We start from the raw sequence: 121,896 nt of genomic DNA on the forward strand, positions 1-121,896 counted from the left end.
CAAGCCCCTAAAGGGTCATTGGCCAAGAAGCATTCCCCCACTCCATCCCCCAAAGAGGCCCCAGATACCCCATTTCCCAAAGAGGTTTCTACTCCCCCAGCTGTGGCTCCTCCCACCCCCAAAGGGGGCCCAGCAACCTCATCCCCTAAAGAGACTTCTGCTCCTCCATCTATGACTCCTTCCTCCCTCAAAGAGTCCCCAGCTATCCACCCTCCCATAGGGGCGCCTACCCCACAAGCTGTGGCTCCTGCATCTCCCAAAGAGTCCCAAGCAACTTCAGCCCCCAAGAGAGCCCCGACTGTGGCTCCTCCCTCCCCCAAAAAGTCCCAAGCAACTCCAGCCCCCAGGAGAGCCCCAGCTACTCCATCTCCCAAAGGGACCTCTGCTGCCCCAGCTGTGGCTCCTCCTTCCCCCAAAGGGGGCCCCGCAATCCCATCCCCTAAAGAAACCTCCACTTCCCCAGCTATGACTCATTCCTCCCCCAGAGAATCCCCAGCTACCCAACTTCCCAAAGGAGCTCCCACTACCCCAGCTGTGGCTCCTGCCTCTCCGAAAGAGTCCCAAGCAACTACAGCCCCCAAAGGGGGCCCAGCAACCCAAACCTCTGAAGAGACCTCCACTCCCCCAGCTAAGACTCCTTCCTCCCCCAAAGGAGGTCCAGCAGCCCCCTCCTCTAAAGAGACCTCCACTCCCTCAGCTAAGACTCCTTCCACCCTCAAAGGGGGCCCAGCAACTCCATCCTCTAAAGAGACCTCCACTCCCCCAGCTAAGACTCCTTCCTCCCCCAGAGGGGGCCCAGCATCCCCATCCTCTAAAGAGACCTCTACTCCCTCAGCAAGGACTCCTCCCTCCCCCAAAGGGGGCCCAGCAGCCCCCTTCCCTAAAGAGACCTCCCCTCCCACAGCTAGGACTGCTTCCTCCCCCAAAGCTGCCCAAGCTCCCAGAGGGGCCCTGATCCCTCAAGCTGTGGCTCCTGCCTCTCCCAAAGAGCCCCAAGCAACTCCAGCCCCCAAAAGAGCCCCAGCTACCCCACCTTCCAAAGGGACCCCCACTCCCCCAGCTGTGGCTCCTCCCTCCCCCAAAAAGTCCCAAGCAACTCCAGCCCCCAAAAGAGCCCCAGCAACTCCATCTCCCAAAGGGTCCCCCAATGAACCAGCTGTGGCTCTTCCCTCCCACAAAGAGTCCTCAGTTACCCAACCTCCCAAAGGAGCCCCCACTCCCCCGACTGTGGCCCCTCCCTCCCCCAAAGGAGGACCAGATACCCCACCCCCCAAAGGAGCCCCCACTCCCCCGACTGTGGCCCCTCCCTCCCCCAAAGGAGGACCAGCAATCCCATCCCCTAAAGAGACCCCCACTCCCCCAACAATAACCCCTTCCTCTGCCAAAGGGGCCTCAGCTGCCCCATCTCTCAAAGGGACCTTTACTCCCTCACCTGTGACTCCTTCCTCCCCCAAAGAGTCTCCAGCTACCCCAGCCTCCAGAGGGACCTCAGCAACTCCATCCCCCAAAAGAGCCCCAGGAACCCCATCCTCCAAAGGAACCTCAGCAACTCCATCCACCAAAAGATCATCAGCTACCCCATCCTCCAAAGGTGTCCCCACTCCCTCACCTGAGATTCCTCCCTCACCCAAAGAGGCCTGTATATCTCCAGTTTCAGTTACATGTCCCTTGGGGTCCGTTGCCCCTCAGGCATCTAAAGGCCTACCAATGAAAGGTCCCGCAGCTCCAGAAAGCGTGCCAGTTGTCACAGCTCCCCCTGAGAAAGATCCATTGGCCAAGAAGAGTTCTGCTACTCCACCTCCTGTGTGCTCAGATCCCTCAGCCAAGAATGATATTAAAGGACCCCTTTCTACAATGGCTCCAGCTTCTCTACTGACAGTCTCTGCTCAGAAAGCCTCTTCTCCAAAGACCCTCCCTGTTTCTCCGTTAAAAGGCAAAGATTCTTTTCATTCCCCAAAGAGCCCTTTGGCTCTTCCTCCTGAATCTGTGACATCTACCCCTCTAGCAGCAGCTTCCTCTGAGATGGTCCTTCCTAATGCTGGATCAGCATCTGTCTCTCCAGCACCCACCCCATCAGTCTCTCTGCCTCTCGCTCCCTCCCCGGTTCCCCCTCTGCTTCCTAAACAGCAATTTCTGCCGTCCTCACCTGGGCTGGTGCTGGAATCACCCTGTAAGCCCTCAGCCCCTGCTGATGAGGATGAGCTGCCGCCTCTGATTCCCCCGGAACCAATCTCGGGGGGAGTGCCTTTCCAGTCGGTCCTCGTCAACATGCCCACCCCTAAACCTGCTGGGATCCCTGCCCCAACCCCCTCTGCCAAGCAGCCTGTTCTGAAGAACAACAAGGGTATTTGCCTTGGTTTGCTGTGTGCATGGTGTGTTGCCCACACCCCTCCTGGGGCCACCCACCAATACTAACCCTAGGATGCGCCGCTCCAGTGTATCTGCTTGTGTTTGGACATAGAACATAGAATGATACCATTTTAAATGCAAAAGCTCTAGGTATATGAAACAATCTTGGTTTTCATCACCTCAGATAGTCTGTTTTGTATCATCTTGTCTAATGTCCAGGCCAACCCTGGATCTGCCGTCTTTTTTACCTGAATGATCTGACATTGAAAACCAAGACCTGTTAGATCCTTTAATGTGCTCTAATCTCTGCCACATGACTAACTTTGTCCCTGGGCCTGGGATTTGCTAAAATGTTGGGAAATACGGAACTATTTGCATTTCTTTTTACTTCTTAGATTTAGTAATGACCAGTGCCCAAGGGACTCCCTGTCCAAGACCTTTTCCTAGCCTGAGAATGGTGCAGGTGTATGCTTTCTTCTCTCAGTAGTCTTTATTGATGCTTGGCCTTTTGATTGAGGTAAACTTAAAATGCGTGAATTCTATTTGGAAAATGGGAGAGGTTACAGGACAGGATCTAAAAGAGGTGAGAGAACTGTAGGTTGGCAGTCATTGAGAATCTTTGAGCTATGATGATTAGACCAAATTGCTTGGGTAAGTGGTTTAAAAATAAGGCTAAATGTGTGTACACAACTGCTTCTGGCCTTCCCCAACCCAGTCAGTATAAAGGATAAGGGGAAAATGTTCTCTCTGGCCTGCCTTCACAATGTGAACTTACTGCTTTTTCACTTAAATGTATCTGGAGATACCTTGTCTGCCAGAACCTCTTTGAGATGGTTGGGTGATTGGGTAGAATTTGTAGTTAGGTAGGTCATTGGTATTTGCCCGTTCCAGTAAGTAAAGACCTTGAGAAAGGAAGCAGTTACGGTTTATAAACTGCTTGGCTGTAACTAGTACTTACCTCTCATTTCTGGGGCTGGGTCTTTAATGGATGTGTACACACTAGTTTGTGACTAGGTTGAAGGCTTTTGAGCTGGCTTCACACAAATCAGTTGGTTTACACTTAACTTTGTGAGGTCTAGCATAAGCCAGTGATATCTAGTCCAGGCAGACTATGGTAAGGTGCCTCCTCCTTATAATGTAGTATAAAATAGTAAAAGTTATTTGTCATCTCAGGATCTGGGACAGAATCCGACAGTGATGAATCAGTACCAGAGCTTGAGGAACAGGATTCCACACAGACAACCACCCAACAAGCCCAGGTCAGTATTCTCTTATTCACTGGTCAAAATACTTGTGCCAAGGAAGCATTGGAGAACAAGAGTTGATCAGAGAAGCTGACTTAAGTATTTGGAGAAGTGTACCTTCATAAAGGGAAAGTCTCCTGGGGATTTTAGTATCTTGGCTTCACTAACATTCCAGTTTACTCATAGTTGTTTTATCTTCTTAGTTGGCAGCAGCAGCTGAAATTGACGAAGAACCAGTCAGTAAAGCAAAACAGAGTCGGAGTGAAAAGAAGGCACGGAAGGTGAGATTTTAAGTTATAAACCAGAATTAAAGGTTCTGATGAAGCAGCTTTAGAGAGGGGAAACTGTAGGGTAGTATATTTAAAGTGACAAATTACTATGGTAGAAAGCTCAGAAGTCTTGGAAGCCAATTCTGTATTATATAAACTTAGCCTAGGAAAAGGTTTTGCTTTGATGTAGTTATTAATGTGTTATTTATTTCCTGAAGCTGCTTCTAAAGAAATGAAAAACCTGATGTTTTCTATTTCTTAGGCTATGTCCAAACTAGGTCTTCGACAGGTTACAGGGGTTACAAGAGTCACTATCCGGAAATCTAAGAATATCCTCTTTGTCATCACAAAACCAGATGTCTACAAGAGCCCAGCTTCAGATACCTACATAGTTTTTGGGGAAGCCAAGGTAAAGAAAGTTTTCATGGATACGCTATAGACCGTGGATGCTCACCTTCAACACTAGTCACTAGTAATAGAGTTAGATAATTCTCTGGTGTGGAATATGGGGCTGTAATTTTGAGTCAGATAATTCTTTGTTATAGAGGAGCTTTCCTGTGTGTTACAGATGTGTAACAACATCACACCCAGGTGTGATAACCAAAAAAAAAATCTCCAGACATTTGACAGATTTCCCTGGGTGACAAAATCACCTCCCAGTTGAGAACCACTGTTCTAGAGCTAAGCTACAACTCTTTCCACAGTGATATATAATCTTAGTGAAGACAAGCAATTCAAAACTATATAGTAAGTTAACCCAAAGTGGTTTTAGAGTGAGAATTTGGAAAAGATATAAATGATTTATTTCATTTACTACAGACCAATCTATTTACATAAATCTGTATTTTCTGCCCTTTAGATTGAAGATTTATCTCAGCAGGCCCAACTAGCAGCTGCTGAGAAATTCAAAGTTCAAGGTGAAGCTGTCTCAAATATTCAAGAAAACACACAGACTCCAACTGTACAAGAAGAGAGTGAAGAAGAAGAGGTATATAGGAAAATCTTTTATACTTTTAATCCTCTGCAGATAATACCATGTTTGTATTGATGGGATTCTATATTGCTTTAAGCTTTCAAACTCCATTGAGTTAAATAATTTTGAGTTATATTAAGAACTAGATTTGGTACAGGGTGCCTGGTTGGCTCAGTCAGTTAAGTGTCTGACTTTGGCTTAGGTCATGATCTTGCAGTTTGTGAGCTTGAGCCCTGCATCAGGCTCTGTGCTGACAGCTCAGAGCCTTGAGCCTGCTTCAGATTCTGTGTCTCCCTCTCTCTGCCCCTCCCCTGTTTGTGTTCTCTCTGTCTCTCTCAAAAAAATAAACAAAACATTAAAAATTTAAAAAAAAAGATTCAGCACACTTTGGTGGCTCAGTAAGTTAAGTGTCTGACTTTTGATCTCAGCTCAGGTCATTACCTCATGGTTCATGGGGTTGATTCAAGAGACTCCTTAACTCCCAAAGAACTGTTAAAGTTGTTCTTGCCTTTATTATTTTTGTTTCTCTCTCTCTTAGGTTGATGAAACAGGTGTAGAAGTTAAGGACATAGAACTGGTCATGTCACAAGCAAATGTGTCAAGAGCAAAGGCAGTCCGAGCCCTGAAGAACAACAGTAATGATATTGTAAATGCTATTATGGTAAGTGTCCAGTCCTTTACTTATTCCTCGACTCTCTCTGCCCTGACCAATTATGGGTGGCATTATTTTCTGTGGCTTAATATCAGCCGGTTAGGAAGCTTCACAACAAAATCTATTCTGAATTATCTCATATTTTAATGGCCTGAATTTTTAATCTGCCTATAACTACTTCTAATGATCTTTTCTATTACAGGAATTAACAATGTAACCGTCTGAAAACGAGGACCCTTTTTTGGTGTTTCAAAAGAATAACTGCAGCTTGGTTTGAAATTTGTACTGTTTCTATCATTAATAAAGTTATGGCCTCTTGTTGGATGAACTCAGTGGGTACTTGGTCTCTTCTCCCACCCCCCAAAATTGAAGGCTCTAGAAATGAGAACACATTAATTACTCTTAAGACTTCAACTTCAGTTGAAAAGATTTAGTGTCACAGATTGCTCACTTAAAATCTCAGATCTCCGTCTTCATCTCCTGTAAGAAGATATTATGCTTGGCTATCTGTTAGGGCTTTCTTGTCTTCAGAAAATAGTTTATAAAGTTTCCCTTTTCCATTTTCTTTCCTTTTGTTAACTGTTGGTAAATTCTGATTCTTCTTTAATAATTGTCAGCCTCTTTTCTGCCCTACAGTCTTGCTGAATATATATTGGTTACCTCTGGACATGTAAGAGCTTGGTACAGGGTTGGAGAGAGTGCATAATGGATGTGGATGAAAAGATTGCACTTTGTAGAAAATGAAAAGGTAACTCATGAAGAGAGTTTTTGACTTCTATACACTGCAAACACTCCTCCTAAACAACACTACAGACATTTTAGTGTACAAAATAAATTATGACTAGGTTGGCCATAATTATGCTAGGATAATAAGTAAAAACCAGATAAATTGATACATAACAATTAGCCAGTGTATGATAAGTATACACAATGCCAGGCGGTGCCTGGGTGACTCAGTTGATTTAAGTATCCAGTTCTTGATTTTTGCTCAGGTCATGATCTCCTAGTTTGGGAGTTTGAGCCCGCATCAGGTTCTGCATTGGCAGTGTGGCGCCTACTTGGGATTCTGTCTCTCTGCCCCTCTCCTGCACTCAATCACTCTCTCTCAAAAATAAACACTTAACAGGGGCGCCTGAGTGGTGTCCTCTGTTGAGCATCAGACTTCAGCTCAGGTCGTGATCTCATGGTTCATGGGTTCAGGCCCCATATCAGGTTCTGTGCTGACAGCTCAGAGCCTGGACCCTGCTTCGGATCTGTGTCTCCCTCTCCCTCACCCACTTGTGCTCGCTGTCTTGCTCTCTCTCACAAATGAATAAACATTTAAAATTAAATAAACATTGGGGCGCCTGGGTGGCTTAGTCGGTTAAGCGCCTGACTTTCGCTTAGGTCATGATCTCACGGTTAATGGGTTCGAGCCCCACGTCGGGCTCTGTGCTGACTCCCAGCTCAGAGCCTGGAGCCTGTTTCCATCTGTGACTCCCTCTCTCTCTGACCCTCCCCTGCTCACACTGTCTCTCTCTCTCTCTCTCTCCTAGAAGTAAATAAAACATTTAAAAAATAATAATACTAAAATTAAATTAAATAAACATTTAAAATATGTATACACACACACACACACACATATACATAACTCCATAGAAGTCCTCTGAAGAGTAAACTCTGAGTTTTGGTTGTTAGGAAATGGTTTGTGGAAAAGCAGAGAACTAAAATTTGGAAATAGGGAGACTACAAGTAAATGAGGCAAGAATCCTAAAACGGGTACCTGGGTGGCTCGGTTAAGCGTCCAACTTTGGCTCAGGTCATGATTTCATGGTTCGTAGGTTCAAGTCCTGCGTTCGGCTCTGTGCTAACAGCTAGCTCAGAGACTGGAGCCTGTCTTTGGATTCTGTATCTCCGTCTCTGATCCTCCCCTGCTGGCGCTGTCTCTGGCTCTCAAAAATAAAAAACATTAAAAATAAAAGAAAATTTTATAAAAAAAGAATCTTAAAGAAGTGATAATACACCCAGAAGGAATGTTAGAATGGCTATAAGTCAGATGAACATGGAGGACTTGGAGACTAAAGTTTAGACATTGCCTTTTTCTTTTGTAATTTTTTTTTTTAATGTTTTATTTATTTCTGAGAGACTATGTGAGCAGGGGAGGGTCAGAGAGAGGGAGATACAGAATCTGAAACAGGCTTCAGGCTCTGAGCTGTCAGCACAGCCCAACATGGGGCTCAAACCCATGAACTGTGAGATCATGACCTGAGCTGAAGTCAGACAACTTAGCCGACTGAGCCACCCAGGCACCCCTGTGATGTTTATTTTTGAGAGAGAGTGTGAGAGTAGGGGAGGGGCAGAGAGAGACCCCAATGCAGGGCTTGCAAGATTCTCAAGCTAGAAAATCATGACCTGAGCCAAACTCAGACACCCAAATGCCCCTAAAGTTTAGACATTTCTTTTTTTCTTTAAGTTTATTTGTATATATTTTGAGAGCGAGAGAGCAAGCAGGGGAGGAGTAGAGAGAGAGACAAAATCCCAGGCAGGATCTGCACTGTCAGTGCAGAGCCCATTGCAGGGCTTAAACTGAACCATTATATCATGACCTGATCCTAAGTCAAGAGTGAATACTTAACCGACTGAGCCACTCAGACACCCTTAGACATTTCTGTTCTTGAATTCAGTTTAAGTAATCTCTATACCCACTGTGGGGCTTGAACTCATAACCCTGAGATCGAGTATAGTATGCTCCTCCAAACAGCTAGCCAGGCATCCCTGGATGTTGGTCTTCTTGATTCCTATGAGAGTAGGTTTTTGTTTTGTTTTTTGAGAGAGAGATACAGACAGCATGAGCAGGGAAGGGTCAGAGAGAGGGAGACACAGAATCCAAAGACAGGCTTCAGGCTCTAGGCTCTGAGCTGGCTGTCAGCACAGTCCAACGCAGGGCTCGAACCGATGAACTGTGAGATCATGACTTGAGCTGAAGTCGGACGCTTAACCGACTGAGCCCCCCAGATGCCCCAGAGAGTAGGTATTTTTTAACACATGTGAATGAAAGCTGAGGAACAGATGAAATTACTTCCCCAAAGACAGCTACTGAAGAGCAGAGCCTTTCATTGCGATAGGCTGTATTTATAGAATGTGGTAGACTATCCTGGAGAAGCACAAATTGACATCTGGCTGAGAATCCTGACCTGTTTCCATTTTACTGCAGTAGAATAAATAGTTCATTGGCCGAACAAGTCTCATGAGACTAATGATAGATGCCTTGACTGCCAAATCTGAGCCCAGTAGTTTTTTTTTTAATGTTTATTTTTGGGGGNATTACCTCATGGTTCATGGGGTTGATTCAAGAGACTCCTTAACTCCCAAAGAACTGTTAAAGTTGTTCTTGCCTTTATTATTTTTGTTTCTCTCTCTCTTAGGTTGATGAAACAGGTGTAGAAGTTAAGGACATAGAACTGGTCATGTCACAAGCAAATGTGTCAAGAGCAAAGGCAGTCCGAGCCCTGAAGAACAACAGTAATGATATTGTAAATGCTATTATGGTAAGTGTCCAGTCCTTTACTTATTCCTCGACTCTCTCTGCCCTGACCAATTATGGGTGGCATTATTTTCTGTGGCTTAATATCAGCCGGTTAGGAAGCTTCACAACAAAATCTATTCTGAATTATCTCATATTTTAATGGCCTGAATTTTTAATCTGCCTATAACTACTTCTAATGATCTTTTCTATTACAGGAATTAACAATGTAACCGTCTGAAAACGAGGACCCTTTTTTGGTGTTTCAAAAGAATAACTGCAGCTTGGTTTGAAATTTGTACTGTTTCTATCATTAATAAAGTTATGGCCTCTTGTTGGATGAACTCAGTGGGTACTTGGTCTCTTCTCCCACCCCCCAAAATTGAAGGCTCTAGAAATGAGAACACATTAATTACTCTTAAGACTTCAACTTCAGTTGAAAAGATTTAGTGTCACAGATTGCTCACTTAAAATCTCAGATCTCCGTCTTCATCTCCTGTAAGAAGATATTATGCTTGGCTATCTGTTAGGGCTTTCTTGTCTTCAGAAAATAGTTTATAAAGTTTCCCTTTTCCATTTTCTTTCCTTTTGTTAACTGTTGGTAAATTCTGATTCTTCTTTAATAATTGTCAGCCTCTTTTCTGCCCTACAGTCTTGCTGAATATATATTGGTTACCTCTGGACATGTAAGAGCTTGGTACAGGGTTGGAGAGAGTGCATAATGGATGTGGATGAAAAGATTGCACTTTGTAGAAAATGAAAAGGTAACTCATGAAGAGAGTTTTTGACTTCTATACACTGCAAACACTCCTCCTAAACAACACTACAGACATTTTAGTGTACAAAATAAATTATGACTAGGTTGGCCATAATTATGCTAGGATAATAAGTAAAAACCAGATAAATTGATACATAACAATTAGCCAGTGTATGATAAGTATACACAATGCCAGGCGGTGCCTGGGTGACTCAGTTGATTTAAGTATCCAGTTCTTGATTTTTGCTCAGGTCATGATCTCCTAGTTTGGGAGTTTGAGCCCGCATCAGGTTCTGCATTGGCAGTGTGGCGCCTACTTGGGATTCTGTCTCTCTGCCCCTCTCCTGCACTCAATCACTCTCTCTCAAAAATAAACACTTAACAGGGGCGCCTGAGTGGTGTCCTCTGTTGAGCATCAGACTTCAGCTCAGGTCGTGATCTCATGGTTCATGGGTTCAGGCCCCATATCAGGTTCTGTGCTGACAGCTCAGAGCCTGGACCCTGCTTCGGATCTGTGTCTCCCTCTCCCTCACCCACTTGTGCTCGCTGTCTTGCTCTCTCTCACAAATGAATAAACATTTAAAATTAAATAAACATTGGGGCGCCTGGGTGGCTTAGTCGGTTAAGCGCCTGACTTTCGCTTAGGTCATGATCTCACGGTTAATGGGTTCGAGCCCCACGTCGGGCTCTGTGCTGACTCCCAGCTCAGAGCCTGGAGCCTGTTTCCATCTGTGACTCCCTCTCTCTCTGACCCTCCCCTGCTCACACTGTCTCTCTCTCTCTCTCTCTCCTAGAAGTAAATAAAACATTTAAAAAATAATAATACTAAAATTAAATTAAATAAACATTTAAAATATGTATACACACACACACACACACATATACATAACTCCATAGAAGTCCTCTGAAGAGTAAACTCTGAGTTTTGGTTGTTAGGAAATGGTTTGTGGAAAAGCAGAGAACTAAAATTTGGAAATAGGGAGACTACAAGTAAATGAGGCAAGAATCCTAAAACGGGTACCTGGGTGGCTCGGTTAAGCGTCCAACTTTGGCTCAGGTCATGATTTCATGGTTCGTAGGTTCAAGTCCTGCGTTCGGCTCTGTGCTAACAGCTAGCTCAGAGACTGGAGCCTGTCTTTGGATTCTGTATCTCCGTCTCTGATCCTCCCCTGCTGGCGCTGTCTCTGGCTCTCAAAAATAAAAAACATTAAAAATAAAAGAAAATTTTATAAAAAAAGAATCTTAAAGAAGTGATAATACACCCAGAAGGAATGTTAGAATGGCTATAAGTCAGATGAACATGGAGGACTTGGAGACTAAAGTTTAGACATTGCCTTTTTCTTTTGTAATTTTTTTTTTTAATGTTTTATTTATTTCTGAGAGACTATGTGAGCAGGGGAGGGTCAGAGAGAGGGAGATACAGAATCTGAAACAGGCTTCAGGCTCTGAGCTGTCAGCACAGCCCAACATGGGGCTCAAACCCATGAACTGTGAGATCATGACCTGAGCTGAAGTCAGACAACTTAGCCGACTGAGCCACCCAGGCACCCCTGTGATGTTTATTTTTGAGAGAGAGTGTGAGAGTAGGGGAGGGGCAGAGAGAGACCCCAATGCAGGGCTTGCAAGATTCTCAAGCTAGAAAATCATGACCTGAGCCAAACTCAGACACCCAAATGCCCCTAAAGTTTAGACATTTCTTTTTTTCTTTAAGTTTATTTGTATATATTTTGAGAGCGAGAGAGCAAGCAGGGGAGGAGTAGAGAGAGAGACAAAATCCCAGGCAGGATCTGCACTGTCAGTGCAGAGCCCATTGCAGGGCTTAAACTGAACCATTATATCATGACCTGATCCTAAGTCAAGAGTGAATACTTAACCGACTGAGCCACTCAGACACCCTTAGACATTTCTGTTCTTGAATTCAGTTTAAGTAATCTCTATACCCACTGTGGGGCTTGAACTCATAACCCTGAGATCGAGTATAGTATGCTCCTCCAAACAGCTAGCCAGGCATCCCTGGATGTTGGTCTTCTTGATTCCTATGAGAGTAGGTTTTTGTTTTGTTTTTTGAGAGAGAGATACAGACAGCATGAGCAGGGAAGGGTCAGAGAGAGGGAGACACAGAATCCAAAGACAGGCTTCAGGCTCTAGGCTCTGAGCTGGCTGTCAGCACAGTCCAACGCAGGGCTCGAACCGATGAACTGTGAGATCATGACTTGAGCTGAAGTCGGACGCTTAACCGACTGAGCCCCCCAGATGCCCCAGAGAGTAGGTATTTTTTAACACATGTGAATGAAAGCTGAGGAACAGATGAAATTACTTCCCCAAAGACAGCTACTGAAGAGCAGAGCCTTTCATTGCGATAGGCTGTATTTACAGAATGTGGTAGACTATCCTGGAGAAGCACAAATTGACATCTGGCTGAGAATCCTGACCTGTTTCCATTTTACTGCAGTAGAATAAATAGTTCATTGGCCGAACAAGTCTCATGAGACTAATGATAGATGCCTTGACTGCCAAATCTGAGCCCAGTAGTTTTTTTTTTAATGTTTATTTTTGGGGGACAGAGAGCACCAGCAGGGGAAGGGCAGATAGAGAGGGAGACCAAAGCAGGTTCCAGGCTCTGAGCTGTCAGCACAGAACCTGATGCAGGGCTTGAACTCATGAACCATGAGATCATGACCTGAGCTGAAGTCTGATGTTTAACCAAGTGAGCCACCCAGGTGTCCCATGAGCCCAGTAATTCTTATTTCAGGAAGAAATTTAGGGATATAAACTCTACTAATCTCACCCTTCACTCCTACAGAGTTAAACTGCCAATTCTTGGTTACTTTTTAATTTTTTTTTTTAATGTTTATCTTTGAGAGCAAGAGAAAGCAAGCAGGGAGTGGCAGAGAGAGGGGGACACAGAATCCCAAACAAGCTGCATGCTGTCTACTGCACTCAGAACTGGGGAACAAACCCATGAGATCATGACCTGAGCCCAAATCTAGTTGATGTTTAACCACTGAGCCACCCAGACACCCTCTTGGTTACTTTTTTAGGAAGTATGTTCAAGGCTATTACTGCCACAAATGCTATACTTCTATTACTTCCCACCTCAAGGACCTTGCTGTTGCTATTCTTTTTTCTTCAACCATTCATTAATCCCTTCCCCTTAAGCATTTTTTTTCCCACCACTTTGATATGTACAACTAACTTTCTCTGTCACAGAATGATCTCAAATCATTTTGGCTCTCAAATTAGGGAATGTAAAATTTGAGCCAAGGGGTGCCTGGGTGGCTTAGTCGGTTAAGCGTCCGACTTTCGCTTAGGTCATGATCTCGCAGTTCGTGGGTTCGAGCCCCGCGTCGGGCTCTGTGCTGACTGCCAGCTCAGAGCCTGGATCCTGTTTCAGATTCTGTATCTCCTTCTCTCTCTGACCCTCTCCTGCTCACGCTGTCTCTCTCTCTCTCTCCTAGAAATAAATAAAACATTAAAAAAAAAAAAAAAAATTTGAGCCAAAAAAAAATTTTTTTAATAACTACTCTCCTGGTTCTTAAAATTATTATTAAGTCTTTATTCAGATACTCAATAGACCATTTAACAATGATATTTTAGGTAACCTCTGACTTCATCTTTTATAAAACAAGGAGCACCTAGATGGCTCAGTCTGTTGAGCATCGAACTCCTGTTTTAGGTCAGGTAATGATCCCAGGGTCTTAGAATCAAGCTCCACGCTCAGCGTGGAGTCTGCTTGAGATTCTCTTTGTCTCCCTCTGCCCCCTCCCCCATGCTTGTTCTCACACTGGGCACAGATGTGTCAGTCAGTTAAGCATCTGATTTCAGTTCAGGTCATGATCTCCTGGCTTGTGAGTTTGGCCCTGCATCAGGCTCTCTGCTGTCAGTGTAGAGCCTACTTTGGATTCTTTCTCCCTTGCTCCCTGTCCCTCCCCCACTAGTGCATGCGTGTTCTTTCTCTCAAAAATAAACATTGAAGGCGAACCATGAGAGACTCTTGAATGTTGAGAACAAACTGAAGACTGATGGGTATGTGGGGGAGGGAAAGGGGGTGATGGACATGGAGGAGGGCATTTGTAGGGATGAGCACTGGGTGTTATATGGAAACCAACTTGACAATAAACTATTTTAAAAAATAAACATTGAAAAAATTAAATTAAAAAAAACCCTGGTGCTTCCAAAGCATATATAAGATTGTTAGCAGCATTTTGCTAAGAATCTGTGAAATTCACAGGTTATTTACTGAATGACCCTTCTCATTTCTAAAGGAAAAATAAAGCAGTCCAGTTTAATTAGCTGTATTCTCACCATGTTTCTCCATTAGCAGATTTTCCTTTTTGGGGGGAAATACTTCAAACATGCAGATAAAGGACTATGTGAATCTGTCACCCAGCTGTTTTGTTTTTTAGAAATTAAACCATACAGATATATATGGAGACCCCTGTATACCCTTCCTCAGTCCTATTTCCCTCCCTCAGAGATACCACTATCATGAGCTACTGTTTTAGGACTAATTTCTATAAATGAGTTGATACTCTCTCAATCCATATTTATGTACCTAAAGAAGTTAGTGATCTGCAAGTTTTATTTTTTTTGCAAGTTTTGAAACTTTACACAAAATTGTACATTACATATCTTGCAAATTTCTTTTCACTTCAACTTTGCTTCCATGATTATATCTATGGTAATTGATGTACTTCTATTCATTCCCTTTCCAGTCCACTATAGTCTGGCTTTTATCTGTACCTCTCCACTGAATGGCTCTCAAGTTCACCTAGTTACTAATTCCAATGGTCACTCTTCATGCATGGCTACATGTGTATTTTCTTCCAGTTAGTATCCTTGACATCCCTTCAGTTACTCTTAAATCTATTTAATCTTCAGTTTCAAGATACCCAAAATTTCTTCCATTATCTATCTACCTTGTCCAAATATTGCTATATGTATTCCTAAAGAAACTTGGTTTTTACAACAAATGGTGTTGGGAAAACTAGATGTCCACATGGAAAAGAATGAAGTTGAATTCTTACCTTATACCATATAAAAAATTAACTACAAATGGATCAAAGGCTGAAATGTTAAGACCCAAAACCTTAAAACTAAGAAGAAAACATAGGAGAAAAGCTTCATGCCACTGATTTGGCAGTGATTTATAAGATACCAAAAGCACAGGTAACAATAAGGAAAAACAAGTATGTAGGGGCACCTGGCTGGCTCAGTCAGTAGAGCACATGACTCGATCTCAGGGTGGTGAGTTCAAGCCCCATGTTGGGCATAGAGATTACTTAAAAAAAAAAAAAAAGAAAAAAGTAAATTGTATTTCACCAAAATTTAAAATTTCTCCACAACAAAGGACATAAATCAATAAAAAAGGCAAACCACAAGATCGCGAGAAAATATAAATGACCTATCTGATAAGGGGTTACTATCCAGAAAATACAAAGAACTACAAGATTAAGGAAATGGTCAAGGACTTGAACAGATAATTTCCCAAAGAAGTTACAAATGGGCAATAAGTGCATGAAAAGATAACATCACTAATCATAGGGAAATGAAATAAAAACTGCAGTGAGACAGCACCTAACGCACAGTGTTGACAAGGTTGTGACAAAATAGGAACCCCTGTGCACTGTTAATGGGAAAGTAAAATGGTATCGCTGCTATGGAAAATGGTATGGTAGTTCTTAAAAGATTAAAAATAGAACTACCATGTGATCTGGCAATTCCGCTTCTGGGTATATACTCCAGTTGAAATCAGGGCCTTACATACATTTGTATAGTCATACAGCATTCACAATAGCCAAAAGTTGGAAGCAACCTAAGTGACCCTCACAGATGAACGAATAAACAAAATGTAGTATATACAGACAATGGAATGTATTCAGCCTTAAAAGGAAGGAAATTCTGGCACATGTTACAACATGGATGAACCTTAAAGACGTTAAGTTTTGTGAAATAAGCCAGTCACAAAAAGACAGATTATTGTATTGGTACATTTATATAAGGTACCTAGATTAGTCAAATTCATAAAGACAGAAAATAGAAAAAGGTGTTCGCAAGGGGAGAGAAAGAATGTTTGTTTGTTTATATTTTATTTTTGAGAGAGAAAAAGAGCATGAGCAGGGGAGGGCAGAGAGAGGGAGACACAGAATGGGAAGCAGGCTCCAGGCTCTGAGCTTCAGCACAGAGCCCCATATGGGGCTCAAACTCGCTAACGGTGAGATTATGACTTGAGCTGAAGTCAGATCCTCAGCCAACTGAGCCACCCAGGCACCCCAAGAATTACTGTTTAAGGAGTACAGAATTTCAGGAAAGATGAAAAAGTTCTGGAGATGGGTGGTGAGGGTTGCACAACAACGCGAATAGTCTTAATCCCACTGAACTATACACTTAAAAAGTGGTTATGATGGTAACCATTTATGTTGTTTTTTAAGATCTTTTTTAAAAAAATTTTTTTTAATGTTTATTTATTTTTGAGAGAGAGAGACACACAGAGAGTGAGCAGGGGAAGGTCAGAGAAAGAGGGAGACCCAGAATCCGAAGCAGGCTCCAAGCTCTGAGCTGTCAGCCCTGAGCCTGACGCGGGGCTCAAACCCATGAACTGTGAGGTCATGACCTGAGCTGAAGTTGGCCGCTTAGCCAACTGAGCCACCCAGGCGCCCCTAAGATCTTTTATTCTTAAGTAATCTCTATACCCAACATGAGGCTAGAACTCACAACCCTGAGATCAAGAGTCACATGCTCTACTGACTAAGCCAACCAGGCAGCCCTATGTTGTATAAGTGTAGTTTTAAAAATTATTTTAAGGAGGAGCACTTTGCGGACTCAGTCAGTTAAGCTTCCAACTCCTGATTTCAACAAAGATTTCAACTGTGCAGTTCATGAGATGGAGCCCCGCATCAGGCTCTGCACTGACAGCACAGAACCTTTCTTGGCATTCTCTCTCTTCCTCCCTCTCTCTCTGCCCCTCCACCACTTGATCTGTCTCTCCACTCTCTCAAAATAAATAAACATGTTTTTTTATTTACATCCAAGTTAGTTAGCATATAGTGCAACAATGATTTCAGGAGTAGGGGCACCTGGGTGGCTCAGTTGGTTAAACGTCCGACTTTGGCTCAGGTCATGATCACACAGTTGGTGGGTTTGAGCCCCGTGTCAGGCTGTGTGCTGACAGCTAGCTCAGAGCCGGGAGCCTACTTCAGATCCCATGTGTCCCTCTCTCTCTGCCCCTCCCCTGCTCACACTGTCTCTCTCTCTCAGAAAGAAATAACACATTAAAAACTTTTTTTTAAATAGTTCTTTATGTTCTATATATATGTAATTTTATGTACTCACAAAATATCAAGTTAGTCTTTTCCAGTACACACAGATTTCTTGAATAACAGCCTTGTAAAAATAGTCTTAAACACTTTTCTTCATGTTTTATTATTCAACCTTATTTCACAGAAATCTGTTCAAAGCAACCAGTATAACTCTTTTATTAGGTGCATAATAATAGTGGGAATGTTGCATAATTGATTCATCTAATACTATTGATGACATTCACATTGTTTCCAGGTTTTTGCCATCATGAACAATGCTACAATAAACATATTTATTTAGTTTCTGTAAACTTTCTTGTTAACTTCTAAGTATTTTATATGTTTGGTCCTATTGGGAATGGAATTTCTTCAGTTTGCCATGTGCCTATTGCTAAAATAGAGAAAAGATGTTGATTTCTGTATGCTTCCTTTTATGAAGGGTTGACTCTGAGAAAGGAGAAATGGGGAGTAAGGAGGCTTGACATCATTATTTTTTCATGACATGTATTATAGAATTAAGTGGCCCTTTAAAACACGTGCATGTGTAATTTTTATAAAAATCGAATATAAAATAATAAATGGTAATGGGGCATCCCTATTAGTTTCTGATTTTATCTGAAATGCTGTACTGTTTTACCATTTAGGATAATACTGGCTATTTGTTTAGATATATAGCTTTGCTTATTTAAGTTATTTCCTGGAATTCTTAAACTTATTGTTATTTATCATTTTATCATTTATATTATAATGCATAAATGCTGACTTTTATCAAAGGTTTTTCAGCACTTCTCAACAATGTCATGATTCTAATCTGATCATAATAAATTATAGCGATTTATTTTCTCAATATTAAGCCACCCCTGCATTCCAAAAATAGTCTTTACTAGGTTGTAGAGTATTATTCTTTTGTACATTGATGAATTCTTTTTGCTAATATGTTATTTAGAAGAACTTCCTTTCTGCATAGGAATTCTTTCTCTCTCTATTGGTTAAATAATGAATACGATTACTTACAGTGTTGATTACAAATAAGAGAGAAGTGCTAGGGCTAATGAATTTTCTAAATGGGGAACCAGAATCTGGGCTCAGGGCAGGGCACCTCTGTAGTAAGTAATGGAGTTGGGGACAAGGGGTCAAGATTCCTCCTTCTCGACAAAATCAGCTTCTCTCTTGCCATCAGCATCTCACAGAAGGGGTCTATGCTGACAGCTGCCTGGATTGACTTGATCCACTTGTCCTTCTCTGCCTGCATGAGAGCCAAAACCAGGTACACCCCTCTGCCACCTGCCCCCGTTTTGCAGACCTCAGTAAGATTTCCCATGTTGTTGGAGATGCAAAGCTCAAAGCAGTTTAGTTTGTGAGGCTTGTCCACTTCTTGAATGTTCAGATTCTCCACAAGGATGATTCTTCCCAGCTCCTTGTCGGTCATATTCTCAAAATAGTAGAGGCAGTTGTGGTGACAAACCAGCACCAATTCCATGTCTTCACCTGACCTCCTCCCAGCTTAAGGAGCTAGCCCTCCTGGTCCAGGTTGAAGAAGGTATGGGTTAGACCATTCCCATCATCCTCAGGAATACTGAAGGTCTCATTGCAGATGCTGTTCCTGAGCAGCTCTTCAGGCAAGTTCCACCCTCATTGATGCCTTGGTTCATGGCCCCAAAGAGCTCCAGACCAGGCTTGTTCCAGACGTTGGGATTGTGAAAGCTGGTGTTCAGCATGATCAGGTGAAGAATAGCACCTCACATGTTTCTGTAGATTAAAAAACCCTGGGATTGCACAGGCAGTATCACTGGGTGAAAGCTTCCATCATCTGGTTAATCTTCTGGGCCTGCCCCAGGAGGCAGAAAGCTCCATAGAAAATTACCTTAGGGCTTGCATCAGATTGAGGTCTGGGAACTCATACAGATCCACAAAGGCATGTGTCAAGTTCAGCCCTTCCATCTGCCAGAGGTAGATCCCATGACTGTCTCGTTCAGGTCCTTGCTCTGGTACTCTTGTACCAGCGTGTTCTGGAGAAGTTCCTTCTCTTCCAAGAACTACATCCCCTTCTGGAGTCCATGTTGAAGTTCTTCCTGACCACTGCTGTCTTTTGGTTCTGTTGCAAGGTTTTAGCTACCCTCTTTGGCCTCCAGACCCTCCACCTTGCCCGTGGGTTCACTGAGCTCCCATAGACACTGGATCTTCACCAACAGCTTCCACTTTTGCCTCCAGAAGTTCTCCAGCTGCATCCACTCCTCCAGAGTCATGTCTTGAGGGCTCACAAGCACCAGGCACCATCCTCCTTAGTGGCTAGGAAGGCCTGTGGGTCTGGCCTGGATCCACTTTGGCCGGCAAGCTTAGGTGAGCCCATTCAAACTCCCCAGGAGCCACTGCCTCCTCCTGTGTGCCAGTCTTCCACACTGAAACCTCTTCCTTAGCCTCTCAACCGTCCTGACTATATGGAGTTTTGCATCTATTAGTGAGATTAGTTGCTAGTTTTCTCTTAAAAAAAAAACAGAAACAAAAAACAGGTGCCTGGGTGGCTCAGTTGGTTAAAGCATCCGACTTCAGCTCAGGTCATGATCTCACATTTCATGAATTAGAGCCCTGCATGGGGCTCTGTGATGACAGCTCAGAGTCTGGAGCCTGCTTTGGATTCTGTGTCTCCCTCTCTCTCTCTGCCCCTCCCCTCCTCATCCCTGTCTCCCTCTCTTTCTCAAAAATAAATAACAGAAAACCTATAGCAGGCTATAGCGGAGAAGATGGAACAGCTGTGATGTAATAAAATGAATCTAACTTTATAAATCAGAAGATGACATTTAGTGTCAAATATTTACTAGCAAGCCAAAACAAGACAATTTTTTAAATGTAAGCACTATGTTCTGCGATTCTACCATGCTTTGGTATGAAATTTCAATCAAGATAAATGCAGTAATACAACAAAATTAGGATTTTATTACCCTTCGGGTGGCATCAGGCAACCACAGATCTTCCACTGCAATGGCAAGACATTGAACTTTTTAGATATCGAGTGTCCGTTTCCACCCCTAAAGATAGAGGCTGTTGGTCTTTTTCTTTATTTTTAATGATTGTCATTGTAAATTTCTACCTTATTTTTTTAAGTGTTTATTTATTTTTGAGAGAGAGAGAGAAACAGAGAGAGTGCAAGCGGGGAAGGTGCAGAGAGGGGGACAGAGGACCCAAAGCAGGCTCCGTGCTGACAGCAGAGTAGGCTGGAGGTCTTGATTGTTTTTAACTGAAATGCTTTTGTTTATCATTTTGCATACTATTACCGATTCATATAAACATGAAAAACATTTTAATTATTTTAGCTAATCCACAGTACTACTATTTTCAGCAATGAGAGCCAATCCCTAGGATCCATTATTCAAATTAATAATCCATTAATGTCTCCAATATAAATTAATTCCTGTCATTCATTGGTTTAATAAGCAACATATCTAATGTTGATTAGAGTTAAGACAATTGAAGTGCTTCTAGGAATCCCTTTGAAGTATGAATTCCTAACTAGAATGCTAGCTGCACCTAGAGTGTAATTTTAACCTAATATACCCATAATATTTTACTCTCTGTACTGAAATATTTTAAACTAAATTATAGGTATTATAGCACCAGATTCAAATACCAATTCTGCCACTTAATAGCTATGTGATATTGCATATGAATATAATTTGATCCCCTTGAGACTCAGTTTCCTAATTAGGGTAATACCCAGCAGAATGGTGACAATTATATAATAGATAGGAGAATGCATTATAAACTCTAAAATAGTCTACAAATTTTAGACATTATTATTGGATAATAATATCTCAATTAGAGGTTAGGTTCTTTTGAAGAAAGAAGTCCTTTTGAAGTCCTTTGAGGATATATTCATGATAAGGAAGGTTAGGTGAGGTCTAATGTTCACCTATTATAAATATTAGTTTTAGTATTCTCTTTGCTTATCCACAAAGACAGGGAGAAAAGCAAAATAAGCAATTATGAGGTCCCTTACCTAGAAGATCAAAATAATTTCCCTAGACTGGCACTGGGGTCATAACCCTCACTAATACTATTCCAGTGGAGGATTATCATATGAGGACAGATTTAATAGATCTAATAAGAATAATTAATATTTGGGGCACCTGGGTGGCTCAGTAGGTTACACATCCAGCTCTTGATTTTGGCCCAGGTCATGATCTCATGATTAATGGAATCAAGCCCCGCATCAGGCTCCACACTCAGATTTTCTCTCTCTCTCTCCCTCTGCCCCTCTCCCCTATTCACGGGCTCTCTCTCTCTAAAATAAAAAAAAGAAGTAACTAATATTTATCCAGTATTTACTATCTTCCAGGCAATGTGCTAAATATATTATCTTATTTAATCCCTATAATAACCAATAAAGTGGTTATTGTTTTAAAATAAGGAGGGGCGTCTGGATGGCTCAGTCAACTAAGCATCCAACTCTTGCTTTCGGCTCAGGTCATCATTTCACGGTTTGTGAGTTCAGGCCCCACACTGGTCTCCGTGCTGATGGTGCAGAGCCTGCTAGTATGCTCTCTCTCCCTCTCTGTCTGCTCCTCTTGCTTTCGCTCTCAAAAATAAATAAACTTCAAAATGAAGAAACTAAGTCTGGCTCAGTCAGAAGAGCATTTGACTCTCTTCTTTTTCTTTTCTTTGTTTTTCTTTTTGGAGAGGGGGGTGGGCAGAGAGAGGAGAGAGAGAGAGAATCCCAAGCAGGCTCCACACTAGTAGCATGGAGCCTGATACAGGGCTCAAACTCACAAACCATGAGATCATGACTTGAGCCAAAGTCAAGAGTCAGACACTTAACAGACTGAGCCACCAGGTGCTCCTCTTATCTTTTTTAAAAAGTTTTTTTGGGGCATCTGGGTGGCTCAGTCAGTTAAGCATCCAACTTCAGCTCAGGTCATGATCTTACCGTTCGTGGGTTTGAGCCCCATGTCAGGCCCTGGGCTGACAGCCAGCTCAGAGCCTGGAGCCTGTTTCAGATTCTTTATCTCCCTCTCTCTCTGAGATTCCCCCCGCCCCCCGCTCTCTCGCTCTCTCTCAGAAATAAATAAAACATTAAAAAAATTTTTTTAAGTTTTTAAAATTCATTTTCAGAGAGAGAGAAACAGTGCAAGCAGGGCAAGAGCAAAGGGAGAGGGAGAGAATCCTAAGCAGTCTCCATACTCATCATGGAGCCAGACTCAGGGCTTGATCTCACCAACCCCAAGATCATGACCTGAGCCAAAATCAAGAGTCAGTTTCACTTAACCAACTGAGCTACCCAGTTGCCCTAGGGCATGCGACTCTTGATTTCAGGGTCCTTGAGTTAGAGCCCCATATTGGGTATAGAGATCAATTTAAAAAATAATAATAAAGAAAATGAGGAAACTAATGGGATACCTGGCTGGCTGATTTGGTAGAGCATGTGATTCTTGGTCATGAGTTCTAGCTCCATGTTGGGGGTGGAGCTTCCTTTAAAAAAAAAAAAAAAGAGGGGGGTTGCCTGGGTGGCTCAGTTAAGCATCCCACTTCCATTCTGGTCATGATCTTGAGGTTGTGGGTTCGAGCCCCACATCACTCATAGCCCTAAACCTGCCTCAGATCCTGTTTCCCTCTCTCTCTGCCCCTCTGTCACTGGCACTCTGTCTCTCTCTCTCTCTCTCTAAAATGAATAAATGTTAAAAAGTAAATAAATAAATTAAAAAAAAATTTTAGGTGAAGAAACTAAGGTTTAGAGAAATTGGGCAACTGACCAAGTAGTGATTCAAGGATTTGAACTCAAGCAGTTGTTCTTTTTTTTTTTTTTTTAATGTTTATTTATTTTTGAGAGACAGACAGAATGCAAGTGGGGAAGGACAGAGAGAGAGGGAGACACAGAATCTGAAGCAGGCTCCAGGCTGAGCTGTCAGCACAGCTAACCTACTGAACCACCCAAGCGCCCCTCAAACAGTTGTTCTTAACCTATATTCCAAATACAACAGTAAATATATAAATACTGTATCTATATTTATTTTTTAATTTTTAATGTATTTATTTATTATTTTATTTTATTTATTTTATTTTTTATTTTTTATTTATTTAATTTATTTAATTTATTTTTTAACGTTTATTTATTTTTGAGATAGAGACAGAGCACGAGCTGGGGAGGGGCTGAGAGAGAGGGAAACACAGAATCTGACACAGAATCTGAATCAGGCTCCAGGGTCTGAGCTGTCAGCACAGAGCCCGATTCGTGGCACAGAGCCCAATTAGGGACGCAAACCCCCGACCGCGAGATCATGACCTGAGCTGAAGTCGGATGCCTACCCGACTGAGCCACCCAGTCGCCCCATGTTTTATTTATTTCTGAGAGAGAGAGAGAGAGAGAGAGAGCGTGGGCAGGGGAGGGTCAGAGAGAGAGACACACAGAATCTGAAACAGGCTCCAGGCTCTGAGCTAGCTGTCAGCACAGAGCCCTAAGCGGGGCTCGAACCCATGAAACGTGAGATCATAACCTGAGCCGAAGTTGGACACTTAACGGACTGAGCCACCCAGGCGCCCCACATATAAATACAATATCAATATTTAGATGTTTTCTGCTACCACATATATAAATTTTCCCTGACATCCTGGACTTAAGAACAAGGGAGTAGAGACGCCTGGGTGGCTCAGTCCGTTAAGCTTCCGACTTCAGCTCAGGTCATGATCTCAGGGTTTGTAGGTTCGAGCCCTCTGTCAGGCTCTGTGGTGACAGCCAGAACCTGGAGCCTGCTTCAGATAATGTCTCCCTTTCTTTCTGCCCCTCCCCCATTCATGCTCTGTTTCCCTCTGTCTCAATAATAAATAAACATTAAATTTTTTTTAAAAAAGAACAAGGGAGCAGACAAAATGCGTGATGTTGCCTTCTTTTACTAAGAATAAATGTATTCATTTATTTATACATTCAGCTGGTTTTCCTGGGGAAATTCAAGAATATTAACTATACACACACAGTTGCTCTCAAAATAAATAAATAAACTTTAAAAAATTACATTGGGGAATTCTGAACATAGATTTTGTATTCAATCATTACTGAATTATTAATTTTGTTAGGTGCAATAGTGGTATTACAGTCTTTTAAAAGAAAAAAAAATTTTTAGAGATGCATGCTGATGAAGGTGGAAATGCTATTGATGAGATTTTGGGGTGATGGTGGGGTTCATGGGGTTCGGAGCTGATGGCCAGGAAAGAATTCTTGAAGATGTCTTTGGTGTAACAAGGTGATTTTTAAAAAAAAATTTTTCCTCTTCAATGTTTATTTTTGAGAGAGACATAGTGCAGGGGAATGGGGGAAGAGACAGAGACACAGAATCCAAAGCAGGCTCCAGGTTCTGAGCTGTCAGCACAGAGCCGGACTTGAGGATTAAACTCACAAACTGTGAGATCATGACATGAGCTGAAGTCGGACACTCAACCAACTGAGCCACTCAGGTGCCTCTCTCCTAGGTTACTTTTACTCATTCCTTTAGGATTTTTGGTTCTGAATATCTCTCCAGGGACACTATCAGAATTCTTGGTGATTTCAATATTCCTTCAATACCTTCACTTTAAGTTCCTTGACCTCTTCTCCTCCAACAATATTGTCCTTCATCATATCTGAGCCACTCATTTCAATAGCCATACCTTTGACCTTGTCATGACCAATAAATGCAACTTATCCATAATTTCATTTTCTTGCAAACTTTTTTGGCCACATACTTGAAAATCTGTAATTTTATTAATTAAGTAGGCTCACATCCAACCTGGGGCTCAAACTCATGTCCTTGAGATCAAGAGTCACATGCTCTAATGACTGAGACAACCAGATGCTCCAAAGATGTTTAATTTTAATACATGTTAAACAATTTGGAGGTAATTATTACTTACATCTTTTTTTAAGATTTTATTCTTTAAAAAAATTTTTTTTAACGTTCATGTATTCTTGAGAGAGAGAGAGCACACGACAGAGCATGAATGGGGGAAGAGCAGAGAAAGAGGGAGACATGGAATTTGAAGCAGGTTCAAACATAGGGCTCAAACTCATGAATGGTGAGATCATGAGCTGAGCAGAACTTGGCCTCCCAACTGACTAAGCCACCCAGGCAGTCTTTTTTTTTTTTTTTTTTTTTTTTAATATTTATTTCTTTGTGAAAGAGAGACAGCACAAGAGGGGGCGGTGCAGAGAGAGAGAGAGAAAGGGAGACACAGAATCCAAAGCAGACTGCAGGCTCTGAGCTGTTAGCGCAGAGCCCAACGTGGGGGTCGAACCCACAAACCATGAGATCATGACTTAAGCTGAAGTCGGATGCTTAACTGACTGAGCCACCCAGTTGTCCCAAAGAGGTTATTTTATTGAATTACTGGGACAGGACCTGTGGGCAGGAAAAGTTGCACTGGGGTTTTGAGGGGCAACTGGTTATATACCATGGACTTGGGGGAGGTAAAGTCAAAAGGGGAGTTTCCAAGGAGGCTTTCATATGCAAAAGAAGCACAGATTACTGGAGGCCTAGCTATTTGTCAAGTTATTTCTCTCTAGCAAAGCATTAACATTAAGACAATAGGGAGTTCCTGGAGAAATATTTTACTCTGCCAGTCTCAAGTATCTGTCAATGGACTGCAGGTTATACGAAAATTTAATTTTACCTGCCATTTCCTTCTTGCTTTTGTTCCCCATATCACTATGGAGGCGTGATGTTGGGGCTCCAGGAAACTGAGTCTACAGGTTTGTGGAGATTAGGCTATTGATAAGGTTGCCTTTTTCTTGTAATTTACTAAGACGTTTGTAAATTGATGGAGACTCACGTCCTGTATGACTGTGATCTCTATTAGCTAATCATTTGTCTTCTTTCCTTTCCTTTGTTTTTGAGCAGCCAGGAGTACCTGAGGAATATCACACACATCCCACTTTGGGTCGGGGGCTGGTATGTGCTAGCTTATACTTTGTCCTCAGCCTGCATTATGCTCCCTCATCAACATGACATCTGTAATTTTCATTCAAGTTGTTTAGCAAATAGACAAATATGGCCAAATCTTTTTTTAATTTTTAAAAATTTTTTTAAATTTATTTTTGAGAGTCAGAGCAAGACAGCGTGAGCAGGGGAGGGTCAGAGAGGGAGGGAGATAAAGATTCTGAAGACAGGCTCCAGGCTCTGAGCTACCTGTCAGCACAGAGCCTGATGCAGGGCTCGAACCCATGAACCATGAGATCATGACCTGAGCCTAAGTCAGATGCTTAACCGAATGAGCCACAGGCATTCCAAATATGGCTAAATATTAATTGTTGATTCTGGAAAGGAATATAGGTATTCATTGTACTAATCTACTTTATGTGTGAAAATGTTCATATTATATATATATATATATATATAAAACAATTCTTACACATGAAAAAATCAAGAAAGTAATCTCACACATTTTTCTATGCCTACTTTAACTTCCTCACAGAAGTGAGAATCCATTTCTCAAAAAGAACCCTTAAATTTACTTACTTCAATCACTGTTTCTCCCCTACACCCTCTGTCTTTGGAAACAAGGTTGATACCTCTCCTGTTTTTTTGTTTGTTTCCTTTTTAGTTTATTTATTTTGAGAGAGAGAGAGAGAGAGAGCACAAGGAGGGGAGAGGCAGAGAGAGAGAGAGAGAGAATCCCAAGCAGGTTCTGCACTGTCAACGTGGAGCCTAATGTGAGGCTCGAACCCATGAATTATGAGATCATAACTTGAGCCCAAACTAAGAGTTGGTTAGACACTTAACCAACTAAGTCACTGAGGCACCCCTTTATTTTAATTTAAAAAAATTTGGGAGGGTGGCACCTGGGTGTTTCATCAGTTAAGCGTCCAACTTTGGCTCAGGTCATGATCTCAGTTGGTGAGTTCATGCCTCATATCAGGCTGTCTGCTGTCAGCATAGAGCATGGTTTGGATCCTCTGTTCCTCCCCTCACCCCTCTCCTGCTCTCTTACTCTCTCTAAAATAAAATAAATAAAAATTATTTAAAATTTAAAAAAAATTTAATGTTTTATTTATTTCTGAGAGACAGAAAGAGACAGTGTGAGCAGGGGAGGGTCAGAGAGAGAGGGAGACACAGAATCTGAAGCAGGCTCTAGGCTCTGAGCTAGCTGTCAGCACAGAACCCAATGCGGGGCTCAAACCCACGAGCTGTGAGATCATGACCTGAGCCGAAGTTGGACACCCAACCAACTGAGCCACCCAAGTGCCCCTAAAAATGTTTTTGTGAGAGGGAGACAGAGAATCAGAAGCAGGCTCTGCGCTGTCAGAGGAGCCCAACCTTGAACCCTGAGATCATTACCTGAGTTGAAGTCCAATGCTCAACTGATTGAGCCACCCAAGGGCCCTGATGTTTCTCCTTTGTATTTAAAGGTCACCTTTGGGCTTTTCTTTCAGCCTCTTTTCCTCTATTTTGTGAGAAGCAACTCTCAGTTTCCCCTTCTCCCTGTAGTAATTGTGGATGGGGTTGGGGAGAGGAATTTTGTGCCTTGATTTTGTCAAGCTGGCACTGTCTACTCAATGCCTAAACTTTTTTTTTTTAACTTTTTTTTTTAAATATTTTTTATTTATTTCTAGGAGAGAGAGAGAGAGAGAGCGTGAGCAGAGGAGGGTCAGAGAGAGAGGGAGTCACAGACTGAAACAGGCTCCATGCGGGGCTCGAACCCACGAACCGCGAGATCATGACCTAAGCGAAAGTCGGACGCTTAACCGACTAAGCCACCCAGGCGCCCCATCAATGCCTAAAGTTTTTTTAAAGTTTATTTATTTTGAGAGAGAAAGTGCAAGAGCAAGGGAAGGGCAGAGAGAAAGGGAGAGAAAAACCCACGCAGGCTCCACGCTCAGTGCAGAGCCAGAGGACGGGCTTGATCCTGTTGATGAGGGAGTATAAAGCAGGCTGAGGGCAAAGAATAAGCTAGCCATACTCCCCCCACAACAGTGGGATAAGTGTGATATTACTTGGACACTTCTGGCTAGCCGAAACCAGGTAAGGACAAAAAAAAAAAAAAAAAATGGCTAAACTGATAAGAATCTCCATCAGTTTACAAGAAAAAAGCAATCTCATCTATGGCCTAAAGTCCAGAACTCCCTACTGTCTTAGTGTTAACCCTTTGCTAGAAGGAAAAATAAGCTTGACAATAGCTAGGCCTCCAGTAATCTGTGAGCCTTTAGCATATGAACATCTCTTTAGGAACTCCCTCTTGAAGATATCTCCCCCTACTCCATAAAATGGTCACCCCCCCAATTTGCACAGCAGCTCTTTCTTTTTTTTTCTTTTTTTTTTAATGTTTATTTATTTTTGAGAGACAGAGAGAGACAGAGCATGAATGGGGGAGAGAGAATAGAGAATAGAGAGAGAGAGGGAGACACAGAATCAGAAGCAGGCTCCAGGCTCTGAGCTGTCAGCACAAAGCCTGATCCAGGGATCTATCCCATGGGCCATGGGATCATGACTTGAGCCGAAGTCGGAAGCTTAACCAACTGAGCCACCCAGGTGCCCCAATGCAGCTCTTTCTGTTCACAGGTCCTGTCCCCATACTTTAATAAAATAACCTTTTTGCACCAAAGGCATCTTCAAGAATTCTTGCTTGGCCATCAGCTCTGAACCCCACAACCCCCCATCACCCCAAAACCTCATCATATAACCCTGGGATCATGATCTGAGCTGAAGTCAAGAGTCTGCTGTTCAACCAACTGAGCCACCCAGGTACCCCTATGCTACTTCTTGATCTAGACTTGAATAACACAAACCCCAATCAGCCACATATATTACTTTATTGTTTCAAACTCTTTTGTAGATGACACAAAAACAGTCATCTCTTTAACAGAAGACATTTCCCAAGGATGTGACTGGCCCTTCTATCTAAATGTTTCTAGCCCATCATATTGCAGTTAAGTAGCCTTTGTTACATAACCACAGAGTAGCTTTGTTTTTTTTTAAATTTTTTACATTTATTTTTGAGAGACAGAGCACAAGTGGGGGAGGGTCAGAGAGTGAATGAGACACAGAATCCAAAGCAGGCTAACAGCACAGAGCCTGATGTGGAGCTCAAATTCACAAACCACTAGATCATGACCTGACCTGAATTTGGACGCCCAACCGACTAAGCCATCCAGGTGCCCCCACAAAGTAGCTTTAAACAAAAATTTATTATTTCTTAATATTTGTGTGTTGGCTGGTCACAGCTGTGTGGCTTTTCAACTTCATGTGATATCAGCTGGGTTCACTCATGTGACAGTCATCTAGAGGCTCAACTAAGTCTTGAGTGGTCTAAGATAGCCTCACACATTGGTCAGTAGATGTCTGCTGTTGGCTGGAATTTTTCTCTCCACATAATCTCTCTACCAGGATAGTTGGACTTCTCTGCAAGGCTCTACAAGGCTCCAAGAAAGTGAAAAGTAAAAGCTACCAAGTCTCTTGAACCTGACTCTCAAACTGTCACAGCTTTATTTGCACCACATTCTCATGGTTAAAGCAAGTAGCAAGGCCAGTAAAATGCCACCTTTTGATACGGAGAGCAGCATGCACATATATATAAATGAAAGGAACTGTATTAGTCGTCATCTTTGCAGACAATCTATCATACACAGGAAAAGAAAAAACTAAAAAGAGCCAAGAAGCTGCAGAAAGAGAAGGAGAGAGAAAATCACAAGCAGACTCTGTGCTGTGTGGAGCCCTATACAGGGCTCAATTTCAGGGATCCTGAGATCGTGACCTGAGCCAAAATCAAGAGTTGGGTGCTTAACCGACTAAACTAACCAGGAACTCCTCCATGTCATTTTTTAAAGTTTATTTATTTATTTTGAGAGAGCGAGAGAAGGAGAGGATGAGTCAGGGGAGAGAAGAGATAGAAGGAGAGAGAGAGAATCCCAAATAGGTTCTGCTGTCAGCACAGAGGCTAACGCACGGCTCGAATTCATGAACCTGAGATCATAACCTGAACCTAGATCAAGCGTTGGACTCTTAACTGACTGAACCACCCAGGAATACACCCCATGTCACTTTTTTGAAGCTTATTTATTTATTTTGAGAGAGAGAGAGAGAAGCAGCAGGAGTTGGGGAGGGGCAGAGAAAGAGGGAGACGGAGGGCCCCAAACAGGTTCTGCTCTGTCAGCGCAAAGCCTAACTCAGGGCTTGAATCAAGAACTGTGAGCTCATGACCTGAGCCAAGATCAAGAGTCCGACGCTGAAGCAACTGAGCTACCCAGGCACCCCAAACATGAAAATTTTGATCCACAGGTTTTTGATTTCTGAATTGAACACAAAGATTCCTGACCTCTGTCTGGAGCGCTGCCTGTGCAGTCCTACCAATTAATTGATCCAGTTCTTAGAAATCAACAAGTCAGATCTTTTCCACCTCTCCATTTTGGTATAATTTTGGTTTAAAGAGGCAGCCACTGGGGCACCTGAGTGGCTCGGTCAGTTAAGCGTCCGACTTCGGCTCAGGTCATGATCTCATGGTTCGTGGGTTCGAGCCCCGCATCGGGCTCTGTGCTGACTGCTAGCTCAGAGCCTGGAGCCTGCTTCAGATTCTGTGTCTCCCTCTCTCTTTGACCGTCCTCTGCTTATGCTGTTTCTCTCTCTCAGAAATAAATAAAACATTAAAAAATTTTTTTAAAAATAAATAAAGAGGCAGCCACTGCCTAGATCCAGTTGGCAACCTTGAGTGGGAAAGTGGAAACTCCCAGGGGACACAAATTAAGGATAAAACTTGCTAACTGCTCTTGGCCAACCGCATGATGGATAGCTGTGTCAGGGAACAAAGAAATTTCATCTTTTGTTATTTTAAATAAAGACAGGGACAATGGTTATCAATTCACAATAACTGTGTTTCCAGCAACAACAGTCACTTGGGACCTAATAATAAAAACTCTTGACTTCCCCACTGAGCATTTCTGGTTATTTTTGTTTGCTCAAGTAGTTCAGGAAAGCCTCCACCAAAATTGCAAGGAGAAACCACAATGCTGGGAAATGATCCATTAAAATGGGGATTACTTTAATTGGGTACAACTGTTTCTCTACCCAGAAGATATCCTAGCCAGACTGAGCAATCATTTTTACCCTTCATTTAAAAATATATATCTCTATATATCTATATATATATAGAGATATATATATTTCTTCGATCCCACTCTCATCCCAAGCAGTGAGAAAAATTAAATACTAAACACCTAGACACACCCATGCTGTCACAGGTATTTGCAGGATAGGGGACCTTGAGAAAGCCATAAAAAGAGGACCTAGAAATGAAGTAGCTTGGGATTCATACAAACCTCTACCCCTAAAGACCCCCAAAGCTCCTCTTTCTGCTATACCTTCTCTTCCCCCCTGAAAACAAAAATTTAATCAAATGTTGAAGTTGTGAAGTAGTTCTCCCATTGAGAAATACTGGGAGGGACCATGATAACCACCCAGGAACTACAGTATAGTCTGTATTACAGATTATACAATATAGTCTGTAAAACTACCACAGAAATGCAGAAAACAACTATTGTTAGAATGTAATTTACAATGGGAAGTAAAACAATACTTCCCATCCTCTGCCCCTCCCATACACACCCATATTCTCTTACCTGGACAGAGAGAGATTAATTTTACCTTCAAGAAACTATGAGGAGGAGTGCCTAGGCAGCTCAGTAGGTGGTTGAGTGTCAGACTCTTGATTTTGGCTCAGGTCATGATCTCATGGTTTGTGAGACTGAGCTCTGCATTGGGCTTGGTGCTGATAGCTCAGACCCTGCTTGAGATTCTCTCTCCTCTTTCTCTCTGCCTACTCACACACATTCTCTCTCTCAAAATTAAAAATTAAAAAAAACAAAACTATGAAGAGATAAGATTGCTAGAGTAGGAACAACAGAGGAGCTTTGGATCTTCACATTTCTTGGAGGCTTCTGGGCTTCGATGAAGAACTCTGGGTAGGGCCCAGCGAAGAGTGACTAGGGAACTGACTCCTTAGGAAGATTTTTCTCTAGAATTTGAGAAATGAGGCAAAGGTGGTTGACGTTTTCTATATAGTCAACCCAGCTCATTGGGGTAGGAAAGGAAATCAGGATTTATTCTTTCAAAAATATTGTGCATTTATTTGACTTGTAGGTCCCTGCTGTTACATCTTTTCAGGAAACTTTGGATTATATACAACAGGCATGGATGAGAGTACCCTTAAAACCTCAATAGTGTACTGCTGGGATAGAGATATAAAGATAAGTTTGTATCCCTGCCTCAAGGAATTCAAGGCTTTGTTGTTGTTGTTGTTATTGTTGTTGTTTTTGGAGAAAGGCAGGTACATAAGACAAGTATGTTAATAACAATAACTGGTAGTATGAAGTTTTAATTTGTAAATATACATATACATATATAGTTGATCTTTGTTATTCATAAATTCCACATCTGTGAATTCGTGATCATCCACAGACACACAGAGAGCAGGAAAAACCTGAGTTGCCTGATGTGCATGTCCCCAGCTGCTGAACACTTATCTTGTTTCAATTCTCATACTATAAACATGTTTTTTATGACGACACAGTTTTTGCATTTTTAAAATTTTACAGTTTTTTAAAAAATGTTTATTTATTATGAGAAGGAAAGAGTGAACAGAGGAGGGGCAGAGAGAGAGGAGAAGAGAGAGAGAATCCCAAGCAGGATTCATACTGTTAGCCCGATGTGGGGCTCGATCTCACAAACCTGATGCTTAACCAGCTGTGACACCCAGGCGTCCCTGTTGTCTTGGTTTTTTATTTATTTTTTAAATTTTTTAATTTTTTTAAATTTATTTCTAAGAGAGAGACAGGATGAGCAGGGGAGGGTCAGAAAGAGAGGGAGACGCAGAATCCAAAACAGGCTCCAGGCTCTGAGCCAGCTGGCAGCACAGAGCCCGACAGGGGGCTCGAAGCCATGAACCATGAGATCATGACCTGAGCCGAAGGCAGACGCTTAACCGACTGAGCCACCCAGGCGCCCCTTTGTTGTCTTGATTTTTTTTTTTTTTTTTGTTGTTGTCTTGATTTTTAATATGGAAAGATCTAGGGGCACCTGGGTGGCTCAGTTGGTTAAGTGTCCAACTTCAGCTCAGGTCATGATCTTGCAGTTCATGAATTCAAGCCCCGCAAGGGGCTCTGTGCTGACAGCTCAGAGCCTGAAGCCTGCTTCAAATTCTATGTCTCCCTCTCTCTCTGCCCTTCCCCTGCTTGTGCTCTGTCTCTCTCTCCCTTTGAAAAATAAATAAAAACATTTTTAAAAATTAAAAAAAAAAAGATGGGAGACGTAACCATGTCTGCAGGCAGAATGAAGATTAAAGGAACAAGCTGAAAATGCATAGTCCTGGAAAAGGCAGAAGACAAAGAGGTTAAGAACACAGACAGGAGGCACCTGGGTGGCTCAGTTAGTTGAGCCTCTGACTCTTGGTTGTAGTTCAGGGAATGATCTCGCGATTTTGTGGGTTTAAGCCCCATGTCTGTCTCTGTGCTGGCAGCTCGGCGTCTGTTTGGGATCCTCTCTTTCTCCCTCTCTTTCTGCTCCTCCCCCATTCATGCTGTGTGTGTCTCTCTATATATAAGTTAAAAAAAAAACAAAACAGAAATAGATGGGAGTTAAATATTACCTCAGGACCATTTCCCAGAAGTGTGGAATTAAACAGATAGAAGCCCGGATGGGAATATAGCTGGTTATGAAATTATAACAAACAATAAATCTAGATATAGAAATAATTTACCAATTACCACATTTATCCCCTGCCCTTTCCTCATATGGATGAAAGTTAATAAACTTTCCTGTTAGTACTTAATCAGTTTTCTATTCATGAACATCAGGCAATAAGCCATACATGCTAAACAGAGGATCTAAAAACATAAGGACTTCTTTGACATTTTCCTGAGGATTTCATAGCCCTTAAAGTCACCTATATAGAAATAGATGTGAGATACTATGTGGAAGTTAGATATTTCCATGTTGCAGTACCTAACAAACCTGGAAACACAGAACTCAAGTGATCTGAGTGAGGCCTTTTGAGGTAAAAAATTATTTCCCTCATGGACCTGACACCTCATGCATTCATTCAACAAGTTATATATTGAGCAACAATCAAGATAAAACTACTAGGAATAAAACCAGTCTTCTGAAGACCATTGTTGGCATCTGCAGGGGTCAAGAGAATAGCCCATAGGGTAGGAATTAACATTTCTTCTCTAGAAACTGGAGGGTCCTGAGAAGTCAAGAGGGACTGAGATTTCTCCACTTTAATACAAATTCTTAAAATAAAATTAAAAAAAAAAAAAAGAGGAAGTCAGTATCTTCAGGGTAAGAACAGACCCTCTGCATGATTTCCTCAGTAGAGGTCAAGTGGGAACCACTGGAACTCTGCATGTCCTGGAAAAACTGCCCACTCTTCTCAATACTCAAAGCTTTTCTACCACCATCCCCTTTGAGATCATCGTGGGATTTACCCCTGTTCAGGCCAGTTATCACTAGAATCCAGATTCCCTAGTCATGGTTTATATACTGGACTCTAATATTCCTACAATTTTTCTTATTTTTTAAATTTTAAGTAGGCTCCATGCCTAAAGTGGGGCTTGAACTCATGACCCTCAGATTAGGAGTCACATACTCTACTGAGTCAGCCAGGCAGCCCTAATATTCTTACAATCTATATATCACTACTTTTAACTCCGTTTTATGTCTCTTTCCATCTCTTGAAATCCTTTCACAATTACGGTCAAATATTAACAAAATCCTTTATATCTTCAATCTCCTCTCTGAACATTTCCTTCACCTTCCTGTTTTAAAGGCAACCTGGCTCTCCTTTTATGGCAATGTTTCTCCTGCAGCCCTCTTGAAGGTAGTTATTTCTCCTATGCCTTTTGATACAATTGGTCCTAGATTGTATCACTTAAATTATGAGCTAAGTGTCCCTTTAAATCATATGTTATCAGATTATACCACACACTAGCCCTTTTTGTAATTTATTCTTCTTTTCCTACATTACTTTCACTCATTCCTTTAGGATTTTTGGTCCTGAATATCTCTCCAGGGACAACTATCAGAATTCTTGGTGATTTCAATATTCCTTCAATACCTTCACTTTAAGTTCCTTGACCTCTTCTCCTCCAATGATATTGTCCTTCATCATATCTGAGCCATTCATTTCAATGGCCATAAATCTGACCTTGTCATAACCAATAAATGCAACTTATCCATTTCATTTTCTTGCAAACTTTTTTGGCCACATACTTGAAGGCATGTAATTTTATTAATTAAGTAGGCTCCACATCCAACTTGGGGCTCAAACTCATGACCCTGAGATCAAGAGTCACATCCTCGGGGTACCTGGGTGGCTCAGTAGATTGAACGTCTGACTTCAGCTCAGGTCATGATCTCACGGTTCATGGGTTCGAGCCCCGCTTTGGGCTCTGTGCTGAAAGCTAGCTCAGAGCCTGAAGCCTGTTTCAGATTCTGTGTCTCCCTCTCTCTCTGACCCTCCCCTGCTCACACTGCTTCTCTCTCTCAGAAATAAAAAAAGTCGCATGCTCTAATGACTGAGCCAGCCAGATGCCCCAAAGATGTGTAATTTTAATATAGATTAAATAATTTGGAGGTAATTACAACTTACATGTTTAAGATGTTATTCTTTTTTAAAAATGCTTTTATTTATTTTTGAGAGAGAGAGTGCAAGCAGAGGAGGGACAGAGAGAGAGAGGGAGACACAGAATCTGAAGCAGGCTCCAGGCTCTGAGCTGTCAGTACAGACCCCCACAAGGGGCTTGAATCCACAAACTGTGAGATCATGACCTGAGCTGAAGTTAGACACTTGACTAAGCCACTCATGCACCCCAAGAATTTATTCTTAAATAATCTCTACACCCAACATGGGGCCAAATTTACAACCTTAAAATCAAGAGTCAAATGCTCAGAGTACCCGGATGACTTAGTCTGTTGAGTGTCCAACTTCAGCTCAGGTCATGATCTCACGGTTTGAGAGTTCAAGCCCCACATCAGACTCATGCTTGTCAGCACAAAGCCTGCTTTGGATCCTCTGTTCCCCTCTCTCTGCTATTACCCTTCTTCCACTGTCTTTTTCTCCCCTCTGCTTGCGCTCTCTTAAAAAACTTTTTAAATATTTATTTTTGAGACAGAGAGAGACAGAGTGTGAGTGGGGAAGGGGCAGAGAGAGAAGGAGACACAAACAGAAGCAGGCTCCAGGCTCCGAGCTGTCAGCACAGAGCACGACATGGGGCTTAAACTCACGGACAGTGAGATCATGACCTGCACCAAAAAATTTGGATGCCAAACTGATTGAACCACCCAGGTGCTCCTCTCTCAAAAAACAAACAAACAAACAAACAAAAAAATTAGGGGCACCTGGGTGGCTCAGTTGGTTATGCGCCCAGCTCTTGGTTTTGGCTCAGGTCATGATCTCACAGTTCAAGGGTTCAAGTGCTGCATCAGGCTCTGTACTACCAGCGAGGAGCCTGTTTAGGATTGTTTCTCTCTCTCTGTCTCTCTCTTTCTGCCCCTCCCCTGCTCATTCTCTCTCTCTCTCTCAAAATAAATAAATTTTTAAAAATATTTAATAAATAAAAGTTAAAAAGTTTTTAAAATATTTTAAAAGAGTCACATGCTCTACCAACTGAGGCAGCCAGGTGCCCCATTTCTTAAATATTTTTGTACAATACGTTGAATAATGTGTCTCAGCATATTTCTTGATTGTTTTCTGTATCCTTCATCAAAATGTAAGCTCTTATGAGAGCAAGAATTTTTGTTTTGTTCAGTTATATCTTCAACATCTATAATGCCTAGGTCATAGCAGGTGCTCAATAAATATCTGTTGAATAAATGAATGAAATAACTATTATAGGTCAGGTCATAGGGATACAACAGACGCAACAAAACCCCTGACTTCATAGAACCTATAATTCTATAGTAAAAATAAAAATACTTAAATGACAAAACTTTACTGTTTAGATTACAAAGTATTCTTTTTTAAATTGAGATATAATTGACATAGAACATTATATAGTTTTAGTAGTAAGTATTAAGTCTGTGTCAGGACTCTTATCAGGAATACACTGTTCCTGTTACTGGTTATCATTAATTTTATACGAAGGTGATTGGATCTGTATCAAATACTCACTCTAACATACACCAGATCATTTTTGGCAAATTGTCTTAGTAAGCTTGACAAAGTACCATAAACTATATGGTTTATTAACAGTAGAAATTTCTCACAGTTCTGGAGGTTGGAAGTCTGAGATCAAGGTACCCATGTGGTTGGGCTCTGCTGAGGACCCTTTTCCAGGTTGCAGACTGCCAACTCTTTGCTATATCTTTGCAGTGGAAAGAGAGAGAAAGAGAATTCTCTGAGGTCTCTTCTCTAAGGGTACTAATACCATTATAGAGAGCTCCATCCATCCTCATGACCAATTTACCTCCCAAAGGCCCCATCTCCTTTTTTTTTTTTAAATGTTTTTTTAATTTATTTCTAGGAGAGAGAGAGAGAGAGAGAGAGCGTCAGCAGGGGAGGGTCAGAGAGAGAGGGAGTGACAGACTCTGAAACAGGCTCCAGGCTCTGAGCTGGCTGTCAGCACAGAGCCCGATGTGGGGCTCGAACCCACGAACCGCGAGATCATGACCTAAGCAAAAGTCGGACGCTTAACCGACTAAGCCACCCAGGCGCCCCCAAAGGCCCCATCTCCTAATCCTACCACATTGGGGTTAGGATTTCAATATATGAATTTGGGGAATATATAAACATTCATTCCATTGCACACATCTAAAACTGTATATTCCATGATTAGAGTAACCAAAATAGTTCCAGCTATATAGTCTATACAAGAGATCCATCCTTCTTATAAGTGAAGCCTTGAGTTTTTCTATGTGTGAAGGAGTTTAGAATGTTTATATACTAGTTTAAAAGACCTTAGGTTTAAAAATTTTTTTTAAATATTTTTATTTTGAGAAAGAAAGCAAGAGAGCGGAGTAGGGGCAGATGGAAAGGGAGAGAGAGAATCTTAAGCCCATCAGAGTCCAACTTGGGGATGGATCTCACAACTGTGAGATCATGACCTAAGCCAAATCAAGTGTGGATCTCTTAACCAACTGTGCTACCCAGGTGCCCCTAGAATACTGTTTTTAGAAAATTTAAATATGGGGTGCCTGGATGGCTCAGTCGGTTAAGCGTTCGACTTCAGCTCAGGTCATGATCTCACGGTTTTTGGGTTCAAGCCCTGCATCGGGCTCTGTGCTGACAGCTAGCTCAGAGCCTGGAGTCTGCTTCGGATTCTATGTCTCCCTCTCTCTCTGACCCTCCCCTGCTCATGCTGTCTCTGTCTCTCTCAGAAATAAATAAAAAACATTAAAAATTTTTTTAAAAGAAAATTTAAATATAATTTTTAAAAAGAATTGTATCTCATTTTATTTTTATTTTTTTAAATTTATTTCATTTAAAAATGTAGATTGGCATTAAAAAATTTTTTTTACATTTATTTATTTTTGAGAGACAGAGTAAGACAGAGCATGAGTGGAGGAGAGGCAGAGGGAAAGGAGACACCGAATCCGAAGCAGGCTCCAGGCTCTGAGCAAACATTCAGCACAAAGCCTGATGCAGGGCTCAGACTCAAGAACTGTGAGATCATGACTTGAGCCAAAGTCAGACACTTAACCGACTGAGCCACCCAGGCACCCCTGTAGATTGGCTTTTAAAAGCCTCTTCCTTCTTTTATTTTTTTATTATTTTTATTATTTTTAATTTTTTAATGTTTTATTTATTTCTGGGAGAGAGAGAGACAGCGTGAGCAGGGAAGGGTCAGAGAGAGAGGGAGACAGAATCTGAAAGAGGCTCCAGGCTCTGAGCTAGCTGTCAGCACAGAGCCTGACGCAGGGCTCGAACCCACAAATCTCAAGATCATGACCTGAGCCGAAGTTGGACTTAACCAACTGAGCCACCCAGACGCGCCCCCCCCTTTTTTTTTTTATGTTTTATTTATTTCTGAGAGAGAGAGAGAGAGAGAGAGAGAGAGAGAAGCAGCGTGAGCAGGGGAGGGTCGGAGAGAGAGGGAGATACAGAATCCGAAGCAGGCTCCAGGCTCTGAGCTGGCTGTCAGCACAGAGCCCGACATGGGGCTCTAACCCACGAACCATAAGATCATGACCTGAGCCGAAGTCCGTATGCTTAACTGACTGAGCCACCCAGGCGCCCCAGGCCTCTTCCTTCTCCTAGAGCTATTCATGCTTTTGTCAGATTACAGTTAAGACCGGTAGCAAAACTCAGAGTAAGATAAAGCTCAACATGAGACACAGTGTTTTCAACCCTTCTCATTATTGCCAAACCAGACTGATAGGGTATGATTCCAAACTGTGGGAAGATGATGGCATCAGATAACATGAAGTAGTTTAAGTTGCTGTATGTGATTTTAGCTAAGCGATGATGTCTCCCTTAAACTTTGACTCAATTTCTTATTCCCCATACCTAGAACAGATTACTACTTTGCCTCCTTCCCTTTGCCTTACAAATACAAAATTAACAACCTAAGTGCTTTTCTTATTTGAAAATCCCCTCACAAAACTGTTCCCATCCGTTACAATATTTTTTTAATTGCTCACATCAATTTATAAAGTTCTTTTTTGGTATTAGTGTCTGTGGACCCACAGTCCTCAGAAAAATATCAGGGAGGGGTGCTTGGCTGTCTCAGAGCAACTGACTCTTGTGAATTTGAGCCCCACGTTGGGTGTGGAGATAACTTAAAATATTTTGAAAATAAAATACCAGGGAGAAGATATGTGCTACAATTACAACTGACACACACATTGTTTCCATATTGCTTTTACTAATTTTTAAATTGTCCTGGGAATTTGTCTCTTAGGAGGTTGTTAGGATTAAACTTAGAGAAATGGGATCTAATACTTGCCAAGTATTTTCTAGTTTCTGTCCTTTTGAGTTGCAGATTTCTCTCCCCAAAGCCCTGACACTGTAACTATACATGTTTGAATTTAGATTTTGTTAGTGAATTTGAAAAAGAAACCTAGGGGCACCTGGGTGGTTCAGTTGGTTAGGCATCTGACTTCAGCTGTGGATTCTGGGTCTCCCTGTCTCTCTGCCCCCCCGCCCCAATAAACATCAAAAAATTCTTTCGTGTGTGTGAAAGGCAGTTTTTCCCATTGCACTTTTGATACGGGACATTGTCAATTATTTGGGGTTGCAGTCTTCTAAATGCTATCTTCAACTTAGTTCTACTATTTTCACTTCACCTTGTAGGTTACCAAAGTAATCTATCCTGGACACAAGAGTGTTATGCCCCTCCAAAAAAAACTTCAACACTTCCCATTGTCAGAGAAATAAGATGAAAACAATATGATATTCAATACAATCATTTTTGTTTATTTTTGAGGGAGAGAGAGAACTCTAGTGGGGTAGGGGCAGAGAGGGAGGGAGAGAGAATCCCAAGCAAGCATCACACTCTTAACGCAGAGCCAGATGTAGGGCTTGATCTCATGAACTATTAGAGACCTATAGAGGTCTATAAGAGAACTATAAAGAGAACTGTAAGAGACCTGAGCCGAAATCAAGAGTTGGCTGCTTAACTAGGTGGACCACCCAGGTGCCCCAGTACCATCATTTTTGGTTGTGACCTACCTCCTAAACCTTATCTTGAATTATTTTCCTGTATTCTAGGATAACCCAGACCAGGGGTTGGCAAACCATAGCCTGCAGACCAAATCCAGCAAACTACCAATTTCTGGACGGCTTTCAAGGTAAAAAAGATTTTTACATTCTCAAAACGTTGGAAAAGAATAACTTGTGCCGTGTGAATATAAGAAATTCAGATTTCAGCATTCTTAGTTTTTCTTTCTTTCTTTCTTTCTTTTTAACACAGCAACTCTCATTTGTTTATACATTTTGTATGGTTGCTTTCATGCTCCAACAGCAGAGCTCAGAAGGCCTTATGACCTTCTAACCTTACTTTACCCTTTACAGAAACTTTGCCAATCCCTGACCTAGAAATTCTTCTCTGTCTCCTAACTATCAAGATTCTTTCCTGCGATGTACTCCTACCACTCATTCCTGCTGTCACCTCTATGAAATTGTTAAAGCAGTTTTCAAAAAATTTAAAAACATAATTCTCTCACAAATATAAAATTAACATGAGCCAAACATTTATTTAACGCATTGATGCAATTAGTAAGATGGTAAAACTGGTTTCAGGAGCATTTAAAGAACAAGGTACTTCTAGGCATACAAATAAAAAGAGAATAAGGTTGCAGGTTAAACAAAACTGAACAGTGTTATAATTGTAATTTGGGGGTTAGCTTTTCTATCAGTCAGAAATCAACAGTTTAACAGATTACAATATTTGAGTTCTAACCAAAGTCAAACACAGGCACCTTCTCCTCCTAGAGAACAATCCTTGGAGATGGAGATTAATCCATGTCCTGGTATGAACTGAAAGGTCATCCCCCAATCCTTGCTTTATTTCCATGTTTGGGATTAATTTTTCTTTTATTTATTAATTCATTCTTGAGAGAGTAAGCATGGGCGGAGGAGGAGCAGAGAGCGAGGGGGACAGAGGATCCTAAGCAGGGTCTGTGCTGACAGCAGCGAGCTCCATGCAGGGCTTGAACTCACAAACCAAAGATGAGCCGAAGTCTGATGCTCATCCAACTGAGCCACCCAGGTGCCTCTGGGATTTTTTCTTAACAAGGCCTGTCCTAATTACTTCCAGTCAATATCGACCTCTCCTCCTTTTATGCTCCCATTACTTTTTGTACTTCCATTATAGTGCTCAATAATCTTTTCACCACAGGCAGTTGACTCCTTAAAAACGTGAGAGCTGGGATTTAACATCCCTTTTAAAGGAGGTCTGAAATTTGAGATTTGAGCATAGTGTCCAATGTTCATAGTTCCCCAAATCTGCCATGTACAGCATAGACCATTGAATCTTTGGTTGTTTTTTAAATGTTTTTTTTTTTTTTTTTTTTTTTTTATTTCTGAGAGAGCGAGCGAGGGAGGGTCAGAGAGGGAGACAGAATCCGAAGCAGGCAGAATCTGTCAGCACAGAGCCCGACGCGGGGCTCGAACCCACGAACCGTGAGATCATGACCTGAGCCGAAGTCAGATGTTTGACTGAGCCACCCAGGTGCCCCATTGAATCCTTAATGCTAGGAAGCCAATACTTTCCAAAATGTCTTAGGACACTGAACTTTCCTTTGTATTCCAACTAGTGGTGCGCTGGTGTAATTGTCCTTTACTCCACTGTTAAGGCCTTCTAGAGTAGGTAGTACTGGGGGCGCCTGGGTGGCTTAGTCGGTTGAGCGTCCGACTTTCGCTTAGGTCATGATCTCGCGGTTCGTGGGTTCGAGCCCCGCGTCGGGCTCTGTGCTCAATGCCAGCTCAGAGCCTGGAGCCTGTTTCAATCTGTGACTCCCTCTCTGTCTGACCCTCCCCTGCTCACGCTGTCTGTCTGTCTCTCTCTCTTAGAAATAAATAAAACATTAAAAAAAAATTAGAGTAGGTAGTACTGTTTTCATTCTCTTGGTTTCTATCCCTTATTAGAGCCCAACCACATACAAGGGACAAAGCAGCAGGTCGAAAGATAATGGCTGAAAACACATGGGTAACATCCTCCCCCAACTGATGTGCCTGCCGACAGGGAGTGTCCTGGTCTCCCCATTCCCACAAACTTCGACCCTCCGCTTACATAACCTCCTTGTCTCACCTATAGCCCTAATTATCTCAAAGCAGGGGCAAATGCCCTCCTCAAAGTGCAAACGTTTCTCTTCAACCAAAGACGTCAAATTTCTGCTGCCCCTGGACAAAAGTCTCCAACCTTCAGAAAAATAGCCAGTTACACGCAGGCCCTCGATTCTTAAGTTAGCCTCTTTGCGTAAGTATCACCAGCACACGCTTTTCATATCTTTCTGCGAGAGAATGTTTCCTCAGTGTACTGGCTTACTCCCTCAACAGTAACCAATCTGTTTACTTTTCAAGCCTCCTGATTCTGCCTCCATACGCTTCAGCCTTCCTCCTGCTGTCACAGCCGTTTCTTGGGGGAGATAGCCCAACGCGCGTGGCCGGGCGGTTAGGCGGCCAACGGTTTTCTAACGCGAGGGGGGAGCGCGGGAGGAGAGGCGGGAACGAGCCGGACCCGAGGGAGCCGACGCAGGGCGGGGCCAGGGCCAGGAAGGATCGCGAAGAAGCTGGGAGGCCCCGCCCTTTCCGTAGATATCTCTAGAAAACCGCGCAGGAGCCCGAAAACAAAGAGTGCGCACGCGCGGCGGCAGGGCCCGGGCATTTTGCTGCGTCACCAGCCGCCGCCCGGCCTCACCACCCCTCGCTCTCACGCACGCACGTTCATTTTCCGTCCTCGCGCCCCTTTTCCTACACTTTCCTCTTCTCCCCGATCGGAGGAGCCGCTCTCTCCGCGCGGTGCATTCTGGGGACCCAGGTCGAGTCCGCCGCCGCCGTCGCTTGAGGGAAGCGAGAAGAGGCCGCGACCGGGAAGAAAACGCCGGAGTCGCCACCGGAGAAGAGTCGACTGCCCAGCAGCTGCCGCCGGAGAGGCCCGCCCACCCGTTCGCCCGTCCCCCCCTGCCCCGTTCACGATGTGAGTGCGACACCCCGCCGAGGGAAGGTCGTCCCGGAGGGAGGCCGAGGCCGCGCAGGGGGTTGCCGGGAAGCGCCCCCCTCCTGCCTCGCTTCTGACCCCCTCGGCTTTCTCCCTTCCGTGGCGGCAGTCGTTCTTTCTTGTGGTGGGAGGTCCAGTATCGTTGTTCCGGTTACCGTTGGCGGGTGGAGGACATTTTTCCTCCAGATGTCCGCTTTCCCCATCTCTGAAAGGTTCCTAGGCTTCCCCGCGCCGGAAATCCCACTTTTCCCCCTTTGCCAGTCCCGGTTACTCTAACTCCGTAACTTAGCCTTAGGCCTTACTCTTCTGTTGAGTTTCCCTGCCGTGCGGGCGTCCTGAAGGCGCGTGGCCTTTTGGATCGCCTCTTCGCTTTTGGGGCAGTCTGGTTCTGCTCCTCTGTGATGTTGGGACCGGGCCCTGGGCCAAGTGCACCTGTGGTGGGTGCTACCAGAAGGCTGGCGATGCTCCCCGCAGAGCACCACGCGGCCTTCCGCCGTGAGCGACAGTACTGCTAGGCAACTGCAGGGAGGTCATACCGTCCCCACAACTTAACTTCCTTCTCCGGGGTCGTGATTTCTTGGGTAGGGACCTTTCCAGGCCTTCTGACTCCAGTCTCTTGAAAGGGGTGAAGCTTAACAAAACTCACCCTTGTCCAGGGCCGCGAGGAGTTAGCCTTGAGCAGGTCGTTCCGCACGTGTCGAGTCAAAAGATACTTGTGGACGTTTTCAGTGTTTTCCAGTAAACTTGAGGCGAGGTTGCATTATCCTATTTTAATTAAGGTTGAAATAGGCATGTAGTTGCCTTTTTGTTGCCATTAAGAGCTTAAATTTGTTTACGTTGAGGTGACAAGGTTTGTTTTTTTTTAAACTCAATTTGATTATGGTAAAGAAAAACCTTTGTGATTTTTTTTTTAATCTAATAAAAATTTTTGGCACTCCCACTCTCCAGGCTTAATATTCTTAGGAAAAGCTCTGTCTTCAGACGTGAGAACTATCGGTTTTATAGGAATTTTTTTTGGTACTAACTGCTCCCTGAAAGATCTCTACAGAGAGTAATTGAAGGGTAACAAGTTTAATTCCTATGAAAAGTAACGCACTTTCAAAGGGTTACTTAATAAAGTAACGATATTGATGGTAAGTATGTTGGGCCAAAGGGTACACTGCTGTAGGTTAATGGGGAGAGCAAGCCTTTGGAACACGGTATTACTGTATAAAGGGAACATCTAGAAGACCCCCCAGCCTAGTGGTATTCAATATAATATTTTAATCTCTGTAAAGTAGTTTTTGTTTTTCCCTGGAAAATCTTTATTCCAAAAAATGTAGCAGGATTGTCAGTCTTAAAATTTCTTTTTTATTTTGAAAGTCTAGGAGGAAATAAATGCTCAGATAAGCTACCAACTGTTAATAGACTAATGTAGCCAAACAAAATATCTTTTCACTAAGAAATATGTTTAAAATGATTTGGAATATACTTTTGGGAAGCCACATGAAATAGTTAGAAATGTTAAGTGAATAGATTAAAAACTCAAATGAAATGTGTAACAATATTCCAAAGAGCAGTCTCAGTTACAAGAATGTTTTCAATTTGAGTATTTTGAAGAGTCCAGAAAAATCTTTTAAAAATAAATGCCATCTTGCAAATTTTATTTAAAGATGCTCCCCATCTTTTTTTTTTTTTTAATATTTTTAATGTATTTTATTTATTCTTGAGACAGAGACAGAGCATGAGAGGGGGAGGGGCAGAGAGAGAGGGAGACACAGAATCCAAAGCAGGCTCCAGGCTCTGAGCTGTCAGCACAGAGCCTGACGCGGGGCTTGAACTCAGGAACCTGAGATCAGGACCTGAGCCGAAGTCAGAGGCTTAACCGACTGAGCCACCCTGGCGCCCCCCACCCCATCTTGCAAATTTTTGAACTAAACTGTTTTTAAGATGAATATTGTGAGTGAGTTATTTGAGTTAGGAAAAAACAGTTAAATAGTTCATTCAGTCCTGGGAATAACCTGGCTTATTGATAAGGACCCATTTTGTTGAACTGGCTTATTGATAAGGACTCATTTTGTTGAAGTGTGCTATAAACGTTAAAAAATTTTTTTCAGGTAATATATTTCTTTAATCTCTACCCCCCAGTGTAGGGTCTGAACTCACCACCCTGAGATCAAAAGTTATTTGCATGCTCTTTGAACATGATATACACATTATTTTAGATGTGGAGAGAGACATTTATGTCTGGGTATTTTAAGAGTTTTAAGGGGGCGCCTGGGTGGCTTAGTCGGTTAAGCGTCCGACTTTTGCTTAGGTCGCGGTTGGTAGGTTTGGCCCTGCGTCGGGCTCCGTGCTGACTGCCAGCTCAGAGCCTGGAGCCTATTTCAGTCTGTATCTCCCTCTCTCTCTGACCCTCCCATGCTCCCACTCTCTCTCTTTCTCTCTCTCCTAGAAATAAATAAAATTTAAAAAAAAAGTTTTAAGATCTGTTTTTTCCTCATTTGAATACTACTTCGTAGTGACTTTTGAGGTACATTTCTTTCGATCAGGTTTTTTTAAAGTTTTGTCTAACAGTTTGCATAAAAACTCAATCTCATTTTGGAGAAGGTTGGGATTTTAGGACCTCTCCTTCACCTCAGGGTCAGGGAGAAGGGAGGTGTGCTAATTAGTTTTTGTATGTTTTTTTAGTTATTGTAGTTGATTCTAATTCTAAATTTTAATGTTTTATTTTTTTGAGAGAGAGAGACAGCGTGAGCAGGGGAGGGTCAGAGAGAGTCACAGAATCCGAAGACTGCCTCTAGGCTCTGAGCTAGCTGTCAGCACAGAACCCGATGAGGGGCTCAAATCCACTAACCGCAAGGTCATGATCTGAGCTGAAGTCCAACGCTTAACTGACTGAGCCACCCAGGAGGCCCTGTAGTTGGTTCTTTTTTTTTTTTTTTTCCTCTGTAGTTGGTTCTAATTCTAACTTGAACTTAGTAAACATAGAAAATAAAATGTGTTTAATTTTTAATTTTTTAATGTTTTATTTATTTTTGAGACAGAGAGAGCACGAGAGGGGGAGGGGCAGAGACAAGGAGACATGCAATCTGAAGCAGGCTCCAGGCTCTGAGCGGTCAGCACAGAGCCAACATAGGGCTCGAACCCATGAATGTGAGATCATGACCTGAGCCAAAGTCTGATGCCTGTTGCCTGAGGTACCCAGGCGCCCCATAAAATGTTCTTTAAAGGAGAGGTTTTTGTTTTTACGCTTTTTTGTTTTTCTTTTTTAGTAATCTCTACACCAAATGTGGGGCTCGAACTCATGATTCAGAGATCAGAGTCCCATACTCCTCCAACTGAGCCTACCAAGTGCCCCTGTTTTATTCAGTTTTGAGCTATTTGAAGTCATTCTTTTAGTGATACTGTACTTGAATTAATAAAAATTGTCCAGAAACATACTGTGACTATCTCTAACGTTGGTTGAAATCTTGAATACTTTGCTATCATTCAGCTTCATAGAATTGAGTCCCCAAAATAAAATCATCAGTCTTTGTCTTTCTTCAGCCTCCAAAACAAATTGTAATAGCATATGGTATATGGTTAATTTCTGGAAGTTAACGAAGAGTAACTGATGATGGTTTTTTGTTCAGTGTTGATTTCTTAACCATTGTAACCTAGCAACTGGATTTTCTTTTTCTTTTTTTTATGCTTAGTTAGACTTTAACTAGAAAGCATTAGGAATTGGAAGGGATAAATCAGTGCAGGCCAGTATGTGCTGTTAATTAAGATTCCAGTGTTTAATTGTATTTTCTGTTTTAAAATCTTGAAGCTGTATCATTTTGGGGTCTTAGGTGGTAGTGATTGTCACTTTTCACGAAAAAATTTGTGATATGAACTGTTAAGAATTAGTCTCTAGCTCTTAAATTTTTACGATGTTTTATCAGTTCTTAAATTGAAAATTGTTGCGTCTAGTGTATTTTATTATAGAAATGCAATGTGTTTTGTAGTAAATTTTGTATTTACTGTGTAGATTGGCACTGATAGATTTTAAATTAAGGCTGACTTCTCTGCTTCCCCAGGACACCTTTGAAGTTTCGGTTTTTCAGGAAAATGTCAATTACTTTAAATATTACCTTGAGCAGTAGTATGTCCTCCTTCATATTATATTCCAAAGCCAAAATAATGCTGTTGGGGATTTTTCTGTGCAGTAGTTGATCCTCACATGTTGTCATACTTTATTGCTTTGTTTTCTTTGGGCCCTTTCCAACTCAGCATTTTAATTATCTTTGTGTACTGAAAGGATCTAAGTCACAGACAGGTGTTCTTAAAAATTTTTTTTATGTATTATTAAGTTCCAGGATCTAGTTTTTCAAATACCAATTCACACAGTGCTAATTGTCCCAAATAGGATTTGGAACTCATGATTTCTGACACGTTTATTTTTTCCACTTTACAAAAAGGGAGATTACTTTTCCAGGTGAAACTTTTATTTCCAAAGAAATAACTATGGCTCTGTAGTTAATAATACTATCTAAATTGTTTCTGTTAAACTTGTGCCACTTCTTGACATATGGTAAAGGAGCTCCAAGGCTCTGAAATTTGTCTGTAATGGAGGCAGTGAGACATTGACCTTGTTTGAATCTTATATGTATAAAGAAAAATTGTCGTGTTTGCTTTGGGGATGTTTAAAGCGATGTGTGCACAGAAGTGGGAATGTAGGAAGGGTGGAGTTGGATGGAAGAAAGGCACTGAGTTTATGGAAGAGGGGGAACTGTCTTTAAGAACAGCTTTCCATTTTGTTTTAATTTTAAATTTTTAATTTATTTTTACTTAATTTTTTAATACTTATTTTTTGATAAAGAGGGAGACAAGAGAGTGATCTGGGGAGGAGGAGAGAGAGAGGGAGACACAGAATTTGAAGCAGGCTCCAGGCTCTGAGCTGTCAGCACAGAGCCCATGCAGGGCTTGAACTCAGAACTGTGAGATCATGACCTGATCCGAAGTCGGACACTTAACTGACTGAGCCACCCAGGCACCCCAAGTTTATTTTTTGAGAGAGAGAATGCCCAGTGGGCTCCACACTCAGCGCAGAGCACAACATGCTCAAACTCAAGAACTGTGAGATCATGACCTGAGTCGATATCAAACGAGTCGGACTCTTAACCCACTTGAGCCACCCCTCACTTTTTTTGTTTTAGAGTAGGAATTACCAAATAAAAGAACTAGTACAGAGGTTTGCAAGTGTTCTTGTTTTGCCCCCTTTTTGTCTTAGATTGTTTTTATGTTTTTTTAATGTTTTTGTTTGTGTTTTTTTATGTTGTGTGCTTTTTTTTTTTATGGTGTTGCTGGCCAAAAGGAGTAACCTAGCAGTTCTGTTTATTAGGTAGCTGACTCCAAACAACTTAATTTGTATAAACAGCCAAGTTAGTAGTCTCTGAAAAACTAATACACAAAAGTTGAAAGAAAAATGTAGTTTCTTTTTTAACTACCATTTAGTAATGGAATATGTGTGTGTTTTGGGCACTATGTAACTCCCCCCCCTCCCATGTCTGTTTTTGAGACCGCATGAGCCAAGGAGGGTCAGAAAGAGGGGGACAGAGGATTGGAAGCAGGCTTTGTGCATTGACAGCAGCAAGCCTGATGTGGGGCTCTAACTCACAAACCTTGAGATTATGCCTTGAGTTGAAGTCGATGCTCAATCGATTGAGCCGCCCAGATGCCCTGGCACTGTATATATAACTCCTTATACCTTAAAGTCAGATTGGATACTTCCATCTCAGTTTCTCTTCCACACTGATTTTTTTTGTAGGCTCCCCCTTTTTTAATTTTAACAAGCCACAAAAAATACAGCTTTGCAAAGATATAGGTTAATAGAGAGGGGTATAGTACAGTCTTTAGAACTAAACCATTTGGGGGGCACCTGGGTGTCTCAGTTGTTTAAGCAGCCGACTTCGGCTCAGGTCATGATCTCATGGTTTGTGAGTTCCAGCCCCGCGTTGGGGTCTGTATTGACAGCTCAGAGCTTGGGACCTGCATCAGATTCTGTGTTTCCTTCTCTCTCTGTCCTTCCCCTGCTCACGCCCTGTCTCTGTTTCTCAAAAATAAATAAACTTAAAAAAAAAACAAACAAAACTGAACTACTTGGTGTCTTGAATGAGGTTGAGTATGACTAAATTTTTCTCAAATTTAAAATACCTTGCAGCAGCCCTGTAAGTTTCTCACGGTGCCCTGATGCACCTTGGCGCATAATTTGGAACCCACAGGGCTAGCGTGTGTACTCAGATCACCTTTCCAGAAAGTTTTACATGGTAGTACAACTGATGTACAGATGATCTGGAAGGATTATGAGAAGCAGATCTTGGGGTTTTTTCGAGGAAAGAATATGTGTGTAAGAAAGCGTTTGGTTTTAGACATTTGTAGACAGAGCTTTTGCTGAAGGAAAAAATGTTCAGTCTGTGAACCTGGAACAACTATTTCCCTTTCTAAAGCAGAATTTCATGTTTCCATATCATTCCTCACTTAGTACAAAGTGAAAAAGATTTACCCTGTCTTGATTCCCTTTTGCAAATGATAGACCAGTTTAAACTGTTTAAAACTTAGTTTTAAAAAAACAGTAATTCTGAATTTTATAACATCTTTTTACTGCTGACTTTTTTCTTGACTTTAATGTTTTAGTCTGTAATCGTACTTGATATTTAAAGATACTCTGAGATGTGTAAAAAGTTAGTGAATCTAGTCTTTTAGAACTTCCTTCTTAATAGAAATGTTTATTCCTAAATCTAGAATAAGGAGCTTCATTATTAAGCTCTAGTACAAAGCTAGTCATCCAATTACTATTGTTTATCTTAGAGTTCAAAGTGATCTGTTAATTTAAACAAATAATCGTGCTCCATTAACAATAAATTTAAAAGGGAAAAAAGAATAAACTTGTAAGGAAACTCAATTAAGTACAGTTGATCCTTGAATAACAATGGTTTGAACTCTGTGGGTCCACTTAAGTAGATTTTTTTTATAAGTACAGTGCTGTAAATGTATTTTTTTAAAGTTTATTTATTTTGAGAGAAAATACAGGCAAGAGAGGGGTGAGAGAATCCCAAGCAGGCTCTATGCTGACAGTGCTGTGCTCAATCTCATGAACTGTGAGATGACCTGCGCTGAAATCAAGAGTCAGACACTTAACCCATTGAGCCACACAGGTACCCCATAAATATGTGTATTATATTGTATGTGTATGTATATATACATATATATTTTTTAAATGTTTATTTTTGAGAGAGACAGAGTATGATCGGGGGGGAGAGAGAGAGAGATCTGAAGCAGGCTCCAGGCTCTGAGCTGTCAGCACACAGCCTGACGCAGGGCTGGAAGTCACTAATGGTGAGATCATGACCTGAGCCGAAGTCGGACACTTAACCGACTGAGCCACCCCAGGTGCCCCTAAATATATTTTTCTTGTGATTTTTCTTAACATTGTCTTTTCTCTAGCTTCATTGTAAGAATACAGTGTATAACATATATAACATGTAAAGTATGTGTTATTGGTGAGGGTCTGATCAACAGTGGGCTATTTATTAGTAGCTAAGTTTTAGGGGAATCATAAGTTCTGCTTGGATTTTTAACTGTGTAGAGGGTCCCTACTCCTTTGTTCAAGGTTCAGCTGTACTGATAACCAGAGAACGTTATCTTTTTTGTTTGTTTTTTTTTAGAACGTGTCTTATGATCTGTTGTCTATTTACACATTAAGAAAGATAAGCTGCTAGTACTGGATCTAATCCCTTTACTCCCATATTTCCTAGGAGATTTTTGGACTAAATTTCATCTAACTTGAATGTAAGCTTTGTCTATTTTGTCCATTGCACCATCTCCAGAACAGTTCCTGGCCCCGTGCTTAGTAAATATTTGTTGAATAACATTCCAATTCTAAATGTATTTTAGCTGTTAAGCTGGTCTACATGAGACGATGTTTTTTTTTTTTAATGTCAAGGGAGAAGCTCCCCTCCTGCACAAGTGGGGAGGGGCAGAGGAGAGAGAATCCCAGGCAGTCTCTCTCAGGCCCAGCCTTCACCATCAAGCACCTCATGTAGCATGTAGGGGTGCTACATGAGGTGATTGATGGTGAGAGTTGAGCATAAGAGGTGTCTTTTACTATTAGTCCTGTGTTCTCTATCACATTTCAGTCAAATTCAACTAGATCTTCTATAGATTATTATTATTTTTTTTTTACTTTCCTATAGATTAGAAAGTAGATCAGTGGTTAGTATGTTGAAGGATAAAGTTGATGAGAGCCATTTATAAAAAAAAAACTGATTTTATATTCTGTTAATTGAGGATTTGCTGTATTTTGGGAAATCTGGAAAAGAAGTACTACTAAATCAGTATATACTCTCCAAGCACATTTGACTTATGAGTCCTTTATTTGGGGAATATTTATTTTGGGAATTTTTTTTTAACATTTATTTATTATTGAGAAACAGAAAGAGAGCATGGGCAGGGGAAGGGCAGAGAGATAGGGAGACACAGTATCCAAAGCAGGCTCCAGGCTCTGAGCTGTCAGCACAGAGCCTGTTGCGGGGCTTGAACCCACAAACTGCAAGAGCATGACCTGAGCTGAAGTCGGACGCTTAACTGACTGAGCCACCTAGGCGCCCCTATTTTGGGAATAGTTTATTGGTTATGTTTTGGATACACTGTCTGTCTTAACTGGGTAATTGTCATAGGTACTCCTTTAACTGATTTGTCCTCCCCCTCCCCAATAATTTTTAAAAATAAGTTAGTTTATTTTGAGGGGCAGGAAGAGAATCCTATGCTGGCTCTGAGCTGATAGGCACCACTGTATGATTAATTTCTTTTTTTTTTTTTTTTTTTTATTTATTTCTAGGAGAGAGAGAGAGACAGCGTGAGCAGGGGAGGGTCAGAGAGAGAGGGAGTCACAGACTCTGAAATAGGCTCCAGGCTCTGAGCTGGCAGTCAGCACAGAGCCCGACGCGGGGCTCGAACCCACGAACCGCGAGATCATGACCTAAGCGAAAGTCGGACGCTTAACCGACTAAGCCACCCAGGCGCCCCGTGTGTGATTAATTTCTTAATGAGGCCATCAATTAAAGAAAATAAAACAGTTTTAAAAATACTTTTGCCTGTGGGGGCATCTGGGTGGCTCAGTTAGTTAAATGTATGATTTTGGCTCGGGTCATGATCTTCTGGTTCATGAGTTTGAGCCCTGCACTGGGCACTCTGCTCTCAGCACAGAGCCAGCTTCAGATCCTCTGTCCCCTTCTCTTTGAGCTCCTCCCTCGTGCACATGCCTACTGGCTTACACGCCCACTTGCTCACGTGCTCTCTAAAAATATGCTCACGTGCGCTCTCTGTCTAAAAATATATTTGCCTGTTTTATCATAAAGGTTATTGTTAATTAACATCTTTATCACATTTTTCAGTCCCTTAAATACTTTTACAGAAGTAGAACATTTTTTTTTAATGGTCATTATTGCTATTTTCTCAGGTACGTTTGTATGTTTGGGGATTTTTTTTTCTTCTTTAAATGTTTTTATTTCTGAAACAGACAGTATGAGCAGGGGAGGGTCAGAGAGAGAGACACACACAGAATCCAAAGCAGGCTCCAGGCTCTGAGCTAGCTGTCAGTACAGAACCTGACGCGGGGTCCGAACCCACGAACCGCGAGATCATGACCTGAGCCGAAGTCGGAGGCTCAACCAACTGAGCCACCCAGGTGCCCCCATTTGTCTGTATGTTTTAATCAAAAAAAAATTTTTTTATGTTTATTTTTGAAAGCATGCAAGTGGGGTAGGGGCAGAGAGAGAGGAAGACAGGACAGCAGATAGCCCGATAGGGGGCCTCAAATGCAGGAACCTTGAGGAATGTCCCACATGCTGGGGGTGTGTTGGGGGAGTTGGGTTTGTTTTGCTTCAAGTAGCGGATTATTTACATAGCATATGCAGAGGTGAAAACAAATTTTTACATCTATAGGTATTTACTATTTAAGGTGAACTGATTTCTACAGTGGTTACAAATTTTGTCACTGTAAGTATAAGGCTAGAGAGAAATCCAACATAGTTAGTTTATGAGCTAGTGTTCAAGCTAAACCTGCCCCTTTTTTGGTTAATAGAAAAAAAGGAATGTGAGTCTCACAAAAGACAAGCAGGATTTCACAATCAAGTTCTCTTCCAGATGAGTGAATATATGTGTTTACTACTGATTTAGGTTAAGTATAGGGTCCCCTCTGTATTTTTGATGGTTGAAATCAGGATTACCTAGTAGTAGTGCTAAGCTTTGCAGGCCATAAATATCTGTCCTACATGCTTGTTTTTATAACTTTTTAAAAATAAAAATACTTTTGGCTCCTGTGTCAACCCCTGGTGTAAATCATCATTTAATTTTGTTATTTGGAAAATGATTGTATTAGCTTGCTAGGGCTGCCATAACAAAGTACCAGAAATGGGGTGACTGGACCTCTTTTGTGTCTTCACAGGGTCTTTCTTGTGTGTCCTAATCTTTTGTAAGGACGCCAGTCATGTTAAATTTATAGCCCACCTCAAGATTTCATTTTAAAGATTCTCTCTCCAAATACATTATTTACATTTTGAAGTCTGGAGGGTTTAGGATTTCAACATAAGAATTTGTGGAGGGGTACAGTTCAGCCCACAACAATGATACAGCTGTAGATTACTTAATGTGAATATGAGGAAAAGAAAAGATCTCTGGCTCCAGTGTCCTTAATATGAACAAATTGAAGGGTAATATATTTTTTTATACAGCCTTTGTAATAACTATGTCACCATTAGTGTGCTTGTCTATTCCTATAGGTCTTAATATGTCCTATATGTCTAATATGTCCTATAGGTCTTAATACTTTTATGAGGTAAGTATAATCTTCAGATGTTTTAAAATTTGTTTTTAAAGCATATACTAGAGTTTATTGAAATATTTGTGAAAATGTATTGGGAAAAGAATACCCCCATTAAACAAGTGTAACAGTTTCAAAGTTAGACTGGGCTACACTAAGGGAAGAAAGTATTCCCCACTAGAATTGTTTAATAACATTTTTTTTTAATGTTTTATTTATTTCTAGGAGAGAGAGAGAGAGACAGCGTGAGCAGGGGAGGGTCAGAGAGAGAGGGAGTCACAGACTGAAACAGGCTCCAGGCTCTGAGCTGGCAGTCGGCACAGAGCCCGATGCGGGGCTCGAACCCATGAACCGCGAGATCATGACCTAAGTGAAAGTCGGACGATTAACCAACTAAGCCACCCGGGTGCCCCAATATTTAATAACATTTTTTAAAAAAGTATAATGAGGGGTGCCTGGGTGGCTTAGTTGGTTAAGCATCTAGCTCAGAGCCTGGAGCCTGTTTCAGATTCTGTATCTCCCTCTCACTCTGCCCCTCCACAGCTCATGCTCTGTCTCTTTCTGCCTCAAGAATAAATAAAAACATTCAAAAAAAATTTTTTTTAAAGTATAATGAATATAATCCCCATTTACTGGTCATCCAGATTCAGTGATTAGCAGGCCTTTGCCACATTGCTTTATTCTTTTTTTCTTTTCCTGGAGTCTTTTCTTGCTTTCAAGTTTATTTTTGAGAGAGAGAGAGACCGCATGAGTGGGGGAGAGGCAAAAAGAGAGGAAGACGGAGAATCCCAAGCAGGCTCCACACTGACCTTATGGAGCCACACACAGATCTCCTAGAAATGGTGAGGTGATGCTCAATCAACTGATCCACACAGCTGACCCTCCTGAAGTCTTTTAAAGCAAAGCACATATTCTTAAGTTTTCATCTTGAATAGATTTTTCTTTTTTTCTTCTTCATAAAAAGTGTCTTTCATGCCTAAGAAAACGAACGATGTATTTCATATTATCTAATATCCTGCCCATAGTCACATGGTTACAGTTTCAGTGATCTGTTTTTATGTTTAGATCCAGATGGGAGATGCAGACCAGGTTCACAAACTGGATATGTTTTGTTTAATGTTTATTTCTTTTTGAGAGAGAGAGAACAAGTCAGGGAGGGGGAGAGCGAGAATCCCAAGCTTCTCACTGTTAGCACAGAGCCCAATTTGGGGTTCCATCTCATGAACTGTGAGATCATGCATGACTTGAACCGAGATCGAGTCACGCTTAACAACCGGCTGAACCACTCAGGTGTTCTTTTACAGGTTTCATAACCCTTAGGTTTCTTTTCATCTAAAGCAGTTCCTTCTCTTCTTTATAGCATTGATTTAACTGTATTCTGTATTTATTCTGGATTGGTCACTTCCTCATGGTATCATTAAAATTTTTTTCTCAATTTTTTTTTTAATTTTTTTAATGTTTTATTTATTTCTAGGAGAGAGAGAGAGACAGCGTGAGCAGGGGAGGGTCAGAGAGAGAGGGAATCACAGACTGAAACAGGCTCCAGGCTCTGAGCTGGCAGTCAGCACAGAGCCTGATGCGGGGCTCGAACGCACGAACCGCGAGATCATGACCTAAGCGAAAGTCGGACGCTTAACTGACTAAGCCACCCAGGCGCCGCTATTTCTTTAAAAAAAATTTAAAAATTTTAAATAATTTTAAAAAATTAAAAAAAAAATTTTTTTAATGTTTTATTTATTTCTGAGAGAGATAGCATGAGCAGGGGAAGGTCAGAGAAAGAGGGAGACACAGAACCCAAAGCAGGCTCCAGGCCCTGAGCTAGCTGTCAGCACAGAGCCTGATGCAGGGCTCGAACCCATGAACCGTGAGATCATCACCTGAGCTGAAGTTGGATGCTCAACCAACTGAGCCACCCAGGCGCCCCTTCTATTTCTTGTAGACTGGAATTAAGTTTTCTGTGGGGTATATATCATGTTGTATCAGATTAAGAAAGAGGTTATAGGTCTGGTTGTCCCACTTTTAGTGATGTTAAATTCTTTACTATTAATTACGAAGTATTAACTATTGATCATAAATTCTTTATTATCACTCTAATCTTTAAAAAAATTTTTTTCAATGTTTTTCTTTTTGAGACAGAGTGTGAGTGGGGGAGGGGCAGAGTGAGGGAGGCACAGAATCCAAAGCATGTTCCAGGCTCTGAGCTGTCAGCACAGAGCCTGCAAGGAGCTCCCACTCACCTTGAGACCATGACCTGGACTGAAGACACTCAACCAACTGAACCACTCAGGCATCCCTAATCTAATCATTTTAATGGTTTCATCCATTGATGATCACCACCAGATCAGTTTAAAGGTTGCAAAATGGTGACATGCGTGTCCCTCCTTGCAGTTTTATTTCACCCCAAAGATGAATTTCTGTAAAGTAGTTTTCTTCCGTGAACTGATCTTTCTGTCCAGTTACCGTGAATAACTGAAAAGTTTCATAAAGAGAAAGAACAAAAAATGCCTAATTCTTTTTAACTTTAACAGCCAATTTGTAGAGAGTTGTATCCATAGCATCTTCTGGTGGTCTAGAATTGTTGGCCAATGCAGGGAGACCCTTCTTGCCACTGGTTCTGACTGTCCTCATAGTTTTGTTTTGCCCTTTTTTTTTTTTTTTTTTTTTTTAAAGTTTGAGAGAGCACGAAACTGAGTGGTGTGGAGGGGCATAGAGAGAAACGCAAACAGGCTCCATGCTGTCAGCTTGATTCAGGGCTTGATCCCAGGAAGTACAAGGTCATGACCTGAGCCAAAATCAAGAGTTGATGCTCAACTGATGGAACCACCCAGGTGCCCCATAACTGACCTCATAGTTTTTAATAGTTTCATTTGCACAAAATGTCCCAGCCTCATCCCACCTTACACCTGAGGTCAGTCATTTCTGTATAGGAAATTTGTTTACTTTTGTTTGAAATCGTGTTTTGGCACTGTGGTGTTCATTGCTCCGGATGATGGTTTTCATTAGCACTTTTTAAACGTACTGACCAGATGGGTCGCTTCAGTTTGAAAATCTGTGAATTTAGGGGTTCCTGGCTGGCTCAGTTGGTAGAGTGTGCAACTCTTGATCTCGGGTTATAAATTTCAGCCCCATGTTGGGTGTAGAGATTATTTAATAAAATCTGTGATCCTAATCATTTTATGTATAAGTTAGCAAATATTTTCAGTTAAAGACAGCATGTTGGGGCACCTGGATGGCTCAGTTAGTTGATTGTCTGACTTTAGCTCTTGTGTCATGATCTCATGGTTCATGAGTTGGAGCCCCACATCAACTCTCTGCTGTCCTCCCAGAGCCTGCTTCAGATCCTCTGTCTGCCCCCCCCACCTCCCCTGCTCACAGTCGATATAAATACATATGTGTGTATATATATATATTTTTTTTAAATTTTAATGTTTATTTTACTTTTGTGAGAGAAAGAGCATGAGCAGGGGAGGGGCAGAGAGAGGAGACACAATCAGAAGCAGGCTCCAGACTCTGAGCTGTCAACATAGAGCCCTACGCGGGGCTTGAACTCACTAACCATGAGATCATGACCTGAGCCGAAGTCGGATGCTCAACCAACCACCCACGTGCCCCAATATAAACATATTTTTTTTTAAATGTTACCACATGTTGAGAACACTGTTTTGGCAAGAAAATGAGCTAAAGCTAATGTGTGGTCTATTGTCACTATTAATAAAACTTTTAATTTGTTAGCCATATTAACATAATATTAAAAGTTGTGATTCCTTAGTCCAACAGAAGGTTATAGTTAGACATTTCTCCCAAGGCCTGTAAAAATCTGGTTTTTGTTTTTAATCTTTTTTTTTAAACAGTTTTTAGTGTTTTATTTATTTCTGAGAGAGAGAGACAGCATGAGCAGGGGAGGGTCATAGAGAGAGGGAGACACAGAATCAGAAGCAGGCTCCAGGCTCTGAGCTAGCTGTCAGCACAGAGCCATGAACCACGAGATCATGACCTGAGCCAAAGCTAGATGCTTAACCAACTGAGCCACCCAGGCAACCCTGGTTTTTTGTTTTTTTTTTTTAATTTTTATTTCTAGGAGAGAGAGAGAGACAGCGTGAGCAGGGGAGGGTCAGAGAGTGAGGGAGACACAGACTGTGAAATAGGCTCCAGGCTCTGAGCTGGCAGTCAGCACAGAGCCCGACGCGGGGCTCGAACCCACGAACCGCGAGATCATGACCTAAGCGAAAGTCGGACGCTTAACCGACTAAGCCACCCAGGCGCCCCAAGGCAACCCTGTTTTTAATCTATTAGTAGATGCCTAAAGAAATAGCTTTACCCTTGCTGATTTGCTGGTATTTAGACTTTGAAAACTGCCATTCATAATAACCATAACCTACTTCTGATGTGGTATCAATATCCCAGAATGGAACATGACTAGTCAGGTTTAACAGTTGTGTAAAATGTTGATGAGCAGTTGGTTGCAACTTTTTATTTATAGGAGGGACTTTAAACTGCTACTCCTTAGGGTTGGGAAATTCAGGGCTTGGAAGAAAACAATACGTTTCATTTGAGTTGATTTATGAGTAGTGTTTGAACATAATGTTAATTAATAGTTTTTAACTTGTATCTTAGGTTTATAGAACAGTTCAAAAAAATAGAATTCTGGTATAGCCAAATACTTCAATTTTTAGATGAGCAGAGCATGCTTATTTTTAGAAAATAAGTGAAACCATTGAGAATGATGTTCTGCTTCCTTTCCCTCATTGTCTTTCTGGTTCTTTCTGGAGAGGCAAATATTGTTGGGTGGGGTCCATGTGTGTGAATTCTTCTAGGAATTTTTATGCTTATAAGGATATTTGTCTAAAGATTACAAAGAACAACTCTTTCCCCCCAAGAATATTTTTTCTTAAAGATTTTTAATCTCTACCCTACAACCCTAAGATCAAGAGTTGCATCCTATTTAAAATTCTATTTATTTAATATTTTATTATTTATTTTTATTTTTTTAGTCGGTTAAGCAACCGACTTTCGCTTAGGTCATGATCTCGCAGTTTGTGGGTTTGAGCCCCGCGTCGGGCTCTGTGCTGACTGCCAGCTCAGAGCCTGGAGCCTGTTTCAGAGTCTGTGTCTCCCTCTCTCTCTGACCCTCCCCTGCTCACGCTCTCTCTCTCTCTCTCTCTCCTAGAAATAAAAATATTTAAAAAAATATTTATTTAACATTTTAAAGTTTGATTTACTTTGAGACCGTGAACACGAGTAGGGGAAGGGCAGAGGGGGAAAGAGAGAATCCCAAGCAAGCTCCTCACTGTCCACGCAGACTCTAACATGGGGTTCAGATGGATGAATGGTGAGATCATGACCTGAGCCAAAACTAAAGAGTTGGGATACCTAACCAACCAAACCACCCATCCAAGTACCCCATCAAAGAACAATATTAAAGAAAAGTATTTACTACATAAAATCTTTATCTCCTATTAATCAACTATATTTGACTGCATTTGCTGCTAGCAGTTTTTTAACTGTATTCTAAAACATAATTTTATTTTATTTTTTTTAATTTTTTTTTTTTGATGTTTTATTTATTTCTAGGAGAGAGAGAGAGACAGCATGAGCAGGGGAGGGTCAGAGAGAGAGGGAGTCACAGACTGAAACAGGCTCCAGACTCTGAGCTGGCAGTCAGCACAGAGCCCGACGCGGGGCTCGAACCCACGAACCGCGAGATCATGACCTAAGTGAAAGTCGGACGCTTAACCGACTAAGCCACCCAGGCGCCCCTAAAACATAATTTTAATGGATGGATAGAGCTCTAGGCAGCTGACACAATGAAGAGGACAGTTATAGTACAGGATACAGGAACAGAAGAATAATAAGGAGATGGCAAGTACTCCAGGTTTCTTCTAGTATAGTATATATCAAATACATGTGTAGGTAGAGTAGACGATGAGGCTGTAAAGAAGCTTAATTCTTAAGTATCATTATTTAGAATCATAAAAGTTGGTTAGGAAAATCTGTCGGGCAGAAAAATGGTTGCTTAATATAGTCAGAAATAAGCTACAGATGAGAACTTTTCTGGAGACAAACACTATCAATTTTACCCCATCCCCTATCCCCCCACTCAAATTCCTGGCATTGTAACATTATAAGTAGAAATGTTGAATACAGTATTTCAATTAAAGGTGGATCCTTTCTGGGGCGCCTGGGTGGCTTAGTCGGTTAAGCGTCCGACTTAAGTCATGACTTAAGTCATGATCTCGCGGTTTGTGGGTTCGAGCCCCGCGTCGGGCTCTGTGCTGACTGCCAGCTCGGAGGCTGGAGCCTGTTTCAGTCTGTGACTCCCTCTCTCTCTGACCCTCCCCTGCTCACGCTGTCTCTCTCTCTCTCTCCTAGAAATAAATAAAAACATAAAAAAAAAAAAAAAGGTGGATCCTTTCTGTTTGATTTTTTAATTCTATGACCTTGACATTTAGTAGCAGGGCTCTAAAGGAGTGGCACATAAATTTTGACAGGGCTACCTAATGGTTAACCCTATTGAGCACTGATTCATTTTTTAATTCCTTCATATTGTGAAATCCGTTAATTGTGTTTTGATTTGGAATGCAGTTGTTAAGAATAAAGATACAAGTTTTTAAATTAATTAATTTTTTTTTAAGATACAAGTTTTTTTAAAGTTTGTTTTGAGAGAGAGCATGAGCCCTTGTACAAGTGGGAGAGGGCCAGAGAGGGAAAAGGAATCCCAGGCAGCTCCATGCTGTCAGTGCAGTCTTATGATTCTGGGCTCGAGCTTAGGAACCATGAGATCAGATCATTACCTGAGCCAAAGTCAGATGCTTAACTAACTGAGCTACCCAAGCACCCCTAAAGATGTAGTTTCTTTTTGAAATTATAATAAACTGTTTCAAAATAATCTGTTTTAATGGAAAAGTGGAATGTTACTCAAAATTTGGAGGTTATGTAAATACTCAGTTAATGAATTCCAACTTAACTTTGTCTAATTTTATCTCTTTGTAGGCAGCCTGCTTCTGCAAAATGGTACGATCGAAGGGACTACGTCTTCATTGAATTTTGTGTTGAAGACAGTAAAGATGTTAATGTAAATTTTGAAAAATCCAAACTTACATTCAGGTAAATTACCATTTTACATCATTGGGTAAGAAGCTTATCTCGGACAACTGAATAACTTTGGCTTGCTTGTTTTCACTGAAGTTATTACTAATCTTCACCTCTTTGAAGAGGTTCATTTTTTCCTTTTTTTTTTTTTACACAGTTGTCTTGGAGGAAGTGATAATTTTAAACATTTAAATGAAATTGATCTTTTTCACTGTATTGATCCAAATGTAAGTAATCTTAATGCTTTAATTCCAGTTTAAATTGTGAGGGAATGGACATACATCAAGTACTCTTTTTAGAAATAACCAGTAATTGTTTCTTAACAGTTCAGAGGCTAACTAGGCATATTTATATTTTCACAATATTTTCCCCTTTGAACTACTTTTCTGCAGGCTCCTTTTGTTCTTGCTACACTGTCCTTTATACTTGTCTTAATCTAATCTTAATTTTTAAACTATTCTATAATTGTACCATATTTAGTCAATTTTTAGTTGAAATTTTTTATGGCTTTATTCACCTTGTGCAGGGAGGGAAAAGTTGTTTGCAATTTGGATAGCTAATGAAATGTTTAGTAAGCTAGGGGATGTTTCTTTGAGTTTAAAAAAAATGTAGGGAAAGAAATTAAAAAGAGTTGAGGAATGACCAGCTACTTTTATTCTTCAGCGATACTGGAGAGAGAAATGGTGTGATAATACCTTTTTGTTTTTGTTTTTAGGATTCCAAGCATAAAAGAACGGACCGATCAATTTTATGTTGTTTACGAAAAGGTGAATCTGGCCAGTCATGGCCAAGGTTAACAAAAGAAAGGGCAAAGGTATGTTTCTTGGGGGGGCCGGGGGGGGTAACATTTTTAAGTAATAAAAGACACATTTGTTTTCCATGAGGAATATAATGTTTTTGTTTCATAGTTAAGTGGTACTAAAGTATTGTGTTCTTACAAGTTTTTTTCCTTAGGTTTTATCAGTTTTAACTTAAAACCGAGTATGGTTAGGAGGTCACTAGTTGGGCAGAACTTTTGCTGAATTCAAGAGGCAGGTTTTGCTTAGACTCTAAGCCTTTATAAGTTACATATCACACAGGAGCATATTTGATGCTACAAAAAAAAGTCCATTGTACCTGAGAATAGTTTCTACCAATGAGTTTTGTTTTTGTTTCTAAAAAAGAGAATTGTTGAACAGCTGTGAATGCAGCTTTGTGAAACTATCTTTGCTATTGACTACATTGGACTTGATAAGTATAAATTAACCTAATCATAGGGTGACGTTTGTATTGCTCTGTAGCTTAACTGGCTTAGTGTGGACTTCAATAATTGGAAAGACTGGGAGGATGATTCAGATGAAGACATGTCTAATTTTGATCGTTTCTCTGAGGTAAGTTCTTATAAATGGATTTTTCCATCTCCCTCTCTGTACATTTGTATGTGAATTTAATTTGGTTTTAAAGCACCTAGTGGTATTTAAGAGCTGCATTATTTTACTTTGAAGGTCATTCTGTAGCAAAACCAACTAAGATCTTAATAGTGGGCATTTATTCCTGAAGTTTAATATTCTTTTATAGTTTTTTTAAAAATTAGTGGTAATTTCTAAAGTTGATGTATAAAGACAGAAAATAAACTGTACAATCCACACAATATAGCTAGTTTCTATTCCAGCATTGAAACTGATTTTTTTGGAGGATGGATTGGTTTTAGAGCTATATAAGAATATAAACCTTTTGAGATGTGCATGATGAGTGGTACGTAAAGATGTTTCAGTTAGCAAAATCAAGGAAATAATTTAAATACATACTGCCAATGGCCAAAGGGGTAAAATCATTGATTTCCCTTTGGACAGAACAAACCTTATGAAATAAATGGTATTGCACTAAAGCTGATTAGAAAAATAACGTTAGGTTGTAAGTTGAAGATGAAATTCTTTCTCATGGCAATTTGAGGTTTTAAGTGACTAGATTTTGTTTCTATTTCTTTGAAAACTAAGAGCTTAAAATGGAAGTATAATATCTAGTGTTATGTTTGCAGCTACTTACTCAACATCTCACATGGTTCTGGCACCTTGATTTCAAGTTAAATAATGGAAAAAGAAGATAGGGCAATTCTTTTCAGCTGTGCTATTCCTATTCCTTACCTGTAGTAATTGGTGCTGCCATTTTACCCACGTGTTCATGTCACAGCTTAACACTGTGTTCTTTTACTGTCTCTATCCAGTATAACGTTAACAGCCATCTTTTTTTTTTTTTTTAAACTTCCCAAATAGCTCATGAATCTATTCAGTTCATTCTATTTCTATTGCCAGTGTATCATCAACACCTAGTGTTGTGCTTGGCACATTTTGAGCACTTTTCCTGCTCAAAGAAACTTAACCAAAGTGTTCAACAGTGCTGTCAGAGGTAGGGAAACTCTTTACTAGTTATTCATATTATTCAAAACTAGATTGCCCAAAACTTTATACTGAGCAATTTGGTGATTGGGGATCTTTTAAAGGCCCCTTTTAACTGTAAAGTGCAGGTAAGCGTAGATTTTAGAAGTTTCAAATTTTTGTGTATAAAGTTGTATATGGTTATTTGAATTTTTTAATTTTAGGAAATTTATAGAAAAGTTGTAGAGTGGGAAGATAAGTCCCTCCCTATCTATTAATAGTTTAGTTTTGGGTTATAGGTATCTCTTTAAATAATATGCTGCTTACTTTATGATCCGAAACAACTAAAAATAGGAAATTAGTACTTCATGTAAGTATGCTCTGTTATTAGTCCCAATGTTTTGTAAATATACAAGAGTATTTACCATATATACAAGTGTATTTTTTTCATAGTATATACCTTTTATTTCAAGAATCATGTTTTATTTTCTGTTTTTAATATTTATTGCTGTTTGGTCTTTGATTCAGTGTTAGGTCTTTTTAAATTTTTTTTTTTAATGTTTTATTTCTAAGAGAGAGAGAGACAGCGTGAGCAGGGGAGGGTCAGAGAGAGAGGGAGTCACAGACTGAAACAGGCTCCAGGCTCTGAGCAGGCAGTCAGCACAGAGCCCGAAGCGGGGCTCGAACCCACGAACTGCGAGATCATGACCTAAGTGAAAGTCGGACGCTTAACCGACTAAGCCACCCAGGCGCCCCTGGTGTTAGGTCTTTTATACAACCATATCATCCTGAAGGACTTTATTTTAAATCATTTATTGGTTCTTCACAATATTTAAAACTGTAGTGAGAATACTATATTACACATGTCACTTTGCTTAAGATACAAAGCTTTACAACTACAAATGAATCCCATTCTTTTCCTTAGGCACCAGAGGTAAGCACTATTTAGGATTTCGGTGTTTAAATTCTATATCATATATAAGTATCTTGCTGGATACGTTTCAATAACTTCACTTTTCTTCAGTGAGAACTTAGTCTTAACTTCCCTACAGGTTGTCAGGATTTTATAATCTAATCTACCTTATCCAGACAGGAAGGTACTTAACATTTATTTTGCTTTTTTTTATTGGTGGAAATCTATGACAGACTTAAGGTTTATTCTGGAGTTTGCAACCTAATAATTAGGGCTTAATTTAACATCATTTTTAAAACTAATTTTTACACTTCAAATAGATGATGAACAACATGGGTGGTGATGAGGATGTAGATTTACCAGAAGTAGATGGAGCAGATGATGTAAGTCTATAAATTCTTTTCTCTGTTTACTTAAATAGTAAGAAACAATGTATTTATAGGTTGTTTTATATAGATTTAGGATTGCTTTTTTGCCACTTCTTGTTGTTTTTTTTTTCCCTAAGAAATCTAGGGGAAAGCAGATTTTAAAATGTGCTCATTTTTGAAGGATAGTTACTTATTAGGAAACTGGTGTCCCATGGGCCATTCTTAAGGGACCACACTTCAAGAGAATCATTGCATCGTATGCTTTATTCAGTTAGGAATCAGTTTAGGGATTATTTTGACAGAGTTAAACAGGTTTTGCAGCAGGATTGGTCAAAAACTAGAGGAAATAGACACTGTGAATCTATAAGAAGGATAAACTGGATCACTCTTCTCAACATTCCCCGCTCTGGCATCCTGCTAACATCTTCAAGAAGGTTGTTGGGTGTAGTCTGAAAAATATTTAGACCATTCAAAAGGTAGGGTTGGAGTTCATTGTCTTCTATCAGTCCACTGGTCTTTGCAGTGACCCATTTTCCTGTTACACTGAATGCCAAGAGAGAAGTGAAACCCATTTTATACTAAGATTTAGTCTAGACAATAGGAAGGAATTTAAAGGTTGAGCACCAATTCCCACCAAAAGGCACACATCTTACAGGAAGATAGATCCTCAGCTGTACGTCTGTTCATCTTAAGTAAACCTGTTAAGTCCAGTGACTAAATTCACAAGCTTGATATAACCACTTAATCTTTGCTACTTTAGTAAAAGTACAGTGCTTCAGCTTTTTAAGGCAAACTGTTCAGTTAGCAGAGAAATGTTTGATCAAGCCGGTAACTTTTAAAATTCTTCTTCTGCAGGATTCGCAAGACAGTGATGATGAAAGTAAGTATCTTTGTAAAAAGTATGTTTTATAGTGATATTTCACATCAAAGACCAAACTCTGAAAATAGACATTAACTTCTTTATAATTCCTGAGAGAAGAAATTATTTCTTTATGGCCTATAATAAAATAGCCAAAGCAGAAATTTTGAATGATTTGAGATTTACATTTAAAAAAGACAAAAAATAATAAAGACAGTTCCCTAGGAAACTATTAACTCTATTGTTGACTGCCTTTATTTATTTTTTTAAAAATAAGACTTTGAAGTTGATTGTTCCCTTGTACTTCATACTAATCTTTTTAAAATCTTTCAGAAATGCCAGATCTGGAGTAAGGAATGTTGTCATCACCGGATTTTGAGAAAGAAAAATAACTTCTCTGCAAGATTTCATAATTGAGAGAATTCCTGAGTTGATAGCTCTAAAGGCAGATGCTGTATTTGCCTCCTTTAACCCATTTTTCAACCTGTTTGTTTTTTTAAAGGCTTCACTAAGGGTTGATATGTACCATTGTATGGGGCAATTTTTTAAGTCAGCTAAGGCAATAACCTTATGCATGAACTTTTCCCAGACTTCCATGATGCTGTTGAGGTCCTAGGCAATTGATACAGCAGTTGTGATAAAAACATTTCACCTCAGTCTCCTTTACTTCATAACATAGATACTGACATGATAAGAAGCTCTTGGCTTAGAAGAAAGAACTAAATTTTAGATTTTAGAACATGGACTCAAAAGTGGCTGATGAAACAAATTGGTTGATACCCTTAAACTGGTAACTTGTTCTTCTGGTATATCCTCCAGGATTATTCCACTAAAGTTTTATTTTTCAAAAAATTTACTTCACATTATTGTAAGTGATCACTCATCAGTGTTCCAGATGTATCTTAGCTAAAACTAGTGAATGCCCTAACTTAGATGGTTTTGAAGCCTGTACATTTGGTATTGTTTGACCCTTAAACTTTTACATCTCTTAGCATGGAGGACGAAGAAAGGCTGTACATTGTTGCTTGAGAGTCTGTACATTTAGACCAAATTGTATTTGCACTGTCAGTATGGCAAATGAGTGGAAAAAAAATGTCAATACACTATTGGATTTTTTATTTCTTTTTTTGATTCAGCTTGTCCCAGGCTGAAAACCTCAATTTATGTTCATGACAGTGGGGATTTTTTTTTAATGTCTACATTCTTTCTAATAAACTGTTGGAAGACTTTTTGGCTGTCCTTTTAAGTGTCTGGTTTACTGTAATTTCATGTATTACCATTTACTGGAATGGAGTTTTTATTTTTACTTGAGGAAGAATTTGAGAATATTCCTCTGTTTGGAAATAAAGAGGCTTGCTGTAATGTTGCAGGAAACCTTTTTAAAAAGTGGATCTGTAATAGCAAATTGTAGATGCACTTTGCAGCAGTTGGAAAAGAAAGTGTTGTGATTTGATTGAAATAAAACTAAATGTGTTGTCCTCCTGTAAGTCTTTGAGCTTCTGCATTTTTGCAGTTTTTATTCCCTCTAATTTCTGTGTATTTGTCATAGCATAGAAATGCTTCCTATTTCAATACTCTATGTCTTACGTTAAGGACCTCTGTTAAAGGCAGTATTAAGTGTTGGGGATACAAAGATAATCCTTCAAGAACTTGCTGTGCTCAAGGAGTCAGGCTAGCCAGGAGCACAAACACTAAACAAAAACTTGATAAAGGGGAAGAAATGTGCCATAATAGGTTTGCATGGGACATTATAGTGATTAAGAAGGGAAAACAACATTTTTTTCCTTCCCCTCATATGACTTCAGAGTGATAGTCAAAACCATTTTCTTGAAATGTTACAGCTAGAAAATCTTCCTACTTCCCAGGAGCCCTGGGCAGAACACTTGAAATTCAACTGTTTTATGTTACAGAGGTATATAACATGGGTTCTGGTCCTGTTAAGGGAATGCAGTTTTTATTATTTTTAAGTAGACTCTATGCCCAGTGTGGAGCCCAACATGAGACTTGAACTCACAGCCCTGAGACTGAGTCAAATGCTTAATGGACTGAGCCAACTAGCCTCTGGTCCTTTTAAATTGTTTTAAACTTGGTCTCCTTTGTCTGGAGTATGCCAAAGGTATTAGTATGATTGGTAAGTAGAGTGTATTTATTTAAAAAAAATTTTTTTTTAAATGTTTTTATTTCTAGGAGAGAGAGACCGCGTCAGCAGGGGAGGGTCAGAGAGAGAGGGAGTCACAGACTGAAACAGGCTCCAGGTTCTCAGCTGGCAGTCAGCACAGAGCCCGACGCGGGGCCTGAACCCACGAACCGCGAGATCATGACCTAAGCGAAAGTCAGACGCTTAACCGACTAAGCCACCCAAGTGCCCCAGGAGTGTATTTCTTAGCTTCAGGGGGAAAAAAATTTTTTTTTTTTTTTTTTTTTTGGTTAAACCCTTCTAGTTTTAGTGTAGTTCTCTTGCAACACTAATTTTGTCTGTCAGTTTTTAGATTCATTAAGGGTTCTGGTGGTTTTATTATCTGAGCTTTAGAAATAAGAAAGTATAGGGGCACCTGAGTGGCTCAGTCGGCTGGGCGTCCGACTTCAGCTCAGGTCATGATCCCACGGCTCGTGGGTTCAGGCCCCACGTCGGGCTCTGTGCTGACAGCTAGCTCAGAGCCTGGAGTCGGCTTCAGATTCTGTTATCTCCCTCTCTCTCTGACCTTCTTCCTCTGCTCACGCTGTCTCTGTCTCTCAGAAATAAAACATTAAAAAAAAAAAGAAAAGATGGTAGCTTGATGGGTTTCCTGTCTCCTAAGAATTTCTAAATTTAATTAAATTTATTTAGTGTTCAAACACCTGAACCTGTTCCAGTGTTTCGTTAATCCTTATTGCTCAATCAGGTACCAAGCCTTATGGATGGCATCTGGTCCTTCTAACTCCAGTGGTTTCTTGCTGAAAGGTCAATCAGTAGATCAAAAATTGAGAAATAATTTGTTATCTGAAACCTGAATTGTAGTTAGTATTGCTTTAAAGAGAATTACTGGGGAGAGGATCACTTGAGTAAGTTTTTGAATGGCATCTGTTCCCAAAGTTCGTCCATTTTGACATGTGATAAACGTGCTTATATTCAGCTTTCTAAAAAACAAAATTGTTTTTTATCCACTGATTTTTGAGAGAGAGGCAGCACGAGCAGGGGAGGGGCAGAGAGAGGGAGACACAGAATCCAGAACCTGAGGCAAGCTCCAGGCTCTCAGCTCTCAGCACAGAGCCTGATGTGGGGCTCGAACTCCTGAACCTTGAGGCCATGACCTGAGCCAAAGTCGGACACTTAACCGACTTAGCCACCCAGGCACCCCTCAACTTTCTAAACCTCCCAGGAAGGGAAGAAAAGTAATTGCTTAATTGCATGAAGTTTTTATCTACCAATTTAGTTTGGGCTAGTTTTAATTTCTAATGTTTGGTGAGAAGTTTTCCTTTTTCCTTTTTTTTTTAATCTTTTATTCATTTTTGAGATAAAAGAGTGTGAGTTGGGGAGGAACAGAGAGGGAGACACCGTATGAAACAAGCTCCAAGCTGTCAGCTCAGAGTCCGACATGGGGCTCAAATCCAAGAACCATGAGATCATGACCAGAGCTGGGTCAGACACTTAACCAACTTGAGCCACCCAGGTGTCCCTCCTTTTTTTTTTTTTTTCTTCCATTATTTTCAGAGAGTGCAAGTCAGGGAGCGGGGTAGAGGAGGGAGGGAGAGAATCCTAAGTAGGCTCCATGCTCAACGTGAAGCCGAATGCAGGGTTTGCGCCTGCAGGTCAAGCATGAGCAAGGGAGGGGCAGAGAGAGAGGGAGACACAATCTGAACCAGACTCTGGGCTCTGAGCTCTCAGTACAGAGTCTCAGGGGCTTCCACCCATGAACTGAGATCATAACCTGAGCCAAAGTCAGATGCTCAGGCCAAGTGAGCCAGACTGGCTCCCCTCAGCAGTCTTTTCTAAAGTGAAAACCAAATCCTGTCACTCAGAGTTTTATTGTTTTGTCTAAATTGTTTATGTGAAGAACCTGTTCATAAATGTAGCCTAAATATTTTAGCCTATATCCACTGACCTTCACTTCCATACTCCTATCTAGCAACCTGTTTTCCTGGCTGTATGGAGTAATGATCACAAGTTCAGGAGTGAGAGAATTCCAAAGCTGCTTCCACTACAAGTGTAACTGCCTTGTCCCTTAAGCATTGGTCTTTGTTCTCACTATTAATAAGCCTCACCACTCAATTGAGTTCAATCCTTCTATTTCTCTGTGGTTCATCTTGAACCCAGTGGTTCTCAACATACCAAAATCATGGGGCTTTGTGATAATATGGATTCCTAGGTCCTAATGCTAGATAGGCTTTAGTAGGTCCACGTCGGGGCCAGGAATTTGCACTTTAGCTGACACTTGAGATCTGTGATTTTTGAACTGGGATCCCTGGACTTAGCATGAGTGTTCCCTAAGAACTTTTTAGAAAAGTTAATTCTGGGCCTCTGAGTCAGAAACAGGATAGAGGCCAGTCATCTTAAGTTATCTAGGTGACCTGTGCCAAAATTTGACAACCACTGTTTTCAATTCTTAAAATACTGTTTTTTTGAGAGAGGTAGGTGTGTGTGTGTGTGAGAGAGAGAGAGTGGGGGAGGGCAGAGAGAGAGAGAATCTGAAGCAGGCTTCAAGCTGTCAGCATAGAGCCCAGTACAGGACTCAAAACTCATGAACTGAGATCATGACCTGAGCCAAAGTCAGGCACTTAACCAACTGAGCGACCCAGGTGCCCCCAGAATCTGCATTTGTAGATCTAACACTGGCTGTTGAGATGGAGTGGCTCACCCGGTTGAGCATCCGACTGTGGCTCAGGTCATGATCTCATGGTTAATGAGTTCGGGTCCCACATCGGGCTCACTGCTGTCAGCACAGAGCCCACTTTGGATCCTTTATCCCCCTCTGCACCTCCTCTCCTTATGCTCTCTCAATAAAAAATAAACATTTAAAAAATAAAATGCAGATTCTGAATCAGTTTATGCTGCAGGTATATCAGCCCTGTTATGTGAGACTTCTTTTTTTTTTTTTTTTTATGTTTTATTTATTTCTAGGAGAGAGAGAGAGACAGCGTGAGCAGGGGAGGGTCAGAGAGAGAGGGAGTCACAGACTCTGAAACAGGCTCCAGGCTCTGAGCTGGCAGTCAGCACAGAGCCCGATGCGGGGCTCGAACCCACGAACTGCGAGATCATGACCCAAGCGAAAGTCGGACGCTTAACCAACTACGCCACCCGGGCGCCCCTGTTATGTGAGACTTCTATATTTAGTGTGATGGAGTAGCTACTAGCCACATAGTTACTGATAATCTGAAATGTGGCTAGTGTGACTGACAAACTGATTTTTTTTTATTTAGTTTTAGTGAATTTAACCCCATATGGTTATAGTGGGTAGTGTAGTTTTGGTGATTCTGATGCTGGTGGTTCCTGGCCCACTCATTAAAACAATTCATTAATCAAATTCTTACCAAATGTTATGGGGAAATCCTTCTAAGCATGATGTAAAATCTAAAAGGTAACAAAGGAAAAGTTAACAAATCTGACAATAAAGATTTACAGGTTGGAGCATCTGGCTGGCTCAATTGGTAGAGCATGCAACTCTTGATCTCAGGGTTGTAAGTTTGATCCCCAAATTGGGTATAGAGATTACTTAAAATCTTTAAAAAAAAGCATAGGTCAAAAGCTATTAGGTTAAATGATGAGTGATGTACTAGAAAATATTTAACCTTTACATTTGAAGAGCACTTAACCATGATAAGCCAGAAGGAAAAATTATGGGCAAAACATAGGAACAGGTAATCTGAAGAAATACAACTGGCCAATAAACATGAAAGTATTCCAACTTAGCAAGAATTAGGGAAATAATTCATTCATGTAATATGTTCATTCAGTAATTTCATTCATGTAATATTAGCTACACTTTAAAGTTTTGGCAGGCATTCTTGAAACCTGGTAAATTAGCAAGATGGTTTTAGAAGGCCACTTAGCAGAATCTCATTTAAAAGTACATAATTTAAGGGGCACCTGGGTGGGTCAGTCAGTTGACCATCCAACTTTGGCTCAAGTCATGATCTCGTGGTTTGTGGGTTTGAGCCCCGCAACCGGCTCTATGCTGACAGCTCAGCCTGGAACCTGCTTTGGATCCTGTGTCTCCCATTCTCTCTGCTTGTTCTCTGTCTTTGTCTCTCAAAAATGAATAAATGTTAAAAATTATTTTAAAAAAAATTTTGGGGGCGCCTGGGTGGCTTAGTCAGTTAAGCGTCTGACTTTCGCTTAGGTCATGATCTCATGGTTCATGGGTTCGAGCCCCGCGTCGGGCTCTGTGCTGACTGCCAGCTCAGAGCCTGGAGCCTGTTTCAGTCTGTGACTCCCTCTCTCTCTGACCCTCCCCTGCTCACTCTCTCTCTCTAGAAATAAATAAAAAAAAAATAGAAAAAAAAAGTATGAACAGTAACAGGACAAAGACTCAATTTTTTGCAAAATGGAGATCTTTTTTGGAACAGCCAACATTTATAAACAGATCATTAANAAATCTTAAAAAAAAAATTTTTTTGTGTATTTTGAGAGACAGAGTCAGAGAGCAAGCAGGGGAGGGGGAGAGAGCAAGGGAGATACAGGATCTGAAGCAGGCTTTAGGCTCTGAGCTAGCTGTCAGCACAGAGCCTGACACGGGGCTCAAACCCAGGAACCGTGAGATCATGACCTGAGCCGAAGTCAGACGCTTAACCGACTGAGTCACCCAGGTGCCCCAAGAAAAAAAATTTTTTAAGAACATAATTTAAGCCAATGAAAGAAATATTAGTGCACACTATGTGTACAAGATTTCCATTATTGCATGTAATAGGACTCTGAAACAGTCCAAATGACCATTAGTGGGATAAAATAAATCATTACACATTCTAAGGGCATAATGTACAGACAATAAATGTATTGGAGCCTCTGGCTGGCTCAGTTGGTATAGCCAGTGACTCTTGATCTTGGGGTTGTGAGTTTGAGCCCCAAGTTGGTCACAGAGATTGACTTAAAATATTTAAAAAAGAAAAAAGTAAACGTACTGACACAAGGTTCTCCAAAACAAAAATCATAAAACTTAATTTTTCTGGGGGCACCTGGCTGGCTAAGTCAGTAGAATATACAGCTCTTGATCTCAGGGTTGTAAGTTTGAGCCCCACATTGGGTGTAGAGATTACTGAAAAAGGGGCTCCTAGCTGGCTCAGTCAGAAGAGCTTGTGACTCTTGATTTTAGGGTTGTGAGTTCAAGCCCCACATTTTGTGTGTGAAGATTACTTAAAATCTTTTTTTTAAAAATTACTAAATAAAAGTTTTCTGCAGTGTGCTTCCACTGCAGAGGTTTAAAAAGAGTGAGGTTTAAAAAGAGGCAAGGGTTGGGGGGGTATGTATGTTCTATGTATAAGCAATGGACAGAAAGTAAATGGGGTACACGCAAAACTTTTAGTAGGAAAGGGGGAGTGAGATTTTGGGGGTAATTGTACTCTTGAAAGGATTTATTTCCTGTGTATCAAGAATATGGTCATGTATTACTTGTGTAAAGAAAAAAACCAGAAACCAAAACTGTGGTTTTGAATTGAAGAGAATGTTCAATTTCTGAGGTAGAACTATTTTTTTTTTTTAAGACAGAGACAGTGCAAGTGGGGGAGGGTCAGAGAGAGAACCTGCTTGGGAGCAGGCTCCATACTCAGTGCAGAGCTCCCTGCGGGGCTTGAAATCTCAATCCTTGAGATCATGACCTAAGCCGAAATCAAGAGTTGGTCGCTTAATCAAGGAGCCCCCCAGGCGCCCCTCTGAGGTAGAACTTTTAAGGATAAAATTTGGGAATGACTGAGGAGTTAAAATGCTTACGTGAAGTGTGAAATTAATTAGAATTCAGAGGTTAAAGAACTCTGAAGCCAGAATATTTGAATGGATTGTTTTCATGAATTTGAAATCACCCCAAGTGATAGTAAAAAATGTAGAGACAAAAACATTCTAGAAGAATTCTTCTAGGGTACTAGAAGAATGTGTGGTATGACCAAATAAAATTGGTAAGTTTTTCGGTCATATATTATGCAGTCATTTGGAATTAACTTCAGGTAAGAAGCCAGATTAGGACTATGTGGTTCCTATTGTCTCATAAGTAGCTTCTATTTCACATAAAATATTACCTTGGGCTCTCTGGGAATCAAGAAACACAAAGTAGGACCAAAACATACCAGATTTCTAAATGACACAATTTGGGGACGCCTGGGTGGCCCAGTTGGTTAAGCGTCTGACCTACGCTCAGGTCATGATCTCACGGTTGTGGGTTCAAGCCCTGTGTTGGGCTCTGTGCTGGCAGCTAGCTCAGAGCCTGGAGCTGCTTCATATTCTTTGTCTCCCTCTCTCTCTGACCCTCCCCTGCTCACACTGCCTCTCTCTCTCAGAAATAAAACATTTAAGAAAATTTTTTTTTAAATGACACAACTTGTTCAGAAAAGCCTATCTCAATATGTCTTATTTTAGACAGTATTTACAAATTTAGCAGCTTTTCTAATTTCAGAACAGGACCTAAAGTTGCTGAGGGCAAACATTGGTAGCAAAAATAAGTTCACAAACTTAAGGGGTGCCTGGGTGGCTCAGTTGGTTAAGAGTCCAGTTTGGTTTCAGTTCAGGTCGTGATCTCATTGTTCGTGAGGTTAAGTCCTGAATCAGGCTCTGCACTGACATCTCAGAGCCTGCTTGGGGTTCTCTCTCTCTCTCTCTCTCTCTCTCTCTGCCCCTCCCCTGCTTGTGCACAAGAGCTCTTTCTCTCAAAGTAAGTAAACTTAAAAAAGTTCACAAACTTGGGGCCCTGGTGTCTCTGTTAAGTGTCCAACTTCAGCTCAGATCATGATCTCACGGTTCATGAGTTTGAGCCCCACCCTGGGTTCTGTGCTGATAGGTCAGAGACTTGAGCCTGCTTCAGATCCTTTGTCTCCCTCTCTCTGCCCTTCCCCCATTGCATTCTCTCTCTCTCTCTCTTTCTCTCTCTCTCTCTCTCCTCCCCCCGTCCCTCTCTCTCCCTCTCTCTCTCTCAAACATAAACATTAAAAAATATTTTTAAGTTCACAAACTTAAGGAAAATGGAGAAACATCTCTTAGATCTTGACCTTAGTAACATTGAAAGTTTTTAGCATTGCAATATGAGTCAAAGACGTTAGTTATAACCCAAATATCCAAGAAAAAGTTAAATTACTTGATTATCTGCTGAGGACAAAGAAATATGTGACACATTTGAAAAAGTAATGAGTTTCAGTTATCTGGAGATTTATGAAAATCTGATACCTGGGTTTAGTGAAGCGTCAGGATAAATGTGTTTGATGATTAATAAAATTTTGGCCAAGGCCAAAATTGGTGATACAAGACCAACGGATCTTAACACAAGTCAATAGTAAGCTATTGTATACTAGTATACAATATTGTATACTAGTATACTAGCTGACATAAATACAGTGTTAATTATGTGCCATGCATTGTCCTAAATGTGCTTTCATTTTTAATCGTTAAGTCTCAGAACAGCCCTATGAGATTATTCCCATTTCATTATTGCTTTTTAGATGAGGAAACTAATGCTCAGAGAATTTAATTTGCCTAATGACATCTATTAAGTAGCAAAAGCAAGATTTTAACCTAGACAGTCTGGCTTCAGTGACAATAAGGAATATCCTAGCTTAGCTATAGAAACTTAAGCTCTAATAGTAAAATACATAGGACCCTATTAACTGGGATGCTGTGCTCAGACTAATGGAAAGCACATGGATCACAAATCAAAAATGAGGATTATGTCTTATGGTGCAACCCATTGAAATTATCTTTGACCCCACTTCACCAGGAAATGAATCCCTAGTTTTCAAGCCTAATTGGTTCTATTTCATCCCTATATAGGTGTTTATGTGATTGATGCTATTGACCACTTTTTCCTTAACATTCTCTTTCCTGATTCTTAACACGGAACATGGTTTTGGTCCTTTGCCGCTTCCTTTGCTGTTTTTCTCTACCTGTTCCATACATGTTGCTGTTTTAGAGGGTTCTTTCTTTTTTACCAGACAAGATTACCCAAATTTAACATTCTCTTCCTGTTTTCTCTCTTTTTTTTTTTTAATTTTTTAATGTTTTATTTATTTCTAAGAGAGAGAGAGAGACAGCGTGAGCAGGGGAGGGTCAGAGAGAGAGGGAGTCACAGACTCTGAAACAGGCTCCAGGCTCCGAGCTGGCAGTCAGCACAGGGCCCGACGCGGGCTCGAACCCACGAACCGCGAGATCATGACCTAAGCGAAAGTCGGACGCTTAACCGACTAAGCCACCCAGGCGCCCCCTGTTTTCTCTTTTAAATTCTTTAGTAGCTCTACCTGCCAAACAGGAAACTTTTTCACTATCATTCAGAAAGACAAGAACCAATGGGAGCTGGTGGGAAGAAGTTCGATAGTGCCGTGATGAACTCTATATAGCCAGGTTTGTTCCAACAGATTAAGGGTCTCCAACCTTGCCCCCAAATACAGAAAAGGATGCCCTGTTTCTGATTTTCCATACTCCAGAAATACTTCCACACACCTACCTCTGCCAGTCTCCACTTCCATCCAAAGCCCTGAGAGCTGGCTCCTGCTAATCTCTTTACTACCCCTTCCCTTTTTTTCTTCACCTCTAACCTTCCTGACCTGCAGTTAAACAAAAGGAGCATAAGATTTCATGCAAACGTGTGCTTGGAATAGTCTTTCTACTTCACCCTAGGAATTTCTACCCGGTTTCACAACAGGTATATCCATCTCCTCCACTTTGAGGCAATTCCCCTACATCTCTAGGTGACCCAAGTTTATCCCCTCCTTCGTGCACCCACTTTACCCAGTACTAATCAGGAACTATCACATTTTAGTGCGTTGTTTTCTGTTTTTGAAAGGTCTTAATTATTTTTGTTTCCTCAATGCCTGGCACACATCTGTTAAGTGCCCTGGTTCATTAGCTTCTTTCATTGTACGGTTTAAAGTGAACTAGATTGTCCGGATCCTTGACACGCTGAACGGCCTGGAAGCTTCCAATCGCACGACTGCAAAAGAAAAACCAAGTTCTGAGTCTAAAGAAGGCTCCTGACTTTCCCAAGGTCACCGTCAGTGGTGCTTCCCCAGGCTACTACTTCCCCAGCCCCCGCCCCTGAGACTGTCAACCTAGTTCGAAGTTCTATCTAAGGTGAGAGCACAAGGACAGGCAAAGACAGCCCACGTGCTTCACAACAGGAACTCTGCCCCTTTCTTAAACGTAGTTCCGGCAAGAACTCTCTCCAATTGACATCCCTATTGTCCAATTACATTTCGAGTCTCCGAGGGTTGCCCTTAACCTGACAATGTCCAATAAAAAAGAAGGACTTCAGATTGGCACCAATATTGACCAATGGCTGAAAAGATCAGAGATTATTAACCTATAGGAGCAGCACTGAGAATGATATTCAGCAAATTTATCCAATGGACTTGCTTACTGCAGAGTTGGCCTCTCCCCAACGGCGGGGCAGTTGGCGGCTCCGACCACTGCAGCGCTCAGTCTCCACCCGAGCTCCGCCATGTTGGGTCTTGTGGGCCGTGTGGCCGCCACCTCGGCCTCCGGGGCCTTGCGGGGACTCGGCCCTTCAGCACCGCTACCCCAAGTCCAGGTCTTATTGCGGGCCACCCCGGCAGTGTTCCAGCCTGGTAAGTGCCTTCCTCTAGGAGGTGGGTTTGTTTCTGCCGCCCCATGACCTTGAGCCAGGGGCAGATTTTCACTCGGGCCTAAGGTATTTCTGATGTTAGAAGGACGTCAGGGTGAGCGACCAGCCCTCTAATGGCGGGAGAACCAGAATAGGATGCCCATGGGACCTTTCTTCGACCTAATTCGTGTCATTTTGTAAAAGGAGTTATCCGTGACGGAAAAGTGCGGGCAGGTGTCCTGACCTTCCTGTGAATGAGGGCACGGAGCTCTCGAATCGTGGGGTTTTGTGCATGGGAAAATTGTGCAGGCGCATTCTCGGTTCTTGCGTGGCCTTCCCTCCGGACTCCTTTTGCAAGCGAGAGGAGGCCGGTCGTGGGCCGAATTTACCAGTTCTTGTGGGTTAATACGGGTCTTCCAATGACCATTAACTGCCTTGACCCCGTTTTCTTTACATTTTTTTTGTTTGTTAGCTAGAGACTATGCCGCCCAAACATCGCCTTCGCCGAAGGCAGGAGCTGCCACTGGGCGCATCGTGGCAGTCATCGGTGCCGTGGTGGATGTCCAGTTTGATGAAGGACTACCACCCATCCTAAATGCCCTGGAAGTGCAAGGCAGGGAGACCAGGCTGGTTTTGGAGGTGGCCCAGCATTTGGGTAAGTAGAATTTGTTAGAAGTAGGAAAGAGCTTTAGTTCAAATATTCCCCCCAAACCAGTCTTCCTTCTATGATGATTTTATCAAAATGACTTTCGTTCTTCTGAGTATGCTGAAGCCACATTTTAGGTACTGAGAAGGAGCCTTGGTTGACTTAGGCCAGATGGACTTTATTAAATATGAAGCTAACTTGTCCTTGGGTATAACCCTGCAATGCCTTTAACAGGTGAGAGCACGGTGAGGACTATTGCAATGGATGGTACAGAAGGCTTGGTTAGAGGTCAGAAAGTCCTGGATTCTGGCGCACCAATCAAAATTCCTGTTGGTCCTGAGACCTTGGGCAGAATCATGAATGTCATTGGAGAACCTATTGATGAGAGAGGTCCCATCAAAACCAAACAGTAAGTATACTTCCTCCTGTGTCTACAGTGCAAAGGAATTGCTTTCTCTGTAGGTGTTTCTGTTTTTGTTTGTTTTGTTTTAAGTAAGTTCTACACCAAACCTGGGGCTTGAACTCTAGAGTCACATGCTCCACTGACTGAGCCAGGCACCCCTTTTGCAGTTTTGTACATAAAGGCAACACCTAGTGAGCCATTTTTCCTGCAGAGAATATTTAAAATGGTGATACTGTTGTTAAAACCACAAATGTAGTTTTCTTTCTGAAGAAAATTGAGGATGCAGAAGTTCTGATTTTAGAAAACTTGCTCCTCCTTTAGGACTCAAATTGATGATTTATGTGAGTTTTAATACCAATGGCTTAGGCTGTGGGGTTTCCAGAAGTGACAAGTCTTCCTATTCCCTGATGATATATGAACAAGTGCTGTTAGGTTAGGGCTTATTAAAAGGAAAATCTTTATGACAATTAAAGTTGTTAGGAAATGGGGGCAGAGACCTGGGTAGGTCAGTGTCTGATCGCGGCGCAGGTCATGATCTCACAGTTCATGGGATCAAGCCCTGTGTCAGGCTTTGCAGTGACAGTGTAGAGCCTGCTTGGGATTCTCTCCCTCACTCTGCTCCTACCGTGCTCATGCTTATGCTCTCTTGCTTGCTTTCTCAAATATATATTTTTTTAATATTTTTATTTATTTCTAGGAGAGAGAGAGAAAGCGTGAGCAGGTGAGGGTCAGAGAGAGAGACAGACACAGACTCCGAAATAGGCTCCAGGCTCTGAGCTGGCAGTCAGCACAGAGCCCGATGCAGGGCTCGAACCCACGAACTGCGAGATCATGACCTAAGCGAAAGTCGGACGCTTAACCAACTAAGCCACCCAGGCGCCCCTCAAATATTTTTTGAAAAATGTTAGGAAATGGTTGGGGTGCTGGTTGCCTCAGCCTGTTAAGCGTCTAACTTCAGCTCAGTTCATGATAATTGCAGTTTGTGAGTTCAAGCCCCTCTTCAGGCTCTGTGCTGACAGGTCGGAGCCTGGATCCTTCAGATTCTAAGTCTCCCTCTCTCTCCGCCCCTCCCCTGCTTGCACGGGCTCACGTGCCCTCTCAAAAATAAACATTAAAATTTTTTTAAAATGTTAAGAAATGGGATTATTGCTTTGTGAGGTATTGGAAACCCCTTTATTTCAGACTGTTAGGCTAGGTGCCACATGACAACTTGTCTGAATTGTTATATAAGAGGTGAGACTATGAGTAAAGGGTTAGAATTGAGAGGAACCCTTCAACCTGATGAATAGAGCCTGTTCCTCTTTTCCAACTGTTACAGATTTGCAGCTATTCATGCTGAGGCTCCTGAGTTCATGGAGATGAGTGTTGAGCAGGAAATTCTGGTTACTGGTATCAAGGTTGTGGACCTGCTGGCTCCCTATGCCAAGGGTGGCAAAATTGGTATGTTATTGGTGGTACATAGTTTCCAAACCTAATGTGGGAAGAAAAAAAATCTTACCATGTAAATGAGTGGGTACTAAGATCTATCCCTCACTGATGAGTAGCTTCTGACTTTCGTTCTTCTGAGTTTGCTGAAGCCAGATGCCATTCCTGAGAAGGGAAAAGAATATAGGTATTTTTTGTTTTTAGAAGTTTGCTTATTTGGGAGCACAGGACTCAAATGTTGCTTCTTTTCAACCTCTTCCAGGGCTCTTTGGTGGTGCTGGCGTCGGCAAGACTGTGTTGATCATGGAGTTAATCAACAATGTGGCCAAAGCCCATGGTGGTTACTCTGTATTTGCTGGTGTTGGTGAGAGGACCCGTGAAGGCAATGACTTATATCATGAAATGATTGAGTCCGGTGTTATCAACTTAAAAGATGCTACCTCCAAGGTGAGGTGTAGGCGGATTTATGTTCGCATAATAGTTGTGCCAGGAAACCATTTTAGTTGACTGCATTGCTAGCTGAAACCATGTGTTATGATTTCATTTTAGTGTCTTAGGACATACAAAGGAAATTCTTGACAGTGTTTTCCCCCCACATCTAATACACTAACTAATACACAACTAATACACTAACACATTTTTTTCGTCTTTGACATTACATTACATTTCTAGACTTTGTTTTTAGTAGGGTAGTCCCATCATTTGAGGTTAATTTTGGGAGCTGGAGCTAATTCAGGTATCTCAAATAGCCCTATTTTGTGCCTTTCATTTAGTTTTATTTCCTATTTCAGGAATTTTGCTTCAATAACCTAAGAATAACATAAAATAAGAATTTTGCTTCAATAATCATAATATTGAAACTTTCTGATGAAGGTTATTTTGGTTCTTTCTCTGATTTGGGGACCTTAGATGTATGGCTTCCATATTCCTTTGCCATATTTTCTGATTGTGTGTGATTACTTCAGGTAGCGCTAGTGTACGGTCAAATGAATGAACCACCTGGTGCTCGCGCCCGGGTAGCTCTGACTGGACTGACTGTTGCTGAATACTTCAGAGACCAAGAGGGTCAAGATGTACTGCTCTTTATTGATAACATCTTTCGTTTCACCCAGGCTGGCTCTGAGGTAAGAGAAAGCTTGGGAGGACTTGTTTCATTTGACCTTTCTATGGAATGATGAGGCTAAAGATGTAGACACCTAAAACCTGTGTTCTCATTCCCTTTATTTTCTTTTTTCTCCTCTCCTCCCCCCCCCCCGCCCCGCCCCATAGGTGTCTGCTTTATTGGGCAGAATCCCTTCTGCTGTGGGCTATCAGCCTACCCTGGCCACCGACATGGGTACCATGCAGGAAAGAATCACCACCACCAAGAAGGGATCTATTACCTCTGTGCAGGTAAAAAACAGTGAAATGGATGAAGGTCTAATTTATATAAAAGTATATACATGGGGGGCCTGGGTGGCTCAGTCGGTTAAGCGTCTGACTTTGCCTTAGGTCATGATCTCACGGTTCGTGGATTTGAGTCCCGCATCAGGCTCTTCTGTGCTGAATGTTTGCTCAGAGCCTGGAGCCTGCTTCGGATTCTGTGTCTCTTTCTCTGTCTGGCCCTCCTCCACTCACACTCTCTCTCACTCTGTTTCTCAAAACTAAATAAATGTTAAAAAAATATATATATGTGGTGCCTGGGTGGCTTAGTCGGTTAAGCGTCCGACTTTCGCTTAGGTCATGATCTCGCGGTTCGTGGGTTCGAGCCCCGTGTCGAGCTCTGTGCTGACTGCCACCTCAGAGCTTGGAGCCTATTTTGGAGTCTGTCTCCCTCTCTCTCTCTGACCCTCCTCTGCTCACGCGCTCTCTCTCCTAGGGGAAAAAAAAAAAAAAAAAAAAAAATATATATATATATATATGTATATATACACACACACAAAGTATAAAACCTAGTTATGGATCTCTCAAGGTTTTTAACAAGGTTAATGAGCTCCCTGAAATATGTCTGATACTCTATGTGTAGAGACCCCAAAAAGTTAAGAAATGCTCATTTAAGGTAGTTGACGGCATGTATATGAATGTAGATTACAAAGTAGTGGTTTCTAGCCTGGGGAGTCTGAGATGCATGGAAACTGGGCATTAATTATGCAGTGTACTAATGTGCTACACTGTGTGTTTTCAGACATCTATAGTTTAAGTAATAAAATATCTGAAGTGTCTAAATTGTAGTAACTTTCAGTGAACCATTGCAATCATGCAAATTTTTTTGTTTTTAACTAAAAGTGTGGGTATCACTATAGTAGGGTTAAAATGTAGGATGAAGAACAAAAGGAATGACAGTGAAAATTTTTTCATCGCAGCTTGGAGGGACCAGATCATCTATAAGCTCACTCACTAGGTATTAGGGATGGTAAGACTTCTTTGAGGTGAACTCTTAAATGTTAAGTTGGAATGAAATGATGAGAGGTCAGAAAAGGAGGGTGCCTTAAATGGAATCATTTGTCTTCCTGCTGCTCTTCATGGGTTCTTGACTCACTCTAGGCTATCTATGTGCCTGCCGATGACTTGACGGACCCTGCCCCTGCCACTACCTTTGCCCATTTGGATGCTACCACTGTGTTGTCCCGTGCTATTGCTGAGTTGGGCATCTACCCAGCTGTGGATCCTCTGGATTCCACCTCTCGAATTATGGATCCCAACATTGTTGGAAATGAGCATTATGATGTTGCCCGTGGGGTACAAAAGATCCTACAGGTGAGTACTGCAGGTGAGACCAGTGTCCATAAAGTCATACAGTGGGTATTTGGGTGTAATATTAAGACCAAATCCTTCCTGGTGACTTGTGTGATTTGCTTTGGAGCAAAGAAAGAGGAGACCTGCGGTTTCTATTAAAGAATATTAATGAGGGGCGCCTGGGTGGCTCAGTTGGTTGAACATCCAACTTCAGCTCAGGTCATGATCTCACTGTGAGTTCGAGCCCTGCATTGGGCTCTGTGCTGACAGCTCAGCTTGGAGCCTGCTTCAGATTCTGTGTCTCCCTCTCTCTGCCCCTCTGCTTCTCGTGCTGTCTCTCACTCAAAAATGAATCAACATGAAAAAAATTAAGGGGCACCTGGGTTGCTCAGTTGGCTAAGCGGCCAACTTCAGCTCAGGTCGTGATCTCACAGTTGTGGGTTTGAGCCCTGCATCAGGCTCTGTGCTGACAGCTCAGAGCCTGGAGCCTGCTTCGGATTCTGTGTGTCTCTGATCCTGCCCTGTTCACACTGTGTCTTTCTCTCTCAAAAATAAATAAACATTAAGAAAAAAAATTTTTTCTAAATGATTAAGTTTTAAAAAAAGTATTAATGAATTCTTTTGGGTTTCCAGGTACTTAGATTTAGAATCTATTTTTTCTAATGGCACTAGACAAAAGTAGGGAGAATAAGACATGATCTTAGACACTGAGGGCCCTCAGCCTCCCAAGTATATAATTTCACTACTTAACTGTTTCACTTACAAAGTGAGGTAATGTGCTAAAATGCTTTGTACAGAGCTTGTTGTGGAAACAAGTTGGTATTAATTCTTAGGTTTTTGTCCAAATTTAAAAGAATGTGAATATTTATTCAGGCCTCCTGTTTTCTCATAGGACTACAAATCTCTTCAGGACATCATTGCTATCCTGGGTATGGATGAACTTTCTGAGGAAGACAAGTTGACTGTGTCCCGTGCACGGAAAATACAGCGTTTCCTGTCTCAGCCATTCCAGGTTGCTGAGGTTTTCACAGGTCATATGGGGAAGCTGGTACCTCTGAAGGAGACCATCAAAGGTTTCCAGCAGATTTTGGCAGGTGAGACTGCCTGTGTAAAGCTGAACATAAAATAGCAGAGAAGCTGAAATCTCTTGAATACTCTTTGCACTATGTTCCCATTCCAGCAGTCATCAAGGATTATATAAGTATATTGTGCCTAGTTGTAGAATTTTTTTCGTTAAAACCACACACAACAAAACTATTGTCTGTCAGTGTTCTTTGGAAATACTGTCTTTACTTCTGAGAGTAAAACTTATATTGATTGTTGTCATCCAACACTTACTGAGTGCTTTCTGTCTTGGCTGCTACTCTTCGGCGTGAATTATAGATCCTTATAAGGAAGGCATTATATCTTGTTTTTACAAATCAGGAAGTTTGAAGCCCAAAAAAGTTTAAAATAACCGGTCCTGATACCATCCAGCCAAGGTAGAGCACAAAAATTGAATCCAGGTTATGTGGCCAGGACTATTTATTCATAATCCATACTGTATCCTGTGTTGTAAATTCGGTTTAAGACAGAAGTCTGTTAAAAGATTTCTTGGATGACACAAACTCATGATATTCTGACAGGTGACCCCAAGTGAAGTATGTATATACCACAAAAAGTTTATCTTTCCACTTATGACCAGTGAATTTTTTTCCCCATATAGGTGATTATGACCATCTCCCAGAACAGGCCTTCTATATGGTGGGACCCATTGAGGAAGCTGTGGCAAAAGCTGATAAGCTGGCCGAAGAGCATTCGTGAGGAAATCCTTTTGACAAACTAAGCGCTTGTCCTCTGTGCTGTACTTCTTGCCCCTAATCCAAAAATCTCAGTTTGCTCCATAGGCCACATCAGAGCCTTGATTGAAGACATTGTATTCTGTCTGAAGAGTATTTAAGGTTTCCAATAAAACGTACACCCGTCAAAATTGGTCTGTTTTTCTTGGTCCTGACAACATAACCAACACTGAATATTAGAGTGGCTGTAAGAAACAGCACAAAGTAGACCACATATGTTTGAAATGGGGTCATCAAAAATGAAAAGCCATTGTCTTCATGGACAACTGTGGGGTCTTATGAGGGGTTCCCTATAGATGATGTGATCTCAGTAGCAGGTCTCAGCTTTGGCCTTTTTGTTATTTGTCAAAGCAAATTGATTGTTTGCTCCTTGATTATTCTATGTAGTTTATTCCTGCATGGTTAAAAAGCACAGGGATATTTTTAGAAGAGCATATATTGTGGAAAAACGAGTCTGGACCCGTTGTAGACCGAACAGGGGTTAATCAATGAATGAATTTTTAGGAAATGTGTGTTCTGAAGGATTAATAACTACTGTGTAAAAATCGAGTTAAAAGGGCCCCCTCTGTCTTACTTAGGCTTTTTTTTTCCTTTTGCTTTGCTCCTTCCCCTCCCCCACCTTCCTTTTTTCAGAAAGTGATCCTGACTATTGCTTGCTGATTTATTTTTTGGGCAAGCCTAGAGTATGATTCCTTGAGGCAGTGCATGGTGTAAAATAACCATGAGGCCTAATCCTGAGCTCTGCTAAGATCCTTTAGGAAAGTTGGGAGAGATTGAATCTTAAAAGGAATACCAATTTCCTGGGTTTGTGGGGGTGGGGTTGGGCTTCTGAACTAAATAATGGAATTAGATAAGTTGCCTTTAATTTTAGCCACTAAAAACTCAGGGTTGGGAGTACTCAAAAGTAAGTTTCAGTGTGAAACAAGTGCAAGGTCAGATTGGTGCCCCATAAGTGTTCTTTTCTGAGCCAGGGCCCATCTCCTACTGCCCTCTGGTGGTAGGACTGGAGGCTGCAAGAACTCTGATCTCACCATTTTGAAATCCATAAAGGCCATTTGCGGGGATGTGGTTCTTAGCTAATGACTGTTTACAAACCAGCTGGGGCTTTTGTCCTGAGGAGGAGCCTGTGTCTAGAGGCTCCACCCCTGAGGCATTCAAGTTGGGCAGAAGCAGGGCGGGGACAAACAGATCCCAATTCAGAGGCCCCGGGGGGCTGAAGGTTGGGGAGGGGCCTTGGGAAAGGTGCCAGGGGTGGAGTAGGGGCCTGCAAGTTTCCTCCCATCTGCCTATGACGTCCTTGGCACTAGTCTCTCTTGTGTCATGATTTGAACAGAAGGTGGAGCCCCTGAGCCGACTGTGCCTGGTCGTTTGCTCCCAGAAAAGCCTGGATTTGGGGAAATGCTGAGTTATGGGGGTGGGGGCACTTCCTCTAGGTCCTGACTCAAGTGGGTAAGAAACTGGTGCAGAAATGCCCCAGGATATGGGTCAGCCCTTTCTGCTTTGTTTTTCCTTGTTACCCAAATGCAGACCTGGTAACTGATCCTTAAGGTCGTTTGTATCCCTTCATCCCCTCCTCCACACGTTAACGTGTCTCAGCATTCATCGAGAACCTTCTCCTCACTAGCTGCAACTACTTATTTCCTTCCCCCTTTACCACTCTCTTCTACCACGCCTCTGGAGTGTCAACACAGATCTAACCTTCCTCCATATTTCTCCTGGTTCTGCCCTGTCCTCGCCTCCTCCTCCCTCTCCACCCAGAGAAAGCCCCGCCCTTCCCTCCTCCCTCCCCACCCCAGTCTGTCACACAGGGACATCACCCTACAGCAGTTCAGGCTGTGGTTCGCAGGAAGCATACATTGGCTTTTTGATTCGTGCTAGTTCCCAGCTCACAGTTTAGGAGGATCTAACACCAGCCTTCACGTGAAGGGGGAACCAAGGACAGTGAGGAGCTGGGTGGTCCCAGCCTTGGAGCCCTGCCAGCTGGACATGGGTAAGTATGAGGACCAGCCCCGGGGGAAGGCCTGAAGGATGCCTACCTCCCTCCCTGGCTGACTCAGCAGGGGTGGGGCCTAACCTTTGCTCTTTTGGGGGGTGAAGGAGGGGAAATGGGACTATAGGGGCACAGGGCTTAGATAGTGAGGCTGCCGACCAAGGGATCATGAACATTTGCAAGCTCCAGTTCCCAGGAAGAGCCTGAGACTGTGCCACTCAGGTCGGGGCTCTCCTCACTGTGTCCCCCTTCGCCCCCAGACTGCCCCTTGCCCCTCCCCCATTTAAACTGCTGAGATTCAAGTAATATTTTACAATATTCACTGCTGCGCTTCCCCCCCCCCAAGTAAAGCCCACTTTTGGTTGCGTTGGAGAATTTTTAAGGTGCCTCTCCTCCCCTTATTTTCTCCTAGGCCTTTTAAGTCCCAGACTTCTCTCCTCCCCCACCGCGACCCACCACCAGGTGGGGGCTGCACTGAGCAGCTGCTTCCTGTTGCCCCAGAGGTTGCTGCAAGGGTGGTGGTGGTTCGGGGAAAACTGAAATAAAGCCGATTCTCACGGTCCCACAGCAGTCCCACTAGGGCTGCTACTGGCGGCCCCCCAAGCGCCAGTCACTAACATCGAGAGAGTCGAGAGGCAGGATTGAGGCTGAAAGGCCTAGGAGGTCTTTGCCCTCGTGGCTTCCTGATTCCATAGGCTTTTAAACGTGGGCAGTGCTGGGGGAAGGAGACTGTGCCTTTCCACAGCTGTAGGGAACGGGGCCCTGTGGAGCTGAAACACAGGGAACCTGTTCACCTAGCATTGCCGCTGTGCGTTACCCCCAGCAGCCTCGGCCTTCCTTCTCCGGCACCTCCACTCCTCCTTGGCGTCCTTGGGACTCTCACTGCCTTCCCGGCCCTCTTTTGTGAAGAGATCTTTACCAGAGTCGGGAGAGCGCGGGCGGAGCTCTCCCAAGTCCTCCAGTTCAGACCCACCACCATCCCCCACTTCACCACAGAAGTTTGTCTCTTCTTCCTGGGATCTCTTCTCTTCCTCCATCTGGAATCCTTCCTGGTTCTGGCCCCTAGGAGACGCCACCCGCTTCCCCCTCCCCCAGCGGATTCTTCGCTACTGCCTTACCCTAGCGCTTGTCCTTACCCCAGTAGTTCCTGCCCCTTTAAGTGCTACCCCCCCACCCCCCACACACCGCCGGCGGCCCAGGGCTGGGGGAGGAGGCGCCGCCGCCGCCACCCGGCTCGGGCCACCTGCGCCGCCGCCGCCCGCGGCCCGGCCCTGCTCCAGGTGAGGCCCGGCAACCCCATCCGGTACCAGAGTCCCCGGGCAGGCCGCTCCTGCGGTCTCCTGCCCCGGGGATCCCCGCTGCCCGGGACTCAGGATCTGACCCTCCCCCTACGGGAGCTGCCCTTCCTCTCTCCTCCGCACTATCTGCTCGCCCATTTCTCGCCTGTCCTCTGCGACCGGAATCCGAAGCCTTCTCACGCTTCTCGGCCAACCTCTCCCGGGTACCCTTCCTATTCTACACCCAGGATCTCCCCCTCCCCCGCGCCTTCCTCGCCAGAAAAATCTCCCGCGGTCTGGGTTTCGCCTCCTCCCCTCTGGATCCAGAGCTTTCCCACGCCATCCTAACCTCCAATGGGAGGGGGAATAACCGCCACCCCAACTCCTCTCCCCTCCTCGTAGTAAGTGAGGGTTGGAGGGTTAGCCTAGGCTATAGGCACTTTCGGGCCCTGCTCCACTTAGACCTTCAAGTTCAACTAAGCCCCATCTAAAGCTTCTCTGTAGTTCTCATCCCACCCCACTCCTCCTGGAGTTTGAAGGTCCGACCTCAGCACCCGCCAACCAGTCCAGGTGGGAAAGGTCTTCTTGGGCCTGGGATGGGCTGGTCCAGTTTAGGAACTCTTCCAGAGTCAGGGAAGCGGGTGGGGGGTTGGGGGGGGGGGACGGGCATAGAGGGCACACCCAGAATCTTCTGATTATGGGCTTAAGGGGCTGTTGGAAGATAGTGGGTGAGGGGCAGGAACTAAGCCTCTAAAGGTGCTGGGAGAGGTGTGGGAATGTTAGTTAGCCTTCTCAGCTCAGATGCAAAGGTCCCCACCGTAAGGAAGTTCAGGCTTTCTAAATCCTCTTCCAAGACCACCATTGAGAAGCTCATTGGGGAGTTCCAAACAGGTATGTGGGTGAATCTGAGGGGGCACATACAAACTTGGAGAAAAGAGGAGAAGGGCTTATGGTCTTTTTGATGGGCTATAAGAGAATCCAGCTTCCCCAAAATATAGAGGGGGAAGAGACTGTTTTGCATTAACCTGGAGAGGGAGGGGAGCAAGTTGGAATGGTTATTGGGTTGGGGGCTTTCTCCCCTGCTAGACCATATTAACACTATAAACCAGCCAGCCAGGGAGGGCAAGGGAAATCTTTAATAATTTCCTCATCTCTACTGGGGAATTCCCCCCTGCCTCCAAGTCCAGTGGTGCCCCTAGCTCTGCCCCTTCTCGTGCTTTCATCCTTCCCACACTGTCCCCCAATCCAGAGTGAGGGGTCAAGGTGTCTGGCTGGATTTGCTTTAGACTCTGAATTACATTCCATGGGCTGGGAGGTGGCTGGGAGGTAGCTGGGGGCAGAGGGTGGTCAGCAATGGTGTTGGGGTTGAATTCCAGGGGTATCGAGGGGGAGACAAAAAGAGGTGGGTAGAGGGATGTAAACGAGTTCTCTTCTTTCTCCCTTTCTTTTTCTTCCTCCTCCCAGCCCCAGCCATCTGGCTCCACAGTGGAGCCAGGCACTGTGGCAGCTGACCCCAGAGTCATGGTGGTTCAGCAGGAACACAGGGAGGGTGAGAAAGGGGGAGCAGGTGCTAATTTCTCTCTTCTCATTTTCTTCATTACCCGCCCATTGGTGTGGCTTGAGAGAGGTTCATAGTATTCCCTAGATACCCTTCTCACAGGTTGCTGAAAAGATGACCATTTGCCCCTTCCCCTTTCTAGTAGCTTCCTAAAGGGAGATGGGGTGGGTGATTGGCCACATCTAATGGGACTGAGGAATGTTTGGGGACATATGGGGTCAGTCTGCCCTCTGTCGTCTGAATGGTGGGGAGAAGCACAGCTGCTGCCTGGGGTGGCTTCTGACTAGAAGTAAATACCCAGCTGTTGGGCATATTGACACCCCACCCTATCCTTCCTCAAAGAGTAAGGAAGGTCTCTGTAAGTAAGGATGGCATGAGGAGGGGTCTCATTTAGGGAGGAAGGTAATTGAAGTCCTTCTGCACCAGATGGGAAGAGTGGATCCTGCCCCACTTTCTTTTCTAATCCCAGGTGGCCCTCCTATCCAAACACCCCTCTTCCCTACCGCTCCTGGCTGGGATAGTCCTAGGGGTTGCCCTGGAGACTAGGCCTGGGGCTCGGAAGGGGTGGGGGCAGTCTGTGGGGCACAGGAGTAACCGGCTCTTCCGGAGCGTAGTGGAGCCAGCGGGTGGGTGTGTGTGGGTGTGTGGTGGTGGGGGAAGAGGCGTGGCTACACCCGTCAGACTGGCACAGGCTCCTCCCCTGCCTCCCGACTCTGACTGGCCTGCTCTATGATTGGGGGCGGGAGGTAGGGAGATTCTCCCTCATCTATCCTGGAAAAGGGGAGAGAGAGAGAGAGACAAAAAAAAAAAAAAGATAATTAGCTCTCTTCCCCGGCCCTTTAGGAAACCACTTACAAACCCTAGCTCTCTTTTTCATCTGCCTTTATTTTTTTTTCTGTTTAATTTTGGGAAGGTGGGCCATTCCTCAGCAGAAGTTTACTGGATCCCTGCTTTCTCCAGAAGGAAGCACCTCTATCCCCTAGTGTGGCTCCTATTTAATTCAGATACTTAAGGTCGGCAGGCTATTGGGGTCTTTTTTTTTTTTTTTAGGTGACCTATTAAAATCTGTTATTTAGTCAGGGAGGAGAGAAGGGTTTTGATTTCTACCTATCTACTCCTGGTAATCTGCTTTTCTCTGGAGAGGGAGAGAAACCCTTTTAACCCTCTTAAGCCTCCTCACTGTGGCCCACACACTTTAAGACTTTGAAGTTCGCTCTTTTTTTATTAGCCTCTGAGCCATTTTAGTGGGGAGTAGTGTCTGTTCCCAAAACTGAGGAAGAGCCCACTCCTCTGGAGTAAGGAAATCAAGTCTAGACTGATGTATTTGGCCCTGCTTTGCCTTGCCCCCATCCAGTTTTCAGATTTTCTTCCTCCCCAGACCCACAGAGGGAAAGGTTATTTGTTGATCCCTTAAACCTGCCAGAGTTTCATTATCCACACTCTGTTCCTCTTCCAGAATATTCAGCCCGAGTTTTTGCAATTGTTTATAGAACTGCATTGCATTGCACTGAATAGGAATTATTTTGAAGCCTGCAAAATCTGTTGAGTTACAAGGAAAGGAAACCTGGTTTCTAGTCACAGTTTATCTACTGTTTGACCTTGAACAAGTCAGTTAACCTCTCCAGGCCTTAATTCATCTGCCAAAGAAGAGCATATTGAGCTAGAAAATCTGTAAATTCTACCATTATATGACACTGTTCTCCATCCTGGAGCCCTGCATTAGACGTTGTAGATGAGAGCCAAGCCCTAGTCCTCTGCTATTTTTTCTTTCCTGCTATATTTTCTTTCTGTTCTCGAGTTTCATACAGTCCTCTAGCCCTATCAGGAAAAAAAAGAAATACTGGGATTATAGAATGAGTGGACATTTGGGGCATCTTAATTGCTGTGTCAGTTTTCCGGGTAATCCCCTACCCCTCTGACCAGGTTTAGGCTAGACTCAGGTCTTCTTGTCTGGCTCCAGAGCCAATGCTTCCTTTTCCTACGCACAGGCATCTTCCTGACCCCCAGAGCCCTGCAGATGTCGTGGGGAAAGTGGTGATCCAGGCAGGACCAGACTGCCCCCAAGGGACAGAGGTGAGTGGTCAGCAGATGCTGCAGGCTCTTTCCTTTCCCCACCCCTTTATCAGGATTGAACTTCCTTGACTAACCATTCTACACTTCCATCTTTTTCACAACACAGCCTGGGAAATAACTGCCATTGAAATAATCCCCTCCACCTTCATCCCCACCTCTGTTTGGGGACTGGACATGCCTTGGTCCTAAAATTTTGATCTAGTCTTTTAGGTTAATCTTTGGGACCTTGGCATGCCTTTCAGTTTGCTCAGCGTGAAACAGGACCACCAGGAGACTTGGTGCAGAGGGGAGACTTGGTGCAGAGGGAGCTGCTCGTAGGCTAGGGAGACACCGCGGCGCTAGGACCCAGATCCAGGTCTGGGAGCAAGGGTGCTCGGCGCTAGGACCCGGTGTTGGAGGCTGAGGAGGGCGGCTCTCTCCCGGTCGCCGCTTCCCCGCCCCCTCCGGCTTCGGCTCACTCCTCCCCCGCCGGCCATGTTGGCTCCGTTTGGGCCCCGCGGTTGAGCCGCGTCCCCCTCCCCCCTCCCGGACCCCAGACCCCCTCCCCCGCGGTCCCCTCCCCTCCTGGCGCCCGGAGCGCGGCCATGTGAACCGCCCGTACCCCGGGGAGAGACAAGCCCCGAGCCAGGCTGGACGCCGCCGCCTCAGGTCTGTTGGGTCTCTGTCTGGGGGGCTGAGGGGAGGGAGCCCCGCTTTTATCTGAGGCTTCCCTCAGGGAAGAGAGGCTCTAGTGCTGCCTAGAGCCTCGCCTTGGGCGAGAAGCTGACTCAAGCTTATTTCCAGTTAGGACCTAGCCCCGGGCGGGGGGGGGGTCTCTCTGCCCAAGGGGCCGGGAGGAGAAGGGGGCTTGCTGGGGCTGCTGAACACCCGGGTGGGGGCGGGAGGAGCTATGGAGGCTCCCGGCGGTGGCGGCGGCGGCAACGACGACGAGGAGGCGGAGAAGCCGCCTGGCTGGTGGAGATGACTCCTGTGGGGGACTCGGATGGAATCCCCGGGAGGGGCTCCACCTCCTTGGGTGGGGGTGGGGACTGCCCGAGTGCGAAGGGTGGGTGAGGGGGTTCCCTGGGCGGGTTAAACACTCTGTGGGGATTGGGGAGTTTTGGCAGCAGCGAGTGGAGGGTGGAAAAGGGGGTTCTAGTGGCTCAGGGTATCTTCCTCCCTGAGCGGTGCGGATTGTCTTGAGCGTGGCGAGCAGGAGAGGGCCTTGCTGGAGTGGTGCTGTGTTTGGCTTGGGGCCCTCGAGTCCCAGGAGTCTCCCACTCCAGGGATGGGGCTTCATAGGGCTGATGCTGAGACGTCGGTATTTGAGCTCGGCTTTTAGGGGCTGAAGGGAAGAATAAAGAGGGATCCCTCTTGGAAGGGGATCCCCTCACTAAGGGGATCCCCATTTCCGTTGCAGAAAAGATGACCCCGTTACCTCGCTTTCTTTCCTCATGTTCCCAGTTTTCAGAGAAAAGGCAATGCCTTTAGCAGACATCCTTTGTAGGATTTATTGGAGTGCGAGATTTGCATCCTTTGGGGGGAGATGGGGGGGTAGCTTCCACCTCCATCTGTACACAAACAGCCCCTCCCCCAAGCCTCCCGCAGGAAGTGGCCGGGAAATGGCAGCTGTGCGTTTGCTGCTTGCTGCTGCGTCTCGTTGTTTTGAAATGTCCATTTTAATCAGATTTGGTTTCATTTTCTTAGGCCTTCTGGGCAAGCTTGGATCCTGCCAACCATGTGGTCTTAGAGTCCTTTCGTTCGACTTTTTTTTTTTCCAAACTTAATTTGTCAACTGGAAGTATAGTCACTGCAGTTGACTCATTGAATCCCCATCCACACCCCTGTCCCCGCTCCGAAGCATCTCTGCCTCCCTGTCTGGATTCTTTTTTTCCTTGAGCTAGAGGTCATAGAGAAGCAAACTTAGTCATCCACCAGCCCTGCTGCACTTTCAATACAAGTGATGCAAATTCTCTCAGCATGGAGAGCTGCCAGGAAGATTTGGAATCTTTTGTGGCATGAGAGTGGCTTTTTAGGGTCCTGCTTAATATATTCATAAGTATAACTTTCTGTATTTCAGAGCACCTTGTCAAGAGAGCTTGTGAGGTGAAGAAGGGTAGACTCTGAGCAGTAGAAGAGGGAATGGAATTTGTGTTGGGGTAGGGACTGATTTGCACAGTGAAGGTGGTGGGTTTGTTCCTCACTGGTGATTCTAGCCTAAGCCCCTATGGGAAGTCTGTCAGTTGATGTCCGGTACTGGAGGGTTTACCTTGTAACAAGAACCAACTAATAACGAGAGTTAGCTATCCTATGACTTAATCTTCAGTACATAAAAAAACATTTTTTATCGTCTCACTTCTTGGATAGTGGTAAGCTTTTCCTTTGTTCTGCACAAAATCATGTGTCCAGATTTTTCTCTTTGTCCCACCTGGTAACTGCAGAAGATTTCAACTGTAGTATATAGTGATGGATTGTGTATACTGTGTCCTCAGGTACTTTGTTAGACACTAGGTTTGGTTAGAGAGGAGTTGATGACACGATTTTAGATTTTGAGAGAGAGTCATTTGGACTATCCTAAAAACTGCTTAAAGCCGGAATTTAAATAATTTTTTTTAATGTTTTATTTATTTCTGAGAGAGAGAGACAGCATGAGCAGGGGAGGGTCAGAGAAGAGAGGGAGACACAGAATCTGAAACAGGCTCCAGGCTCTGAGCTGGCTATCAGCACAGAGCCCGATGCAGGGCTGGAACCCACAAACCGTGAGATCATGACCTGAGCCGAAGTCGGATGCTTAACCAACTGAGCCATCCAGGCGCCGCTTAAAACCCAACCAGTCGGTTGGGCAGTGGTTTTCGGCCTAGGTCATGATTTTATCGTTCCTGAGTTCGAGCCACATGTCGGGCTCTGTGCTGATAGCTCAGAGCTTGGACCCTGTTTTGATTCTCTCTCTCTCTCTCTCTCTCTCTCTCAAAATAAATAAGCATTAAGAAAAAAAATTTTTTTAAATTACCTTTTCAGCAATTTCCAGTCACAAACCTCCCACCTGAATTGTAGGTACCTAGATTAAAGGTCCAGGGTAGGAATAGATGGATGTATGATTATGTGACTGCAGCAGCATCAGTGTTAAGATAGCATCATTGAGGGGTGCCTGGGTGGCTCAGTTGGTTAAGTGTCTGACTTCAGCTCAAGTCATGATCTCACGGTTCGTGGGTTCGAGCCCTGCATCTGGTTCTGTGCTGGCAGCTCAGAGCCTGGAGCCTGTTTCAGATTCTGTGTCTCCCTCTCTCTCTGCCCCCTCCCCCGCTCATGCTCTTTCTGTCTCAAAAATAAATAAAAACTATATAAGAATTTAAAAAAAAAACTTAAAAAAAGGTAGCATCATTGCTTCTTTCAGTGGAGCTTTTGGAGTTGATATTATGTAAATAATAAAAGCAAGTCCAGTGTCATTGTCCTTTTTCTTGCCCCTCTGCTTGCCTGGTTGGTTCTTTTGAGCTGCTTTCAGATAGGGTACATTTGATGCTGATTTTTAGTTCCCTTTCTTCACCTTTGTTTATCTAGGTTGGGACCTGACAGAATAATAGTAAATTGATTTTCCCCATTGGGGGTTAAAAAAGTGAAGGAAGGGAAAAGACACCTTTTTTTCTTTGGAGTCTTTAAAGGAGATAGTAGATTTTGATTCATTTGATATATAATTAATCAGTGACTGAAGCAAACCTTTCCATGTCCTTTTTGTAAAATGGATGCATTTTTCTGTGGATTTCTTAATATTGACTGTTTGTTTCTTGTTTTTATTCCCTTCCTAAGGAAATTTGAGGCTTAGAGAGAACTGTGTGAGTGGATCTCAAAGCCAGTCAGAAATCTAGAATGCTTGGAGAGGCTCATCTTGCCCTCTTGGTGGTTCTGGAATCAGGTGTTGCCAAGAGAGAAGCAAAGCTTGTTAGGGTTACTGTGTCTTGCTGCTGTTGACCTTTCTTATTACCTTTGAAAAGGTTTGCTGTATTATATATTTTTTAAACTTTATTTATAGAGAGAATGAGTGGGGAAGGGGCAGGGGCTCAGGGGGGGACAGAGGATCTGAAGCAGGCTCTGTGCTCACAGCAGAGAATTCAAGGTGCTGCTCAAACCCATGGACCATGAGATCATGACCTGAGCTGAAGTCAGACGCTTAACCAACTAAGCCACCCAGGCGCCCCTGCTATATTATATTCTCTTACTGTTAAAATAGTGTAGGAGTTAGTCCAATAACTGGTATGATGTTTGACCTTGTATCTGATGTGTACAGTAAGGCAATAATGCCAGGATTTTTATGTCTTAGAGTGAAGTATAAAACTCAGGAGGTATTTCCTGGGGCAAATAATCTTCCTAATTTGTTCTTGGGATATGGATGCCTTCATATACCCCATAGCCCAAGATTAACATGTAATCAGCATTGTTGCACATGGGTTAGAAAGAGTATTTATTTATTTTGAGAGAGAGAGAGCAGGCGTGCGTACGAGCAGGGGAGTGGTCAGAGAGAGAGAGGGAGACACAGAATCCAAAGCAAGCTCCAGGCTCCGAGCCATCAGCACAGAACAGAGCCCAACATGGGACTTGAACCCACGAACTGGGAGACCATGACCTGAACTGAGGTTGAACGCTTAACTGAGCCACCCAGGTGCCCCAGAAGGACTTTCTTTTTTTTTTTTTTTCTTTTGCCAGCTTGTCAGTCTGGATAATTTTGAAATTATAAAATTTTGTAACACAGAAAACCTGTCTTTGAAGAGCTCTGGAGTTGGTTCTTAGATTGGGTCACTGGCAGTAAAAGTAGCATTGTGTTATATATTACTCAGTGCTTTGTCCTTCTCCTAGTTATAGGGAATAATTAAGAGGGCATTTTATGGACTAAAAGGATAATGTAACTTACAAAAAAGTTCATCAAAAAACTAAAACATAAGAGTACTGAAAAGTGGTCTCACTACTTTTGGTCTTCTGTGAATAGATTCTTCATGACCTATCCCACTAAACAGGATCCTTAACCTGCCTGCTCAGCTCAGGTTTTTTTGGGAAGGGGATGTCTTCTTGAAGGAAAAGGCTGAGTCCTTAACTGTTAGAGCTGAAATCCTGAGAAACATTCAGGGCTGAAAGAGGGAAATAACCTTGTTACAACCTCTGGAATGTGATTTTTACTGTCCTGCAATTTCAAACACATTTCCAGTGAAGTGACCAGAGAGAATTGTGGCAGAAAACCTATCTAGATCATTATATTACTTTTATTCAGTCAACAAATATTTTAAAACCTACTATGTAACTTGAGTGTTCAGTTCAATCAAGCAAAACATTTTACTAATTTAGAGCTCAAATTTGTTGCCTCTGGTCTTTCTCAGTACTTCCCTGTTTCTAGACCTTATTTTCTGTAGGGAACAGCTGTATAAAATATGTTAAGATATGGGACCTTTCTTCTAGAAATTGTTACCTCTGTGAAGAAATAATTTTTTAGTTCTCTGAACAGAAACCACAACCTTTATTGGATGAGTAAGCTGGCAGTGGCAGAAAAGATAGATTTATTCATTCATTTGTGTAATTTGCGTTGAACAAGTATTTCTTTTGGTTCTTTCATGTACTTAGCGCTAAATTAGGTGCTGGACATACAATGGTAAAACATAATATCCGATTGATGCTGTGCAACCTATGTAATTTGGAAGAAATAAGGACAGAGAACAGTCATCTTTCTGTTCTCCTGAGAAGCCTAGACATGGCAATTGTCTTTGAGTAGCCCCCCTTAGTATATATATAGTCTTCTTTCATCATTCTCCTGCCTCACTGCCCTGACTATGAAAGGGGTTAAAGAAACCACATTTTGAGAGAACGAGCCTCAGTCTGTACATGCTATAGTCTGAGTCAGAGTTCCAAGGGAAGATTGTTACCAGGGCAGTTAGAATGGGCTGTCCTTTACTAGAGAAGGCAGCATCAGTTGGCACTTCGCACTCTGAATTAGTGGAGGAAGACAATTCAGCCAAGGAAGGGATTTTCAGATATAAAAGTAATCCCTCAGGGTGTGGGATAGGAATTGACGAATGGGGCAGTTTTGGTATTAGAGCAAGATTTTTCACCCTTGGCATAAATGATCTTTTGAACTGGAAGATTCTTTGTTGTGTGGTGGGCTGTGTCTTATGTATATTGCAGGCATTAGAAGCATCCCTAGCTTCTACTTAATGCCAGTAGAATACACCTTTCAACATTACTAAATGTCTCCAGAGGCAACATCACCCCTGATTAGGAACCACTGTATTAGGGTATGGTAGGTGAATCCAGAGAGGAATAGAGTTGACAGATATCCTTAATAACATTCACAATTATGGATCTAAAACATAGCGGTATGATTTATTTACTATACAGTAAAGTTTGCATTTCCTGTTTAATAAAAAGGAAACATTCGAAATCTCTTCCTATCTCTTCCCTCCTACCCATACCCCTGCCCCTCCGCACCCCCAATGTAGGAACCTCTCTGGAACTTTAGTATACTATGTAGGAAGAATGAACCAAAGAACTGCAGCTACTGCCCATGTATAAGGCTGGATGAGATCATGACCTGAGCTGTGTGTTGTCTTTTTGGGGGTAGCCTCAGAGGTCTGGGTGTTAGAGTTGGTCAGGGCACCTGCAACAGGGTTGAAATCTTTATGTATTTCAACACTTTGTGCATTGTCAGCCTTTTTTGTTTAAAACTATGTCACAGATCCACAGGGTAAGTAGCTCTTGAATTGGGACTGAGAAAAACAGTTGAAAAGCAGCCTTATTTGGCCATGTGGCAAGGGCTTTACTGCTTCAAGCTTAAGGAGCAATGTCCCTTAATTCTGAAAAATGAAGCATAGTCTCTTAAGAGATCCATTTACATATTACTGGGACTGCGCTGGGTGCTGGCCTGATTGTACTTCCTGGTCATGAGAGCTGTCTGCTATTCTGGGGGTTGGGCGCTGTTTTCTTTTTTCATTTGGCCAAAATCCTATCAGTTCAAAGGCAGACACTCTCCTTTGCTTTACCTGTTCTCCTTAGTAGGAGGGAGGGTATAGATAGGAGGCCATAATTTACTTTCAGGCATTGTGAAAAGCATCATGGGTAGGAAGGTTAAAATGAAATAACCCTGGTTTTATTGCTGTCCCCATTTTTGCATTCCCATAGTGTGATCCCATAGGTAAGTGACACCTGAAATCAAGAGTCAAGTGTAAGGAAGTCTGGCTGGAAGGAATACCCTTAGTTTCGTAGTACCAGTAATGATTTTAAAGTATATTTATATTTTGGTCTCTTGGGGCTGGTTATCTTTTTATCCTCACAAGCCATGGAGGTAGGTACTAAAATTTTTAGTAATCATGAAACTAAAGCTCAGCAACATTAAGTAACTTGCCCAAGATCAAACAGCTAATAGTAGTAGAGCTGGGATTTGAACGTAGATCCCACTGCGTTGTGCTGTTTTCACTGCACAGCACAGAGAGTATTTTATATTTCTAGGAATCTTGTAAATGAAGCGATTGTGGTCCTGATGATCCTTCAGTAGAGGCTAGTGGGGAAACAGACCTCAGGCACTAGATAACTTCCCATTCCTTTTACTTATCTGATTTCTGTAAGCCATCCATTTATTCTTATTGGTATGTAATTTATGAGACCGGAAATGCTGTGTTTTCCCAGAGTAGCAGAGAGGAGAAGGTCACTAGTTTCCTCACAGATTCAAATAGAAAATGGAAAAATGAACTGTGGCCTATCATTGAGTGGAAGGATATACTTGGGTGCACATAGGAGAGAAGGTGTGTGTATGTCACACACATACACCATGGGAAGTGTGGCTCTGCATAAAATTGGGGGAGGGAAAAACTGGGGATCAGATCAGATTGGCTCTCCAGGAATAGCATTTCTAGGACTTCTGAAATGAATTACTGCATGTCTTCTTTGCTCTGTGATGTAAGCTTTGGAAGGAACCTAACATAGAGGATTAGGGAATAAACTTTGCCCCTTGATGTCTTTCATTTCAGAAGATCACTAATCTCATGATACTTATTTTTCACATCCCTCATTACTGAGGAGTGGTCCTTTTTAAATGTAGGGAAATCCTGGGGGATCCTGAGGTCATTTTCTGTAAGTCTCAGTTTCTTTGATACATTGCAGGTTTAGGTCTGCTGCTTATTTTAGAGTGAAGATAGGAAGCAAATCAATCCTAAAACCTTTTTCCTCTTATGTCAACAAAATACAAATTGCTTTTATTTTCTTTTATTTTTTTTTTAGCTTTAGTTAAAATTGGTAAAGGTAGAGGTATTTAGATTGCTTTCTTTTTAAAAAAATTAAAAACAATTTTTTAAAATTTATTTTTGAGAGAGAGAGAGAGACAGCATGAGTAGGGGAGGGTCAGAGAGAGAGGGAGACACAGAATCCGAAGCAGGCTCCAGGCTCTGAGCTAGCTGTCAGCACAGAGCCCAAGGTAGAGGTATTTAGCCTAGAAAATCTTATAGCTATCATGTCATAAATACAGTTCGTGCTCAGAACACCTAATGGTGTCTAATTTGCATTACCTAGCATATTTAAGAACCCAGTTCTTCCAAAACTTGGGCAGTGGTCATATGGTCATATATGTTCCTAATTCTTTAAAAAAAGCTTTACTTCTCATTATTTTAAATGAACCCACAAACTGAGATCATGACCTGAGCCGAAGTTGGATGCTTAACCGACTGAGCCACCCAGGCGCCCCCAAAAAAGAGGTTATTTAAAACATCTTCTAGGTCTGCTTATTGCCTCTTCTAGAGAGCTTGATAAAGAAATCTTTCTACTTTGGGGCACCTGGGTAACTCAGTGGGTTAAGTGTCTGACTCTTGGTTTTGGCTCTCGTCATGATCTTGGCGGTTCATGGGTTCCAGCATGTAGCCTGCTTGGGATTCTCTGTCTCCCTCCCTCCGTCTCTCTGCCCCTTCTCTGCTCACGTGTGTGCCTGTGCTCTCTCTCCTTCTGAAAATAAACTTTAAAAAACATTATTAAAAAAGTATAAATAAATAAATCTTTCTGCCTGGATTCTTCTGCCCTTTTTAAAAACAGGGGCGCCTGGGTGGCTCAGTCGGTTAAGCATCCGACTTTGGCTCAGCTCATGATCTCGCAGTTTGTAGGTTCGAGCCCGGCGTTGGGCTCTGTGCTGACAGCTAGCTCAGAGGCTGGAGCCTACTTCGGATTCTGTATCTCCCTCTCTCTCTGACCCTCCCCAACTCATGTTCTGTCTCTCTCTGTCTCAGAAATAAACTGTTAATAAACAACAACATAGTAACCCAAGGAGTACTTTTTCTGTATTAAGACAGATCTTGTTTCTTACATATCAAATTAATATGCACTAGTACATCATAGGTATCTGATTATCAGATATCTGATAATCAGGTATCTGATTACCAATAATTCTGGCTTCTGCTTCTCTTCTTTCCCCTTCTCTTTGCTCTGTTGAAGTTACATATATTCTGACTAAGGGCTTCACTTATTCTTTTTCCTAGTAGTATATCACCTCATATTCAGGACAAGGTGAGGAGCTTTTTAACCATACTAGCCGCCTAGTGAGCCACTGTCCTTTATAAATGCAAGATATCCAGCTATTCTCTCCATAACCCTTTACATTTAAGCCACAAAACTAAAATATTAGGAAGTAACCATAATGGTATTACAGACTAATATTATATACCCTCTTTGGACACCCTCTTCTTTAATCAGTTTTCCACCCCCTGACATTTATCTGAGCTATGTTCTTAGAAAACCATTAAAAAGGAGTAGAAGTTTGCTGGATGATTTGAGTTTTGCCATTATGGTCCCCTTTCCTAAAATATATTCTTTCCATATTCCTTTGCTAAGGTACTATACTATCTCCTTCTGATGTCGGGGGGGGGGGGGAAGGGGGCTATGGATAGGATAACATGGAGATTATTTAGCTCAAGTATAATAATAAAGCAGCAAATGTATCATACGCTTTTTTGCCAACAACCCCTGTCTCCATGGCTTCCTATCAAAAAGATGGTTTCCAGAACCTCCTGTGGTCCCTGGGAATGGGACTCTGGCTTTACCTTGAGGAGAAAGAAAACAAAAGATGGAAAAGGTTAAAATGTTATAATACAGGATTAATATCTAACATAGAGGGATAACCTAAACTGGAAGTTTAAGAAGTGTAGGGTTTACGCAAAGGGAAGATTCTTTCAGGCCTATAGCTTGGTTTTTCTCACTAACTCTGTTATCTCTGTGAGGCTGACTTTAAAAGACTATTTCTATACGGTCATTCCCCAGTTAAGGGTATATTTCCTCCTCCCCTTCTTTGAACCTGTACCCTTACACACTCCCCAGTACTTAGGTAGGAGAAGGGTAAGTAGATGGAGGGGAAGGGGCATTCCCTCTAGAAGATTCCAGGTGACATAACCTTGTTTAACCGCCAGTATTTTTTTTCCCCTTCTCTCTCCCCTCCTACAGAAATGGAGGCAAACGACCATTTTAACTTTACTGGCCTTCCCCCTGCACCTGCTGCCTCAGGACTGAAACCCTCTCCCTCCTCAGGGGAGGGCCTCTACACTAACGGGTCTCCCATGAACTTCCCCCAGCAAGGGAAAAGTGAGTGTGAGGGCCACATGGCCTGGGGAGGGAGTGGGCATCATTCCTTTAGAGCAGGTTGATGGGACAAGATTTGGCTCTCCTACCTCAAAACAGCTCTGGTGGGGAGGGAGGAAGTAAATCCTCAGAACTTTAGCTGCTGGAGAGAAATCAGGTTTCTAAGAACAAGTTCTAGGGGTTTATGGAAGTAATATTCTTAGTCTTGACTCAGAGTTGGAAGGGGTTAGAAAAACATCCTGGCTTTTTCATCTTAGCCTACTCTTCTGTCAGCCCTGTTCCCTGGCTACTGCCAGGGAGTGGTGAGGTGGCTACTGCTTCTGATAACTACTTGTGGGCCCATGAGAGAGGTAAAGGTCCAGCCCTCTGAGAAGCTGCTTTTAAAACTTGGAGAACCCAGCCCTAGGATTGGAGGTGGAGGGATTAGGTGAAGGTTGGGATGTAGTTACCTTGCAGTTTGTGTAGCAGAGAAGAGGGCAGATGCTTGAAGTGTCTGTGATACCCCTGCCTTGAGAGTAGAAGATAGGGACAGGAAGTTTTAATGCTTACCTAGTTCCCTAGAGAGAGACCTCTATAATTCCAGACAGAAGTGTTGCTGCCAAGATCAGGTCTTTTCCTGGATTTGGCTTATCAGTTGCTCTGTACCATAGCTCTGTCAAGTGCTTCTCTAATCTTGCCTGGGTCTCAGGTACTTTATGCTTGGAAACAGAGAGAAGCCCAGATGCTTCCCTCCTTCCTTGCAGCAGAAAAATGCTGCTCTAGGCTTATACTTAACCACTTCTCCCTTCTGTTCTCCACAAGGGCATTGTAGATAGATAGAAGCTCCTTTATTACACCGGAAGGTCCCCCTTCCCCCTCAGCTTCTTTAGTGTCTGGTTCCTTTTACTTGAGTTGTCCTCCAGTCCAGAGGTGGCCATTGGTGTTGAGAACTGAAGTCTGTAGTACTAGTCATGCAGTGATTTTTTTTTTTCTTTCCCCCCTGCAATATTACCCTCCAGTTCCAATGGGGAGGGGCCAAGCCCAGCCTTCTGAGTTGGGATCTTGCTGCTGTGGTGACTGCAGATTCTATTCTTAGCCCAGCGCAAAGTGCTGGATCTGCATGTGCCAGTGAGGTGGAGGCCGTCCCTTCTGGTGCCACTGTGGGGCCAAACAGGCTCTGGAGTTGGGGGTGGAGGGGTGGGGGTGGGCCTGGAGAATTCAGTCATGCCACTCCAAGGGAAGAATTCCTCTAGGGAATGAGGGTGGAGAAGAATGCAAGTCACTGTAGGGAGTCTGCAGGCAGCTTCATTTAAAAAAATAAAAAACCCTGAGCAGAGGCAGCAGCCAGCTCTCTGCTATTCGCTCCTGTGGTAGGCCAGGAGAGCTCCCCAGCCCCCTACTCAGCAGCCTCAGAAGCAGTTGCTAAGCTTACATCCAGGAGCATCTGGGTTTGGTGTTCCCTGGAGACTGAAAAGCTATAAATATAGCAGAGGGGGAATCCCCCTCCCCTTCACCTTCCCTTTTTCTAGTCAGTGCTGTTCTTTTGGTAGAGGTGGTAGAGTTACTTGCATACATGTCTGTAACTGACCCTTTTTCCTCTTTCTCTGCCAGGTTTGAATGGGGATGTGAATGTTAATGGCTTATCTACTGTATCTCACACTACTACTTCAGGGATTTTGAACTCTGCTCCCCACTCCTCCAGCACCTCACACCTCCATCACCCCAGCGTGGCCTACGACTGTCTCTGGAACTACTCACAATACCCATCTGCCAATCCTGGCAGCAACCTCAAGGACCCACCCCTTCTCTCCCAGTTCTCGGGGGGACAGTACCCACTCAACGGCATCCTTGGGGGCAGCCGGCAACCTTCATCCCCAAGTCACAACACTAACCTTCGGGCTGGGAGCCAAGAGTTCTGGGCCAACGGTACCCAGAGTCCCATGGGGCTTAACTTCGACTCACAGGAACTGTATGATTCCTTTCCTGACCAGAATTTTGAGGTGATGCCCAATGGACCCCCTAGTTTTTTCACCTCCCCACAGACTTCTCCTATGTTGGGATCCAGCATCCAGACCTTTGCACCCTCCCAGGAGGTAGGCAGTGGTATCCACCCTGATGAGGCGGCAGAAAAGGAGCTGACTTCAGTTGTGGCAGAGAATGGCACTGGCTTGGTAGGCAGCCTGGAGCTGGAAGAAGAGCAGCCAGGTATAACTATGGGTCTGTGAGCTGGGTTTGGAGAGGAAAAAAGGGTCTACGGGGGTCAGTGACTTTTTGAGGTGAGGAAAACTTGTCTTTCCAGCTCTCTGCAGTGGAGGCTGATTTGCATGTTGGTGATTAGCAGAGCCAAGTGGCTGGTGTTTTTGTGGCAGCAGCACCAGCTCGCGAGTGGGAGTGCAAATTATTTCAAGCTCATGCAGAGCTGCTGGCCTGGAGAGGGCAGGTGGGCGAGCCTGAAACAGCCCCAACAGACACCCTGCATCAAGAAGGGCTTCCAAAATATAGGAAGGGATTGGGGCTTTAGCAGGGGGCATTGAGGCCACTTTGACTTGACTATGACAAAGTCAGACTGGGCTGCTAAAGTGGGCCAAGCCCTAGTAGTGATTGACACCGGAAGAAGGGAAGACGCACGCAGAGCATACAGTTGCTTGTTTATTCAGTTTCCCGTTGTTGTTTGTTATTGTTAGCACTGGTACATGTGACAGTCCCTCTCCTCTTTTTCCTCAAAATAGATAAATGCTTAGTTTGCGATTGATTCCAAATATAAGGGTGACCACCCTGTAAAATCACAGGATATTTTCTCTGTTTACCACCTGTTCCACTGGATGGGGGAAATGGCTGAGAACAGGATGGGGTTCTTGTCTCAGACCCCACTCTCCTTTCCCTTCGCTTTACCTGTGATAGGATTTTACTAGCACTGTTCACTAAAGTGTCTTGGTATAATTGGTGTCCAACATAGAGCTGGTACTCCTAATTACTGAAAGAATTACTGATCATCCCTCTAGCAAAGACTGACTTGTCTGCTGTAGCTGAATGAACTAGTTGAAGGCCCCGATTTTGACTTTTGCCTTCTTCTGGGATTTCCTAGAACTAAAGATGTGTGGCTACAATGGCTCTGTCCCTTCTGTGGAATCATTACACCAAGAGGTCTCAGTCTTGGTCCCTGACCCCACAGTGAGCTGCTTAGATGATCCTTCACATCTTCCTGATCAACTGGAAGACACTCCAATCCTCAGTGAAGTCTCTCTGGAGCCCTTCAACCCTCTGGCACCAGGTAGGCTTGGAAGCTAGCTCCCTTCAGTATGTCCATGCAGAAGGTAGTCAGATTCTGTCACCTAGAAGAGATAGTAAACCAGGGAAAGTATTTAGGAATTTGGGGCATTGGGGCCTCTAGATAATCCTGTGGCCAACCACAGGTTCATGCCACTGGCTGACTGGGCCAGCTGCACTCTGCGCTGAATTGGTTCATTTCCCATGTTCTCTCCCAATGTTCCTTTTGGCCAAGAGCCTTGGGCTGTAATAATTCACTGGATAAGGACTTATTACCACACAGTTGGGCTATTTGGGTTCTTAGTAACTAGAAAGAAAACTATTGCCAGTAACAATTACCTTTTACCCCACTGAAATATAAGAAAGGCCTGTTTTGTGATGGATGCTAGAATTTTGTGTTGGTCTGTGGGTTAATATAGAGCCAATGGTTTTCCCTTCATTTCTACTTCCAAGCTTTTACAATCCCTACAGTCTGGTGACTTTACTGTTTCAGAGAGAGAGCTGTGAAACATCCTTAGTATTAGGAAGATGGGAACTAGAATTGGGATATAGTGAGACCAGAATTTCTTAAATCCTGTTTTCTGATTTTTCCACCTCTTGAAGAACCAGTGAGTGGAGGACTCTATGGTATAGATGACACGGAGCTGATGGGTACAGAGGACAAGCTGCCTCTTGAGGACAGCCCTGTGATTTCTGCCCTTGATTGCCCCTCCCTCAATAATGCCACTGCCTTCAGTCTCCTGGCAGATGACAGTCAAACTTCAGCCTCTATCTTTGCCAGCCCCACCTCTCCACCTGTCCTTGGGGAGTCTGTCCTGCAAGGTAAGTGAAGAGAGGTAGGACAGAGAGTCTTTGGCCTGGGAAAAGGTGAGAGAACCAGTTCCATAGTTATGGGTGGGCGCCCTGCTGGGAGCTGAGGGGACTATGGGATAGTCTGTAGTGGGACTAAAGAAGGCATAGGCTGCTACACTCTGATTTCTGCCCTGTGCCCAGAAGAACTTGTGGGAAAGGAGGAAAAAGGAGGCCACACACAGTGACAGCAGCAGCTTTGTCCTTTAACTTTCATGAATGGTTGGGGAGGATAGCCAGAGGCTACTTCTCCTTTTCCAACCCTAGGGGAAACTGCTGGAAGTAATTCTGTTTAGCTTAGTCTAGGTTTGATTGGATAGATTCTCTTTCTTTGTAGGACACTTTTTTTTCTTACTTGTCTTTCCCTTTGGTTTCTAGAGAATACCTTTGACCTGAACAATGGTAGTGATGCAGAACAGGAAGAAATGGAGACTCAGCCTTCCGACTTCTCACCGACTCTGACCCAGTCAGCCCCTGACCAGTCATCCACTATTCAGCTCCATCAGGCAACTTCACCAGCAGTCCCACCAACAGCCTCCCCGCCAATCTCCCTGGCAGTTTCGCCAGCAGCCTCCCTGGAAATCTCTCCAGAAGTCTCCCCAGCAGTTTCGCCAGCAGTCTCCCCGGAAATTTCCCCAGTCCTCTCTCCAGCAGCATTCCCAGCTGTCTCTCCAACTTCCTCAGCAGCCCTTCCACCAGTCTCCTCAGAAGTCTCCTTGATGGCCTCCCCGGTGACCTCTCCAAAAGTGTCCCCTGCAGCTTCCCCAGCAGCTGTCCTTCCAACAGCCTCCCCAGCAGATAAAGATGTCAGCAGCCTCCCTGAAACCACTGCTGACCTGGAAGAAATCACTGGAGAAGGAGTCACCACTTCTGGTAGTGGTGAGTGTCCAGATTCTGTTCTACTTTTAGCCAGTTCCAAGAAAAGTTTCTATCCCATGTGGTATTTAGCCCTTCCCTGCTGGCCTTCCCTGTTTTGTTTGAATTCTTAACTTGGGTTCCTGTCTTCCTCCCAAGGTGATGTCCTGAGGAGACGTATTGCTACCCCAGAAGAAGTTCGTCTTCCCCTCCAACATGGGTAAATGCTCTAGTTTGCTCCATATGTTGACCTTAACAAATTTAATGAATGACTCTAGGAAGAAGGGAAGAGAGGTCATCTCTTCTGAGATGGAGAGGAATGGGCTAGACAAGAATGGATTAAAGGAGGGGCACCTGGGTGGCTCAGTCGGTTAAGCGTCTGACTTCGGCTCAGGTCGTGATCTCACGGTTCGTGGGTTCGAGCCCCGCATCGGGCTCTGTGCTGACAGCTAGCTCGGAGCCTGGAGCCTGCTATAGATTCTGTGTCTTTCTCTCTCTCTGACCCTCCCCTGCTCACGCTGTCTCTGTCTCTCTCAGAAATAAATAAAAAAAAAAAACATTAAAAAAAAAAATTAAAAAANAAAAAAAAAAAAAAAAGAATGGATTAAAGGACACTTATCTGCGATGATAATGCCTGAGATTCTTATGCTGTTCTTCTTCTTCTCGGTATCTGCCTCCCCTCACCTATTCTTCCCTCATCTAGTAGCTACATTTTTTTGCTCCAGGGGCTGCAGCTGTTATCTTTTCCCAGCTGTTGACCCTAGAACTCAGATATCCAAATTAGCTGCCTTGTTTTATATGCTTAGAGAAGGAATAGTAGTGAATGGGGAGTGGCTGAGTTCTGATGAATTGGGATTATTTTTTTTAATGCTCTTTGGAGAGGTAAGGGGAGGAACGGTATGTGATCAGAATGAGCAAGGCAGTTGACATCAGGAACTTATAAGATAACTGCCTTCCTGATCTTCCCCACCTCCACCCCTCTAGGCTACTTGTGGACCAAGTCTGAGTTCTGCTTAAAGGTTGTTTTATTTTTTAATATTTATTTTTGAGAGAGAGAGAGAGTGCGAGAAGGGGAAGGACAGAGAGAGAGGGAGACACAGAATCGGAAGCAGGCTCCAGGCTCCAGGCTCTAGCTGTCAGCACAGAGCTGGACACAGGGCTTAATCTCAAACCGTGAGATCATGACCTGAGCTGAAGTTGGAAGCCCAAGTGACTGGGCCACCTAGGCACCCCAGAGTTCTGTTTAAAGTTTTGAGAGAAAGATAGGGCTTAGTCTTAGAATAATCTGTTTCTCAGAACACAGAGTTCCTCACCAAGCCTTGGGCTATGATGGCATTTCATGGAGTCAGCAGCAAGTTTACTCTTCTACTTGCCTCCCCACCTGTCTTTTCTGCCTTTATGCCCTCAAATCTTCTTCCTCTTTGCTGAAAACTCAGACATTGCCATGAATGGCATCAGGGAGGGGGTTCCTGGCTGCTTATTACACTGACTTTGTAAAGGTAGGGGTGGAGGTCTTTCTGGACATACGTAGTTTGGGTTACTTTCCCCCAAGGCCCTGAGGGATTTGTGGATCTGCCTTCCAGCCAAGTTTGTGTCTCATGCTGTTTGTATCTACATGCAGTTCTAACGAAGACAGATGCCTGGAGGGTCATCTCAGTGGGCTTGGCTCCTGGGGTGGCTTGACTATGTGTGGGTAGGGGTGTGACCTGGCGACAGGGCACATGTGCTTCTCTGGCAGGTGGCGGAGAGAGGTGCGCATCAAGAAGGGTAGCCACAGATGGCAGGGGGAGACCTGGTATTATGGCCCCTGTGGGAAGAGGATGAAACAGTTTCCAGAAGTGATCAAGGTAATGTAGCTTTCATGAGCATTTTAAGGGAAGCACAGGCTCCTTTCTTGGGCCCAGTGGCAACAGGCTAGCATTTTCTGCTCTTTGGTCTATTCTGCTTGCACTGTTGCTGGACAAAGGCATGATAGAACTGTGACTCCATTAATGCCACTTTTCCTTTTCCTTTTAGTACCTGAGCCGCAATGTGGTACACAATGTCCGTCGTGAGCACTTCAGTTTCAGTCCTCGTATGCCTGTTGGAGATTTCTTTGAAGAGAGAGACACGCCAGAGGTGCACACCGCGGGGTTAAATACAGTTTTGTCTCTGAGAAAGAGTTGGTGGACAAGCTGCAGCTTCCTCTTGTGGGGTCTGGAGGTTCTGGGGCATTGAATGATTCAAGGATCTGGTGGCTTGCACCCTCACAATTGTAACAGGTTTCTTCATTACCTTAGGGCTTGCAGTGGGTACAGCTCTCAGCAGAGGAGATCCCATCCAGGATTCAGGCAATTACGGGGAAACGGGGCCGACCTCGAAATACTGAGAAGGCCAAGACTAAGGAAGTCCCCAAGGTGAAACGGGGACGAGGTCGGCCACCCAAGGTCAAAATCACCGAGCTGTTGAATAAGACAGATAACCGCCTCCTAAAGAAACTGGAGGCCCAAGGTACAACGGTGTTTCTTACTTTAGGATTCTGCTTGCTGTGTGAAGTATTGGAAATGTTAAGGACTTGCTGATGCCTGGGTTTCTCAGGAGCATGACTGATATTAATTGTCTGGACAGAATGAACCTGAATCACCTTCTCCTCCTCCTCCCTGGAAAGCAGCACCAGGGTCCCAGCATTTTTGTGGTACTCTTTTTAACAACCAGTTTCTTCTTGAATTGCTCACCCTAGTGGAGCCTTGGGCAGTCCAGATGTTGATAGGAGAGGAGAGGGCTTCCATGTCCTTTCCTGCCATCTTTTAGCTATTTGGCTTATTGGTTTGGGTTGTACACTTTTACCTTCTTGCCACCATCACAGAGTTTTAAAATTTACATCTGAATCCAAAGATAAGGTTGTTTTAGTGGTTAGACGGGTAGAAAATGTGTAATTTTGCAGTAAATACTGCATATTACCCTGCTGTAGAATGAAGAATTTGAAACAAGTCGTCGTCGTCTTTTTTTTTTTTTTTAAATTTCTGAGAGAGACAGAGACTCAGCATGAGCAGGGGAGAGTCAGAGAGAGAGGGAGATACAGAATCCGAAGTAGGCTCCAGGCTCCGAGCTGGCTGTCAGCACAGAGCTTGATGCAGGGCTCGAACCCACAAACCGCAAGATCATGACCTGGACCAAAGTCGGGCGCTTAACCGACTGAGCCACCCAGGCGCTCCCCTACCCCCCTGCTTTTTTTTTTTTTTTTTAATGTTGAAAAATGTCTTCTGACTCCTCTTCAGAGTTCCTGCTCTGCCACATTCTGACCATATGACCTGGAGCAAGACACTTAATTTTACTAGAGGTGTATGCTGGCTTATCTGCAGAAAGTATCTATCTAATTTAGAGGGTTGCTGTATATATATATATATATATGGTGCTGGTAGTGTGTCCATGACAGAATAGAATAGGTATTATCCTATCAAAAACATCAATTCTAAAATATTCAATTCTTTGCAGTATTCCACTTCAATATTCAGCCTTCCAAAAACAAATAAATTTATATTTTTTGTAGAGTAAGGCGTAAGAGCTGAACATAAGCAATAGTTATGTCCCTGTTGATCCATTTCTACTGAGGTGTCCATTAATTTAACCTTTTCTTTCTGGCACATTTTTTGTTAATTGGTGCCTCTGACTTTGGAGACGACCCTCTTTCCTTGGCAGTTTGGCTTTCTGTTTTCTTTCTCTGCTCTAAAATCAGTCTGTGGGTTGCTCCCCTTGTTGGGTAGCCTGGGAGAGAGAGAGCTTACAAGGCTACTCTCTTGTTGTGGCTTCTAGGACCCCTTCTAAAGTAGTCCCATCTGTTCCAGGGGCTGGGACTTCTGGGCAGGAGATACCATTTGAGTTTTCTTATGCTACCCCACAGCCAATGTCTCTTCTACCTCCCCCCACCCCCAACATTTTATTATGTGTACTAAAAAACAAACTTTAGATTTTTCAGGAAGCTGCTTGGGAAGCCAGCTTTGTGACAGGCATGTGCTGCTCTGAATGCTAGAGATGAGTCTGCCACACCCTTAATTTTTCTTTCTGCCCTCACAGAAACACTGAATGAGGAGGATAAAGCAAAGATGAGTAAAATCAAGAAGAAGATGAAGCAGAAGGTACAACGAGGAGATTGTCAGCCTACTGTCCAAGGGCAGGTGAGGGACCTCAGAGACATTACACAGTGGGTTGGTTTTTCCTGCATTCTGCTTCGTTGTCTCTTCTCCCTCATTTGCCACCTCCCCACCTCATGTAGCAGCAAATCTTCATTACCCGGAATTTTGGGGGGCCTTGACTTAGAAAATTGGGCTTGTTCAAGAATCATGTGGGTATCTCCAGGGTGAGAGAATTGATCCATTGCCAACCCCTCATCCCATCTCTCACCTCTCCTCCCCAGCACCCTTTTCTGTTTTTGAATCCTAGCCCAAGCAGAGATGCTTTCAGAGTTTGAGGAGAAATGACTTCCCTTATGGTTTACAGGCCAGAAACAAGCGGAAACAAGAGACCAAGAGCTTAAAGCAGAAGGAAGCTAAGAAGAAACCCAAGGTAGGTGCATGTACACACAGGTATAACTTTGAAGTCACCAAACTAATTTTGCAAGACATGTGTGAGTTGGTCTTGTTTTATAGCCATGTTTGTGGGCTCTGAGGTGGGGAGAATGGGGACCCGGGAAGGGTGGTGACTGCAATTTTTATGGAACTCTTGGTTCCTCTCTCCCTTGGGTGAGTAGGCTGAGAAGGAGAAGGTAAAGACAAAGCAGGAAAAACTGAAGGAAAAAGTGAAGAGAGAGAAGAAAGAGAAGGTAAAATTGAAGGAAAAGGAAGAAGTGGCCAAAGGCAAGTCAGCCTGTAAAGCAGAAAAAACGTTGGCCATGCAGAGGCGCTTGGAGGAGCGGCAGAGGCAGCAGATGATCTTGGAGGAGATGAAGAAACCTACAGAGGATATGTGTCTGACTGACCACCAGGTAGTGAGGGGAGAGTAACAGGTCCTGGGTTTCTGGGTCCTGGAAGGGCCAGTTGTACAGACATTTCCATTCATGGAAGAACCTCCTAGATATCCAGACTGTTGCTTTCAGTTATGTTTGACAACTCTACCACTTTTATCCTTACAGCCTCTACCTGACTTTTCACGCATCCCTGGTCTGATCCTGCCCAGTGGGGCCTTCTCAGACTGCTTGACTATCGTGGAATTCCTGCACAGCTTCGGCAAGGTGCTGGGTTTTGACCCTGCCAAAGATGTACCCAGCCTGGGGGTCCTGCAGGAGGGACTCCTGTGTCAAGGCGACAGCTTGGGTGAGGTGCAAGATCTGCTTGTGCGGCTCCTGAAGGCTGCGCTCTATGATCCTGGCTTGCCCTCCTACTGTCAGGTGAGGGCCTTCTTCCCCAGGTGGGTTGGGAGAGCCTGGGATACAGGGCTTTGTCTCAGTTATGTTTTCTCTTTTAGTTAAACACATGAAAGCCCCTCCCTAAAGTGATGAGGGCAAATGAAGTGAGATCTAATTTCCTCGTATTTCTGTTTTTCTTCTATTTTTCCCTTCTGTTTTTTTTTTTTTCTTTTAGCCCCTCCCTTCTGTTTTTCCTCTTGACTTCCCTCGGCTTACTTTGTTCATTTTCCTTTATTTTTATTCCTTTTCTTTTATACCTTTCCCTTGTCTTCTCTCAACAGGTCTTAGCAGCTTTCATTCTTTCCCTCTTTTCACCCCATAGTTCTCTCTTAGTATATTTTCTTATTCCAGATTCCCTTCAACTTGTGTTTGTTTCACTTTTTCTCTTAACTCTTATTTTGTTCTCTTCCAAATAGTCTTTAAAGATCTTGGGAGAGAAGGTATCTGAGATCCCACTGACAAGAGACAATGTGTCTGAGATCCTGCGCTGCTTCCTCATGGCCTATGGAGTGGAGCCAGCTCTCTGTGACAGCCTGCGCACCCAGCCTTTTCAGGCCCAGCCACCCCAGCAGAAGGCTGCTGTCCTGGCTTTCCTTGTGCATGAGCTCAACGGCTCCACCCTCATCATCAAGTGAGGGGCTGGGGTGGGGAAGTTACCTTATGCCTTGGTCGGAATGGGAAGGGGGGGAGTGTAACCATCCTGAAGTCCTGGGTGTTGTGTGTCCACTGCCATGCTCTGGAGATGCTGGGGCAACTTGGGACTATATCTTAGTACCTTCTCAGGGAGAATCTAAGCCTTCCTCTGATATTTATCCAACCAAGGCTCTAGGATGAAACTCCTTTTTTTCTTTCTTTTTTTTTTTTTTTAATGTTTATTTTTATTTTTGAGAGAGAGCCTCCAAATAGGGGAGAGTTAGAGAAAGGGGAAGACAGAGGATCAGAAGCAGGCTCTGTGCGCTGATAGCAGCAAGCGCGCTGTGGGGCTCAAACTCAAGAAGCATGAGATCATGACCTGAGCTGAAGGTGGAAGCTTAACTGACTGAGCCACCCAGGTGCCCCTCTAGGATGAAACTCTGTTCACCTACAGCCCCTTCACCCTTGGATCTCCCTTCTTTTTTGTTTGTGCTACCATTTCTACCTCAAAATCTCATTTCCTCTTCTCCTACAGTGAGATCGACAAGACTCTGGAGAGTATGTCCAGCTACAGGAAAAACAAGTGGATTGTTGAAGGCCGGCTCCGGAGGTAGGCACGGGACAGAGAATAGAGACCAGAGAGGAGAGAAGGGGGAAAGGGTGAAGCACGGCCAGGACTTCCCTTCCTTTTGTCTGGACTTCCCTTCCTTTTGTCTGGAACTCATATGGGCTGTCCCCTGGGGCTGGGACCTTACCCCAGGGCTCAATATAGCTTAGATTCCAGGTGTTCCTTTTGTAGCAATCTTGAGTTCCTCACCACAGCTTCCCTTCATCTGTTTCAAGACTGAAAACTGCTCTGGCCAAGCGAACTGGGCGGCCTGAGATAGAGATGCAAGGGCCAGAGGAGGGCCTGGGGCGGAGGCGCAGTTCTCGAATCATGGAGGAGACCAGTGGCATGGAGGAAGAAGAAGAGGAGGAGACTGTAGCAACTCTCCATGGCCGTAGGGGTCGAAGAGATGGAGAGGTACTAGTCACACATTGAGGACAGTGGGAGTTAGAAAACTGATTATTTCTCTTTCTCGATTCTAATAATTCCCTTTCTCTCATTGTCCATTTGTTTTTTCTCCAGGTTGATGCCACAGCATCAAGCATCCCAGAGCTAGAGCGCCAGATAGAAAAACTCAGCAAGGTACTGTGCTTGTAACCTCCCAGGATCTAGAGATGTGGGCTGCGAGAGGTTTGATCACTTTATGAATGGGGCCCCAGATGGTATCAAATTTTATAGGGAAGCTGAGAGCCATTGCCCTTCTCCCATATGTTGGACAAAGTCACTTCTTGGAAATGTGTTCTTTATTCATCTTTTTCTCTGCTGCCTACCCAGCGTCAGCTCTTCTTTCGAAAAAAGCTGCTTCACTCATCCCAGATGCTTCGGGCAGTTTCCTTGGGTCAAGACCGCTACAGACGCCGCTATTGGGTGTTGCCCTATTTGGCTGGTATCTTTGTGGAAGGAACAGAGGAGAGCTTAGGTAGGTGTTTCATGGGAGCCTGAATCCAGGCCTGTCTAACCAAAGGTAACCAGTACCTTTTCTTCTGTCTAGTCTTTTTGGGTTCTTTTCATTTTATGAGAATCAGTGTCGCATAATGGTTAAGAGAACAGGCTCTGGAGCAAGACTTCTACCTATTTGCTCTGCCACTTACCAGCTAGCTCTATGCTTCAGCTTCTTCATTTATAAAGCAAAGATAATAATAGCATGTACACTACATAGGGCTATCGAGAAGATTAGAATGAGTTAATTCTTAGGATAGTGTTTTACATATCTTCTTAATAAATGTTAGCTTATGATTATACTGCAATTGCTGCTGATTACTTGGGAGAATAGTGTTTCTTTCCCAGATACTTTTGTTTATTGGCATAACAAGTTGTTCCCAATTGAATCTCAAGCCGGGAAGGGGGCAGGGCAGGAGGGTTAAGTCCTAGAGAAAGTGTATATCCAGGGTTTTCTTCTCTTTATTTTCCTTTACGTATCAGTGTGCATCTTAAGCTCTTCACTTCTCTTTACAGCTCCTGAGGATGTGATAAAGCAAGAAACTGACTCCTTAAAAGTGGCAGCCCATCCAGCTCCCAGCCCAGCCCCCTTCTCTCTGAAGAAGGAGTTAGCCGGCTCCAGCACCTCTGCCAGTACTCCTGCCCGGGCTCGAGGCCGACCTCGGAAAACTAAGCCTGGGTCTATGCAACCTAGGCACCTTAAATCCCCGGTCAGGGGTCAGGGGTCAGAACAGCTTGATGCCCAGCTTCAGCCGGAGATTCAGCCCCATCCTCAGCTTCAGGCTCATGCTCAACCCCAGCCCCAACCCCAGCTTCAGCTCCATCCCCAGTCCCAAAATGGGTTCCTGGAGCCAGAAGGTTCCCCCTTGTCCCTGGGTCAGAGCCAGCATGACCTCAGCCAGTCAGCCTTCCTGTCTTGGCTGAGCCAGACTCAGAGCCATGGCTCCCTGCTGAGTAGCTCAGTCCTCACACCTGACAGCAGCCCTGGAAAACTGGACCCTACCGCATCACAGCCCTTGGAGGAGCCAGAGCCTGATGAGGCAGAATCCATCCCCGATTCTCAAGCTCCTTGGTTTAACTTCTCAGCCCAGATGCCTTGCAATGCTGCCCCTACACCACCCCCTGCGGTTTCTGAGGACCAGCCCACACTCTCCCCTCAGCAACCTGCCTCCTCCAAGCCAGTAAGTAGCCAGAATTAGTGGTATGCAATTGACTTCATCTTCTTACAGGCTCCACTGCTTGGGTGCGGGCTGTTGTTGACGCTGGGGGAAGGGATAGGGCCATAAGGGTCCTCTAAACACGAAAATACCCTCTCCTCCTTATGTTTCATCTCATAGATGAGTAGACCCAGTGCTGCCAACCCCTGTTCTCCAGTGCAGCTCTCTTCTACCCTCTTGTCTGGAATGGCCGCTAAGAGGCGAACAGGAGACCCTGGGGGAACACCACAGAGTCTCACAGGGCTAGGACAGCCAAAACGGAGAGGGAGACCCCCTAGTAAGTTCTTCAAACAGATGGAGCAGCGTTATCTAACACAGCTGACCGCCCAGCCTGTCCCCCCTGGTGAGTGCCCTTAGGGTGGCATCCGAGTAGGGGCTATGGGATTTATAGCTAGTTCCCACTCCCCACCCCCACATGTAAACTCTTCACAGAGATGTGCTCTGGCTGGTGGTGCATCCAAGATCCTGAGATATTGGATGCCACGCTCAAGGCCCTGCACCCCCGAGGCATCCGAGAAAAGGCACTTCACAAACACCTAAACAAGCACAGGGACTTCTTACAGGAAGTCTGCCTACGGCCCTCAACTGGTAAGATAGATACTTTGACCCAGCCTGAGCTGAAGAGCCCAGGGTAAATGTTGAGTTGCTGTTGTGGACACGAGCCTGATTGATGGGCCTTTCCCTCTGCCTTCTGTGTTCTCAGACCCCATCTTTGAGCCCAGTCAGCTACCTGCCTTTCAAGAAGGGATTATGAGCTGGTCCCCCAAAGAAAAGACCTATGAGACAGACCTGGCTGTGCTTCAGTGGGTAGAGGAGCTCGAACAGCGGGTTATCCTGTCTGATCTGCAGATTCGGGTACACTGGGACTGGCATCGGCTAGGAAGTTGTTGAGGGGGAGGCGTTCATCTCTTGTACTCGGTTAGGGAAAACCGTGGGTCACCACTTCACAAGTGACCTCTTAGTGATGCCAATTTTTTTTTTCTATGCTTATTTACAATGAGTTTTGTTGCTCTCTCTCACCTGCAGGGCTGGACGTGTCCCAGCCCAGACTCTACTCGTGAAGACTTGGCCTACTGTGAGCATCTCCCTGACTCCCAGGAGGATATCACTTGGAGAGGTCGGGGTAGAGAAGGGCTGGCACCCCAGCGTAAAACTACCAACCCTCTGGACCTGGCTGTGATGCGGCTGGCCGCCCTGGAGCAGAACGTGGAGCGGCGGTATCTACGGGAGCCCCTTTGGCCAGCCCATGAGGTAGTGCTGGAGAAGGCCTTGCTCAGCACGCCCAGTAGTGCCCCCCAGTGCACCACTACAGAGATGTGAGTGATCCCTCTCCCCCATTCTCATTCCTGGGTAAAAGGGGTAAGTTTAATGGGTCCTGCTCCTCATCCAGAGATCACCACCTTCTCCCCCCAGATCATACGAGATCACCCCTCGCATTCGAGCATGGCGCCAGACACTTGAGCGCTGCCGGAGTGCAGCCCAGGTATGCTTGTGCCTGGGCCAGCTGGAGAGGTCCATTGCCTGGGAGAAGTCCGTCAACAAAGTGGTAAGAAGCTCAGAGAGCCTGGGAAGGCTGAGGAGCCAGCCAGCCGGGTGGGTGGGGTCACTGGCAGGCAGAGGCTTGAGGGCTCACCTTGGCTCCTCATATCCTGGGTCTAGACCTGTCTCGTCTGCCGGAAGGGGGACAATGATGAGTTTCTTCTGCTTTGCGATGGGTGTGACCGTGGCTGCCACATTTACTGCCATCGGCCCAAGATGGAGGCTGTCCCAGAAGGAGACTGGTTCTGTGCAGTATGTTTGGCCCAGGTAAGGCTTCTGCTTTCTCATTCCTGCTCCCAACCAGAAGTCAGAGGTTTTCTTTTTCACCCCATTTGTTACCAGTCCTACAGATAACCACTACTTACCATGCCTTGGTCTGTCCTTGGAAAGAGCGCCAGGCTAGCTGATGGGAGACCTGGGTTCTGGTCCTTCTTTGGGCAAGTCACTTAAATTCTGTAGCCTCACTTGCTTTCCTCTGTAAAATGGGAATGATTATACTTTCCCTTTTACCTCCCTTACTGGGTTATGTGAATAGATACACATGCTGGAGGGTACGCGGAGTACCTGTCCAGCTGTTACTCATCTCACCTTTCCGCATCCTCAGCAGGTAGAGGGAGGATTCACTCAGAAGCCTGGTTTCCCAAAACGAGGCCAGAAGCGGAAAAGCAGTTACGAGCTGAACTTCCCAGAGGGGGATGGCCGCCGACGCCGGGTATTGTCAAGGGGTCGAGAAAGCCCAGCAGTGCCCCGGTACTCGGAAGAAGGGCTGTCCCCATCCAAGCGGCGGCGACTCTCCATGCGGAACCACCACAGTGATCTCACGTTTTGCGAGTGAGTTGAATGAATTCTGGGGACAACTGGCTCTACCTTTGTCTCAGTTAAGGGCTAAGAGGGGTGAATGTATTTGCTTCCTGTGATGCAGCCTTCGCTGTCCCTTTAATGAAATGACAGGATTATCTTGATGGAGATGGAGTCCCATGACGCAGCTTGGCCTTTCCTGGAGCCCGTGAACCCACGTTTGGTGAGCGGGTACAGGCGCATCATCAAAAACCCTATGGATTTTTCCACCATGAGGGAGCGACTGCTCCGGGGAGGGTAGGTAGACATCAGCACCTCTCCTGGCTGGCTATTGCTGCTGTAACTCCCCCCCCCCACCGACCCCCACCCCCTCACAGCTCTGCCTCCACCCTGCCCAGGTATACCAGCTCGGAGGAGTTCGCGGCAGACGCGCTCCTGGTCTTTGACAACTGCCAGACCTTCAACGAGGATGACTCTGAAGTAGGCAAGGCTGGGCACATCATGCGCCGCTTCTTCGAGAGCCGCTGGGAGGAGTTTTATCAGGGAAAACAGGCCAATCTGTGAGGCATGGGAGGTGGGGAGTCACCTGGTGGCATCTCCCCTGCCCTCCAAACAAAAAATACCCTGCCATTCTCACCTGCTGATGCTGCCCTGGGTCCAGACTCGAGTCAGAGATCTAAGCCTAATTTTTGACCCTACCCTTGGCAGCACCCTACATCCTTTTCTCCCTCCCTACACCCCTTTCTCCCTTTCCTCCTCTTGCTCCTCAAATAAGAGGGGCAGAGATGAGGTCCTTCTGGACTGAAAGCCAAAAAAAGAAAGAAAGAAATAATTTTTCCTTTCTGTTTTATTTCCTAATTTAAAATGAGGAGGAGGAAAGAAGTCCCTGCTTCCTCTTCCCAGCTTCTCCTTCCCTGTACGTGCCCCAGCATCCTGGGGCTGTTTAACAATAGCAATAGTTCTAGTGAATGTGTGAAACCGAGAAACACTCTGTACTGTGTGTGGACCCGCAGTGACGGCCAGTAAAGTGGACTTAACTCCCAAGTGTGTCGAGCCGGACACCGGGCCCTGAACATGCTGCTTCCATGTTCAGTCCCTCCCCTGCTTCTCACTTTCTCAGTTTTTCCTTTTCCCTACTTTCAGATTTTCTCTCATCCAATAATGTAAAACTATCGTGTACGGGTTCGTCTACCCTTCTCTCTTCCCCCAAATCTTTTTTTCCCTTCAGAGGAAAAAGAAGTTCAGAGGTCCCTGTCTTTCTCTGTCCTCCTCTTCCTGCCAATAGCTAGCCCCTCTATAATGTTGGATACTCCTCATGTGCTGAGTTTCTGGCCTTTTTTGAAACTCAGTAGCTGGGGAGAAGGCAGGGAGGCACCCTGGACCCTGGGCCTTCCAGCCTCCTAACTCCCCCCTTACCCAAACCTCCCTCTTGGGAACTCCTCAGGGACAACTACTGCTGAGTTTGGGCGCACTCCCAAGATGGAGGCCAGGTAGCAATCAGCTGGCCTCAGAGAGGTGTGTGTGTGTGTGTGTGTGTGTCTGTCTGTCTGTCTGTCTGTCTGTGGGTATGTGTGGTGTGTGTGAGGGAGTGGGGGGAGGGGGGGAGGATGCTATGATTGTGCCCTGTGTTTGATGGCATCCTGTTTCCCTAAGTATGTTTTTATTCCCACCTTCCCTAGTGTTTCAAACCATCACATTTTTGTCCTTGGGAAACCACAGGAGCAGTTTTTCTGGGTACATGGCTGTGTCTCCTCTCCCAGGCATTTCTGTTCCAGCCTCTTCAAACTGTGCAATCTTTCAGCAGGAACTCCCTCTCCTTTCAGTAGCTTGGAGTCTTAAGCTTTAGTAGGGAGAGGGGTAGAACTGGATCTTTTCCTAATCCCATGAGCTTCTGTGGGTTTAGTTGTGCTTTTCTTCCCTTACCTACTTCATACCCAGGGCCCCTTCCCCAGCAGCAGCAGCAGCAGAGACCCCAGAGCACAAGAGAGTAGGGAAGAGGGCTCTGGGCCCACCACTGCCCTACATGTGACTATGCCCAAGTTAAGCCCCAGCTTGAGAGAGGAAAGCTGCTAACTCCCAGCCACAGCCCTGGGGCCCCACCCCCTGCTCTCCTGCTCAGCAGAGCCCCTCCCATCAGAGATTACGGGTACTTGCACTGGGGAGGCGGCTGCTGGCAGCCCAGGCGACCAAGAAATGTTCCATTGGTGGGGGAGGGCGTGCCAGGTGAGGTGGAGCATTCCTTGTCCTTCTGGCAGCACTGGACAGCCACTGAAGGGGGTGGGGGGCAGTGTGGGGAGGTCCTGGGGCAGCCCCTTTCTTATTCCTTTATGCCCCCCACCTCTCCCATGGCCTATTTCTAAAGTCGCCTTTTCTGTCAGATAAACCTCAAAACTTTTAATTTTATTGTTTTTTGTTTTTGTTTTGTTTTTGCTTTTAAGAGGTGGATTGAAGAATATTTGAATTGACTTTATATTATGCATAAATATTTATATTTTATCTAAATAACTGCGCTGTAACAAAGTTTGTGTTAGTCAAACGTTTGGAACTGTTATAGTTGGGGGCTCTTTCTCCCCATGGCAGTTTTCCCCTGGTATAAAATGTACTAGATTAATTCTGTTGTTGGAGGCGAGGTGGACGGGGGAGTGAAATCTCCATGTTCCTGCTTTGTGTTCCTCTCCCAGCTCCATCACTTTCCCTAGGGACCAGGCATTCTTAAGGTGGGGTGGAGTCTTAGCCTCAGTTTGAAGAAGTGGGGGCTCTAAGGGGGGTGGGGTAGGGTATGATCAAAGGGGCCATTTCTCATGTTTTTTTCCCTCATCTTCACTGCCCCTTGAGCTACGTGGATTTTTCTCTTTCTTGTCAAATAAGAGTATTCGGTAGGGAAGGCAGTTAAAAAAAAAATAATAAAACCCACCCCCTGCCCTTTGTTTCCCCTCCCCTCTATCAGTCTGGTAACAGGAAGAAACCACACCATCAACACCAACAAGTTTCCATGTTCCTTTTACAACAAAAGGGACTTGACTTTTTATATAACCAAATGTGGTGTTTTAGTGACTTTTTGATAATGTACAGTTTTTTGTGAATTTAAATTTATTTCTTTCTATATTTTTAGGACCAATCTCATTTTTAATAAGGTTTAAAAAAGAAAAAAAAAGGTCTAGAGAAAAAAAAAACCTCCTGTTTTTGCCATGTGATGTTCCACAAGTGCAGCTGTAGAAAAGTGCTTGTCAGTTGAAATAAAAACCACATTTGATAGAGATTCAAAAGACTCTTGTGTATTTATCTTCCCTTCAGCATAGGTTCTCACACTTGCCTAAGGGGAAGACTGGGTGTTAGTGTTAAGTATGACTTGTCTGGTATAGGAGACAGCAGGCAGGGGAGCAGGCTCTCCCCTAAACCTCCAACCCTGGCCTTTCCTGTACAAGAGGCATCTTCCAGAGCAGGATTTCTGCCTATGTGGATGGAACAGGTTCTTAGTGCTCCTGGCCAAGGTGCTGGAGCAAAGCGGGATTTGGAGTGGCAAGTTCCTGGCCTTATGAGATGCCTCCTCGGCTTCCTAAGCTGC

General features: G+C 43.4%; 5 protein-coding genes, 1 long non-coding RNA gene, 2 other non-coding genes and 1 pseudogene across 12 annotated transcripts in view; 8 read left to right on the forward strand and 1 right to left on the reverse strand.

Moving 5' to 3' along the window:
• The window catches only part of LOC120219920 (nascent polypeptide-associated complex subunit alpha, muscle-specific form-like), a gene marked incomplete at its 5' end in the record, with an annotated part of 6,111 nt that extends 2,595 nt beyond the window's left edge, over nt 1-3,516 (forward strand). Inside the window, one exon of the mRNA XM_039216836.1 lies at nt 1-3,516. This exon is cut by the window's left edge and continues 2,595 nt beyond it. Coding sequence (XP_039072767.1) covers nt 1-2,415 — 2,415 coding nt within the window.
• LOC120219922 (nascent polypeptide-associated complex subunit alpha) overlaps nt 1-5,815 on the forward strand; it is an 11,969-nt gene extending 6,154 nt beyond the window's left edge. The window contains exons 3-8 of the mRNA XM_039216837.1: nt 3,523-3,608; nt 3,797-3,874; nt 4,125-4,271; nt 4,722-4,850; nt 5,374-5,496; nt 5,690-5,815. Of these exons, the coding sequence (XP_039072768.1) occupies nt 3,523-3,608; nt 3,797-3,874; nt 4,125-4,271; nt 4,722-4,850; nt 5,374-5,496; nt 5,690-5,704 (578 nt within the window). The 3' untranslated portion in view covers nt 5,705-5,815. The remainder of the gene's footprint in view (nt 1-3,522; nt 3,609-3,796; nt 3,875-4,124; nt 4,272-4,721; nt 4,851-5,373; nt 5,497-5,689) is intronic.
• Nucleotides 5,816-8,871: 3,056 nt separating this feature from the next.
• LOC120219951 lies at nt 8,872-9,333 on the forward strand. The gene is made up of 2 exons (XR_005525420.1): nt 8,872-9,014; nt 9,208-9,333. It is a non-coding gene; the product is annotated as an uncharacterized LOC120219951 (long non-coding RNA).
• An 8,771-nt stretch (nt 9,334-18,104) lies between these two features.
• On the reverse strand, nt 18,105-19,287 carry LOC120219914 (annotated as a pseudogene).
• A 24,254-nt stretch (nt 19,288-43,541) lies between these two features.
• On the forward strand, nt 43,542-67,541 carry PTGES3 (prostaglandin E synthase 3). Its single transcript, XM_039216849.1, has 7 exons — nt 43,542-43,625; nt 61,462-61,575; nt 61,718-61,787; nt 62,276-62,374; nt 62,841-62,930; nt 66,051-66,075; nt 66,388-67,541. Coding segments are annotated over exons 1-7 (420 nt in total). The 5' UTR covers nt 43,542-43,623; the 3' UTR covers nt 66,408-67,541.
• A 10,083-nt stretch (nt 67,542-77,624) lies between these two features.
• ATP5F1B (ATP synthase F1 subunit beta) lies at nt 77,625-84,938 on the forward strand. The gene is made up of 10 exons (XM_039216879.1): nt 77,625-77,784; nt 78,253-78,435; nt 78,661-78,835; nt 80,148-80,269; nt 80,517-80,701; nt 81,220-81,378; nt 81,524-81,646; nt 82,778-82,990; nt 83,862-84,063; nt 84,675-84,938. Exons 1-10 carry the CDS (start codon nt 77,658-77,660, stop codon nt 84,770-84,772), a joined length of 1,587 nt encoding a protein of 528 aa, XP_039072810.1. The 5' UTR covers nt 77,625-77,657; the 3' UTR covers nt 84,773-84,938.
• LOC120219970 lies at nt 78,500-78,575 on the forward strand. The gene has a single exon (XR_005525423.1). It is a non-coding gene; the product is annotated as a small nucleolar RNA SNORD59 (small nucleolar RNA).
• LOC120219969 lies at nt 80,358-80,428 on the forward strand. The gene has a single exon (XR_005525422.1). It is a non-coding gene; the product is annotated as a small nucleolar RNA SNORD59 (small nucleolar RNA).
• Nucleotides 84,939-86,628: 1,690 nt separating the features above from the next.
• On the forward strand, nt 86,629-121,590 carry BAZ2A (bromodomain adjacent to zinc finger domain 2A). Of its 5 annotated transcripts, XM_039216814.1 has the most exons (31): nt 86,629-86,797; nt 90,546-90,645; nt 91,621-91,705; nt 102,134-102,271; nt 103,859-104,452; nt 105,333-105,518; nt 106,118-106,336; nt 106,742-107,242; nt 107,378-107,438; nt 108,957-109,065; nt 109,235-109,336; nt 109,498-109,708; nt 111,272-111,372; nt 111,695-111,760; nt 111,945-112,178; nt 112,326-112,580; nt 113,015-113,229; nt 113,767-113,841; nt 114,075-114,255; nt 114,361-114,420; nt 114,613-114,757; nt 115,294-115,958; nt 116,115-116,337; nt 116,427-116,582; nt 116,698-116,849; nt 117,021-117,310; nt 117,408-117,540; nt 117,654-117,800; nt 118,138-118,364; nt 118,485-118,628; nt 118,730-121,590. In XM_039216814.1, the coding sequence occupies exons 4-31, from the start codon at nt 102,136-102,138 to the stop codon at nt 118,893-118,895; spliced, it is 5,754 nt and encodes a 1,917-aa protein (XP_039072745.1). In that variant the 5' UTR covers nt 86,629-86,797; nt 90,546-90,645; nt 91,621-91,705; nt 102,134-102,135; the 3' UTR covers nt 118,896-121,590. The 5 variants fall into 5 exon arrangements, with proteins under 5 accessions (XP_039072745.1, XP_039072744.1, XP_039072742.1 ...); XM_039216813.1 differs by lacking the exon at nt 90,546-90,645; XM_039216811.1 differs by lacking the exons at nt 90,546-90,645; nt 91,621-91,705.
• Nucleotides 121,591-121,896: the final 306 nt, after the last annotated feature.

Source organism: Hyaena hyaena, unplaced genomic scaffold (assembly GCF_003009895.1).
Source record: "Hyaena hyaena isolate Hyena2069 unplaced genomic scaffold, ASM300989v1 scaffold_655, whole genome shotgun sequence".
NCBI classification, from domain to species: domain Eukaryota; kingdom Metazoa; phylum Chordata; class Mammalia; order Carnivora; family Hyaenidae; genus Hyaena; species Hyaena hyaena.

Coding starts and splice junctions, on each gene's coding strand:
- BAZ2A (XM_039216811.1), top strand. Junction 111,761..111,944: donor AAGCTAAGAAGAAACCCAAG/GTAGGTGCATGT, acceptor TTGGGTGAGTAG/GCTGAGAAGGAGAAGGTAAA. Junction 116,850..117,020: donor TGTCTGATCTGCAGATTCGG/GTACACTGGGAC, acceptor TCTCACCTGCAG/GGCTGGACGTGTCCCAGCCC.
- PTGES3 (XM_039216849.1), top strand. Junction 61,576..61,717: donor AAATCCAAACTTACATTCAG/GTAAATTACCAT, acceptor TTTTTTACACAG/TTGTCTTGGAGGAAGTGATA. Junction 61,788..62,275: donor TTCACTGTATTGATCCAAAT/GTAAGTAATCTT, acceptor TTTTGTTTTTAG/GATTCCAAGCATAAAAGAAC.
- ATP5F1B (XM_039216879.1), top strand. CDS start 77,658: ATGTTGGGTCTTGTGGGCCGTGTGGCCGCCACCTCGGCCTCCGGGGCC. Junction 81,647..82,777: donor GATCTATTACCTCTGTGCAG/GTAAAAAACAGT, acceptor GACTCACTCTAG/GCTATCTATGTGCCTGCCGA. Junction 82,991..83,861: donor GGGTACAAAAGATCCTACAG/GTGAGTACTGCA, acceptor GTTTTCTCATAG/GACTACAAATCTCTTCAGGA.